General features: G+C 40.6%; 6 protein-coding genes across 8 annotated transcripts in view; all 6 read left to right on the top strand.

The window, feature by feature from the left end:
• Nucleotides 1-8,358, top strand: part of snrnp27 (small nuclear ribonucleoprotein 27 (U4/U6.U5)) — an 8,561-nt gene extending 203 nt beyond the window's left edge. Inside the window, exons 1-6 of the mRNA XM_047382679.1 lie at nt 1-23; nt 3,991-4,117; nt 7,052-7,158; nt 7,245-7,324; nt 7,612-7,676; nt 8,018-8,358. The exon at nt 1-23 is cut by the window's left edge and continues 203 nt beyond it. Coding sequence (XP_047238635.1) covers nt 1-23; nt 3,991-4,117; nt 7,052-7,158; nt 7,245-7,324; nt 7,612-7,676; nt 8,018-8,072 — 457 coding nt within the window. The 3' untranslated portion in view covers nt 8,073-8,358. The remainder of the gene's footprint in view (nt 24-3,990; nt 4,118-7,051; nt 7,159-7,244; nt 7,325-7,611; nt 7,677-8,017) is intronic.
• A 3,069-nt stretch (nt 8,359-11,427) lies between these two features.
• mxd1 (MAX dimerization protein 1) lies at nt 11,428-43,853 on the top strand. Of its 3 annotated transcripts, none has more exons than XM_047381405.1 (7): nt 11,428-11,549; nt 12,209-12,427; nt 13,107-13,206; nt 30,520-30,549; nt 36,975-37,089; nt 38,108-38,267; nt 39,621-43,853. In XM_047381405.1, exons 2-7 carry the CDS (start codon nt 12,361-12,363, stop codon nt 39,815-39,817), a joined length of 669 nt encoding a protein of 222 aa, XP_047237361.1. In that variant the 5' UTR covers nt 11,428-11,549; nt 12,209-12,360; the 3' UTR covers nt 39,818-43,853. The 3 variants fall into 3 exon arrangements, with proteins under 3 accessions (XP_047237361.1, XP_047237360.1, XP_047237358.1); XM_047381404.1 differs by lacking the exon at nt 11,428-11,549 and adding an exon at nt 11,623-12,124; XM_047381402.1 differs by lacking the exon at nt 11,428-11,549 and having other exon boundaries at nt 11,623-12,427.
• A 10,653-nt stretch (nt 43,854-54,506) lies between these two features.
• On the top strand, nt 54,507-61,061 carry zgc:65851 (uncharacterized protein LOC321113 homolog). The gene is made up of 4 exons (XM_047382355.1): nt 54,507-55,640; nt 57,288-57,605; nt 57,739-57,863; nt 59,282-61,061. Exons 1-4 carry the CDS (start codon nt 54,897-54,899, stop codon nt 59,643-59,645), a joined length of 1,551 nt encoding a protein of 516 aa, XP_047238311.1. The 5' UTR covers nt 54,507-54,896; the 3' UTR covers nt 59,646-61,061.
• Nucleotides 61,062-81,346: 20,285 nt separating this feature from the next.
• On the top strand, nt 81,347-104,688 carry cds2 (CDP-diacylglycerol synthase (phosphatidate cytidylyltransferase) 2). Its single transcript, XM_047380158.1, has 13 exons — nt 81,347-81,573; nt 86,407-86,549; nt 86,702-86,798; nt 88,793-88,890; nt 89,295-89,434; nt 91,158-91,216; nt 96,751-96,833; nt 96,994-97,081; nt 97,227-97,295; nt 97,431-97,583; nt 99,481-99,600; nt 99,756-99,859; nt 103,423-104,688. Exons 1-13 carry the CDS (start codon nt 81,502-81,504, stop codon nt 103,553-103,555), a joined length of 1,359 nt encoding a protein of 452 aa, XP_047236114.1. The 5' UTR covers nt 81,347-81,501; the 3' UTR covers nt 103,556-104,688.
• A 2,871-nt stretch (nt 104,689-107,559) lies between these two features.
• arhgap25 (Rho GTPase activating protein 25) lies at nt 107,560-125,904 on the top strand. Its single transcript, XM_047380157.1, has 11 exons — nt 107,560-108,142; nt 112,532-112,734; nt 113,650-113,737; nt 113,912-114,025; nt 118,736-118,940; nt 120,151-120,283; nt 120,396-120,469; nt 121,390-121,511; nt 121,919-122,073; nt 124,417-124,961; nt 125,054-125,904. Exons 1-11 carry the CDS (start codon nt 108,079-108,081, stop codon nt 125,184-125,186), a joined length of 1,836 nt encoding a protein of 611 aa, XP_047236113.1. The 5' UTR covers nt 107,560-108,078; the 3' UTR covers nt 125,187-125,904.
• A 3,598-nt stretch (nt 125,905-129,502) lies between these two features.
• bmp10 (bone morphogenetic protein 10) lies at nt 129,503-132,950 on the top strand. The gene is made up of 2 exons (XM_047382207.1): nt 129,503-130,276; nt 130,673-132,950. Exons 1-2 carry the CDS (start codon nt 129,868-129,870, stop codon nt 131,728-131,730), a joined length of 1,467 nt encoding a protein of 488 aa, XP_047238163.1. The 5' UTR covers nt 129,503-129,867; the 3' UTR covers nt 131,731-132,950.
• The last annotated feature ends 11,229 nt before the right edge of the window (nt 132,951-144,179 follow it).

The following is a 144,179-nucleotide window of genomic DNA, read 5'->3' as shown; positions in this document are numbered from 1 at the left end:
GAGCCGAACACCGCCGAGACGAGGTAAGGAAACCCAACGCTGTTACTGCCAGGTAGCTAACGGGGCGCTAGCTCACATTACTGGATATGATCCACTGTTATGTTCTGATAAATCTCGTTTCTTCCTTCACACTTTCATTAGCATTGGGATTTATTAACACCGTATACGTTTTTTTGGGTGTTACACGAATATCGGTCTACTTCAAAATGTTCACAGCAACCGGTCGAGTCTGATCGGGGTCTGCTGAAGCTGAAACTCGGCTAGCTGAGATGAACATGAAAACTGCAGCGATCAGACGTTTTGTGATCGTTTGGAACCATCTTTATAAAAATTGGGTATATTAAAACATTACAACGATTTCTACAAATACAGATCTGTGCAGATACCAGTCTGCTAAAAAGAATTACAGCACAGCTCCTATAAAAGGTGAATTGTAGTAACCTTTGCTTTTCTTTTACCACTGAAACTGCGCATCATATCATTAGATGTCGGTTTGTTGTCTCCAAGATCGGTACAAAATAAATCACAGCTTTATATTTGAAAGGGAAAAGCTGAGGTTTACGACATACAGACGGAGCAACCTTTATGTCTTTTGATTTTTCTTACTCTGGTTAAGTCAGGTCTTGATTTTCCATCATGTGATGCAGATTCTTTGAATCAGTGTTTGTTTTTGTGCATCATTTGGACATACTAGATTGAATGAATGAATGAACAAATAATATTATTTCCAACATACCACTAAAGACATTCCTCAGTGTAAATATGTACATGATGCATATTATAATGAATGTTGAATGCAACATAAATACAAATCAACTAATATTATAAACAAGAGCTACCTATAATGTACAACTGTAAGACTATATACCCGCAGGAATACACCACCTTATTTAGTGATTATGTCTGAAAAGGATTATGAAGACATAAAACATAAAAGCAGCAGAAGTTCTGAAATGCAGTTTTTAACTTGTTAAACCCAGGTTTGTGTTTCAAGGGTTTTATTTTCTTCTTCATTTAGGCCCTTTTAGATTGAATCCAAGTTAAAACCATAATATATAGATTTGCTAAAGCTGGCAAGTATTTTCCTGCAAGAAAATCTCCAGCATGTTTATGCTTAAAGATAAACATAAAATCTAGTTTAAAACCTGTCCGAATAAATCAGAAAGCATCTTTAAACATAATTTATGGTTAGAGAAAGGTTTACTCTTTATGAAATCACAAAAGGGGAATTTCAATTGTTTTGTGGCAATTAAACAACACTAAAGTGGTCCAAATTTAAAAGCAACGATGCTAAATTGGGTTGTGGATTATCACGTTCAGGGGGGAGACCCAGACAGCCATTTCCCTGGCAACACAATCCAGCTCATTCTGCACCATTCCCAGGCATTCCCATTCCAGAAAGGATATACACTGCTCAAAAAGCATATGGTCTCACAAGGGGTCTGAGGATCTCACCTCGGTACCTAATGGCAGTCAGGCTACCTCTGGCGAGCACGTGGACGGCCATGCGGCCCTCCAAAGAAATGCCACCCCACACCATTATTGACCCACTGCCAAACCGGTCATGCTGAAGGATGTTGCAGGCAGCAGATTGTTCTCCACCGTGTCTCCAGACTCTGTCACGTCTGTCGCGTGTGCTCAGTGTGAACCTGCTTTCATCTGTGAAGAGCACAGGGCGCCAGTGCCAAATTTGCCAATCCTGGTGTTTTCTGGCGAATGCCAAGCATCCTGCACGGTGTTGGGCTGTGAGCACAACCCCCATTTGTGGACGTCAGGCCCTCATACCATCCTCTTGGAGTCGGTTTCTAACCGTTTGTGCAGACACATGCACATTTGTGGCCTGCTGGAGGTCATTTTGCAGGGCTCTGGCAGTGCTCCTCCTGTTCCTCCTTGCACAAAGGTGGAGGTAGTGGTCCTGCTGCTGGGTTGTTGCCCTCCTACGGCCTCCTCCACGTCTCCTGGTGTACTGGCCTGTCTCCTGGTAGCGCCTCCAGGCTCTGGACACTACGCTGACAGACACAGCAAACCTTCTTACCACAGCTCACATTGATGTGCCATCCTGGATGAGCTGCACTACCTGAGCCACTTGTGTGGGTTGTAGAGTCCGTCTCATGCTACCACGAGTGTGAAAGCACCACCAACATTCAAAGGTGACCAAAACATCAGCCAGAAAGCATAGGTACTGAAAAGTGGTCTGTGGTCCTCACCTGCAGAACCACTCCTTTATTGAGTGTCTTGCTAATCACCAAATATTTCCTCCTGTTGTCTATTCCATTTGAACAACATCATGTGAAATTGATTGTCAATCAGTGTTGCTTCCTAAGTGGACAGTTTGATTTCACAGAAGTTTGATTTACTTTTAGTTATATTGTGTTGTTTAAGTGTTCCCTTTATGTTTTTGAGCAGTTTATATAAGTCTCTCAGGAGTCTGCTCCCAGTGAAATGTTCCCAGAAACCCTGCCAAGGGGGACGCTCAGCAGGTCTCCTGATGAAATGCCTGAACCATCTGAATTCAGTCCTTTCAATGCAGAGAAGCAGCAGCTCTACTCCGAGGTTCCTCTGGACGACATGGCTCCTCACTCTGTCCCTAAGGCTGAGCCTGGCCAACTTTGAGTTAATCAAAGATAGTTTGGGTTACTTCAAAGCACCGAATTAGCCTTTTCTGTAAATTTTTCACACTGTCATTGATATCAGAAGATAGGTTGTACTTGAATTGTCGGATTACCTGATTACATTTTCTTTGATTTATCTGCATTTGCTTTGAGTCAGATCTGGCAGATGACAGCTCCATACAAACGTGTTATAAAATCAACGTGATCGGAAGGTCCACATTTATACTGTTGTATCCATGATTAGTTATTTTAAGGACCTGTTACTACTCATGTATTATTGTAAAAACAACCACTGTTGTGATTGGGTGACAAAGATATCATTTGTTTTGCATAAGAATCCATTTTATGTAGATTATCAATGGGAAGCAGTTTGCTCATTAGTCTCTCGGTTTTTTGCCTATTTGAAGAAAAAATGAAAACCTTTAAACAAAAAATTTTTTTTAAATAAAAGTTTACTTGAATTATTGTAAATCTAATAAAAGAATATTCTCTAAACTGTTAGCAGAATAATAAAATAATAAAGATGTCTTGTATTTCTTCCTAAAGTAGGTGAGTAACTCTAAAACTGTGTTGTAGAAATATTTTCAGTCAGATATGAAAAGTGCAGCTGCCTGCAATGTTGCTTTAACGTAACAATGATCTCACTGGATATTATGGTATAGAGCTATAGTTCAAACTATTAACGTTTTATGTGGAACAGTACTAAGGATTATTGAAACAGGTTTGCATGAAAGAATGGTGTCTGGTAAAACAAATTCTTCTTGTCTTTTTGACATTTTGGTCCAGGACTGCTGAAATGTTAAAACTCCTCCCATACATTGTTGTAGTGAAAATGGCAGCATTGGAGGCTGTCCTCTTAGCACCAGTGAGTGTTTCCGGTGTCCTGAGAGGACTTGACGCCGTGTTCTGGGTTTACCAGTATTTGTTTGCTAAAGGGGCAGATGTAAATGTTGGGGTATTGCCTTTAGATATTTGAATATTGATCAACAGGTGGAATAGTGCCAAAGCAAAGTTTTCTGATCACCACAGGCATCAAACCAAATCTTGATAACCCCTAATTTTAAAAGAACCTGCCATATTCTTTACTGTCAGTGTTTGATACATTTAACTATTAAAGGAAAGCCATTTACGTGTTAAAGTCCACTGAAAGAAAATCTGAATTGACAGCTTAGACATCAAAGAACCTTGTTATTAAATTATAGTTTATATGTTTCCAGACTGGGTTTCTGATGACAAACTGGATGAAAGCTTTTGTTTCACTGTTGTTCAAACGTGGTAACTTGGTAGATATTTGCAACGCATTACAATGCACGGCTGCTGGTGTGCTATTTAACATCCTACAGCTAATGAATGATGTGATGTCATACCTTTCTGTCAGAGAGAAGACGATCCCGCTCTACCTCACGGGAACACGAGCGAAGGCGAAGGGACCGTTCTCGCTCTAGGGATCGGGACCGAGAGCGCCGCAGATCCCGTTCACGCTCTCCACACAGAAGGCGTTCAAGGTCGGATTGTCGGTGCACTCGAGATCACTTTGTATTTCACTAGGATGTATAAATAATCACACCTAAACTGGTTTCCCCTTGCTGGGAGTCTGTCAGGGACCAAACAGTTGGACAAAGGACAAAAGTATACAAGAAATATTCTCCATTTATTCTTCCATGAAAGTTGACATAAATCCACCAAAAGCACACAAAAAAATCTAGAAAAATGAGCCCATAGGAAAGAATCAACCAACACCTCACCAAAACTGACAAACCAGGACTGGCTTCTTACACCAAACACAAGGGAATTTAAACACACAGGCTAGCCTACATGAAACAAGGAAGGGAGGGACAAGAAGACTAAGACAAACAATAAATAAACCTAAACAACTAATTCATTCTTACAAATCATAACTACAACATAAATATAAAAACTAAGACATTCTAACACCAAACAGTTTTTAAACAATGGAGCTTTCAGAGTTTGACAGCTTCTCCAGAGTTAAGTCCCCTCTTTTCACCAGCCTGATGGCTTCCTCCACTTCCTGGTGTCGCATCATATCTGCTCCCCCCAGCTAGTTCCTTCCACCTCAGCAAAAGAAACAAACAATTACTAATCTGCACAAACATAGGCTGTTTACTAACTGTGTGCACCCAGCTTAGCAAACATCCATGTGTAGAAGAAACATTAAACTACTAACACTGTGAAATAGCTGGAGGAACCTCCACAGAGTCAAAGGGACCAAGTTAGTTGCAAGGGTTAAAAGTGTAGGCATATATGCAGATCTTTTATTGTATACATTTACAATAGAAGGGATCAAGGAATGTTAAAATTAAATGCTGGTCACATTTCATCCAATTAACCTTGTATATTGTATTGTATTGTAACCTTGTATGAAATTGTATATTGAGAATTTTAAAAAGTTAGCAAAGTAAAGAGGTTTGGGACCAAAGGGACATTAAAGGTTAATCTGAGCATGAAACTCATAGAAAATCTGAGAAGTAAAAAGTTGAAATGCTCTAATGCTGATGTCTATTAAGGAATTAAGTCTTTTAGTTTTTTTTTCTTTAAAAAAGTAAAACCTGAAGTGTTAAAGGATCATTCAGTGCGCAGACAATAACTCTCATAAGTGTAAAAATGTATTCTCATGGCAGCCAGTTTATTATTTTCCCGATCTGACTGAATGGATGTGCCGGTTTAATTGTGCCTCATTACTGTGATATTAATCATATAGAGTCGTCAGTAAAACTGCAGCCCCTAAAAAAAGCAAATCCAAATATTTTTATTCATAGCTAAACTTTTCATTAACTCTTATCGTGCCTATTGTCAGCTAAACTTAACACGGAAAATGCTAACGCTCTCACAAATCACATGTGAGTTAGTCAGTGTCATCAAACCATTAATAAACGTATTACACTGTGAACGTTGGTCACTTCAGCAGACATTTCATTCATTGCAAACTTAAGTTGACTTCACATCACCCTGGGCAAACTGACTTTAACTGCTCAGTTGCTCCACTCTGCTGGGCTGCGGACAGACGGCCTCGTTGATGTGCCTGAGACGCACGCACATGCGGCCGCCGAGCAGTAGGCAGACTGTGTTTATCGCAGGGCCATCACTACATTTTTCAGGGACCTCAGATCACATCTACAATTATATATTTTTGGTAAATTAATGTTTAATTTGATGGTTGTAAGAGGCTTTTGGACAAAGTGATAAGTAATTACGATGATTTTATGGACATAAAAGTAGGGGGGCAGCTGGATGAGCAAGGCTCTACAACAGGGTGTAGATCCACCCCCTGAGATTTAGCTATGTGACAGTTTAGCTAGCTAAAGATATGGCTTTACATATTTGTGGGTCGTGGCAATTATGCTAACTATTTGTCATCATATGCATTCACAGTTCAACCTAAACAATTGTGGAGTAAATAGCCTCTTTTCCATTCAGGGTCCCAGCACCGCACGGCTCCACTCAACTCGATCAAGCTCTGCTGCGCATGAAAGCTGTTGGAGTTACAGCTTAAAGCCCCCCTTCCAACCACCACCGCGGCTTTCGGTTTGACCTGCTCCAGCCATTGTGGTCCTTTTTATATTTTTATAGTCACTCTTGTCGTTTTTAAAGCTTTTCCCAGCACTGCAGTGTGCTGTAAAATCCATGGCTTGTCGTTCTCTCCTATCTCTACGAACACTTTCTTGTGCCCCTGCCATACAGCTGACCACGCTCATGGACAATCGGTGAACATCAGTCTGTTCAAGTCCCATTTGGGACCTGCTGACGAGCAGGTACCAAACCACCAGTACCGGGCTGGAAAAACCAATAATAGAAACGGGTGCAAAACGGACTGAGTGGAGTGGAGGCGGCCAAAGTGGAGCCCATGGAAAAGGGGCATAACGTGCATACAGATGGAGCAACCTCTGATGTCAAATTCATTTGTGTTAGAAAGGCACATCAGCGTGAGGTTGTTTACCTCAGATCGTTTTCATCAACGAACTTGTTCTCTGGTACCTCAAAAAAATAACAATTTTTGTACCTGCCACAAAAAAAAGAAAAACAATATTTTTTACTGTGGCTTATTTGCTTTCAGAGTCTCCTGTTTGTAGTAGATGAAGTGATGGGATGTCTAGATGCAAAGCATCCAGCATGCAGTACAAGGCACTTATGGTTTAAAGATGTATCTGGCAGGACAGAAAAGCTGATCTATTGCAATATTGCAATATTTTTTAAAAGCTATACTTTAAATACAATAGTACTGACCATGCTTGGAGATTTCTAAAGATGTTTTCATATACTTCTACTACCAGTACTATCAGTACATTAAATTTATTGGACATTTGATTCTTAAATGGGACAAACTGAATGTGAACTAAATATGAGTACTTTAGTCACAATTATTTGATCTGCCAGTAGTTGTGATAACCCATCCTGAAGCAGTCATGGTGTTCCTCTGATAGGACTCCTCCGAGGCGCCATCGCTCCTCCTCCCTCTCTCCTGTAAGGCAGAAGGAAAGACGTGACGATGAAGGGAAAGACAAATCCGGAAAGGCCGTTCAGATCTCAGGTATTGCCATCATTAACATTTGTTCAGTGCTTTGGAAACCTGGAGCCGAACTGATAAACTGTTTATTTTTCTTATTGCTGTTACAGCTGAGGATATGGAAGGCAAAACAGAAGAGGAAATTGAGATGATGAAAATGATGGGATTTGCTTCCTTTGATACAACCAAGGTGAGTGCAACAGGGGTTGTTGTATGCTGCGGAGCCACAAGGAGGCGTTGTTGACTCGAGTGCAATCTAGTGTTTTGTACAGACAAATTGAGGATTCACAAACTTGCTTTCGATTTAAGCGCCTCTGTCTTATGTCCGAGTGTCTACAATGAAAGATTTGACAGGAAAATAACTACCTACTGCATCTGCTGACAGACACTCTATCAAACAATATCGCAGTGTTCTGCATTATGCTGATATTATTTTGTGACAGCTTTGAACCCTACACCAAAAATGTTTTTCCATAGGGGAGGAAAACCGACGGATCTGTGAATGCATATGCAGTCAATGTTACCATGAAGCGGAAATACAGGTATGTTTGCACACAAAGAATTTGTTTTATTACACTTTTCCTGTGTGATGCTTGTACATCATCATTATAGCACCGTAATGCTTTAGAGCAGATTAACTCTCTGTATATATCAATCAAGTTAGTTGTTTGAAGGGTTTGTTTGAGCCTCAGTAAATGTTACCAAGTCAGAGCGTAAAGGTTTCATTCCTCCCTAGCATTCATTACATGGTCTCCTGTTAAACTAGCCAATCACCTCTGCAGGTGTTTCTATGCAGATCCCAGCCCTCCTGTTGATGATGTAATCAGCAAGTGCTGCAAAGGAAGTGATGATGTAATGTATCATGCTGTGTTTATTTCTTTAGGCAGTATATGAACAGAAAGGGAGGATTTAACAGACCACTGGACTTCATCGCTTAAAGGTGTATTTCACGAGGAGATTCTCCCCTACAGGAGGGTTGAGAAGAGGACAAGGACAATATAAATCTAGTTCTTATTAAATGTGTCTTGTGATTCAGCAAGTCTGGTTTTTTTTTGTTATTTTTTTTATCTTACGATATATTGTAAATAGTTAAACCTCGAGTCCTTCTCGGGTCAGAACTGATAGGAGATGAAGCATTTTGTTGTTGAGAGAAGTCCTGTATTCCTAATAAACTTTTAAAAATGTTGGTGCAGTGCTGACAATAAATGTCTATTTTTGACCATCTTTAAGTCATTTATTCATGAAAATGTCTTGCTCTTGTTTTGTTGTCATTGAATCTACATCCCTCTGCTCTCAGAGATGATGTTTGTTTTAGCTTTCTTGTGAATGTTTTTGATTTTCTACCCCTGTAGTAAATTAATATAATCTTAATATGCCAGCAGGTGTTTTAAAGCAGCAAACTACCTGGTTAGAACCAGTCACTGTACCTTTAGTGCAGATCAACTGCAGGCAAGCAGATTGTGCACATTTTCCTTTGGTTGCTGCGGTTAGTGAAATAAAACAAACATTTGCTGAAAGTGATTGCTTTCTTACAGCGGAGAACGTTTGCAGGGTTCTTACTCAGTATTTTCCAGATCTTGTTAAGTATGGGGAAAATATTAGTATTTTCATAGTTTAATTTTATCTTTCATTGTCTGAATGTATTAATCTTCGATTATTGTGTCCATCTGTCTGGACAGTAAACGTTTTTGATTTAAAGATTTTAAATTAAGAGTCACAGCTTTTATGACTTTGCAAGTCTGTGTAAAGTACCTGCTTTGAAACATAAACCTTATTTGTCAATACATTGCAACAACTAGTTTAAACTTTTGCAGGAAATACTATAAAATCTAAATGTTTAGTTGTTTAATATGACATAAATATATACCCATCTAAACACAGCGTTAAGAGATTGAACAATGCAGGTATTATCTGTGCTGAGCATGTGCAAAGTAACTCAAACCCCTTCAACTCTTCCGTGTTTCGTCAAGCTACAGCCATTGACTGCATTGTGTCTTGCATTGAATATCTGGAAAAGGTGGCGTACTTGTGTATTGAACTCTTTTTACTCTGATAGCCTACCCAAAACACACAATGCAACCATCTGTTCTCAGAAATAATTGAATTAGAGCGTAACTCCGTGTAATTTACTTTCAGTTTAAATCCAGCTCTTCTGTGAAGGCCTCAGAGTCACCATGAAGTTCAAGGAACCTAGTAGATGGGCAGGAAGATGTGGAGAAATTTACACCAGCCATGTGTCATCTTCCACTCAGTTCTGCACTACTTTGTGTTGCTCTATCATAAAATCTTATAATCCATTAGAATTTGTGGTCATAATGTAAACATTTGAAAGGTTTAAGGGATATGAATACAATTACAATGCGCTTTAATAAGGCAAGTTTATTGCATCCAGCAACAAAACAATTCAAAGTGCTATACATGATAAAAATAAAAAAAAACTAGCATAATAAATGAAAGGAAAGAAATGTTGGACTACAGATTGAAGTTAATGATGTTTAACAGTCAAAGGCAATGCTAAACAAATGGGTTTTAACCTTGATTCAAAAGAACTTTGTTTCAGCATTTTAGCAGTTTTCTGGGAGCTTGTTCCAGATCAGTGGAGCAAGACCTGAATGCTGCTTCTCCATGTATGGTTCTGGTTCTGGGGGTGCAACGTTAACCTGAACCAGAGGATGTGGGTGGTCTGAAAGGTTCATACAACGACAACAAATCTTTAATACATTTTGGTGATTAACCATTCACTGATGTATAAACAGTATTTTAAAGTCTATTCTCTTATTTACAGGGAACCAGTGTAAGGACTTCAGAACTGGGGTGATTTGCTCTACTTAGTTTTAGTGAGGATGCAGGCAGCATGGGTAACAACAACCATACAGTACACTGTTCCAATGTCAGTAATGAGAGGTCAAATGGTAGGTCATCATGTAAATGAAAGGTAAACAACAGGCAACAACCTGTTTCATCTGAAACACTTCTTCAGAACTAAAGCAATCCACATTATTCTTATTATTAGACATAAACTGTCCACGTTCAAATCTGACTGTTTTATCTAATTACTATTGGACTGAATATGAAGTAACGATTGTAAAGGTCTGCACCAGTTACAAACTGACCAAGGAGGTAAGCCATGGCGCAAGAGGTTACAGGATGTACCAAACAACGGTTTGACAAACCAAAGAATCCTGTTTAGATTAGGTGAAAATAACAGTATGTAATGAGTGTCACTTCTGTAGTAATTCATACTAGTAGCAGTAAGTTCCCCAAACATGGACCATCTGTGCCAAGAACGCGGAGATTTTCCACCATTACAGCATGCATTTACACACGTCTACTCCACATCAATCCCACCACCAAGGGATAAAACTGACTAGCAACCTCAATCAAAAATAGAAAATAAAATTGAGAAGTGATTTGTGTAGAAAGGTGGGTAAATGTTCAAGAGGACTTTTGAACTTCCTTTCTCCCAGTGATTCCAGGTCCATTACTGAAAAATATATAATTTTGATCAAGTCTCTAAATGGGTAATATCTGGATGTACTATTTGCCTGATTTGTTAGAGGTTGCCACCATGCTGATAATTTGATCAATCTACCATGTGAAACTTCCGGTCGGTTTTAAAGAACCTCGTTTGCTTCTTATGACCTGTAAGATTAGTTTAGTTTTATTCTGAACATCGGTTTGCGCTTGCGCTGTACGCCCCATTTGTGAAACGGCGCACCAGCCGGCGCATTCTTGTGACGCTCCGTTCAGTCACACTGGCGAGAGCAGCGGATGCCAACTTTGACCACGTAACTAAAATAAACTTAAAATAGTGGTTTAAATGCCAAGATAACACTGTTGTCTAAAACAATGACACAAAATTAATGACGTAATGAACTCAGATCGTTCCGACTGGTTGCCCTACCTCCCCTTGTCGCGTTCACTCTTCATTTAAGAGAAAAATTCCTCCCATTCTATATCGTTATAGCTCCTACCTCCGGCTGACTGGTATCTAATGTACCCACCCTCCGCGAGTATGACATCAAACCAATCGCGAAGGACGAAATAAACCAAACAACACCATGGTAGCCAATCATTGCTGTACAACGCTAAAGAGCATGGCACAAGAGGCGTGGCTACTTATAAAAGGAAGTTGTCATTTTACCTTTCGCTTTTGGGTAAACCAATAGCTAAAACGTCTGTCAAAACTAGCCAATCACTGCATTTGTGTGTTCACATGAAACTACATCCATTTCGGCTCCATATGTTCTTACGACCATAATGGTATTCAGAGCCAAAATGGCTGAATTAACCCCTCAGTGGCAGTGCTGAATTATTTTTGACGAATGATGGCTCAGTTAGCCAATAGCAGATTGAGTCTTTATTCTCGGCATCCAATCGTGTGATAGCACACACAGGCTTTGTGTTACACTACAGTAAGTAGCTGGTGTCCACATTAACAAGGCAGTATTTTAAAAGCACTTTGACAAACTGTCATTCGGTACGTTCGCATCCAACAAGACGTTTCAGGCGTTCCATGAGCTGTAAACCAGCACAGAACCAGCCAGATTAAAAGCTGGAACCAGTAACACTGGACTGACTTAAACACTGGCAGCTCCTTTTTATAGCATTTTCCTATCTGGCAGCTTCAGGGAACTGTATGAGCCAATGTTTTTTTCTTCCTTTGGGTGACGCTTCCAAAATACAACCGAGATCGCAAAAACTTTCCGTCGTTAATTTGGAATTTTGACATTTTTGCTAACGTTAGCCAACTTTTTTTCTCCAAACAAATCTGCAATCTAAAAACATTTTACTCTCCAGGAAAGGATTTTCTTTGTGTTGTATCTACAAGCCCAATTTTCTTCGAAGACCTACCGATATTTAACCATTGTATTTAGCTTGCAAAGTAGTTTTAAAGGACAGTCCCCTGAGTGTTAGCCACGGCTAGCTAGCTTCCATCAAGCCCTTTAAATAACCATCTGAGTGCTCATCAGGAAGGAGAGCAGTTTCGGTATTTAACTGACTGGGGCTTTATGCTGTTGGACCTTTAACTTTTAAATATATAGAGTGACACACTGTAACTTTGACTCCACAGACGTCTCTTCCTCGCCTTTTAAAGTAAACGCTGATAGAACAGCCAAAGCACCTGAGTGTTGAAAGGAGAATCAGGGGAAGGACCTAAAGCAAGTTGGATACACTTACGGAATCCCTCTTCGGATTGTTATAATATTAGTGTTATTGTTGAAAATGGCGGCGATCGGAATGGTGCAGATGTTGATTGAAGCTGCTGAGTACCTCGATCGCAGGGAAAGAGGTAAAGTTCATATATTCTCTTACTTCCTTTGTTTTATTTACAAGAAAACGTACAATGGCAGTCTTTTCACAAATGACTAGAATTTGTGAACATAATTGTGCAGTCACCATAAATGCGATTGCAGCCTTTCTTTATTTTGCAACAAGTAATCGGACTACACATTCAGTATTATTATTGTTTTTGGAGTTTGAACAGTGTGTACCTTTCCCAGTGGGTTGCTAATCCTCGTGATAGTGATAATAATGTCTTAATCCTAATAAACATTTTTTGTGTTTTAAATGGCGCAAAGATAGCCTTGCAATTCGGATAAAGAGTGAATTAATTATATTGCAGAGGCATTCAGATGTGCAGGAACACAATGTTTCAGTGAAGGCCCCTCCTTTCCTTGTGTTGTGGTTAGCAAGTGGGGTTTATTGTCGTTCAGGATGACATCATTGTCCAAACGGGGGGGGGGGGGGGGGGGGGGTTACTGTATCAATATGCTGCATGAAATAAATAATTAGTATGCGTGCACCTTTGCATAAAAACATTGCACCTGAGATCCAAAGGATCTGGCTCATGTGGGGCACATCTTGTAAGGCTTCCTCCTTTATAGGTTTGGTTCATTCCTACTGTGATCTATCTTTTGCACCACCAAATAACAAGACATGTGACCACTGTGTTGTTTATATGGTTGCAGAAGCTGAACATGGCTATGCCTCCATGCCACCCTTCATCAGCAGTCGGGAGAAGGAAAGCTTGAAAACAAAAAACAAGAGCAAGAAAAACACAACCAGCAGGTAAAAGCTGTACGCCATTTTTTTTGCATAACTCTGTAGACATGGGATCTTGTTGCACTCTGACACTTTGAGAAACCTTCAATTATACATGAGAACAACAAATGACATACATTTGTCTCCAGTTTGTACAAAAAAAAAGTATGGCAAGCACACATAAATTGCCCATTGTATTCTGCAGTAAAGTCTGTTTCAGTAAATCTAATTTGGTCTAATTACTGATTGTTTATCATCTGGTCAGGCACAGTAATTCTCAGAGAGTAATGTTGAAGTGGTTCAAAACAAGTTTAGATACATGGTTACATTTTTTTTTTTTCACATTTTTTGCCAATCACTAATAAAAACTGCGTTACGAAACTCACATGAGTAATTGATAGTTATACTAAAATAAATGTATATCTTACGCAGATGAATCCATTTCTGTATAAACTGCCTGTGAATGCCATAGTGCAGTACCTTCCAGGTACCTGGTAGCTACCTGGCAATTTCACTAAACCCCAGCGTGTAGGTGCCGGTTGAAGAGTGAGAGAAATAAAGAGACAATATGGAGAGAAAATATAGAAAGGACATCTGAGAAGTTGTCAAAAGAGGTCACCCACTGAGCAATAAACCTTATTTCCATGTTGAGGCTACACATTGACCTCATTTAGACATGAGTCAATGTTAGCTGTGGACGTTGCCCTGATTTAGACCTATATATATTTTGTCTAGGCTTGGACCAAACTAAACTGCCTTATCTAAAGGTGAGCTAAGCTTAGGCTAAGAATTGAAAATATGCAATAAACTCTAACAGATATGCTAAAGAGCACAACGGAAACTCAAAAACAGCATTAATTAATTCAGTATAAATGAACAAGTATCTTCCTGTTTCAGCTGTGATATTGCATCAATAATATTATTGAGCACTAAACGGTTGCATTTTTTTATTTGACAATAAAATATTTAGAGAATACTGGTAACGATGATGACATATTTACATATTTGTTCTGAACAGGCTGATGGATACAACTATTATAATCTATGGTGTTGCTCCACAGTGAAGCTGTAGATGCTGTCCACTGACAGCAATATGATAACTGGACATAACCAGAGATAAAAAGGATGTTATTTGTACAAAAGACAACTGGAAATTGTTGAGTATTATTCAGTTTCCAAACAGACCTGGACACCCACAAGTTAACTCAGACAGAGAGGATGCAGCGCTGACAAAATGGGAGGGATAGAACAGAGTTTAATTTGTATCAGTAAAAAAATCGTTAAGCCTTCAACAACAATAAAACCATAATTATTATGCATAAAAGATTTTAGACCTAAATGAGATGCTTACATTCAACTATGTGGTTGTGTAGCTCATCGGGAAACGATAATATGCTGATAAATGAGAGGCTCCAAGTTTTAGTTACTATTTCTTGGTTTGTTTTCGTTTCTATTTACTTGTCCATCGTGGCTAAATCAAGTTTACGTTTAAACAATTCAATTCAGTTTATTTATATAGCGACAATTCACAACACATGTTGTCTCAAGGCATTTCACAAAAGTCAGGTTCATACATTCCAATTAATCGTAACCATTGAACAGTGCAGTCGGAGTTAGTTATTTATTCAAATTGGATAAAAAGTTTTTCTGTCTAAGGAAACCCAGCAGATTGCATTCAGTCAGTGACTTGCAGCATTCCCTCCTCCCAGATGAGCATGTAGAGACAGTGGACAGTCACTGGCGTTGACTTTGCAGAAATCCCTCATACTGAGCCTGCATGTAGCGACAGTGGAGAGGAAAAACTCCCTTTTAACAGGAAGAAACCTCCAGCAGAACCAGGCTCAGTGTGAGCAGCCATCTGCCACGACCGACTGGGGGTTTGAGAGAACAGAGCAGAGACACAAAGAGAACAAAGAAGCACTGATCCAGGAGTACTTTCTATGGGAAGGAAAAGTAAATGTTAATGGATGTAGCTCCTTTAGTCGTTTCATCTAGAAAGAAAGAACAGATAAACTCTGAGCCAGTTTTCAAGGTTAGAGTCTGAAAGAGAGCACATAGAGTTAGTTACAGTTAAGCTCAGTCAATTGCCATGTCTAGGAGAGAGAAAGGGTTAAACACTGAAAGACAGGGCCATGTGGATCATCGGTAGAGGGTGAGTATTAAGTTGTTCCCAGCAAAAGCTCGGACGATTCCCCTTTCCAGAAAGGTGTCACAGGTAGACACAGAGTCAGGCCAGGTGTAGCTTCTAGTAAGAGAAAAGAGGGAGAACATAAAGTTAAAAGCTGAAATAACAGCAAATAATTGGAGAGTAGTGTGAGAATGTAGCAAAGAGGGTGAAAGTGGTCATTATGTCCTCCAGCAGCCTAAGCCTATAGCAGCATAACTACAGAGATAGTTTCAGTTTATTTATTTATATATCGCTTATTTACAACAATGTCGTCTCAAGGCACCCCACAAAGGGTCCGGAAAGGTGCGGGGTTGCCGTGGAAGCCAGACCAAACCACCGAGTGCCAGAGCCCGGCCATCCCAGAACGGGCCACGTGTAGGGGCATTTAGTAAAATAATAAACTGGTAAAGTTTGTCCATCTAGAGCCCACTGATGGTTATTGTTATACTAAAAACTACAAGGATTGGGGGTACCTCCCTCTGTCAGACTGATTATAACCATTGGAAAAGAGAGGCGGTCATACAGGTAGCAGAAATGGACGGTGTGTTTGCACAAAGGGTCCATAACTGAGCCGGTTTAGGCTAAACCTGACTCCCCCTTACTCCATCCAACAGGGAGGGAGGAAGATGGAGGTAAAAGAATAAGGAAGATGGCTCAGGATAACCTAAGCCACTCTAACTATAAGCTTTATCAAAAAGGAAAGTTTTAAGCCTAGCCTTAAAAGTAGACAGGGTGTCTGCCTCACGGACTAAAACTGGGAGCTGGTTCCACAGGAGAGGAGCCTGATAGCTAAAGGATCTGCCTCCCATTCTACTTCTAGAGACTCTAGAAACCACCAGTAAACCTGCAGTCTGAGAACGAAGTACTCTGTTAGAAACATATGGAACAATCAGATCTCTGATGTATGATGGAGCTAAATCATTAAGGGCTTAAAACTTCTAACAAGACAGATTCCAGCTTTTACTCTGTAAAACTACATATATCTCTATTTTTGCCTAGACATTTATGGATTATCCAGACATGATTTAGATATTGTTTTACATAAATAAAGCTCACTAGGTGGGTCTTAATACTATAACAAAATCAGGCTTTTGAATGTGTTGGATCCTTCTGAGGTTCAGGACTAGGTTATAAATGTCACTTGTATACATATTTAATTAAAATTTCCCTTCCTATTTGTATACGGTGAATTTAAAAATAAATTGCTGACATAAGTCACCAATTTCTTTGGCTGTTTTTGTCTGGTGAGGTCCAAACTAAGACCATTTTTCCCAGGCAAGTTTCTGTTTCAAGCCCCAGTTCTAATTTGCTGTTACAACTTGACTATTATTGTGCATTTGCAAAATGATAAGAAAAGCAATGCAAAACTGTAAACAATAAACCATTGGTGACAAATAGCTAATCTATGTAAAACAGTGGAGCTGCCCCTTTGTTGTAACAAACCGCCTGAGTTTGAGGAGTAATTTTAGATTTTGGTGATGTATTATCTAAAGCAAGTGACTTACTGCAACAAACATCAGCTTGGCTTTAAAGTCAGCAGCGTCTCACTGAGACTTACCGGGTCAGTCATGGTGACATGGAGACATTTGACGTCAGAAGGCATGTGACTGAACCACTCACTTCCTTGGGGGTTGATGCAGTCATAGTGTTTTACATCAGAAACCTCGTGTCTTCAACCTGTGGTACACATACCAGTGTGCGATGTGTTGGTTCAGTTTCTTCCAAGAAGATGTGCAGAATGTTCTTTACCTGTGGAGCCTCATACATAATGTACTAGACATGTCTGAACTGCTGTGTGTGTTTGAGAACAAAGTACGGTATTGTTCCAAGATTAAAAGCTGTTTAAATGTTTTTGTGTTCCTCCTCCATTTACCAATTCCTATCTTTAGTAGTTTTGATCATGTCATACCCAGCACAAAGACAGAGGCCCCTAAGAGTGAGTTGTTTTGGTTTTGATCAGAGGTCGTAATTCCATAGGACTCATCTGGTTCAAACAGGAGTCCAACCCAAAACAGTTTAAGAACATGGGTATGAACTAAAAGTAGGAAGGGATGAAATGCTAATACGTGGTTCAGAAAAAAAAAGGCATGGATTTGCAAAGAGGTGAATTGACCTGAAGCCTTTCATTCACAAAAGTCTAATGGCAGAAAAGAACTAAACTGATGTATTGAACCGAGGTCTTGAAAAGCATGGAAGCTTTGAAATTATATTAAATAAGATTTTAACAGATCAGTTGTTTAAAGGCCTCTGAATGGGTAACTCAGATTTTTTTGTTGGTTTCTGATGAGAGGTTATGTCCAGTGAATGTCGTACCTGCAGTAGATAGCTCACTAGGGATTTCATTTTATTTATTTTTTAGGTAAATCTCAGTCAGAACTTGGTGACAGAAAGCTGAAATTCTTCCATGTTATAACTGCTCCCCACTCAGTAATATTGCATAGTTTGTATTTTGAAAAAACAGTACACTGCAATCAAATTTGCATCAGATAACTATTTATCAAGAGGTCTGTGGTTAATTGAATTGAAAAACATGTGACCACCCTGTCTGCTGCTTCTGCAGTCCAGCGTGTCTGTAGGGTTGTGTTTCTCTTGTTACTTTGATGATTTTGTTGTGCTTCAGTCTGTCGTTCAAACTAGGATGTACACCCAGAGAGAGGATGCTCTGATTGGCTATTAAACATAGTGAATCAACTAGACATGGAGCAGTTAACAATCACAATGTATATCTAAGTCTTTAAAGGTTACATTGTCAAAACGGCGACAAAACTTTTCATCACTGTGGTTCCAATCCTTTTTTATAAAAAGACAGCGGCAATACTGATTTTCTGTTTTCTTTGACAGCTGACCTGCCAGTTTAGATTTTTTTATAGGGCTATGACACATAAAATAGTCAAATGTGCTGCAGGTTCTTTCATAGAGATAGTAGTTCAGAATCCAAAAGACAATAAGAAATTACAAGCCTATCCGTATTTATGCATCAAAGCATATGTCTCTAACCATTATCTGATTTTTAAATAATATTTACATCCCAATAAATGCTGTTTTGATGCATTTGTGAACTAATAATGATAGGACGTCTTAGTTTTGATGCATTTAATAAATACCAGAAAGAATCAGAATTTTCCCACGTTTGACCTGCTGATCCCTGATCAGAGCTGACCATGATAAAAGGTGGCTCATTCCGATCTCTTCCCAGTGTTTGCTGTTGGAGCTTGTCTTAGCGTTGGATATTTTCTTAAGGTCTGAGGATTAAAGCCTCTAACTTTTTGATAAATTCAACATAGCCTTACTGTTTATTTCCAAGCATTTGCACATTTTTCTCTCTTTTTTTCTCTATTCCAAAACGATTTAAATGTGGCAGCTGATGTAAACTCTGGCAGGTGTTTGAAGTGATTTAAAATTGATTTATCAAACATAAATGTTTTAGCAAGCATAAATAAGGTATGTTGTGCCACATGACACATATTAGCCAAGCGAGATTATTATCTATGAGTCTGTGTTTGATAGAACCATGACTGATGGTGACAAATTAGCTGTTCTTCCACTCCCACCATGTTTAAAGAGATACCAGCCATGCACAGTGTGCCTTCAGCTTAGATCATGTGTGAACACGTAATACAGGGCTGCAGTTTAGACACGTCAAGCATAAAACATGTTGGTTCAGTTGAAGAACTGCCTTCGTTTCCAGTGAAGCTTTGTCTTCCTAAAATTTTGCTTCCTTTTCATTGTTGGTTATAGATAAGGTTCTGATTTTCTGGTGTGACTTTCCTGTCAACTCTAAACACTTGTTCTGCTCTTCCTTCTATTTAAAAGCCACAGCTTGGTAAGAAGGTTTATGCAGAGCAGAAATTATTATTCGGTTTTAAGGACACCCACAATACTGCTGAATGAGGAAGGGTCCTTTGAAAATAACAGATTAATGTTGGGGGAGACGGTTCAGCAATAGATCATGCAGGTTCTGTTTTTTTCTTTGTTTTAGTGAACATAATTCTTATTAAAATGGAGCGCAGTCAGTCATGTTTGTTATAACTGGAATCAACCCTAAACCCTCATGTGATGCCCTCCCAGTTTTATGATGCATCCTGAGTGCTTGGATGTCTGAATAATGGGGGAGGGGAGTCACTATGTTTCTGCTATGAACATATGCATGCATGTCGCATGTAGAGATTGGCCCTCATCCCTTTTTCTCACCCTCTAATATTTTATTCTTCCTCCATCTTCTCATGCCTTGTTCTCTCACTTTTGACTGTCTTTGGAGAAAAGGAGATCCTCCATTGCACATTTAACGTCCACCCCCACCCTACATCCAGATTCATATGTGTTACAACCACACACCATAGAGCTCATGCCGTTGTCGTTGTACGGGCAAATGGAGCCACGTAGTGCTCATCGCTGAGTGGTGGTGTTGTGTAGAACGATGATGTCGACAGAAGAACAGTGTCATTGTAAGCTGAGCACAGAAACGGATGTGCTGGTGAATTATTTTGCAAAACAATTTTGTCTTTCAGTTCTTTTATTTTAGCCTGATTAGTTTAAACTTTTAGCAGAAACACCAAAACTGGAACAGGATTTGGTGCCATGGCCACCATGACAGTGGTGGCCATGGCACCACTGTCATGGTGGCCATGGCACCACTGTCATGCTTTAGACAGCATGTTGCAGGTTGCATTGCTGGAAGCCGTACATAACCTGTTACTGCTGCAGTCTTGTTGTAACTAGCAGAATTAATTTGAGTTAGGCTTCAGGTTCCCATTGTGTGTTTGTTTTGTTATTGTTCTTGTGGTGTGAACTATAGCAAGTCAGACATTGGCTCAGTAATTTAGCTGTTTATACTTTTCTGAATTTGACACCTGTTGAGTATAGGGCAGTAGAGTGTATTCAGTAATAACACTTCAGGCTTATTTATTTAATGTAGCCTATGCAGATTAATATAATATGGTTGGAATTGAAGCTCCAGATTTGGTAATTAAGTGAAGAAATTATGACCTTTTCTGATGTGAACTGGAAGCTAACTTTAGTTTTGGCTTTGTTTTAGCCTTAGCCAAAGTTAGCTCAGTGCATTATTACAGTGTAGACTTTAGGTTGGTATCAAATTAGCTGATATCACAACATTGCACAGCTCAGATGAAACCTCAAAAAATGGGTTTGCTCTGTTTTTGTTAGTGATCCACCAAACAGATATTTTTGTGGTCGATTCCCAATCACCAATATTTGCCAGTGTATGACCCCCTTATTCAGATTTTAGCTGATTCTGTTCTGTAAATAACAGTTGTGTCTGATATTTTGGAGGGATAAGTTTTGATTTACTGTTATGTGTTCACTAAGTCACTAATGATATTCTTATGGCCTCAAATAATAGACTTGTGTCTGTACTTGTCCTGTTAGATCTCAGTGCTGCATTTGATACAGTCGATCACAATATTCTCTTAAAAAGGCTGGAATATGCTGTAGGGATCAGGGGAACAGCGCTAGGCTGGTTTAAATCTTATTTGTCTGACAGATTCCAGTTTGTTCATGTAAATGATAAATCATCTTCAAACTCCACGGTTAATTGTGGAGTACCACAGGGTTCACTACTTGGGCCAATTCTCTTTACTATATATATATATTCCAGTAGGTCAAATTATCAGGCAGCATAGGATACATTTTCAGTGTTACGCTGATGACACTCAGCTTTACATATCCATAAATCCTGATGAGCCCAACCAGTTAGATAGACTACAAGCATGTCTTGAAGACATAAAAAGTTGGATGACTTAAAATATTCGGCTTCTAAATTCAGACAAGACAAGTTGTCGTCTTTGGACCGGAGTCTTTAAAAAAGAAACTACTTAGTCAATCACTTAACCTGGATGGCATTAAATTTACCTCCGGTAATAAAGTTAAAACCTTGGTGTTATTTTTGACCAGGACATGTCATTTAAATCCCATTTTAAACAGGTTTCTAGGATTTCCTTCTTTCATCTCCGGAACATTGCCAAAATTAGAAATATCCTGTCCAGGAGTGACGCTGAAAAACTAGTCCATGCATTTGTTACTTCAAGGCTGGACTATTGTAATTCTTTACTATCAGGATGTCCACAAAATGCAGTTAAAAGCCTTCAGCTGATTCAAAATGCTGCAGCAAGAGTTCTGATGAAAATTAAAAAGAGAGATCATATTTCTCCTACTTTAGCTTCCCTTCATTGGCTTCCTGTTAAATCTAGAATAGAATTTAAAATTCTCCTCCTCACATATAAAGCCCTTAATGATCTAGCTCCATCATACATCAGAGATCTGATTGTTCCATATGTTCCTAACAGAGCACTTTGTTCTCAGACTGCAGGTTTACTGGTGGTTCCTAGAGTCTCTAGAAGTAGAATGGGAGGCAGATCCTTTAGTTATCAGGCTCCTCTCCTGTGGAACCAGCTCCCAGTTTTGGTCCGTGAGGCAGACACCCTGTCTACTTTTAAGGCTAGACTTAAAACTTTCCTTTTTGATAAAGCTCATAGTTAGAGTGGCTTAGGTTATCCTGAGCTATCTGTGTAGTTATGCTGCTATAGGCTTAGGCTGCTGGAGGACATAATGACCACTTTCACTCTCTTCGCTACATTCTCACGCTACTCTCCAATTTTGCATTATTTGTTGTTATTTCAGCTTTTAACTTTATGTTCTCTCTTTTCTCTTCCTAGATGCTGCACCTGGCCTGACTCTGTGTCTACCTGTGACACCTTTCTGGAGAGGAGCATCATCCAAGCTTCTGCTGGCAACCACTTAATGCTCAACCTCTATCGATGATACACATAGCCCTGTCTTTTAGTGTTTAACCCTTTCTCTCTCCTAGACATGGCAATTGACTGAGCTTTTACTGTGACTAACTCTATGTGCTCTCTTTCAGACTCTAACCTTGAAAACTGACTCAGAGTTTATCTGTTCTTTCTTTCTAGGCGAAACGACTAAAGGAGCTACATCCATTAACATTTACTTTTCCTTCCCCCCCAAAGTACTCCTGGATCAGTGCTTTTGTGTTCTTTTTGTGTCTCTGCTCTGTTCTTTCTCTCAAACCCCCAGTCGGTCGTGGCAGATGGCTGCTCACACTGAGCCTGGTTCTACTGGAATGTTTCTTCCTGTTAAAGGGAGTTTTTCCTCTCCACTGTCGCTACATGCATGCTCAGTATGAGGGATTGCTGCAAAGTCAACGTCAGGGACTGTCCACTGTCTCTACATGCTCATCCAGGAGGAGTGACTGGTACAAGTCTCTGACTGGGTTTCCTTAGACAGAAAATCTTTTTATCCAATTTGAATAAATAACTGAATCTGACTGCACTGTTCAATGATTAGTATTAATTGGAATGTATGTACCTGACTTTTGTGAAGTGCCTTGAGACAACATGTGTTGTGAATTGGCACTGTATAATAAATAAACTGAACTGTTGTTGAATTAAATTAAATTAAATTATTAAACCATTCATTTATATAGTGTACCTATACAGTACCTGTTAGAAGTTATTTATATTAGGACCACTGGCGATGTCACACTGTGAGAGAGCAGTCAGTAATATACAGCTCTGTTGCTAAATGCTAATTTTGCTAATATTTTGAAACAAAGACAAATTGATTACAAACTGCTAAACTGTCTTTAGAGTCTTAAATTACTGATGAGCTTGTTCAGTGAGTTTAACATGGTTAGCTTTACTAAGTGCAAATTCCTTGTAGAGTTGGTAGATTCTTACATTTACAGTAAGATTCGAACGCTGATAACCAACATTAATGTATCCCTCTCTTCAATTTACTGTGGGTGCGCACTGAAAATCCTTTTGATTTACATTGAGACTTACAAAAGGTTGCCAGCATTTCCTAATTCAGCCTGTCCCTTGACAAATGGTATGGATAAAACACAACTTCCTCACTGAAGAGTGGTGTCTTCAGTGTGTTCTGGTGCATTAACGGAATGGAAAAAGATTAGATTTTTAGTCTCCGACCAGCCAATCACTAATCACCAGTCAGGGGCGGTCAGAGGTCAAATTATCAAATGTCAGTCTCTGGCAGATTTCTCTGTGCATCTCTTTCTGTTGTTGAATGAGTTATAATGTTACCCTAAATGAACCTTACCCTGATATTATTCGGTCAAAATCACAGCCTAAAAGTTTGCACATTTTGTATCCCAGTTGGGTAGTTGTGTGATCTGAAAAAGAACACTGCAAACACTTGAGACCCAAATGTTAATGCAGGATAACTTAATTTCAAATGTGCCACGGTGCTATGGTTGCTACATGTTGAGGGGCAAATAATGCAGGACTAAGGCAGGAGGTGTAATGTGTTCCAGAGCTAAAAATCAAGCCTGAATATGTAGGATCCCTTCATTACCAGATCTGTTATGTCACCTATGGCTGTCTGCCCTGCACAGGAATGTACACTGCCTGGAGGGGGGCCAGGCGAGAAACCGAGCACCCTGAGTGGCTGCCGGAAACATGATGATGGCCACACAAACAGCTCCTTGCCACATCAGGAGAACAGGATTTATTCACAGACTTTAAACGTCTCCCCCGTTGCAAAATGAAACATCATTTTAGGAGTTGTAATTAAGATTATTCCTAGCAGAAAGTTGTGATATGTGTTTAACATCCTGCATCAGCATCACCGTGTATGTGAGTCAGTCAGTCAGTGATAGCCTGGGGGTTAGCACCGCTGAAAATGCAGAGGTTATTTTGGGAGTTGTGGAGGGACAGGGGATCAGGGGTCAGGTGGAGGTGGATGATCTTAACTCACTGTTTCTCCGTGCTGTTTACTCCCTTTTTTTTTTTTTTTTCGAAAGGTCAGATTTTGCCCAAAATCTGCATCCCACTCTGTTTGCATTTGAGTTTGTGTTTGAATGCCCAACTGCAATCCAGGAGCGATGCTAGCTATCAGCACACCTCCATCTCTCATTTTACCTCTGCTTTGCTTTGCCCTACAGTGATCAGGACAACATGTTCACCAAGGATCCAGCAACATGAACAGGCTTAGTGGAATCTTCACAAGCCTTCACTCTTTGGTCACTGTCACTATGTATACACCTCCGGCTCTCTTTATTAGATCAGTATTTAAAACAAACGTATAGCTGTTTACCAGACCTTCCTGTAAAATCTCCCCTTAGTTATAACTTTTGCCTATAGAACAACAGGTCTTTTTTCTATTTGTTTTACTATTTTGTTTTAAGTCATTATTTAATCAATATAAATCTGCATTCCCCGAAACAAGGTTCCACGTGCACATACATCTGATGATCTCACATATGGCATACGGAGCTGATCAATTCTCACTGTTTTTCTTGTCATTTTTCTTTGTATTCACATGTTCATTGAAAATGTTCCTTAAAAACATTTAACATGTATTCTTTATAGCTGCACACAAACAAAACATTTAAAACATATTTGACAATCTGCATGGATTCCAGGAAAATCTGACTTCAACTATGACAGGGTAGTGGTTTGTGAAGAAGACCAGGGCAGACTGGAATTACCAAATGTTTACATCAAAGCCTTTCAGCAATCACCTTGAGCCAAGTTGTTTTAAAAAAAAAAAAACTATACAGTCTGGTCAATGTATTCCATTAAGGTGATTTTAAAGTCCCAGCAATGTTTACTGCAGAGCTGCTGAATCACCTACTGCTTCTGCCAAAAAGGATCACCGGTCAGACAAACGTAGGAGCCCAGTCCTCCACTATGCATAGCGCAGTACAGCCTCCCATACTCTTGCAAAGCCTCTGTTTAACCGGATCGCATAACTGAAGTGAAGTGATACAAGCACAATTCATCATCTACATTTCAAAATGTAACGCTGGGTTTGTAACAGGTAAAGATGTGAAGACAATCATTGCTATTGTTGCCGTTGCTTCACCTTTGCCATCCACAGTATTAATTATGGAGTAATGGTCTTTGAAGACCAACTCAGTTTCAAATGTTGAACACTGAACGTTGAATGAAGGTTGAACCCCTTGCAACTCAAATGGAGCCAAAGAGCTTCAGAATCAGAGGTGCACATTATACAGGTCCTTCTCAAAATATTAGCATATTGTGATGAAGTTCATTATTTTCCATAATGTCATGATGAAAATTTAACATTCATATATTTTAGATTCATTGCACACTAACTGAAATATTTCGGGTCTTTTATTGTCTTAATACGGATGATTTTGGCATACAGCTCATGAAAACCCAAAATTCCTATCTCACAAAATTAGCATATTTCATCCGACCAATAAAAGAAAAGTGTTTTTAATACAAAAAACGTCAACCTTCACATAATCATGTACAGTTATGCACTCAATTCTTGGTCGGGAATCCTTTTGCAGAAATGACTGCTTCAATGCGGCGTGGCATGGAGGCAATCAGCCTGTGGCACTGCTGAGGTCTTATGGAGGCCCAGGATGCTTCGATAGCGGCCTTTAGCTCATCCAGAGTGTTGGGTCTTGAATCTCTCAACGTTCTCTTCACAATATCCCACAGATTCTCTATGGGGTTCAGGTCAGGAGAGTTGGCAGGCCAATTGAGCACAGTGATACCATGGTCAGTAAACCATTTACCAGTGGTTTTGGCACTGTGAGCAGGTGCCAGGTCGTGCTGAAAAATGAAATATTCATCTCCATTAAGCTTTTCAGTAGATGGAAGCATGAAGTGCTCCAAAATCTCCTGATAGCTAGCTGCATTGACCCTGCCCTTAATAAAACACAGTGGACCAACACCAGCAGCTGACACGGCACCCCAGACCATCACTGACTGTGGGTACTTGACACTGGACTTCTGGCATTTTGGCATTTCCTTCTCCCCAGTCTTCCTCCAGACTCTGGCACCTTGATTTCCGAATGACATGCAGAATTTGCTTTCATCCGAAAAAAGTACTTTGGACCACTGAGCAACAGTCCAGTGCTGCTTCTCTGTAGCCCAGGTCAGGCGCTTCTGCCGCTGTTTCTGGTTCAAAAGTGGCTTGACCTGGGGAATGCGGCACCTGTAGCCCATTTCCTGCACACGCCTGTGCACGGTGGCTCTGGATGTTTCTACTCCAGACTCAGTCCACTGCTTCCGCAGGTCCCCCAAGGTCTGGAATCGGCCCTTCTCCACAATCTTCCTCAGGGTCCGATCACCTCTTCTCGTTGTGCAGCGTTTTCTGCCACACTTTTTCCTTCCCACAGACTTCCTACTGAGGTGCCTTGATACAGCACTCTGGGAACAACTTATTCGTTCAGAAATTTCTTTCTGTGTCTTACCCTCTTGCTTGAGGGTGTCAATAGTGGCCTTCTGGACAGCAGTCAGGTCGGCAGTCTTACCCATGATTGGGGTTTTGAGTGATGAACCAGGCTGGGAGTTTTAAAGGCCTCTGGAATCTTTTGCAGGTGTTTAGACTTAACTCGCTGATTCAGATGATTAGGTTCATAGCTTGTTTAGAGACCCTTTTAATGATATGCTAATTTTGTGAGATAGGAATTTTGGGTTTTCATGAGCTGTATGCCAATCTAAAATATATGAATGTTAAATTTTCATCATGACATTATGGAAAATAATTAACTTTATCACAATATGCTAATATTTTGAGAAGGACCTGTATAGACCCACTGTCTGCATCTGCATGGTAACATATGCAACATCACAATCACAAAGAACAGCATGGGTGCAGTATGTTGGGATTATGAATCTGAGAATATTATTTAATATTAATATTTTAATATTTTATCAAATAATATTTTGGTCTGTTAAGGGTTGTCCTGTGAATACCAGCCCAGTAAGGCGATGGTATTAGGACAAAATAGAAAGTTGTGAGACGAGCTCTGACATTATTGAACAGCAAAACTGCACATATATGGAATGAATTCACACAATTTCTTAAAATACAAGAATTTATTAACAAAAATAAGTCAACTCAAAGTCAAACATATTTCAATCAACAAACTCTTTACTATGCTAAAACAATCCAACTAAACTACCAAGCAGAATTAAAGAATAACAAAGACTAATGGACTATGTACAATATAAACAAGTTGATTAAAGATAATTCAAAACCATGACCAAAAGAGTGATGCAACATTGCCATGCAATGTTATTTATGTTTGAGAACCAAGGATTATCTTGAAGAAAAATATTATTTCAATAAAATAATGTTTTAAAATAATGTTTTAAGAATGATCTGCTGAATAAAACCAACCTTCTGGATGACTAATTCTCAACGGTGTCTAATTAGCTGCCTTTATTTATTGAAATAATATTTGAAGAAATATTAAGGGAATATTTTGGAAAGAGCCAAATCTTTCTGGAGAAATGGGGCTTAATGGTGTTTACTTAGTTAGCAAATTTAGTAAAATAATGTTAGGGAAATATTATTTACTGGATTGAAAACTAACAACTTTTCTGGGTAAATATTCTTTAGCAACAAGCACGTGTTCTTAGCCGTTAGCAGTTAAAGCTAACAAAAGAAGCTGCTAGCTTAGCACCAGAATCAAACACACACCTTTAAAAATACCGTTAATAAAAGGGTTGAAATGCATAAGTGCGGACAGTGCGTTATGATCAATCTTCTGTTTAAAATCACCCTTTAATAAAGTTTGTCTTAACTTTAAAAACACACAAAGAACACAACCTGAGCACGTGTGGTGCAGATAGTCTGCTAGCACCAAGATAGCTGAGTTCAACACAAACAAAACCAAACTTCATAAAATGAAAAACATTTAGATCATTTCAACCTAAATCACATCTACACTGCTCAAAAAAATAAAGGGAACACTCAAATAACATCCTAGATCTGAATGAATGAAATATTCTCATTGAATACTTTGTTCTGTACAAAGTTAAATGTGCTGACAACAAAATCACACAAAAATCATCAATGGAAATCAAATTTATTAACCAATGGAGGCCTGGATTTGGAGTCACACACAAAATTAAAGTGGAAAAACACACTACAGGCTGATCCAACTTTGATGTAATGTCCTTTAAAACAAGTCAAAATGAGGCTCAGTATTGTGTGTGGCCTCCATGTTCCTTTATGACCTCCCTAAAATGCCTGGGCATGCTCCTGATGAGACGGCGGATGGTCTCCTGAGGGATCTCCTCCCAGACCTGGACTAAAGCATCCACCAACTCCTGGACAGTGTGTGGTGCAACGTGACGTTGGTGGATGGAGCGAGACATGATGTCCCAGATGTGCTCAATCGGATTCAGGTCTGGGGAACGGGCGGGCCAGTCCATAGCTTCAATGTCTTCATCTTGCAGGAACTGCTGACACACTCCAGCCACATGAGGTCTAGCATTGTCCTGCATTAGGAGGAATCCAGGGCCAACCGCACCAGCATATGGTCTCACAAGGGGTCTGAGGATCTCATCTCGGTACCTAATGGCAGTCAGGTTACCTCTGGCGAGCACATGGAGGACCATGTGGCCCTCCAAAGAAATGCCACCCCACACCATTACTGACTCACTGCCAAACCGATCATGCTGAAGGATGTTGCAGGCAGCAGATCGTTCTCCACGGTGTCTCCAGACTCTGTCACGTCTGTCACATGTGCTCAGTGTGAACCTGCTTTCATCTGTGAAGAGCACAGGGCGCCAGTGGTGAATTTACCAATCCTGGTGTTCTCTGGCAAATGCCAAGCATCCTGCACGGTGTTGGGCTGTGAGCACAACCCCCATTTGTGGACGTCAGGCCCTCATACCATCCTCATGGAGTTGGTTTCTAACCGTTTGTGCAGACGCATGCACATTTGTGGCCTGCTGGAGGAAAAGCTGTCCGGGCGACGATGATGTTTGAAGAGAGCTCCGTGAACAAAGGGTTAGCTTCTAGCTAACCTCCGTAGCTCTGGCTGGAAGACGGCTCGTTCTGTCCGCCGACCACACTGCAAGTCAACTGCCGTAATGCGGCTACTCGTTTGTCCTCCTCTCAGGCAAGGAAAACCGCTTCACTCGGTTTGTAGAGACAGCGTCTCTGCAGGGATTTCTCTGGGGCACCATTTGCTTCTGCAGGCCTCAGAGAGAAAGTCAAGCTAGACGTGTACCTTAATACCCGTTTTTATGAACCAATACTGGGTACACAAACAGTTATTCACTTATACTTGTGCATATGATCGCGTGATCTTATGACACTCTTGGATCCAGTTGAAGAGTTATGTCTTTTTGCCAACAAAGAGACATCAGCGCGCTTGTCTCCCCTATCCGGTCCCTTTTGAAGGCAGTGTGGAAGAGGTCGGCTTGTTGGAGAGCGGGTGCTCTTATTCAGACAGTGGCATCATGGAAAGTCTGCTGCTACCCCCCTTCCTCAGTTGGAAGTCAGTTAAATGCAATTTATTTTGAAAGTTCAGGAAAGTCTGTACTGGAGTTTAATGTTTTTAAACTCAACAAGTATTTAGCTCATTATTGCATGATAGTTTGCCAGTGCGCAGAATCTGCATGCCAGGGATGATATGGCCAATTGTATGGACTCACAGAGGGCTGTAGAAAAACCATGATACTAGAAAAAAAAATTGTAGGTTAATTGCCGTCACTATTATCATTGCAAAAGTTAATATCACATTAGCATGTTTTTCAAACGATCTCTTAAAATGGCCTACAACATCTACCTGTGTAGATATTTAAAATTCAGAGCTAGCAAGTGTGTCTTTCTTCTCTGAATATGAAATAAAGTCCCATCCAAAACAAAATTATACCGAGTTGTTCTTATATAGGTTTCATTGACTCTTGTGAACACAACATGGAAGCCTTTCTTGTCCCTCTTTAGGTTGGAGATGGCTGCCATATTAACAAGCGGGTTCAGAGTTTTTATGTGGAAAATTTTTTTTGATTTCTTCGTGTATCAAAATAATAATAATAAAATATGCTTTTGAAATACTAATGGTTTCTTTGGTACATTGTGCATTTTGCTGTTCTTTTATTTAAAATCAAAAGGAATCGATTCTGTATTTATAAGCCTAAAGGGAAAAATCCTGTGTTGTCCAGGCTTGGACCTCAGAATACGCAGCTTATTCTTAATTTTTTTTTCTGGAATCTCTTTTTGTTAGCTTTTCTGACAACTCATACACTCCCACACAGCCTTTTCTCTAGTGCTCACTCCTCCACAGTTAGATCCTGGACTGCAGTGATGCCACATGTAGAAAGAATTACTCACCCTGTGTAATCACTGGTTCTTTTAGATTTGATTTCTCTCACGTTCTTCTGTCTTGTTTACCTCTGCAGGTCTACACACAATGAGATGGAAAAGAACAGGTCAGTAATAAAGTATTCATGTCTGTGTGTGTGTGTGTGTGTGTGTGTGTGTGTTTCTTTGTCTCTGCATGTCTTTGCTGCTCCTGAACTAGTGAGCATCATCACATGGCACCCAGATCACCCCAATACACTCCGTCAGCCATGGTCCCTGAAAAATATTTAATCATCAGGGTGAAACCCATGCTGCTGGTATGTACGGGCGCCATTTTACTAAAACCCTTCTAGTGAGATTTATCAAACTAGGTTAGCCTTCTTTTCAAACTGTGGTGTTTAACAGCAGATACAGAAAACCCACTGTTCATGAAAACAATAGATCAGAAACTTTTTAAGGTCATTGCTGCACAGTTAAACAATAATTCACCAAAATACAGCATCTTCAAAAAACATTATTTTTGTGATAAGCCAACCGAAGGCACTGCATAATTGTGAAGTACCATTAATGTTATTGTAAAAAATGTGGAGTGGTTTGTTTTCGGTCCCCTTTACCCTGTTACCTCAAAATAAAATGTAGAACCAATTTCCAACAGAAGGAACCTAATTAATAAATGGAGTACACCTGTGTGGTATATTATGAATATATTAGAACAGTTAGGTTATCAAACAATATCCCAACTAAACATCTATGTTCCATCCGTAAGCTGAGGACAGCTGTGAGTAATTTCCTCAAATCTTTGCTTTAGGGTATAGACAACCATTACTGAAAGCAAACTAAAAGTAGACCCATTTGCATTTTGCATTTGCATGTAGGGGGCAAAGCAAACGTGAAAGGTGCTCTGGTCAGACGAGACTAAAGTGGACCTTTTTGACTGAGCTGAAGCTATTTTGTGAAGAACATGTCTGTCTCTAGGTCTACGAAGCTGTTAGAGACTTAGCCCAAAAGAACTGCAGAGAATGGTAATCCTAAAAAGTACAGAACCCAATGCTGCATAAAAATGCATAAGAACACTACTGATTTTTGTCATAAAATGTTGAAAACAAAGTGTTACAGTTGTGCCCTACTTTAGGTTGGGCTGTCACATAAAGTGGCAAAGAAAACATTGACGTATGTGGTTGTAATGTATTGAAATTTTTAGACCAGGAATTTTCTTGTTTTAACATTTTTATCTACTCCTTTTTAGATTACAATTCATCATATTTAGCCCAGCAGTTCACAGGGCATGCGATGCACATGAATCTGTGTAGTCAGGAAATTGTCCAGTAGTTTCTTATGTGCATTAATTTTGTTGGGAATATTTATTCAGGGGAAGAACAACTTTTTTTTACAAGTTTATTTACCCCCTGCAGGATGGTATGGATCTTAATGAGCGACTTGTTTTAATATTGTCGGAGCAGAATATGGGAATTAACACTAATAACTAACGGCAAATAAAGCAGAGATTTACCCTCCGTTTCCATTTAACGACCCCTCATTGGTTATTAGATACAATGTTATCTTTTGGCTGATATGCCACCTAGTGGGAGAGATGGCGACTCGGTTTTTAGACTGACTTCATTTAAGTCGCAGAAAAGTCTTAGTTGGACTCAAGTTCTACATAACAGAAGTAAAAGCGGGCCAACATGTAAGCTACAGACCTCCGCTCTGAAAAGCGATGCGATGCATGCCCATGTTTTCCTTTGAAAAGATGCGCTTGACCTGATGGCCGACGACATTCACAGACCACAGGCTATTAAAGGGTCACAGCGAACCGTTCACTGTAGTTGTCATTTCAACTTTTTAATGACCAGACACGTCTCTCTGGCTAAAGCCTGAATCTTCTGACTTCTTTCAGGAATAAAAAAAATAATTCACTACCTGATTACAAAGTAAAAGGACTTTGCTCTTTGTTCATTCAGAAATTTGTCTTACTTATTATGTGGTACTTTATTGTGTACCTTGGTACATGACATGCAACAAAGGTTTTAATTGTAAATGCATGGCTTTCAAATATTGAAAAAACAAAAATTGTTAAATGTTTGTGAAACTTGGAGAAGTGCAGCGTCACAGGCAGATTAGATGGCATGGTACCTTCAGGTTGTTGCTACAGAGCGCTGTCTGCTAAACAAAGCCGCCACAGAGACAGTTTCTTACCCCAAGCTGTTTCTCTGATGAACTCTTGACACTCAGAGTTCCAGAACAACACCATGCATACTCGGACACATCCTATTCTATTGTAAAGTCAGTTGTGTATATATGTCCATTTAAAAAGATATTCTTTATTGTTGAGAACAAAACATACCGGAATTAAATTTATTGTTTGTCTTTACAAACTTGGCAATAAAGCTGATTCTGATGAAGATTATTTTAGTCCCTAAAGACTTGACTTGGACTGGGAATTAGTCATCTGTTATCAGCTTGGCAGCTGAGGTTGCTAATGTTTCCTGTCTGTTAGGACAGTTTGGTCTTACACAAATGGCTCCCAACAGCAAAATTAAAATCATGCCCTCATGAGTACTGTCAGAACATTTATCTAGTTCCTGCCACCAATATCCCTGATAACCAGAAATCCCAAGCAGTAAATTAGGTTGGTTGGAAAACCAGCACAGTGCAGGCAGAGCCACCTCCCTGTACAGCAAAGTTGGGTCTGAGAGATCACCTTCCAATATTTCCAAGCCTTATTCTCCACAAGCCTGCACACATACACTGGAGCATGCCTGTGTGTGTTTGCCTGTTTATTTCGGCGTAACCCGACTCCAATCACCAGCTTATTTTCTATTTCCATGCAAGCTTCTCCGTGCAGGCTGTGGCCGCTTGCTTTGAGGGGTGAGAGGGTGAAAGTGAGGACATCGAGGTGATTTACTGCTTGTTGGGGCAGAGGGCTCCAGCTGACCTACATGTAGTTCTGAGTTGAAGACAAAACTATTTTCATCTGCAGGGGACAACACAGCTGGACCTAGTAGCTCAGACTGTGTGGACCTTCAGCAATTAGTTTGGAATTTTCTCTGTCTTTAGACCGAGAGTTGCAGCTACTTATGTATTTTCACCTATTGACACACTAAACCTGAATAACCTGTTGCTGATAAATTGCAGAGTGCTGTGGCCATGTCTGTTGGGTATGACCTGCGCTGTTTGATGAGTCTGCTTCTCACCGGTGTTGATTAGCAAACATTAGCCTGCCCTGTTGATCCCTTATTATGTCAGAACACCCTGGGCGGGGACATTTCCATGTTATGTAACGGCACTTTGGATGCCCTTTGGACTGAGGCAGCTGAGAAATAGATGCTTGTTTTGTGACTGCAGCTTGTGTGTGTGTGTGTGTGTGTGTGTGTGTATGTGTGTGTGTGTGTGTGTGTGTGTGTGTGTGTGTGTGTGTGTGTGTGTGTGTGTGTGTTTGTGTTCAAATGTTCTCACATGGCATGGGTCAGAATATAATTCAATGCATCCTCTGTTGACACTTAAATCAGTTTTGAATCTTTCAGTGTCTAATTTGAATAACTCCCAGGCACAGAGGCACACATCCTGCTAGCTTTCAGCTGTCCATATAAGATGGGAGGGAAACAAAACACAACATTTAAACACTCGTTGTCAGGAGGAGTCTGACGTACACAAGCCCACTCGTTCAGGCAAACACAAGCACTCAGACACGTACACACTCCTGACAAGGCAGTGTTGTGTAACAGTGGGGTCAAGTGGCTACCTCCACGCACCAAACTTTAGCAGCTGCCAGGGCTGACAGATTAATGCAGGAAACACATCAGGGAGAAGAAATATAAATGTGAACTGAGGAGGTTGCATTAGTAATCTGGTCACATGATCTCAGGGTTTCAGAATTTATCTGGTTTCTGCTCTTCTTTTACTGCTACTCAACCTGTTCTGGTCCTAAAGGGAGTCAAACAGAAGCGGTTGAATTTGATTGTTTGGAAAGAGAAGAACAGGAAACAACAAGCAGCATGTGGAATATGTGTACACAGCCTTAACAAAATCATTGTTTATTACAGTAGCATAATCTCTCAGTGAAATTTTAGAAAGGTCCAACCTTTAATCCAATCCCAATGCTTTGTACAGGCCCCTTTCTTCCATTAAACAGACTATAGTCCTCACCTTTAACGTCTGACGAGGTTGGAGCATACAGTTACAGAGATCTTTGATCATTCCTCCTTTTACAGTCTCCCAGAGTTCCAGTCCAAAGAGCCATTTTCAGCCTCAGTCCAGCTAAGTAGAACACATTTAGAGCTGTGAATGTTACACGACCTTTTGAAAAAGATAACTTTGAAGTTTTTCATAAATATCTACTGTGAGAAATTTGTTGTCAGTTTCAAATAACTGCCATTTTATTTCTATTCTTAGGTTTTAAAATGAAGAAACTTTTGCAAAAAGAGGTTGGATACATTTTCTTATGTGAGATGTGATATTTGTGTAAAATTATATAATAAAAAAAGCACTTAGTTTCCATTCTGTTGTGGAAGTTCAATGCAAAAATTCCTTAGGATACTGCTAAAACCTGCATCTCTTATTGTATCTATATTTGGAAATGTTAGTTAGTTCTTTCTAGTTTTTAGCTGAAGTATTTAAAAGTCATTGTGGAAGGTCCAAAGAGCCACACCTGCTCTAGATCGTCCAGAGACCTCGATCCTCTCTGATGTTCTGGTTACTGTAGCTCAGCACGCAGGTTTTCTGTAGGAGGTCTGGGGACTGAGATGGTCACGGAAGTTCTGTTTTGATTTGGTCGTATGTTTTGGGTCATTAAACTGCAGAACGACCCAGTTATGTCATGACTTATTCTCAGTTGAGATAAGATTTAAAAAAAACATCTCTGTATATCAAAGATGTGATGTGCCTTTGGAAGAGAAAGAGCCCCACAGCATCACAGGCCCTCCACTCTACTTATCAGTGGGCAGAATGTGCTTATCCATATATTCATCATATGTTTTACACCAAATCCATCTGGCAAATGTCTTGTACTTAATCTGACCAAAACACACAGTTCCAGTTAAAGTCCAAGTAGTATTTAGCAAACTGTTTAGATGTTTAGATTTGTGACAGTTAGACAAAAAAAAGGCCTTTTCTATCACATGCCTCCTAAACAACCTGTTGGCATGGAGATGGTGTCTAATGATTTATATGGAGACATGATGACCCCAGCATGCCACTCCTTGCTGCAGTTCTCCAACTGTGAGCATTAGAGATTTTTTATCACCCTCCCCACTGTTTGTGGTGACAAGATAAATATAGTTCCTCATACAGCCTAGTGGCCAGTGGCTAAAAGAGAAGGCGCCCCTGTGTCACAGTACATTTGCTCCCCAGAGAAACGGGAAGTCATGGATTACTGATTAAAGCCAATTATAAATAAACCAATTATTCAGCTTCATTTATCCTAAAGGGGCTTTTAGGCATGCAAATAATTGTAAAAACAGGTATTTTTAAGATGGCAATCATTTCCCCCACTGAATAACATGAACGTTTTTGCTAATTTATTTTAGTGTGTGTTTGTTTTACTGCAGTAACTCTGAACTCCCATCTTTACCGTCAGCGCCGAGTTTGGCTATAACTTCCACGTGTTTAGCAGCAATACTTTCAATAATTAGGAAGTACTCCTTGTCTGTTGTTTATTGTTCTGTCAGAACAGGAAGTGCGTAAAACGTTGCGTTCTCTACCTCGACATGCGACTGCTCATGTCTTATTCTGTTTCTACATCACAGTAATCGGGTTTTTAACTAACCGTTCAGCGTAAACAACAGAGAGATGCAGGCTGACAAACGTCTGCTACTTGTTACACAGCAGGGATAATCGCCTTGTTCTTGTAGCACACTGCACTAGATCACATATTAGGTCATAAATCTGACACCAAGCTATTTAACTGTTTTTTGGCTTTTTAAAACGTATCTAAATCAAAAGTAGATAAGTGTGCTGCATTTGCTTGGCTATGTTAGAGAGCCAGTGTTGTAACTGTGATGCACTCGTTTTATTCACAGTGAAACCGATGAATGGACATCCTCCTACTCATGGTTCCATATTTTTTGGGCTTTCGTAATGTGTGATCAATATACAGAACAATAATTGCAGCGTGGGCATGGTTATCACTAAACTACATGTTAGAAATGATGTCCTCATGCTGTATGTTATGGTAATACTCAGCTGTCTGTAAGGAAGTCAGTTTATGTTTAGATGACATTATCCAGTTTAGCATGTGATGCTGAACAGCTTGCATCTTTAAGTACGACTGGAACCAGCCGTTGGTGGAGGAGGTGGATTTCTCATCCCATTTGTCCTTCCTGAAACGTAAAGTCTAGCAGGCAGTATGGATCACAACGTTTTAAAGCAGTGCAGTCTAGGAATAGCTCAGCCCACATGATATGGAGTTAACATGGGTCCAGCTGGTTAGATGTGTACATACTGTGAACTTACTAAATCACAATGGTGATGATGTTTGCTTCTGTTTCAGGGAGGAGAAAACAATTTGATAGTTTCATCCATTTTTTGTTTTTATTTGACTTTCTTCTCTCTCCAGACGGGCACATCTACGGCTGTGCCTAGAGCGCTTGAAATCTCTCGTTCCTTTGGGACCAGACGTCAACAGGCACACCACCCTCAGCCTGCTGATGAAGGCCAAAGAACATATAAAGGTACACATATGTATAAAACACATTTAGACTGAGGAGGATCATTTGTTCATATAATGTGTTTAGGTGACGAGAACGTCTTTAGTACAGTGGCTTACAATAGCATTTAGATTCATTTGTTCCCTCATTCATGTTCACCCTTTTTCATGTTACAACCAAAGTTTCACCTTCATTTGTTGGGATTTTATGTGATAGACTGATACAAAGTCTTTCTGGGCATGTCTCTAACAACTTGGCAGAGCTAGAGACTCAAACTATGGCTGCTTTTCTTTACCAAACATCTCAAACTCAGATTAGATGGAGAGCATCTCTGAACATCCATTTTTATCCTTTCCACAAGACCCTCCGTTAGATTTTACTGTACCTTTGCAACAATAGATAATCCTTGAACCTAAACCAACTCTGACCGGTTGTCCTGCCCCTGCCGAGGAGAAACTTCCCCACACCACGATGCTGCTCTCACCAGGGGTGGTTCTGGGCAGTGTGCAGTGTTAGTTTTCTACTGCACACTTTTTACCAAGCCTGTCAGTTTAGGTGGACTACAATGTCTTGTTCGTCCATTCTCTGTGTTCCTTGGCTTTCATCGTGCTGTTTGTTCTCTAATGTTCTCCAACAAACCTCTGAGGCCTTCAAAGGCCATCTGGATTTACACAGAGATTAAATTACACAAAGGTGGACTCTGTTTGCTTTATAGGTTCTTCTAAAGGCTGTTAGTTGAACTAGATTTTAATTCAGGGGAATCAGAACAAATGGGACTGAGTACAAATGCATGTTGCACATTTCAGGTTTTTAGTTGTAAAAACTTTTAAAACCATGGATCATGTTCCTAATGCTTAGCACTACTTTGTGTTGGCCTAGCACATGGAATCCTAATAAAATACATAAAAATCTTTGGTTGTAGTTTGAACAAATCTGAAAAACATTGAAGGGTGTGAACACCCTAAGATAAAGAACACACACATTCGTACAGGCTGTATTAGCAGCTCCTAAAGGGCTCTGTTTCCTCTTCCCCACTGTTCAGAGGCTAGAGGAGAGTGATAGGAAAGCTCAGCACACCTTGGAGCAGCTACAGCGGGAGCGGAGACACCTGAGGAGGCGCCTAGAGCAGCTGGGGGTGGAGAGGACCCGCATGGACAGCACCGGCTCTGCTCACTCCTCGGACAAGTCTGACTCTGACCAGGGTGAGCTCCAACACAGGCTCAAGTGTGGACACTTGCGTCTTCTGAGTAATATATTTTTCTACCCACCAACATTCGTGTAATCCTCAGCCATGACCTAAGAAATCTCACAGTTAGGAACCTGATATGTTACAGGTATTATGCGATCAATGGGACAGAAAATTCCTTTTAAGCCAGACTAAAAGCTTGAATCTAGATTTTCTGTGTTTCAGTTTAAAGGATACATTTAACCATGCTTCCCGGAAATATCTGAAACATTTACATGGACTAAAGGTCCTGCTCTACGACGCAGAATCAAAAACAACAACAAAAAATGAAACAGAAATGTGTGAATTTTGTTGAGAAGGCAGAACACCCACTCAGCTGCCCCTGGTAGCAACCAGCTTCTCTGCATGCGTTCAGACTCCTCTATTAGAAAGAACACGTTCAGCACACCTGCTTATCCTTATGTGTAAGCCTACAGGTTCCTGCAACTGTGTCCTGTGTGACTGTAGTCTGCTGTTTTGGAAAATTGGACTTTTATAAACGTCAGCACACAGACTGCATGTACTGAACCAGGCATGATGGATTAAACACAGTAAGTGAGTTATCATCTGCATCAGCTGTGTTGTAGATTTCAAGGGAGTAAGGTTTTATTAAGGCCGTTAAGGTTAAATCCAACTTGATTCTTGTTGCTGCAACTGAAAGAAGTGCACAGTCAGTTGAAGGAAACAAGCGCACCCCAGATTTGAGAGAGAACAGAGTATATTTGAAAGAAAGCAGAAGTTTTGAGTGCAAGCATTACTAAGTTGGAGTAAACAGGGCTTTATTGATATTTTAAACAAAGACAAAATTACTACAGAGTTGACATTTAAAACTGACTTTAGCTTATATGTTAGTCTTAGATTAATGTTGTTAGCATTGCTAAAGCTGCTGTTTTTGTGTGTATGTTCAAGAGAATGTAGATTATTTACAGATCAGCCACGTTCCATTACCGGCAATGGTTGAAAGCAACTCCCCTGTACTCCGTTTAGCCTTTCTACTGTTTTCTCTAAAAGTTTCACTCTCTCTTGCCCTCTCGCAGCCTGAATGAACCTACCTCAGACAAATTATTGAAAATACAGTTTCCTGTTACGCTTCTTAAATCTCTAGCCTTCTGACTCTGACTTCAGTTTGGAACACCTCACTGATACTGAAAATGGTGAACTTTGAGTCTTTCAGAGCGAACAGTGGTGTTGTCTACCGATCAGGCTGAAAATGATCAGACTTCGCTCAGCAGCAGATTTGTCGTTTCATCTCCAAATCAGAGTTGATGATATGACAGAGTTTTCTGAAATCTAAAGTTGTAACCATGTTTGCTTTCCCTGTGTTTTACAGAGGACCTGGATGTGGATGTTGAGGGGACAGACTACCTGCTTGGTGACTTAGAGTGGAGCACCAGCAGTGTGAGTGACTCAGGAGACGAGCGAGGCAGTCTGCGTAGCAGCTGTAGCGATGAGGGCTACTCCAGTGCTAGCCTGCAGCGCCTGCAGGACACTCAGGAGATAGCAAAGCAGCTGGGCTGTGGCCTATAAGCAAGCCCGGATCATCGAGTGAACACCCACCTCCCCTCAGTCAGCGTCTTACCACTTCTACATGCTCAGACCCCCCCCCCCCTCTGTCAGGACTGACCAAGCAAGAAGCCTCTTCTACAGTAAGGTCTGACTTCCATTCAGACTGCAACAGTTCTGAGACACCCACGCACATCCAGCTCTTCATCAGCGGTCAGTCTTAAGGGTGTCGCCCGCTCTGCTCTGTGCCAATCAAATGAGTGGGATTTTAAAGACACTTTGGCCCTTTCGTCCTTTCGTCCTCCAAAAACATAACTTTCAGCCAGAGAATGTTACCACACAATGTCCCACTGCCTCTTTTTCTATGCCTCAAGAGCCATGGGAAGCACTTATGAGATTCTTCTCTTGAATGACACCTACATATATACATATATGAACACACACACATACACACTTCCATCTCTCCTAGTTGTGAGACCTCTCATAGGTGACATGGTGCTCCTTTTTTCTGCCCTGCTCACCAGTAAACCATCAGTGCATGGTACCTTGCACTTGAAATTGCTTTTGTAAACAAAACAAATCTTTTTCAGACACTGTCTCTTGTAAAGACCCCTAGTGCTGCGGTGGCAGATGAAGTGAATGTTTGTGAAACATGTCTGTCAGCAGACTCTCTGGACACTAAACTAGACTGCGCATGGTGTTAAACTATCTGAGTCGGCAGCAATACATTCTGTAGTAACTAAGCTTTAGTAGGCAGGCTCCTTTGTAGTTTCACGTCCACCTCTGCCATTCACAGCAAAAAGGAAAAGCAAAGATGCAGTGTGAGATTGTGAAAGGGGTTTGGGGTTATGGGAGGGTTTGTGGGAGTGGGTTCGACAAGTTCTGCCTCTCTCTGATGACGGTGGCGTTTTTACAGCTTCCCCTTCCCCACAATGTGCGGCTGGCATGTCTGGGCCTGGCAGTGGGTGCGACGGCCTTTAACAGCAGCCACCAGGGCGGATGCTGGGATATTTTCCCAGGTGCTAGTACATTGTTGTACACTAATCCTCCACTGCCATGTTCAGCAGCTGTCAACGGGAAGGGAAAAGCCAATCTACCTAAAGCAGTCGAGAGACCTGAGCACATTCCACAATATAGTAGTGAAGCAGGTGGCATGGAAAAGACTGTTTGAGTACCCACTTTCGAAAAATAACCTTTACACTAATTATCTGTAAAAAAGAGTTCAGCTTAAGTCACGACGGGTTTTTAGTGGGAACATGTAGTCAGAAGCCCAAAGTTTTCTGTGTTTCTCCTTTGAAAAGCACTACAATGTTAAAACCACAGGATTTCCCTTAACCTGCCATCCTAGCTATTTATTATTTCTGGAGAAATGTACACCTTTTATTGTAAATAGTTCTCAGAAAGAGTTCTATGTCTATCACCAAATGTATTTATTAGATATCCTAAATATATAGATGAGTCTGTAGAAATATATTTAGTCATAGCTTATGTTCATTTATGTGTGGTTTATTGAGAGTTTCCTACAACGTAGTTGGTTTGCACAGGAAAGTCAATCCTTAGAGTATTTAGAAGAGTCGTTTGTGCCTTGAGGCATCTATGTCTGTTGAATTTGGCACAGTGCTCCTAGAGCTGTTTCGTAGTGGTTCATTTCCTTTAGTTTTTCTCATGTGTAAAAGGCGTCCTGTCCTCTTAATGGTGTGGGGGGACAATGGAACAGAAAACAATCTGAATCCCTTAGAAAAATATGAATTAAAAAGTTTAAAAGTGATAGAGATGCACCGATCAGGGTTGTCCTGGCTGATACTGACTTCTTTGATGTTTGATTTGGTGATTTAGATTTATTTGTTTTTCTTCTATGGACTTTACCACGTAAAAAAAAAAAAAAAAAAACAATTGATCTTCAGGCCCTTTGATAGAAATATTAGTTGTTACATGCCACTAGTTGATGCTAGTAGTTGATGCATTTGTAGACCAAAATGGTTGGAGACTAGTCATGATTTGATACTCTAATTCAAACTCCAGTTTTTGAGGGCTGGTGTTCTGCAACGTTAAGATATGTCCCTGGTAGGGATGGACAATATGGACCTAAAAGTTTAACACAATATTTTGTAGTATTTATTGCAATAACAACAAAGGTGATGATGAAAAGTTGCACATTAAAGCCCTACAAGCATTATTCCTAATGAAATAATTGGTAATAATAACTTACCTCTTATTCAATAGGCTAAACCAGTTACAATAACTAGTGCAGTTTTATTGCTAAAGAGCACACAATAAATGCATCTAATCATATTTTTTCATTATTATTATTTATTGCTGCTCTCATAAAACAAACTGTGGAAAAATAGGACAAAGTAACAATCCCCAAAATTTTAAGTTTTAGTTTTTTTTTTAGGTATTTAAGCATCATACAGTAGTTAATCATGATAAATCAAAATTGTCATGATGCCAGAAAAGATTTTTCACAATAACGATGAAGGATACGATAATTGCCCATCTCTATTCTCTGGTCCAACACAACTGAATCCAGAGGTTAGATTGCATCCTCAGTATGTAGTCCAGTTTGTCAGAGTGCTGCTAATTACCTATATATTTGATTCAGGTGCGTTGAACCCGAGAAGTATCTAAACGTTGTAGAACACCGGCCCTTGAGGACTGGCGTTTTACACCCGTGCACTAATCAGTACAGATTCAAGGAAAATTGGGTAGATTCCAGGCTCTGGCCAAGGGATTGGTGCATCCCTAATGAAAGAAATTTGGAGGCGATTATCCAAGCCCACTCGGCCACCCGAATTAATTGCATCGCCCCCACACCTAAAATGCTCAGACAACATGGCCGCTCAGCTCTGTGAGAAATATGTTGCCCTCACTGGTAGCTGCCAGTGGTCACAGGCTGGGAGGGCTTTACTAATATCTGAATGTACAAAGACTCTGCAGTGCAGCAGCGCTGCGCCAAAGGAAGCTCTCTGCTCATGCATGCTCCACTTGTAAAGCTCAGCTAAAGCATTAAGATGGTACACCAATGAAAAAATCCTCTAAAATCTGAAAAAAAACTAGTTTAGGATTGTTTGGTCTGTGAGTGTGGCATGCTGCATTTTTTTTTTGTCATGTTAAAACCCTGAAACGGAGAGGAACTGTGGAGCCACGATTACAGGGATATGGACTTAAAAGTAGGTGTGAGTGGGCCGGTGTGTTCTCTGAAATGCCATCTGTTGATGTGTGTGTGTGTTTACTTCGTCACTGTCTTCAGAGAGAATTTTATTCTGGGGTAGCAGAGGGTGGGTGGCCAAGAAACACTGGCTGTATTCTGGTTCCTGTTTACTAAAAAAATGAAAACCTCTAATCGGTCTCATGGTGAACCCACCCCCACCCCCCAAACCAAATCCACCTCTGTGCTTACTACCTGTGTGTGTGAATCCACTAATTTGCCTAGCAACCATGTGTGAGCACGACCCCCTCCCTTCCTCACATTATGCATGTGCAGGCAAAGATGGATGTGAGCGTCTTGTTAGCAGGCGCTGAACTCCTCCCTCAACATGACACCGCCGGTGCTCTCAGCATCTGCCTTAAGAAGCCGGTGTTGAACCTCTTGAAGAACAAGCCTACAGTCAGACCAGTCGTTTAAGCTCCAGGGAAACATTCCCTGCATCCAAGGTGGCTAACCATGCCTTAAAACGGTAACTAAAGTGTGACCTCACACAAGTAAAGACATGCGTGACGGCTTCTATTGTACAGAAAAGGATCACTGTGGTCATTCCTTTTCATTGTGACGCTCTTTCATGCATTACACACAGAAAACACTCACAGACACACACCGTGTCATAGCTCCATGAACATCGTCATCACCTGCCGCTTTTCTGTTCCAGAAGGTCCACTGTCTGTTTCCTGGGTAATGGGATGTTTTCTGCACTTACTTTTTAGAAATTGGAGAATTTGAACGTTGTCTTCTAAACAAATCACTTATGTTGGGTCTTGAAATGCCCTTGGACAATGAATTGTGGAGCAGCAGTTTATATTTACCAGTGATAATAAAGAATAAACTATTTGAAACCCTTGTTTACCCATGTGTCTCTGTGTTTCAATGTTTTTTTCTAGCATTAAACCTTCAGCTATGTTGCTGCTAAAAGGATGAATAAAGGCTCAAAGGAACCCATCTCACTAGTTTAACATCTGCTCAAAAATACAAGGTTTTTCTGTGACAACAGTCCACACAGACAGATAAATACAGCAGAAACCGGAATTCAAAGGTCAAATTCCAGAATAGAGATTGTCACATTTATGAGTTTTAGATACAATTACAGATTCTTGCAAATGTCTTGAACCTTTTCCTGTTCTATCACGTTAGAGCCACAAACTTTACTGTATTTTAGTGCAATTTTATGTGACAGGCCAAAGTAAAGTGCATAATTGTGAAGTGGAAAGAAATTGATAGGTTTCAAAATTTTCTACAAATAAAAATCGGAAATGTGTGACACGCATGAGTATTCAGCAGATTAGAAGTATTCAGGATTCACCCATCCCTGTGTTTTAAAGTAATCTGTTGGCTAAATCCCAGATTTGTAAGATCTCAGCCATCTGACTGCTGCTCCATAACCAATGCATCACAGACCAGAATGGGGGGAGTGTGCATCTTAAAAAGGTCTCGCGCCCCTTCTGGGTGCGTTTGACTGCAGAGGGAAATTATACATGTTATTTCAATATCTCATCTAGAGCTGTTTAAGGTCTCATTTGTTTCCTTAACACTTTTAGATGTGATGTATTTTGACCCTGTTGCCCTGTCAGGGAGTGACCTTTAAAAGTTGAAACAAATCCCTAGACATATCCAGCTCATATGTAGAGTCTAGATACATTAAGTGCAACCACAAAAAACACTCACTAGCTAGATCCATTCCCCTTTATTTGAATATCGGTGAGCCATATGAAAACAAGATTTCAATCATCACTCCCTAACCTTATCTTCTTGTCCAAATGTGTTTAAAAAATCATTTAAAAATAAAATTAACTTAGATTATTACAGCTAGAATTCAGTCACACAAACTTTTATTAAACATATCCCAATTCTATCCAGGTCCAATACAAAAGGACCAGATCTAGTTGATCATGAAATCAGTAAGTAAAAAGTAATATAAACATCCGGAGATGGGGTCTCTGAGGTCTCCACTTACTTCTGTTGCCCGGTCCTCTTTGCACCGGTCCCTTGTGGTTTCCCTGCTGGTGGTGGGCCCACTGGGTGATGGCCTTGTGTCTCTCATTCAAGCTTGGCCAGGCCGGGTCCCGCGAGGAGCAACCTGGCCACCAGGCGCTGTCTGACGAGCCCCGACCCCAGCCCTGGCTCCAGGGTAGGACCCCAGCTCCGCCGTACCGGGTGACGTCACGTGCCTCGATTTAGTAGTCCTCATGAAGGCGTTTACAGTGGGGGTGGGGAGCTGCTGACCTTGACTGTGGACATTATCGGGCGGTGGAAGGATGCTTCGAGGATCTCCTCAATCCTGCCCTCGCGCATTCCCTGGTGGAAGCAGAGACTGGGGCTTCGGGGTTGGATGAGATCCTCCCTGAGTACCTCAAGTCTCTAGATGTTGTATGGCTGTCATGGTTGACACGCCTCTTCAACATTGCTTGGCGGTTGGAGATAGTTCCTCTGGATTGGCAGACTGGGGTGGTGATCCCCCTTCACAAGGGTGAAGGAGGGTGTGTGCCAACTATACGGGGATCACACTTCTCAGCCTCCCTGGTAAGGCCTGTGCCAGGGTATTGGAGAGGAGAGTCAGGCAGATAGTCGGACCTCGCCTTCAGGAGGAGCAGTGTGGTTTTCATCCCGGCTGTGGAGCACTGAACCACCTCTACACCCTCTACAGGGTATGTTCATGGGAATTTGCCCAACCAGTCAACATATGTTTTGGGACCTGGAGAAGGCATTCGACTATGTCCCTCACGGTGTCCTTTGGGGGGTGCTCCAGGAGTACAGAGTCGGGGGCCTTTATTAGGGGCCATCCGGTCTCTGTACAAGTGGAGCAGGAGTTTGGACCGCATTACCCAAAATACCTGCAATTGGCTAATCTAAATCATACAGGAATATATTTGCTTTTAATCTTAATTTCTCCTTACTAGCTAAGTCTTTGAAAAATTCTTACGGTGTAAAGACTAAGTGTCTCACATCATGCATTTTAAATAGTTTTTTTGAAATAGCATATATACTTTTTATACCAGCAGTAAATGACAGATCCAGCTAGGAGAAATACTCTTCACATGTAAGCTAGGGCCTGTGCAAATGTCCCCTTTAGGTCTTATAACTGAAATGCCAATGGAAAAAAATTTGCTGCTTTTTCTTGAAACCACACCAACAGTTGTGTTGTTCCCGTGAGTTTGAAAGCTGGATTGACACCATAAATAATACTCTTCAGCCGAGCCGGATCTGTCCTCAGCAGCTCCTCTTGTCATTTGCTGAAGGAGTCGAAAGGAATCGCGCTCCTTGCAGGCTTTTTTGTTTTCTGCTAGGAGACCAGTCCATGACTGAGTCTCTAGGATTACTGTGTTGCTAAAAAATGAAGACGCTACCAGTCAGAAACTTTCGAGATCATATTGCTAGGTGGATGAATCTCCAACTGGATTTTTCAGTTTTCATACCTCCATTCATTCTCAACAAACCCCGCCATTGCTATCAGGCCCAGACCATAACAGCACCTTCTCTGTGTTTGTCAGAAAGCTGTTACTGTTGTGCCTTTCTGTGGGTGTCTTTACGTTGACAACTTAAATAAAAAATTAATCCAGTTCTTGATGCATATCTCTGCCTTTTCAACTACAGTCATATTCAATAAATTAGAATATGGGCTCAGAAGAGGCTCGTTTGTCCGATTAAAAGCACACTTTGAAAATAACAACCATTAAGCAAATTTATTTTTTATTGGTCTGATGCAATATTCTAACCTTAAATGTAAAGTTTTATTAGCTGCAAGCAGAAAATCATCATAATTAACAGAAATAAATGCTTAAAAACATGAGTCTGTCTGGAATTAATCTATAAAATGTGTTTCACTTAGTGAATAGAGTTACTGAAATAAATTAAGTTTCCAATGATATTCTAATTTCTTGAATTTGACTGTATTTTTTGTGGATGTTCCTTTCTGTTTATATAACTGAAAATACAGCATCAAGTACAAGCAGTGGAATGCAGCTTAGCATTAGCATTTTTGCTAAATATATTGACATAACCTTCTTGCTGGTGTGTGTGTATAAAAAGTTATTGACAGTGTTATGTAAGCAGGTGTTTGCTTGTGTGTCAGGGTCACTGCACTTCCTCTGCATATCCTCATTGGTCAGATAAGTCAAATCTAGCAGCTTATCCACGACCTGGACACCTATTTTGACCTTCACCTCCCTGCGCCACCCTGACCAATCATACATATGAAGTTGCTCATACAAGCCTGCATTAAAAAACTTAGTGTAGCAGAAACTCCCACACAGCACACCCACCCAAAGAAAACAACTCAACAGCAAATGAAGTATGCAATTAAAACACCAAGCCCTGAACATGGACTAAAGGGAGTTTGTCAAATAGTGGTTAATCATGTGCAGAAAATTCCCCGGTCCTCCCCATGACTATACATGCAGTTGTGGTGGTTAATGTTTAAATGCAGTCATGTGTTTTTATCTGCATTATACATCATTTTCTCCACACCCATCAATCATGCACAGAGAACATGCTGAAACTGAATGAGGTTTGACAGTGAATAATATTTAAGATTAATTCACTCTTTAAACATAGTGCTAGTTGACAACAAGCAACCTCATAGCATTGGAAAAAAACTGTTTATTTTCAGTTGAATCCATGTTTGTAAGGAAAATGTTTTTGTTGAGCAGCAGAATTGATTGGAAGGGTTGTGGCCATTAAGAAGTTGCCAAACAGCTTATTCTGCTATTGACTCTTGTTTTAAACTTCTGGGACCCCGGGAGCTGGCTGATTAGAAGGGCCTGTGAGCACAGATCCTGCAGTGAGTTGGTCTCTGCAAAAAGTTGCAACATTATTTGGAATGATCCATAGTACCATGCTGTCTTCAAATTATAGACCAAGTTCCCTGTAACAGAGAGAAAGACTGCAAAGTGGAGGTCCTAACTAGGTGACACCACAAGAAGACAGTTTCCTCACCCTGTTAGCTTTAGTTAGTAGCTAGTCATAGTTGCTAGAAGATGTAATGACCTACCTGCAGTCCTAACCTCAATCCTATTGAACACCGTTGGGATCCGTTTGGGAGTGCTGTTCATGCCATAGTGACCAACACAACCACACTGCCTGACTTGCAACAATGCTGACTGAGGAATAGGATGAAATCCTGCAGCAATGAGTGGCCAAGCTGGTGACCAGCATGAGGAGGATGAGCCAGGCTGTTGTGATTGTGTACAGTTCTCCCATGCACTATTCTGGCCCCTGTTTGCTGAACTAATAAAAAACTGTTAAATTATCATTATGTCTTGTTTCTTTAGATTGCAATCGTTCAACACAAAACAATAGTCCTCCCACAAATGCATTTTCCTTACAAAAGTGGCACCAAAGCATTAATAGAAGGCTTCCTTTTGACAGACAGGGAGGTTGTTCCTCAAGGAACAGTTACAGATTAATCCAGAACTGGAAACATCCAAAAACATCTGTACAGATAATCTAACGCACTTAATATTAAAAACCTGCGATGACAGCCTAGACTTGTATTTATGCATCAGATCATACTCTGTCATCCCTAAGACCACATCCTCCTCTGTTTACAAAAAATATAAGGAATGTAGCACACACTAAGTGAACCTCACAGATTACATCACCAGAAAAAGAAGAAAGAACTCTACCACCTAGTGTCAATGTTCTGTAATTACATTTTATGTATTTAGTAAATGTTTCATTTAAACTGAAATTTTCAGTTAAGCTTTTTTTTTTGTTTGTTTGTTTGGATTGGTAATACAGATTAACGTTTATCAAACTAAGAACAATGTTAGACTGGATCAGCAACAATCCTGTTTTAAATGTACTGTATTTTTTAACAAATATGAAACAAAATAGTTTTTTTTACAGCGTAGCTGTAAAATGCTTGACATATTTCAGTCAATAACAGGCCATCTAGTCAACTTGAGCATTTTCTGTTACTCCAACTCTCAGAGTTGTTGGTGGACATGTTGGGCTCAGAAAAGGGTTGGTCTTTCTGGATGGTAGGCACTTCCATTTAGAATCTGTATTGTTTTTGTCTTTTGGCTATATGCAACAATCCAGTCATTAATTTAGGACACCCTAACCTATGTTGTAATAATTAAGTTAGTAAAATTGCATTTTGACTGACACAGTACAGGCATCTAGAAATCTAGTCAGTTCTATCATGTGTGCTCATCAGCCACATCTCCACCCATTTTAGAAAATGTGTCATAATAGCAAAAATTCCTCCACTGACTGCAGTGAAAGGCTGAATAAACATCAGTGGGAGGACAGAGCTGTTTCAGGATTTCACCTTGAAAACGGTTGGTACAGATGTGTCCCGGTTGATTCTGGGAAATGTTTCTGAGCTGTGACAAAAACATTTATCCCACAGTGAATTTGTGCAATAAATTTAAAACAGGAATCTAAAGTAACACCTGCTGTGACTTCCTGTCATGGGTCTGAAGATTGAATGATACTGGCCAAATGGGTTCCATGAAATGTTTGCTTTGGACCTAAAACCACAATCTCCAACTTTCTAGCATTCAGCTGAAGAAACGTAGTAGCCATCCAGCATTTTGCATCCTTCATTTAATTTAGAATGGACTGCCTGAAGGACAGATTGTGAACCTAGACCATGAAAATCTGCGTATCATCTGCATTGTAAGAAGATTAAACATTTGTGGAAGATATCTCAAAGGTACCATGAACTGTGTAAATAAAACTATCCCAAGGACAGATTCTTGTACTGAATGTAGAAGTTAAATGTCTCAGTTTGACATAGAAAACATACGTCACATCAGAACTGTCAAGTCAGTCAACAGCCATACTAGTCATATGGTTATGTACTACATATTGTATATTATTGTGATGTATCCCACCTGCCTTCTAATGACAGCAAGTAAATCACTGTAGAAGCAAGCTTCCGCAATTGACCAGTGTGTAGGTGGGACTGCTTCCATTTCTGTTCTCTACATTTAGTCAAGATCAGATGTATTCACATTTACCACATACGCCAGTTTGTCATGTTTGGCAGTTTTCAGTTAATAGCCATTTTTATTGTTTATTAGAGAGAATGTGTCTTTGATCATTCAGCAGTTATTAGATTTACAGTTGGCATGTTATCCATGCTTTAAAATTCAAGCTAGTAACCAATCAGTAAATCACATCTAAAGGTTGTGGTAAAACCTATTTGTTAGAAAATACGCCTCCCCTTTTTAGTTTGAAGAACTCACATAAACCTGGGAATTAAGTAAAGAAATAGTTAAAATTTACCCAAAAACATCAAATTCTTTAACATCATACTAGAAAAATGCTCCCATAGCAATTTATTATACTCGCACTCATTATTCAGACACAGGATCTCTATCCACAGTGGAAAAATGAGCATCATTTGATTTTATGGCTCACAGTGAAACTGTACAGCTGCCAGATACAACATGGCTATGTGCCTGGAAGAGGACGACACTACACCATCATCCTCCATCGCAGCTGATGGCTCAGATCAAGGGATGGAGAGCTGAGTGAGAGTACGTGTGTGTTACTGCAAACAGATGGACATCTCTGCGTGAAGGAGAAGAAGGATCTCAGGGGAGTAGAGTGAAGAGGCCACATCACACACCATCAGTGCATCCAAACACAGAAAAAAAGTGGGAGAGCCCGGCGGCCTGTAGAGAACTCATAGTGAAGTTCTTCAAAGAACCGTTCACTTAGTGCTTGTGACGAGCTCCTGGCATATCAAAGCAGCAAAGAGAACCCAGCTTCAAAGGAACCAGTCTCAGGAAGAGTGGTTTTGTGTTTGGGCTTCAGTGGAGATCTAGTAGTGGAGGCAATGTAATGCAAAAAGATATCTCCACTATTACACTGTTAGATTTTACAATATAGGGGCACATGTTGTAGATGGAGGTTTGTGCAAGTAAAGTTCAGGAGGGGATCTTTGTAAAAGTGTTTTCACTTATTGGCTTATAATGAAGCACGGTGCACACTGCATGGTTGTCCTGGTAGCAGGAAGGAGGAAGGTCTCAGTGATAGGTTTAGTGGTGTGTTGCTTTCGAGTCTTTGAAGGGAAAATAAGCTTCTCTATAGTCCCTGTACCACAGCCAAATGATCCTAACTAAATGAAGAGGGTATTTAGGGACTTACAGAGCTCTTATAGTGCATCCCCTTATCCTTAACAATATACATACTTAGTGTAGTTTTGTCTTATTTTATAGCCCCTTTTTTCTTCTTTCCCTCAAGAGGCCCTGCCTTGTTGGGCCGCAGATGTAAATGACAAATTGTTCTTAATCTGTTCTGCCTTGTTAAATAAAGGTTAACTAGAACTGAAATAAAAAGTCTATTCAACCCCTTTTAAATACCAAGTTTTTGTAATTAAAAACATGGGACCCTGATAAATCATTTCTAAACCTTTTCCACAAAATAATCAGACATATTTCCTGCACAGGTCAAATATACAGTATCAAACAGATTGATTAGATGATGAGTGTTTTTTTAATTTTGCTTTTCTGTACAACAAAATGTTTGTGTTTTCAGTGCTTTACAAATTATTTTGGAACTGGATTAACCTGGTTTCATAAATTATCACAGCCTTGCATCTTTTAGCAAAACCCTTAGCTTGCAGAGTGGTTGCAAGGAATGTGTTCTTATAGATACAGTATAAATCCTTTGAACCTGAATAAAAATATAAATTGAAACTGAATGTCAATTTTTAGTCTAGGAATTGAAATGAGAAGTGAGGCTAAAGTGTGCTCTCTTTCAAAGTTTTGTGTTTTGTGTTTGATTGTAAAGTTAATTTAGTTCAGTTTTTTTGTGAGGTACATTTTGTATACTTTTAGTTTTTGTGTTCATTTTTTCATATTTAGCGTAGTATATTTGTCTTGCCGTTTCAAACATCACCTTAAAAATTAAAGCTCTATATGAAAAGAGTACTTTTACAAGAAAAAACCTAATTCTCAGCTTCCGTGTTTAAAAACCGTATGTCTCTGTTTTGTCTTCATAGTTTAGACACTTAATTCTAGAAACCAGTGAACTTCCTGCTGAGTCACATGCACTGTAGGCTGTACTAGTCTACTGTATAGAGTTTAAATGTATTTTTAATTTTACTGCTTTTAGTTCTTGTTCAATTTTCTAGTTACTTTTATTCTCCAGCACTTTGAGATTGAAAAATGTGAAGTGTAGAACAAATTCAATAAATTATTAGTATTAATATTAACATCAGTATAACCCAGAGACCTGCAAAAATCTTCGGCTTAAACGCTCAGGAATGTGCAGTCTGGTATTTCAGTCATGCAACATAAATTTCCCATTCCAGCTACAGGTTAGCTTATAGTTTTACATTTTAAGTAAACCATAGTATTTATATCGTCGTGTAGGAAATGAGATCATGAGACTGTGCAATAATGGCACTATAGTGCCTTCTAGTGGTTTTAATTTATATCTGCGGGCCCAGTATATGGTGTCCCATTTTGTCCCATTACAATTACAAAACTATTTATTGGGATTTTATGTGACACACCTACACAAATGAAGTACATAAACGTGAAGTGATAGAAATAATGGTTTTTGGAAAGTCTTTAAAATAAGTAACCATGGCTGTGCCTTTATATTCAGCCACCTTTGACTCTGCTATCCTTAAATAAATGTCAAGGACACCAATTCAGAAGTCACCAAATTAGTAAATTGAGTCCATCTGTCTAATTTAATCTCAGCATAAATGCATCTGTTCTCTGAAGGCCTCCGAGTTATTTTAGAGAACATTACTGAACAAACAGCATCATGGAGACCAAGAAAACAGCGGGCAGGTCAGGGAGGAGGTTGTGGAGATGTTACTAGGTTTGTACAACTGCAAACCTACCAAGACATGTCTGTCCACCTACAATGGGCAAGGAGGACACAGACGCAGTCAATAGGCATCTAGAGGAGCTGCAGAGATCCACAGGTCAGATGAAAGAATCTGCTGCTGCAAAAACTGCTGGTCATGTAATCTACAAAACTGGCCTTTATGGAATAGTGACAAAAAAAAAGCTTTTTTTGAAAGAGAGTAATAAGAAATTTTATTAAAGGTTACCACAAGCAATGTAGAGGAGACATTAAACATGCAGAATAAGGGGCTTTGGTCAGATGTAACTAAATAAACCTTTAGTGCCATGTCAGGGAAACATAGTGGTGGAAACATCATGTTGTGGGGATGCTTTTCTTCATTAGAAACAAGGAAGCTGGTCAGAGTTGTTGAAGTTATGACTGGAGTTAAATACAGGGCAAACCTGGACTTGAGACTCTGGCACAGGTTCATTTTCCAAAAGGACAACAATCCTAAACATACAGCCACAGCAAAAATTGAATGGTTTAGATCAAAGCATATTTATGTGTCAGAATGGCTCAGTCAAACCGAAGAACCAAGTCCAGTTCAGAATGATGCTCTCTACTCAGTGATATTTTCCATCCACTCTTACTTAGTTCCAACCATTTTACAAAGACTAATTAACCAACATATCAGTCGGTAGATGTGCAAAGGTGGCAGAGTTACCTGAATAGTCTTGAAGATGTGATTGCTGTGACTCAGAGGGCTGAACATATATTAAAAAATAAATACAGTTATGAAAATGTTGAAAACCATGTATCAATTTCCATTTATTTCACAACAGGGCACTACTTTGTGTTGGTCTATCACATAAAACCCCATTACACATTGAAGACTGTGGTTGGGTGTGCCATAAAACATTTGTAAGTGCTATCGATATTGTTGCAGTGTTGTATAATTGTGATTGTTTTTTAGACTGACATAACATCTGGTAGTTTACTCACTACCTGATGTATGTTAATTTTTCAATTATTTCTTGAGTTTTAAACAAAAAACAAGTAAAGAACGATCCAGGTCTCTTTAAGATGACTGCGCAGTTTGGGCTGTGGGCCGGGCAGTCAGTGTTCAACTGCTCTGGAGGCGCCTTGTAGGATGTTTGGGGGTGGCAAGGCTGCAGTCCCCGAAGCAGTGGGGGTCGTCTCCCCTCCACACAGGGGCGTGGTTCTCCTCCAGCCTAGTGCCTGGATCAGCACCAAGGCCAGCGCAGCATTAAACTCATCAGAGTGCCGGTTGTACTCAGTATCTCACATCACTTCTTCACATTTTCCCCAGAGCTGTTAATATTTCTAAAGTGAAGGATATGTGACCTTCGTTTTGGTGCTTGGGATTAAGTATAAATTAGTGCCCCACACACAGTCATTCCAGTTTTTACTCAGTAATCTTTTAAAAAAGTCGCTTATGTCTTGTTTTTTCTTTATTCTAATTGGTTAGCTCACGAGTCAGACCAGCATAATGCGGATTGGAGGTACTGAGGGTGACTGCATGCAGACTGCAGCACCATCACGCATCCTGGCTGTGCACATTGATCCCATTTGCTATTCTGCAGGTTCAGCTAAGAAAATTGCAGCGGCAGTAGACAGAATTGATTATAAGGTAACAAAAAAGGTCGACAATATTGAGATTACAGGTACAATTTTATTACTATTTAAATTATAATATGAATTAACATGAAATAAATACCCTATAATGAAATGAAAAGTTTGGCGGATGCACACAATATGTCGTGCCAAATGTTGAGCATTCAACCTGAATGCAAATTGTGGCCATCATTACAGGTTCTGTTTATTCTTGAACTGCAGTGTAAAAACAGATGGGCTGCATGAGTGACTCGGTGTCTCCCAGGAGGGTGGAGCCATTCTGCAAAAGTCTGCAGGTTTCCCCCCATTTTGTGTTGTTGCTGCGTCAAATGATGAGCCGCAGCACCCTGACTATAAAAGCACCTGTCCGGGCCAGACATCACTCGCATCTCACTTTCTGTCCTTCCCGCGCACTCACCATCACACACTCCTGAGCTCCACACACACGCACACACAGTTGCGCTCTCTCTCTCTTCTCTTCCCTAAGGTAAAGGAAACATGAGTTACTCCAGCGACATTTACAGCAGCAGCTCCTATCGTAGGATCTTTGGAGATGCTCCCCGGTCAGGTCGAGTGGGTCTGGGCGGCAGCAGCAGCCCGTCCCGCCTGCACTCCGCAGGATACCGCAGCAGCCACCGCAGTTATGGCTCCCCTTCTGTGGTCTCCTCCACCACCTACCGCAGGACAGCGGCACCCGGCCGCGTCTTCTCCTCCATCCCGGACGCCATGGATCTGACCCAGTCCACCGCCGTCACCAACGAGCTCAAGATCATCCGCACCAACGAGAAGGAGCAGCTGCAGGGCCTCAACGACCGATTCGTATCCTTTATCGAGAAGGTCCACAACCTGGAGCAGCACAACAAAGTCCTGGAGGCCGAGGTCACGCTGCTGCGCCAGCGTAACAACGAGCCATCGCGCCTGCACGAGCTGTATGAACAGGAGATCCGCGAGCTGCGGGCGCGCGTGGAGGAGCTGACGCACGAGAAGAGCCAGATGCACCTGGACTGCGTGCAGATGAACGAGACGCTGGAGCGGGTGAGGGAGAAGCTGGAGGAGGAGAGCAGGCTGCGGGAGGAGGCGGAGAGCGCCCTGAAGGGCTACCGGAAGGACGTGGACGACGCCACCCTGGCGCGCCTGGAGCTGGAGAAGAAAGTAGAGTCTCTGCTGGATGAGATTGCCTTCCTGAGGAAAGTTCATGAAGAGGAGCTGCAGGAGCTGCAGGCGTCCCTGCAGGCAACGCAGGTGAACATGAATACAGAGAAGCCCCGAGCAAAAATGTGTAAAAAAAAAAAAGAACAAACAAACAATATATGCTTGTAAAGAACGTCTACATAAATGAATCTAAATGTGCATGAAGGTTGAACTAATGGGTTAACGGCCTGACTTCTTTAATCAGACTTAATTTGAAGTAAGTTCCGTTTTCAACACATTTGTTTGGTTGAAATATAGACGAGCTCTCGCCAACATCCGACCATCCAATACCTTTGTAGGACAGCCCCGCATTGTGACGCACTTTTAAATATCCTCGAACGCTGCGAATTTTAATATAAAATGACATCACGTTTGTCATATTTTAACCCGTCTTTAAAATGACATCAGCTCAGCTTATGTAAACCACCAAAAACACGGGTTACTGTTCCACTCGAACAACCAAGAAGGCGTTTAGGTTGTGAAGTCTAACTTATAGGAGCTTTGAACACATTTCCTTTGCACCTTCCTCACCCTGAGCCCTCCACTCTCTGAGCACTGCGCACTGGGAAATTGATGACTCTGCAGTTCCGTTTCAGCACCACGCGCTATCCCGCCCTCTCTGAGCTCGCGGGAGCCTCCCTGCAAATCCACTCGCCTCGTCACGCAGCTGCCCTAATCAAAATCTTCAAGCTAATAAACTTTTTCGTGACTTAATTGAATTGTAGGGATATGATGTCCTGTTACTTGTAAATATGAATAGCGTATATGGCTCCTTAAAATGAAACACATAAGTTTATAAGTGGTGAGGTCTTTAATGTTGGAGTACGGCGCCCAGTGAGCAATATTTCAGAAGGCGTCATTCTCACTGATAAAGGTTAGGGGGTAAAGAGGGTGAAAGGTTGGGAAAAAAACCGGAATTATAGCGCATAAATCCAGGGGTGCGGTCGTCCTGACGGACAGCAGGGAGCGCACTCTGCTTGAAGTATGCTGCTCCCAGAGACAACATCGCTGCTCAGAAATGTACTGATTAAAATGCACAACTTCACAACGTGTGTGAAAAAAAAAACATAAAAAAATGAGTGCAGTTGTGAAATATCATTGGCTTATGTTATGACAGACTGTATAGAAAAAGTGACAACATGCACTACTGCTAGGTAGCGTGTTAGTCAGGCTGTGGTTGCTGGGTAGATTTGTCCAGTGTCTCTACACTGCCCCGCAGGGAACATGATTGTCATGGAAGATATTGACTGCAGTTTTCTGCAGCAGAAGAGCCTGAGTCAGTAGTCTTGCAATCTGTCCTGCAGCAGTTAAGTGGACCGAAGCTCAGTACAGAGCTCACCTCATGCATCTGTAAAGACAGTCCCCAGCAGGGATGCCTCATTATGGTTCCAATGGTGGAACTTTACATTTTGGTCCGCTGAAAAAAAACCTTTTTACTCTTTCTTTAAATGTGAACATAATAGCCTGTAAATGCATTCAAAAATAGCTGTACTAATCGTCTGACACCAATGGAGCAGCTGCTCTGAAACAGGTCCTGGACAGGGGTTAGTTACACTCCAATGACCTTCTCAGCTCCCCTCGCTCTCCTCTGAAGGGATGTACCACATCTCAGTGTGGCAGAACATCCCCACCAGTCAAACAAAATTAAGTACTTAAAAAAAACTTGTTTGCAAACTTTGTCTGCTTTCCTTCATTAAGGTGTCAGTGGAGATGGACATGAGTAAACCGGATCTGACTGCGGCCTTGAAGGACATCCGGGCTCAGTATGAGAACCTGTCAGCCAGGAACCAGGTTCAGGCCGAGGAGTGGTACCGCTCCAAGTTTGTCACTGTGACAGAGGCTGCTGCGCGCAACCAGGATGCCATCAAGCATTCAAAGGAGGAGCTGAGCGAGTACCGTAGGCAGGTGCAAGCCCGCACCCTGGAGATTGAGTCCCTGAGGGGGCACAATGAAGCTCTGGAGAGGCAGATTGCTGAGATGGAGGACCGCCACAACCATGAGATTGGAGAGATGCAAGTAAGTAAATTATTCATGTACTCTTAGCAACACAGAGGATCAGATGAAGCGTGTTTTTAATGATCAGTTAATAATATAAGTTTATTGTTAGAGGGGCTACAAGATTTCATTCCGTAACTTTTGTTGCATGTAGGACACTATTCAGGAGCTGGAGGCTGCCCTGCGAAGCACCAAGGGAGAGATGTCTCGTCACCTGCGTGAATACCAGGACCTGCTGAATGTCAAGATGGCCCTGGACATTGAGATTGCTGCTTACAGGTCAGGTTATTTTCCAAAGTAAACATCAATAATCCTTTTAGGGAGAGCGAACCAATCCACAATCATTGCAGAGCATTAATAATGTTTATCAAAACTGTCTTCACATGGTACATTGTTTATGTAATTTCAAAGAGTAGAAATAAGTAATGGTTGCAGGTTACCATTATATTTGTGAGAGTAGATTACTCTACAACATACTGAAATGGGCATTCTTTTGAAGCAGAAAAAACAAAAAACTGTAATGTTAGAAGCATGAAGTGCAAAAACTCAACTCTGAATGATTTTGGATTTGTGTTAATGGGTCTCTGATGACCTGAGGGGTCTAAAATGGTTCATAGCTGACCAGTAACTCTGACATGTCTATAGGCCTAAGCCCATTCAGTGCCTTACAGATACATAGATTTTAAATTGTGCCCTTGAATTAAAGGCTTGTGTGATGTGATTCACTTTCCTGGTGTTGGTCAGAACTCTGAAAGCAGCATTTTGAATGAGCTGCAGTTGCTGAATTGATTTTTTTACTGACACCTGGCAAGACACAATTATGGTATTCTAAAATACTGGGAATAAAATCATTCTGTGTCCTCATTTGACAATAAACTATGTCTTAAGATGGTAGTAGACAGGCTAAGTAATAAACTTCAATTGGTTATTATAGTGTAGCTCAGTACATGACAACAATGAAGGTTTCTGGTATGCGCTGTAGTTTTTAGCCCCACTCTGTATAGCTGAGTTCTACCTTGCATCTTTGGACTCTAACCAACCACTTCTGTCTTGTTTGCATTAAGTTCGATGAAATTCGAAGTTTGAAAGTGACCCAAGAATGTAGTCTTGTGGAACCCCACATGTGATCATTTTTCCTATTTATAAATGCCAAATGATCCAAAGTAGTCCCAGTCTCCCAAGTAACATCAGAGCCAATTTGGAAGACAGTTTCATCTACTTTTGCAGTCCATCAATCAGTATGCCATGGTCAGCTGTTTTAAACACAGCCTATGAGATCCTATCCAATAAATTAGTTTTTAAAGCATCATTGTTAAGATTTGGGTCATTTAAAACTATTACCAGTGCAGTCTCAGTTCTGTGGTCAAAAGCCTGACTGGAAAGCAATACAGAGATTGTTTTGTGAAAACAGAATATGTTTGCTCCAAGTTTACTAGGTTACATATGAGTCTCTAATTAACTTGATCACGGTAAAGCCACATGTTTTGTTGCAGGATAACTGTACATTCACCTTTGCTGCTTTTTTAAAGTCAAACAAGATAGATTGAGGCAACTGATCTGATAAGACAGCTTGCAAACATTATTCATATTACAGAAAACAATTCCTCATTCAAAATGACATGAGAAACTTCTCAAATCCAGACTGCAGGGAAGCCACGTCCTTTACCCTCCTCATGTTTGCCTCTCTGTCTGCACAGGAAGCTGCTGGAAGGGGAGGAGTGCCGCCTCAGCTCAGTGGGCAGCGCCATGGTCCAGTCTGGCTACCCTGGCTTGTCCTACACAACGGCCCGCACCTACGCGCTAGGAGCTTACAGGAAGCCCAAGCCAGACGAGGAGGAAGAGGAGGCAGGCGAAGAAGAGGAGAAGGAGGAAGAAGAAGAGGAAGGAGAGGAGGAAGAGGGTGAGGAGGCAGAAGGAGAAGAGGGAGAGGATCAGGGGGAAGGTGAGGGAGAAGGAGAGGAGGAGGAGGAAGAAGGAGAAGAAGAAGAGGAGAAGCCAAAGGAAAAGGAGGAGAAGGGGAAGGAGAAGGAGAGCTCCACCGGAAAGAACAGCAAGAGCTAAACTGCTTGTGTCATCAACATCAATAACTCATCTTACATCCCACCGACCACCTCTGGGTCTGCTTCCTGTTCATGTTATCTCCATGTTTCCCACTCAGTCACACACATCCTCTCACATTCACACGTCTCTGGATCTGCTCTGCAGATCAGATGGGATCACTTTAGACATGGTCAGATGGAGAAGTAGCTTTAGCAAGGAATAAATGGTAACTACAGTAGCAGAACAGTTCAAATATTTATTCTGTCCACTGATGTTCTGTTTTCACAACTCTGAGGTGCAGAGGGCCAGCATGATGGCCACAAAAGGGAAAAGAGATCCAAACGTGAATGTTTCCTCCTGCAACATGTGCCATTGATGATCCATGTCCACAATGAAAAGAGCAACCCCAACTAAGAGGTTACAACGTAGTCAGCACACAGTCTTTGAAGATAAATGCATAGATCCTGAAGCATGAGAAACAGCCAGTCCAACTTTAATGGTGCTATTTGATTTTTACATATACAAGTTGGGGGAGTCCGTTATGTGAAGGACTTTATCATAGAACACAGCCCCACCAGCTTATTCCTAAATGTGAATGTCTGCTTTAAAGCAGAAATATCAGCAGGAAAAAATGCTTTCATGTTGGTAGGATTTGCCAAACTCACATTTCGAATGCTCCAACTCATTTCAGTCCACTTAGTTCTGCTTTCACCCTGCCTTTATTTGCTGCAGCATTGCAACCCTGAGCTTGGAGAAAGCTTTCTGTGGAAGGGTCTGAGAGGGAGTGTGGTGCTGAATTAAATAGTAGAGCTTTAACTGCTGCTGTGTGTTTTTTTTGGGGGGGGGACTATAACCAATCCCTACCTTTGATTGATTCATTTGTCAAAGACTTTCTTTCACATGTTATTAAAAAACACATTTTTTGTTTCCTCTCATGTAAACACAGTAGCCCCTTTGTTTCATTAAGCTCGACCTAGGAAAAGAGTTGGTGTATGTGAGAGTCTGTCAGCTGATAAATGTTGGGTTTTATGGTGTAGAGTCATAAATAAGGGCTATGTTCACCATGACTTCCTTTCACTTTGCCCTGAAATCTTTTCATTGCTACTGTTCTTTATTTCTCTCCCTTGGTTTTGTTTTTGTTTTGACAAATAAATCAAGCAACAGGTCTGAATGCATGGCCTGACAACTGGAGACTGAATATTAGCTGGATGAGAAAGATTTCTGCTTGTTGTGTGTTCAGTTAAAAAAATAAAATTAAATAAAAAAAACTTGCCTTAACCATAAAGGAAAGTAAAATAAAACATGTTTTCACCTGAATCTGACTTATTCCTGGTAAGACAGAAGAGTGCTGACACCTTCCAGATTCTGCTATACAACTGTGATTGTACATGCTGCTGTTTCCTCTCAAAGCCAAATAAAGACATTTAATAAACAAAACATTTCTTTTCTTTGTGTAAATAGTTGAATAAAACCAATCAAAAAGCTTGAAAACATTTACAGTCTAAAAAGTGGGTTTTTTTAACATTTAAAGTATTTAGATACCGATTTGTAACATAATAATTCTAAAGGCTATTGCATGGTTTTTTCTTAATTATGCATACCTGCATAAACAAGTACACAAGGAAAAGCTGTTCAATTCGAAGGAGGGTGGTTGCTCTGATCATAAACGATGGTAAATGATTACTGTAAAAAAAAGATTTATTGAAAAAAACCCATCTAAAACTGTAATAACTAAACACACTAGGAACGTGAGGGACCAATCTGTTCAAAGAGTACAGTGTTAAGTTCCTAGGTTTCACATTGTCCTCTAATCTTAAGTGAGGTTTAAAAATCAGTCTTATTGTGAAAATTGCTCTCCAATATCCTTTTAGAAAGGCAGTTAAGGAGGATTTAAGTGGCAAATGTTAGGATGCTGCACTCTTACTCTTTCCTTACTTTCTCTATGCATCAAAATTGACTGGCCTAAAATATCCTAGGTTTAATTACATATATAACACTTACCTTCTGGACCGATGAAACAAGCAATCCCCCCCTGCTATTGCTTTCATTTAAACACAATGTTGCATAAAAAAAATCTTCCTTCAATAAAGAATGAGATACTAAACATTCCAGGAGCAATTTGGTGAAGAACTAAGCGTTTTCCAGCATGTCGAAGACAGATGTTTTGGGTTCAAGGCCACAAAACCCCCCAGATCTTAATTCAAAAACTTTTTATTCAATTCTCATAAAGTGAGTGAATAAAAAAGGGATAAACTTCCAACACTAATAGGATAGAGTGGAGCAACATTAGTCAGGATTTAGCCGGTTAAGTCTTTTTAGATTTTTCATAGCACTGTAATTCAGATCTTAATAAATTCACATTGACTGAGCTGTGTTCCTTTCTTATGCGTCCACTGACAGGAAATCTGCTTCTATTTATTTTTCTTAATGGCACTCCTTTCTAACATTATGCATGAACTGACTATTTTAACTCCTTTTACCTAAACTGCACATGGCAGAGTAAGGAAATGACAGAATATCTCTAAGAAATAATTGTTTTCCAGTCTAGCTCCTTTCACAGCCTGCCTCATTACCTTGCAGGGTGCAGTCAATAGCTCCTTAGCAAGCAAGATAAAGTCTTTAGTTTGTTCCTGCTGGCTCATCTCTGCTTCTGCCTGCCAGTACCGAGAGTTAAGATAGGGTGGGATAAGATGGGCAACAGATGCCAGCACACGCTCACCAGCACAGCTGTCAAAAACAACAACTTAAACACGAGCCGAGATTTTTTTTTTTATCTTCTTAGTAAATAAACTTCATTTTTTTGTTGTTAGTTTTCTTAACTAAAGTGGAGAGTTTTTTTAGTTACCGTGCCCTTAGTGCTATCAGTAGTTTTGGACTTCAGTCCATTAAAGGTATTGAAAGTTACTTGATAAAAGTCTTGGGACTATCATGGCTCACTGTATTCACTTACTTACTGAACAACAGACAAGTGGATAAGGTGTTTTGTTGTCTGATGAGCTAACCCCTCCATCCTACTTCCCTATGTCTAAAGGGATTGCTCAATCCAGCTCTCCATCCAACGGGTCCGGACTTCCCTAAACCTGAAAGGTCTTACTAAGCAGGTTTAATGAAAGTTCTGTTTAAGCTGGTGTCGAGAAATGACTAGCCTAGCCTCTGACAGCCTTCATACAAAAGTCTCGCCCGTCTTCAACTGGAGGTCTGGACGACTGAGTAGCCTACTGCAGTCATCCAAACTTTCAACACTCACTTTTGTTCACGGCTGCTCATTCCCTAATATTACAACTGGCTCTTGGTATATAGCTAGGTTAATTTTAGTGGCTCGGCACGAGCCCCAAGGGTGCTGTTTTAAAAAACTTCGCTAAGGAAACCTATAAATACCTCCTAAAATTTCTTAGAACCAGGCAACAAGACTTTTTACCACCAATGAAAAACCAACAATACGGTGACTCAAATAATTGAATGTCCACGATTTAACTAGAATTTTATATGCTTTCTTTAATTAGTAATGCTTTTGCAGGGGTCAGTAACAGCTTAAATTTGGCAACACAAAATAATTTCAATAATAGAAATGAATCAATCAACTCACCTGTCTTTCCTTGATGCTGAAACTAGTGAGTTTGAAGAGGCTTTGAAGACGGAGGCTCATCCATGCACCTGATGGAGAAGTTTCTTCAGGTAACGAGTGGTTTCTTGAAGGGAATACGACTTAATCTTCAGTTTTCTTCCTTTAAGTGGCAGGCACTGATGCTCCAGGCTTTAATGGTTAAACAGGATCTTTGTTGTTATATGTCTCCGAAGACAGTAGTTTCCAGAGGCTGAAGAGTTGAAGGAAACCCGGAGACATAAATGAGGTTGATTCAGGACTTCCAGAAGCCTGAAACTTAGAGCAATCAGCTGTTCACCGATCAAGTTCACTTCTGTTGTCTGGATAAAAAGGCTTTAGATGAAATCAGATTCTTAATCTTGAGGCACAGTCCTTTCTGGGCCCACGGGTTGATCCTCTTTTTTAATGCAGTTGATCAGTTGGCCTGTGTCTCTGTTCCTTTTTCCATCTAAGCTTCTTTTCTCCAACCAATCTTGTTCGCTGGTCTTCAGCGAGGAAACAACCCTGTTCCCTCCTTCAGCATTGCGTTTATGGTGCTTGATGCTTTCACCAATCAGCCCCTTATTAGGCTTCTCAGTTATTGCGCAACCTATTCGGCTCAGCTGCTTGATTATTGCTCAATACTTTAGTCATGGTCACTGTGACCTACTGATTCTGTTTCTCAGCCTTGGAGATGCCAATAATAGCCACGCAGCTGGTCTGTAGTCGCATCCTCCCTTCCTCCCGTTTGCCTTGAAAAGGTTCGCTGTCAGCACGCAGCTGGCTCTCGTCACTCCCAGTCATCCTACAGTTCTTTCCTTAATCTGCTCAGTTTTAAACTTTACACAGCATTGCACATTCCATTCTCAGCTTTCTGCATTTACTTTAAAACACAGTTACAAAACCATCACTTCATTCTTTTTATTCATGCTTTACAAATGATTCATGTTATATTTCTTTCATATATAGCTGATTTAGAATGTCAAACCTTAATGTTTCCTTCTCTAATTCTCAGTTCTTAACCAAATGTCAATCATACATCTTTTAACTTGTTAATCAAAGACTACTAATTTTATTCAATACATGTGAAAGAATATAAAATCATCATACATCATTTCTTTGGATATACTTGTTTATACTTCTGCAAAAGATAAGACAGATAACATGTGGCTAATAATATGGGACTCCACACAGGCCTCTCCAGTCTCTCAGCTCCAGAATATGAGAACAAGCTTGTTTCATTCCCTACTGCCTCAACTGTGTGTTTTAATAATTATTGCATGGATTACACATAAAGATATTTATTGTAACTTTTATGGAGTTAACTGTGAGCAGTTACTAAATGTTGCATGGATTACATGGAAAGATCTCACCTTATTTTGACAGGTGATAATTGAATAACAAGTCTCAAAAAGATACTACCAACAGACAAACAACATTTGGAAGTGTATTTTTAGAGGATACGTTCCAGCAAAGACCTGGACCAGCACCTGAGAGAGGCATCCCTCTTTAGCTTATCATCTCTGTATGCCAAGTTATCAAGCTATTTCACGCAACACAGTAAGTATGGCACAACTGCAAACCTGCCTATTCATGGTCGTCTGCCGACACTGAGAGGCAGAGCAAAGAGGGCTTTAATGAAAGAAGCAGCCAAGAGGCCTTTGGTAACTCTGGAGGTATTGTGATCATTACATGTCTTTGTTTTGAGTTTCTGTCATGTTCTCTAGTTGTTGCCATTTTAGTTCATCCCTCTCTGTATTAGTTTCTTAGTTCATTCCTGTCTTCTTTGCACATTTAGATATCTCTGTTGGATTCTTCCCAGTGTTTCTGTTTCTCTGTTCAGCTCCTGTGTTCATTACTCTCCTCCCCTCAGCTGCCTGCCTTAATGAGGAATAATAATAAGGAAATTGATAAGGAAATATTATTTGCCAATCAATAATCTTTTGAACAATTGATCCTATTGTTCCTAATCACATGAAGTTTGGAAGTTTGGCGATGAGCCAGATAAAAATATTTGGCCCTTCTGGTGCTAGCATCAACGGTTAGCAGCTTTAGCTAACAAAGGAAAGCTTGCAGCTTATTCACCACTCATTTAAGTCACACGCTACACACTGTAGTTTGATTGTTTGTTCTGATATTTCTTTGAGCTTTCTGTTATTTTGGATACCCCCTCTCCCCCTCACCGGCCCGCGCCAATAAAGTTCATTCAAAGAAGCCAAATGCTACCTCATCTTGTTTGGTTCTGGCCCTGGAATGACTGAGTAAGTAGGTCTCCAAATACCTTAGGGGCCTACATGGCTTATATTTGACAAGCAACTCAGAAATGTATTTCTGTATTACTGCTGCAGTAATCAAATCGACTAAAGATAAATGCATGGATGAGTATTTTGAACTCCTGCTGAGACATTAGCCCTTTAATCTTGGAAATGTTCTTCAGGTGATAGAAGGTGGACTTATGTCACTTTTCTGTTAGTATCTACCTGACTGGACTCGGGTCGGGTCGGCTCTACACAGTTTGGTAGTCCGTTAGCAAGGCAGCAATGCTAGCTTACTATAGTGGTTATGTATACAGTGAGCCCAGCATATAATTTAATGGTTGAAGATATTAGTTATAAAAATATGCTGTGCCTATTGGCATCGGTCCCTATAAATCAGTGAACGCAAGTCCTCTGACGTCGCATTTTCAGCAGGGTCAGCTGTGCCGAATCGCTCTGAATACTGACTAGTGGAAAAGGCGTATTAGTAATTGTGTTTATGTGCCTCTGGAGATCCAGGTCTGAGTCAGTCACTACACCTGGATGATTTTGGGCATGATCAGTGTTTTTAAGCTGTTGTAACTGTTGAAGCTGTGTATTTACTCTTGATGGTTTCTCATTTGGTCTAAAAATAATTATTTCAGTTTTGGTTTTTTTCAGCTGAAGAAAATTATGGCACATACACATATTGATTTGTTCTATGCATCTACCCAGCGCTCAAATGGGTTCATAGTCACCTGGTGACATTGTAACGTAGAGCTGTGTCATCTGCATAGTTATGGTAGCTTATCTTGTTGGTTGCCATAAGCTAAGCTAGGGCAAGCATGTAGATATTGTATAGGCGGGGCCCCAAGATGGATTCTTGGGGGCCTGGGGGGAAACACCTGTATCACATAAAAACCTAATAAACAAGGTTTGTTGTTAAATTGTAAGACAATGCAGAGAAGTCCAAAGTGTCTGTATACTTTCTGGTAAATGTCTGTGTGCTACTTTAAACATAACAGGCAGAACTTGAGTATCACAATCTGGCTGTCGGACAGTGTTTCTGCTGTTCTTGAAGAGCACATTGAATGCTCAGTCAGAAGCGAAGTGAGGGAGGGGGATGGAGAGAAGACAAATAAAACAAACCCAACTAAACCAAGATCATGACTAGAACTATCAAATGTTTCCAGTGAATTATTTATCTTGACATTGTTGTAAATATGAATCTGAGAATATTATTTGATAATGAATATTAATATTTTAATATTTTATCAAATAATATTTCGGTCTGTTAAGGGTTGTCCTGTGAATACCAGCCCAGTAAGGCGATGGTATTAGGACAAAATAGAAAGGTGTGAGACGAGCTCTGACATTATTGAACAGCATGAACTCTGCACATATATGGAATGAATTCACACGATTTCTTAAAATACAAGAATTTATGAACAAAAATAAGTCAACTCAAAGTCAAACATATTTCAATCAACAAACTCTTTACTATGCTAAAACAATCCAACTAAACTACCAAGCAGAATTAAAGAATAACGAAGACTAATGGACTATGTACAATATAAACAAGTTGCATCTCTAGTCGGATTTTCAATTAGGTCAAGTAATTCTTGAATCTTTTTATCACATGCAGCAAGGTCAAATTGATTTAAAGCATCCCGCTCATCTGGAGACAAACGGATGAGATCAGCAACCACCACCTTCTGCATCTCCACGTCTGCTGAATTCATAATGGAGTGTGATTCCATCATTCTGGCAGACACTACAAAACAACAACAAAGTTATGAGAATGTTGCTAAAAGCAACAACATCTAACAAATGTATGTCCAGCTATATATGTATACATATATTGGAAACATTTGAAAATAAAATGGGTGCACCAGTTGATCATTCAACCTGTGACTTATGACAACACTATGCTCCAAGTGTTACGATGCTACTCCTTTCTCTAAGGATATTTGTGATTTTAGTTAATTTTTCACCCTTCTTGGGAGGAGCTAGTGATTAGACACTACTCTTAACCTTTAAGGGAATTTTGTTTACAATACAAAGGAAAAAGAAAATTGCTACACCTCCTAAGTGTAATAATTGCAATTTGACTTTTGATTCACCCCCCTTTATGGCAGGCAGGGTGATTAGATTAAATCCTGTTCTTTCAAACCATAAAACAAACTATAAAGTTCCTGAATTGATACATGCATCAAAATTAGGTCAGATACTAAACTAACTGCAAAGTCAATTTAGTTTCAAATTGTGGTCTTACACCATACACAGCCACTGGATACAGATGTGCAGCAACTGTCTGGACAGTGAGGTTAACTGAAGTTAAACCAAGTCTCAAGTTATTGCTTACACAGAAGAAACCAGACTGAGTCAGAACATCTAAAATTTTGCTTATGTAGCAGAGTTGATTGTTACTAGCACGGAGATATTGGAGTTATTAATTTTGACGAAAGTCTAAATTTGTGAACTCCTGGAATGTCACGAGTTATACTGTTCTCTTAAATATAATCAGTGACATCTGATGTTAGAACTCTGATGTTTTGAGTCCTATTGTGACCAGTGACAGCTGGTTTTAAGCTAATCACTTGGTACATCTATAATGTGCAGTTGTGGTTTATTCATTCACATTTATGTACAGTGTAAGATGTTCATGATAATGCCCACCCAGGGACGCCACTATGTTGTAAATATGAATGTGAGAATATTATTTAATAATTAATATTAATATTTTAATATTTTATCAAATAATATTTCGGTCTGTTAAGGGTTGTCCTGTGAATACCAGCCCAGTAAGGCGATGGTATTAAGACAAAATAGAAAGGTGTGAGTCAAGCTCTGACATTATTGAACAGCATAAACTCTGCACATATATGGAATGAATTCACACAATGTCTTAAAATACAAGAATTTATGAACAAAAATAAGTCAACTCAAAGTCAAACATATTTCAATCAACAAACTCTTTACTATACTAAAACAATCCAACTAAACTACCAAGCAGAATTAAAGAATAATGAAGACTAATGGACTATGTACAATATAAACAAGTTGATTAAAGATGATTAGAAATCATGACCAAAAAGAGTGATGCAACATTACCATGCAATGTTTATGTTTGAGAAGCAAGGATTATCTTGAAGAATCCGGAAATTAAGTTAAGTTAGTCGTGGAACTAACTTAGGCAATAATCAGCAACATCTAGACAACCCTTCACAATGCAAGATCAGATAAAATATTATTTTAATAAAATAATGTTTTAAATAATGATCTGCTGAATAAAACCAATCTCCTGGATGACTAATTCTCAACGGTGTCTAATTAACTGCCTTTATTTATTGAAATAATATTTGAAGAAATATTATTGAGTATTTTGGAAAAGAGCCAAATCTTTCTGGAGAAATGGGGCTTAATGGTCTTTACTTAGTTATCAAATCTAGTAAATGATGTTCAGGGACTATTATTCACTAGCTTGAAAACCAACAACCTTTCTTTTGAATAGTCTTTAGTAGCACATGTTCTCTACCGGTTAGCCGTTAAGCTAACAAAGAAGCGGATAGCTTAGCACCAGAATCAACACATACCTTTGAAATACCAGGATTAATGAAAGGGTTAAAATGCATAAGCGCGGACGGCGCGTTATGAGCAATGTTCTGGTTAAAACCACCCTTTAAATAAAGTTTATCTTAACATTAAAACATACAAAGAACACAGAACCGTCACGTGCCGTAGCTAGCCTACTAGCACTAAGATAGCCAGGTTCCACAAAACAAAACTTCATAGAATGAAAATGTTCAGATTATTTCATCCTAACTGTTAATCTGCCCAAACCTAACCTCTGACCATGGTGAGGGAATGTTGTCCAAGGGCGAAGTTTGAAGAAGGTATCCACAGTCAACAAGCGGTTAGTTCGGTAGCTAACCTCTGCGTTCGCTCTATGAACAAAAGAGTTAGCTCCGGAGAGCTGGCGGCTCGTCCTGTCCGCTGTAGTTTCTGCCGTCTTCCTTCAGGCCGGGGCTTTTCTCGAACACCGTTTGCGTCTGCGGGGCCTCGGAGAGACAGTCAGCAATGCTTGTACCTTAATTATCCCCATTCATGAATGAAAATACCGGATACTCAGACAGTATTTAATTCTACTTAACTTTACATATGACCGATGATCGTATGGCTTTGGATCCAGTTGAATTTATGTCTTTTTGCCAGCAAAAGACATCAGCGCGCTTTCCTCCCCTATCCGGTCCCTCTGGAAGGCCGTGTGGAAGAGAGCGATATGTGGGAAGGGTGGGGGTCTTATACGGGCAGTGGCATCATGGGAAGTCCTCTGCTACCCCCCTTTTCCACTTCGGAGTTTTATTGTTGAAATCCATGGCTGTAGGTCCCAACAACATGAATAAAAAGGCTTCAGCCATGATTGAAATTTCAAAGGGAGTGAATCTGATATTTTTGTTATTGCTGACCAGAAGGAAGTCAACATTGCTGCAGAGCTTCAGGATAAAACCAAGATGAGGCTTTTGACCACACCCTGAATACCTTAAAGGGGGTATCAAACAGTGCTTTTGTTATTCCATGCTACTGCATGAGTAGGTTGCTCAGCTATCTGAACCCAGAATCATTGACAGTCATCTCCCTGCAGTGACACAGAAAGTCCAGACTCAGCATGGACCAATTCAGACTGGGAGTGTGCCACATTTACTTAAATTAGAGTCCGATCAGCTCAGCAGGCTGGTGGTCCCGGATGGACATTCTGTGGACTCGTCCTTCATCTGGCCGTGCTGCTGCTATCTGTCCTGAGCTTAGCTGTCAGCAAATTCTGTTGTGAAGCAACTGCATACATAATTAAACCTCTCCCTCCGCTCGGTTCTCCCGGGACCATTTGAGATAAAGCCATAAACACTGCAGCACAACATTTCAGAGCCACCCATTCCTGCTCAGGCTGCTGCAGTCTCGCAAGCATGTCCTTGGGTTACTGCTTTTTATGAGACTTAAACACCTGCACTGTTAAATGCTCTTCATGCCTAACTTTCTATGAGGTTTCTGCTGTTCTACTCAGTAACAAGAATGTTTAAGTTGTCTGTTTTTAAGTTTAGACAGAACTGGACAGTTTTTGAGAAATTAAAGGAAAAGTTAGCATTTAGCATGATGAAAGACGTGGACTGCTGTTGCAGAACTTGTATCATTGTTGTTCCTAGTCCTCTCGTCCTTCTTCTGTCTCCATGTCTGTCTGTGTCTCCCTCTCCTTCTCCTCCTATCCCTGTACCTCTGATGCTAAATTTAGACTCCTGCATTGCAGATGTCCCAGAGCCCCGCAGTTCTTGAGGAGCCCCGGCCAAAATTTGGGCCGTCTGTGACTCGGAGCCACGAGAAGCAGAAACAGCAAACTGACTGTCCAACACAGGAGGGCACAGTCACACCACGATGGCTGCGTGCAGCAAAGAGATTGCACTGCAGCACAGGATGAGACAGTTTAAACCTAAAAGCACTGCAGTCCTAATCTTTGGGTGGGTGGGTCTGAAAGCTGTTATGCCAGTGTGATATTATTGCACAGTTTTCTCTTTGATATCTCTTTGCCATCAGGTGAAGCTACTCATTTAATTTCTAAAGCAATATCAGCAGAGATCATTAAAAAAAAGCAAGAAAGAACACATTTATCTTGTTAACTTGTCTCTCGTCATAAAACTTAATATAAATGGCAGAAAGAACATAAAAACAAATGAGAATCTGAAGATTCCAAAATAAACATTTCATATTAGTTGAGGAATTTTATGAGCCTCTGTGTGGAAACACAACTTTTTGTAAATGTTCCATGTTTGATCCCTTATTCATGATAGTGCAAGTAACTCTCAAATTTAACTTTGTGCATTAAACTTAGTTGGAAGAATATTTGTTGCACTGCATTCAAATGTGTAGCAATCATTAACTTCTACAGACAGAGCCTATTGAGCTGTTGTATTTGGGCTGCAGAGTGCTCTCCTCTTCCATTCCTGCTGCAACAGTGGTAGGTTATTAAATATTTATATCTGCAGGCTGCTGACAGGCCGCAGAGCAACCATATCAGCACACATCCACACATGGTGTAGCAAATAGAGCTTCTGCTACCATCTAGTGTTAAATGTCTAAATAACGCTAGATTTTAAAGATGATTTTCAAACGCTGACTTTCACCCATAAGAACCTGGGCATATTCGTCGATACATAAAGTTGAATGGTGTAACCCAAATAAACTGACCTGACAAAAAAAGTAATTCAACCACTTAGTTTCAGTGTTACCTAATTACATCAATCAAATGAATGTAAGCGTTCAGACCTCTCAACATCTACTGACCCTGCTCTGTGATTTTACATGACCTAAAACTTCGTGAATGAGTTACTGTCAGGCGGCAACAGATGACGCTTCCACACTGGAATTCACTGTTCCTCAGGGTGACCTGTGGTGTATGAGCTTCCATTAGTGTCAAAAATATGTATATGTGTCTATGGTTATGTTTATGTGTCTATGCACATGTCTATGTGTCTATGTAAGCTGTATATGTAATGTGTCTATGTCTATGTAACACGTCTATGTGTCTATCTATGCTGTGAATGTACTGTGCTTATGTTAAGTGTATATGTAAAGTGTATATGTTGAGTGCATATGTTAGAATAACACTTATATAGGCACTTATGTTAGATGTATATGTTAAATGTACATGTTAGGTGCTTATGTTCAGTTTTCAATTCAATTCAGTTTTATTTATATAGCGCCAATTCACAACACATGTCGTCTCAAGGCACTTCACAAAAGTCAGGTACATACAGTACAGACCAAAAGTTTGGACACACCTTCACAAAGACGTTTACGAAGAGTTGTCTTTATTTTCATGACTATGAATATTGTAGCTTCACACTGAAGGCATCAAAACTATGAATTAACACGTGTGGAATTATATACTGAACAAAAAAGTGTGAAACAACTGAAAATATGTCTTATATTCTAGGTTCTTTAAAGTAGCCACTTTTTGCTTTGATTACTGCTCCGCACACTCTTGGCATTCTGTTGATGAGCTTCAAGAGGTAGTCAACTGAAATGGTTTTCCAACAGTCTTAAACGAGTTCCCAGAGATGCTTAGCACTTGTTGGCCCTTTTGTCTTCACTCTGCGGTCCAGCTCACCCCAAACCATCTCGATTGGGTTCAGGTCCGGTGACTGTGGAGGCCAGGTCATCTGGTGCAGCAACCCATCACTCTCCTTATTTGTCAAATAGCCCTTACACAGCCTGGAGGTGTGTTTGGGGTCATTGTCTTGTTGAAAAATAAATGATGGTCCAACTAAACGCAAACCGGATGGAATAGCATGCCGCTGCAAGATGCTATGGTAGCCATCCTGCTTCAGTATGCCTTCAATTTTGAATAAATCCCCAACAGTGTCACCAGCAAAGCACCCCCACACCATCACACCTCCTCCTCCATGCTTCACGGTGGGAACCAGGCATGTAGAGTCCATCCGTTCACCTCTTCTGCGCCGCACAAAGACACGGTGGTTGGAACCAAAGATCTCAAACTTGGACTCATCAGACCAAAGCACAGATTTCCAATGGTCTAATGTCCATTCCTTGTGTTCTTTAGCCCAAACAAGTCTCTTCTGCTTGTGACTTGTCCTCAGCAGTGGTTTCCTAACAGCTATTTTACCATGAAGGCCTGATTCACACAGTCTCCTCTTAACAGTTGTTCTAGAGATGTGTCTGCTGCTAGAACTCTGTGTGGCATTGACCTGTTCTCTAATCTGAGCTGCTGTTAAGCTGCGATTTATGAGGCTGGTGACTCGGATGAACTTATCGTCCGCAGCAGAGGTGACTCTTGGTTTTCCTTTCCTGGGGAAAGGAAGACCCATGTGAGCCAGTTTCTTTGTAGCGCTTGATGGTTTTTGCGACTGCACTTGGGGACACTTTCAAAGTTTTCCCAATTGTTCGGACTGACTGACCTTCATTTCTTAAAGTAATGATGGCCTCTCGTTTTTCTTTACTTAGCTGCTTTTTTCTTGCCATAATACAAATTCTAACAGTCTATTCAGTAGGACTATAAGCTTCGTACTGTATCCACCTACTGCACAACACAACTGATGGTCCCAACCCCATTTATAAGGCTTGAAATCCCACTTATTAAACCTGACAGGGCACACATGTGAAGGGAAAACCATTTCAGGTGACTACCTCTTGAAGCTCATCAACAGAATGCCAAGAGTGTGCGGAGCAGTAATCAAAGCAAAAGGTGGCTACTTCGAAGAACCTAGAATATAAGACATATTTTCGGTTGTTTCACACTTTTTTGTTCAGTATATAATTCCACATGTGTTAATTCATAGTTATATTGCCTTAAGTGTGAAGCTACAATATTCATAGTCATGAAAATAAAGAAAACTCTTTGAATGAGAAGGTGTGTCCAAACTTTTGATCTGTACTGTACATTCCAATTAATCCTAATCATTGAACAGTGCAGTCAGATTCAGTTATTTATTCAAAGAGGATAAAAAGGTTTTCTATCTAAGGAAACCCAGCAGATTGCATCGAGTCAGAGACTTGTAGCATTCACTCCTCCTGGATGAGCATGTAGCGACAGTGGACAGTCACTGGCGTTGACTTTGCAGCAATCTCTCATACTGAGCATACATGTAGCGACAGTGGAGAGGAAATGTCCCTTTTAACAGGAAGAAACTTCCAGCAGAACCAGGCTCAGTGTGAGCGACCATCTGCCACGACCGACTGGGGGTTTGAGAGAACATAGCAGAGACACAAAGAGAACAAAGAAGCACTGATCCAGGAATACTTTCAATGGGAAGGAAAAGTAAATGTTAATGGATGTAGCTCCTTTAGTCGTTTCATCTAGAAAGAACAGATAAACTCTGAGCCAGTTTTCAAGGTTAGAGTCTGAAAGAAAGCACATAGAGTCGGTCACAGTAGAAGCTCAGTCAGTAGCAATGTCTAGGAGAGAGAAAGGGTTAAACATTGAAAGACAGGGCCAGGCCATGTGGATCATCGTTAGAGGGTGAGCATTAAGTTGTTGCAAGCAGAGCCTTGGACGATGCCCCTCTCCAGAAAGATGTCACAGGTAGACACAGAGTCAGGCCAGGTGTAGCTTCTAGGAAGAGAAAAAAGAGAGACAACAAAGTTAAAAGCTGAAATAACAGCAAATAATGAAAAATTGGAGAGTAGTGTGAGAATGTAGCGAAAAGGGTGAACGTGGACAGTATGTCCTCCAGCAGCCTAAGCCTATAGCAGCATAACTACAGAGAAAGCTCAGGATAACCTAAGCCACTCTATAAGCTTTATCAAAAAGGAAAGTTTTAAGCCTAGTCTTAAAAGTAGACGGTGTCAGCCTCATGGACTAAAACTGGGAGCTGGTTCCACAGGAGAGGAGCCAGATAACTAAAGGATCTGCGTCCCATTCTACTTCTAGAGACTTTAGGAACCACCAGTAAACCTGCAGTCTGAGAACGAAGTGCTCTGTTAGGAATATATTCAATTCAATTCAAAAATACTTTATTAATCCCAAAGGGAAATTAAATGTTGTTGTAGCTCATTATGAAGGTTTCTTCAAAGAGCTGTTGTAGATGCTGATGGCTGTGGGCAGGAAGGATCTCCTGTAGCGCTCCGTCTTACAGCAGATCTGAAGAAGCCTCTGACTGAAGACACTCTGTTGTTGTAGGACAGTCTCATGAAGAGGATGCTCAGGGTTCTCCATAATGTTCTTCATTTTATGAAGAATCCGTCTTTCCACAATGATCTCAAGAGGTTCTAGAGGAGTCCCCACAACAGAGCCAGCCTTCTTTATCAGCTTGTTGAGCTTTTTTAAGTCCCTGGCTCTGATGCTGCCTCCCCAGCAGATTATGGCAGAAGACATCACACTCTCTACAACAGAACATATGAAGCATCTTGCTGCAAACACTGACGGTCCTAAGCTTTCTCAGGAAGTACAGTCTGCTCTGTCCCTTCTTGTAGATGGCTTCACAGTTGCATCTCCACTCTAGTCTGTTGTCCAGGTGAACACCGATGTATTTATACTCCTCCACCACCTCCACTTCTTCTTCCATGATAGAAATAGTTTTTGACTTATTCCTGTTTCTCTTAAAATCTACAATCATGTCCTTTGTTTTAGTCACGTTCAAAATGAGATGATTGTTTCCACACCATGCCACAAAGCGGTCCACCACCTTCCTGTACTCAGCTTCTTGTCAATCTCTGATCCACCCCACGACTGCAGAATCATCCGAGTATTTCTGCAGATGACAGGAGTCTGTCTTGTACTGGAAGTCTGAGGTGTACAGAGTGAAAAGGAATGGTGAGAGTACAGTCCCCTGTGGTGCTCCTGTGCTGCTGACTACCTGGTTAAACTCATAACCCTTCAGTCTCACAAACTGTGGTCTCTTTGTAAGGTAGTCTTTGATCAAGGAGATTGTTGAGGCCTCCACCTGAGTCTTCTGGAGTTTCTGACAAAGCAAATCAGGTTGGATTGTATTAAATGCACTGGAGAAATCAAAGAACATAATCCTCACAGTGCTGCTGGCTTTGTCCAGATGACAGTGGGTTTGTTGAAGCAGGTGTATGATGGCATCTTCAACTCCAACTCCATAGCAATAAGCAAACTGAAGGGGGTCCTGATGCTTTTCTGTTTGCTTACTCAGGTGGGCCAACAGGAGTCTCTCTAGGACCTTCCTGATGTGAGATGTCAGGGCAACAGGTCTATAGTCATTGAGGACTGATGGGTGAGTTTTCTTTGGTACCGGAACAAGACAGTAGGTCTTCCACAACACCGGAACCTTCTTCTGGGTCAGGCTAAGGCTGAAGAGGTGCTGCAGAATCCCACAGAGCTGCTCTGCAAAGGCCTTTAGGACTCTAGGGCTGACATGATCTGGACCTGCAGCCTTATTCCGATTCAGTCTCTCCAGTTGCATCTTCACTTGACTTCTTGAGACACACAGGTGGAATGGGGAAGCAAAGGAAGCATCAGCATCTTCTGATATGGTTGAAGGCAAACATGTAGAAGCAGAAGGGTCTAGGGCTGAGGTGGAAGATAAAAAAATTGAGGTGTTACTGGACAGCTGTGGGTCCTGTGGGACAAAGGAGGGTGGAATGTCTGTTTGGCTGTGAGCAGGAGAGGAAGATGCAAAGCTTGTTTCTGAACTGAACCTATTGAAGAATGTGTTCAGTTCATTGGCTCTGTCCAGACCTTCATCGGTCCGATCATCCCTCTGCCTGGAGCCCGTGATCTTCTTCATCCCTGTCCACATATCTCTGATATTGTTTTGCTGGAGCTTGCTCTCCAGCTTCTTCTTGTACACCTCCTTGCTGTCTCTTATCCTTATCTTGACTTTAAGTTGCTTCTGTAAACTCCTCAATAATTCTCTGTCTCCCTCTCTGAAGGCTCTTTTTTTCTTGTTAAGCAGGTCCTTCAGGTCACTGGTGATCCAAGGTTTGTTATTGGGGAAGCATCTCACGGTTCTGGTGGGGATGGTGTTATTCACACAGACGTTTATATAGTCGGTTACACACTCAGTCATGGCATTGATGTCCTCTCCATGTGGCTGGCACAGTGCGTCCCAGTCTGTAGCCTCAAAGCAACCTTGCAGAGCTTCTTCAGCTTCCTGTGACAATTTTCTCACAGTCCTCTTTATTACAGGTTGCCTCTGAACAAGGGGCTTAGATTTCGAGCAGAGAAGAACAAGATTGTGATCTGATTTGCCTAGAGGAGGTCTTGCTGTACAGATGTATGAGTCCTTGACATTTGCATAAAACAAATCCAATGTTTTGTTTTCTCTGGTAGAGCAGCTGACAAACTGTTGAAATGTTGGAAGTGTAGCAGAGAGTGAAGCATGGTTAAAATCACCAGAAATTGCCACAAAAATATTGGGGTTTTGTGTCTGTAGCTTAGCAACAACTGAGCTGATGGCATCACATGCAGTGTCGGCAACAGCGGAAGGTGGAACGTAAACTGTTGCCAAAATAACACTGGTGAACTCTCTGGGTAAATAATATGGACAAAAACTTACTGCCAACAGCTCAATATCTGGACTGCAGAGATGACACTTCACAGTTACATGTCCTGGATTACACCATCTGTTGTTCACAAGTACTGCCAGTCCACCTCCTTTACATTTGCCGCTCCTCTTTAAATCTCTGTATGCTCGTATGGTTAAAAAGCCCAGCAGAGAGACGCTGGAGTCAGGGATCCTGCAGCCATGTCTCAGTAAAACACATAATACTGCATGCCCGGGACTCTGGCTGGGTCCTTTGTAGGGCTTGGAGTTCATCCAACTTGTTTCCCAACGATCTCACATTGCCCATCATAATCGACGGAAGAGATGGTTTGAACTTCCTCCTTCTCTCTCTTCTCTTAGCTCCTGCTCTGCATCCACGGCGTCTCCTTTTCAACTCATCAGGGATCTGGGGTTGTAGTTGAAGTATTATTTGAGCTTTTGAGATATTAATCAGCTGCTCCCGGTTGTAAGAAACAACCCCGTTGCCATGGCAATGCATCATAACAAATGTCCAAAAATAGAAAGTATTAGGAAAAATCCTCCAAGCTGCACAGCATCTGACACCGGAGAGGACAGTGTTCCAAAAAAAAATAAAAAAATCAACTGTATCCACCACAAGAGGAATAGTTCCCAAAAAAGAATAAATCAGAATCAAAAGTAACAGAGCTACTCCAACCTGCTGCCACCTTGAGCAGCGTAATTCTAGAAACAATATGGAACAATATGGAGCAATCAGATCTCTGATGTATGACGGAGCTAGATCATTAAGGGCTTTTTATGTCTGTGTTAAGTGTATGTTAAGCGCTTATGTTAGTCCCCACCTCCCACCAATACCCCACACCCCCCCAAGCACCCTGCACTTCCCCTCAACCCCAGTGAGCTTCTTTTTGCAGATGACGTGGTCCTGCTGGCCCCCTCTAGCCAAGACCTACAGCACGGACTGGGGCGGTTCGCAGCCGAGTGTGAAGCGGAAGATGAAAATCAGCTCCTCCAAGTCCGAGGCCATGGTTCTCGACCTGAAAAGGGTGGCTTGTCCCCTTCGGGTTGGAGGGGAGTTCTTGCCTCAAGTGGAGGAGTTTAAGTATCTCGGGGTCTTGTTCACGAGTGAGGGAAGAATGGAGCGGGAGATCGACAGACGGATCGGTGCGGCTGCCACAGTAATGGTGGCGCTGTGCCAGTCCGTTGTGGTGAAGAGAGAGCTGAGCCGAAAAGCAAAGCTCTCGATTTACCGGTCGGTCTACGTTCCTACCCTCACCTATGGCCATGAATTCAGGGTCATGACTGAAAGAACAAGATCCTGGATACAAGCGGCTGAAATTAGCTTCCTCCGTAGGGTGGCCGGGCACTCCCTTAGAGATAGGGTGAGGAGCTTGGCCATCTGGGAGGGGCTCGGAGTAGAGCCACTGTTCCTCCACATCGAGAGGAGCCAGTTAAGGTGGCTCGGGCATCTATACCGGATGCCCCTGGACGCCTTCTTCGGGAGGTGTTCCAGGCATGTCCCACCGGGAGGAGGCCCAGGGGACGGCCCAGGACACGCTGGAGGGACTATGTCTCTTGGCTGGCCTGGGAACGCCTTGGGCTCCCCCCGGAGGAGCTGGAGGAGGCGTCTGGGGAGAGGGACGTCTGGGCGTCTCTGCTGAGTCTGCTGCCCCCGTGACCCGGTCCCGGATAAAGCGGAAGACGACGAGTACGAGTACGAGTCTATGTTAAGTGTATGTTAAGCGCTTATGTTAGTCCCCACCTCCCACCAATACCCCACACACCCCCAAGCACCCTGCACTTCCCCTCAACCCCAGTGAGCTGCTAGAATGGTGATGACACTGTATCTGTACTTTTGCAACCACCCATCCCCTCACGGGGATAAAAAAAAAAAAAACAGAGGAGGGAAGTCAGTATACATGGAGTAAAAAATAAATACAAGTCCCAGAAATATTTAAAGTAGCTTTACTAAATAAAAGTATCAAAAAATAAAATACCATTATTAGAGTAATCTTGAAATAAATTGTAATATAAATAAAGTTTAAATGCATAAATCTGGAAGTAAGTAAATACATGACAAACTAAAAAAATACATTTTCTATTATATATTTTGTTTTGTTTCATGGGGGCAGTTATTTATTGAATATAGTATTTATTAATAATTTATAATAACAGTGTTTCTTTTCATTTTGAATTAAACGGCGCCTAACATGTACATCTAACATATACACTTAACATAATCACATAACATACACAGCGTACATAGACATAAGCACAGTACATATACAGCTTACATAGACACATAGACATATTTTTGGCACTAATGGAACCTCATATTGGTGAGACCACCTCCTCCAAAAGGTTTCATACGGTTGTTTTGGTCCTCAACCATAGTGCAATTGCTGTGGGTTTTAAGGACTTAACATCTCAGGTGTGAAAATACCCTTAGTCTCAATGAGCAAACGGCACACGGTTGAAGTTAAAGTCCCAGTAGAATTTATTTACCTCTGCATGTTTATTTTTGTGATGGCAGGACAGAAAAAGATTTTTTCTGGTTTCCCTGCCAAGCAACCAGTTGACATGCAGAGTCTAAAAATTGTTATGAAGACTTGGGAAACTTTAAGAGTCCACTCTTTGCTGCAGTACTCAAACACTGAGGTTTGGGGATTTGTTTTACCTCCCTCACCATCCTGCACAATGTGTGATGTCAGGATAAACATGAGCCTTGCTCCAGCCTAGTACAAAGGGGCTAAAAGAAATATATCAAGTCAGTTTTTTTTTTACCTTAGGGACACATGAAGTATAACAATTGTTGGGGGTACTAATAATGGTAATACTTTCGATTTTGCTAGAAGCAACTATTTCTTAAAAGCTATTTTTTTCTCATCATACAGAAGTACTCAAATAAAAAAAAAGTTAGTGTGGGATTATGGTGCTGCAATAAAATATGATTTGATTTTATTCTACATGTCTTTACAAGGGTGCAAATAAAAATGGTAGGAACACTGAACAAAACCCGAACACTCATAGCCAGAATTATGAATTAATGTTCTAGTTTGTTTACTTTATTTAAAACAGACAATGCACTAAATTGCACTAGCACTTCAATCTATCATGTAAATATGTAGGATTTAGTCATTAAGGCACCTGGGCAGTTTGATTGTATAAAAGCAAATTATCAAATTAAAACGCATGATGTTTTAAGTTAAACAACAGTAATTACAACATCTCTTAAAGTATGGCACACATTTATATTTCTGTGTCATCACTTGGCCAGTGCTCTACAGTCACTAAATTATATTCAAAATATTTTCTATTGCTCAAAGCAAAAAAGTCCAAAGTATATGATTTCGGTCCTAAAATTTAAGGATTTTAAGTATAACTTTATGTCTATTAGTAAATCAGCCCTTAAAAGTGCGACCTTAAAACTGTTGCCAGAATAAATGCTTCCCTGTTCAAACATGAGACAGAAAGCCCTGCGTGTGCTGTTATTTTCTGTAGGTTAGATTGTTGCAATAGTATCTACACAGGTCTCTGTACGAAAACCCAACCTGGCAGCTGCAGTCCATCCAGAATGCTGCTGCCAGAATCCTGACCAACACCAGGAAAATGAACATTACACCTGTCTTTAAATCACTGCACTGTTTCCCTGTTTGTAAAACGATACCATTTAAAATGTTGACTAAGTATAAGACACTGAAGGAATGGATTTTGGTCTAAATACATCTTAAATACATCTTTGAAAAATGCATTATAATGTTTCTTTCCTTATGTGATTCTTGCATTTTTTTGTACTGCCCTTTTCGTGCTATCAATGTGATTATATAATCTCAACTGTTTTATTTATCATATGACGCCCCTTGAATAAGTCTGTGTATGAATGGGCGCCTTACATTTATTTTGAAAACCGGAAAATCTCCTTGTCATCGATTGCGCCTCTCGAGTGGAAGAAAGTGTCGCCGTGCAACATTTAGCATAAATCTTAGCAGAAGTTTATCCAACAAGCAGTCTGCTGTCGGGACCTCCGGACCTTGGCTGTTAACGTCAGGCTTCCACCAGCTGAGATGACAGAGCTGCGGCATCGAGGAGCCAAGGACAGCGAACCTCCGTTAGAGCAGCAGCCATCAGAGGACAAGGTAACGTTAGCCTGGGCTCAGATGCTAACACCATGTAGCCGCTTAGCGGGGTGATGTTATTCTGTGGCTGGAAACAAGCGTCCCGACGTCATCTGGTTTCAGATGACTTCAGAGGCGAGATCTTTTAGATTTATTTTCTCGACTACTCTATAACCCGCCATGAGACACCATATCATATTAAAAACCATTAGTCAGTTTTAACAGATTGTACTCTTCGTTGGCTGACGCTCTTATTTATCTCTCTGGATGAACGTTTCATGGAAAACATGGGAAACCTAAAATCAAAACACCAATTTGTTAAACAAAATGGGGCATTGTTTACGTATGATATACGCCAAAGCATAGAACAAAAGCCTTGTATGCCTCAACTGCTTTATTCATCATGGAACCATGCATCATTGCTACTTTGGTTGAGGCAACGAGAAAGCGCTTAAAAACAAAAGTGATGTTTGGTGACACGGTTAGTGCCTGGAGGCACACTAGCCTGCCTGGGCTTGAAGCTATAGCCTGACTGGTGGGAATGCTCCAGAAACACGTTTCAGTGTTGCAAAGCATGATGCAATTCGTGCTTTTCTCACAGTGGAAGGATGTAAAGGTGCCTTCTGTTTATGATGTCCTCTTGGATCTGTTAAACACGTCTTAACGCATAATCAGCCATTAAAGGGGCGTGGCGCTGGAGTGACGGATGTATGGATCCGTTTAGAGCCACATGATCACAGAGAGCAGCTACAAGCAGCCGGGAAAATAAAACTTTCCTAAAAACAATTGCCAAACAAAACAACTGTGTCTAACTTAATATTTCAGGGGAAAAAGCTCAATTAACTAGATTTTTAAATTGTTCGGTCATTTATTATTAGTATACAGGAGCCTTAAAAAAGGCTTTTTGTTGTGATGAATCATAAAGTATTTATATGACATGACCACAGAGTTGGTAATTAGCATGACTAACACAGTTAGCTTTACTAAGTGTTTATTCCCTGTTGAGCAAGAAGAATCTTACTGTAACACCAAGGATTTCCCAACCCAAAGTGTCCCATTACACCCACCACCAAACAACCCGGGCTCCTTCAGTTCTGCTGTACTTTTCTGGATATGAACGACGCACTGCGTTCAGTCTGGGCTGAGGGTGGAGACTATCAACCAGTTAAAAGGTTCTGGCCTTTACTGATACAACTGCAGATGTAGCTTTAGTTTAGTCTGCTTTGTTCAAGACATAACACACACTCTGCTTCTAAAAAACGGAATTAGCACTCAGCCACTGCAATTACAGCTGCAGGTCCTTGGGGTATGTATCTACCAGCCTTTCACATATACACTGTAAATAGCTCAGTCAGATTGGATGGAGAGTTTCCATTAACAGCAGTTTTTAAGTCTTGCAACAGATTCTTACTTGGAAATCTGGTTTGGACCTTTACTGGGCCTTTCTAACATATGGCATTTCTTTAATCTAAACCAGTCCACTGTAGCTCTGGTTGCATGGTTAGAGTTGGTGCGCTGCTGGATAGTGAACCTCCACCCTAGTCTCAAGACTTTCGCAGCCTCTAAGATGTTTATGTCCAGAATTGTCCTGTATCTATTTCCTTCCATCTTCCCATCACTTCTGATCAGCTTCCCTGTCCCTTCAGAAGAAAAGCAGAAATACAGAGTGATGCCGCCACCACCATGTTTCACCGTGGGGATGGTGAGTTCAGAGAGATGTGCAGTGTTACTTTTACCAGATCGCACATTGTCTCCTATCTGGCTTATGTCAACTGCAAACATTCCTTCTTATGACTTTATTTTAGTGGCGACTTCCTCTTGCCACACTTCCATAGAAACCTGATATGTGAAGCGCATGACTAAAAGTTGTCCATTCAACAGATTCCTCCCACCTGATCTGTAGATCTCTGCAGTTCCTCCAGAGTTACCCTGGGTATGTTGATAGCTGCTCTGATTAATCCTCTCATATTCTTTTCACTTAAATCATAAGTGCATTCCTTCAACTTCACTATTATGCACTAGTTTGTCTTGCTCTGTCACATGAAATGCAGTGCAATGTTAGAAAATGTGGAAAAGTTTAAGAGATGTGAATATTTTTGCACAGCTCTGTATGTAAGTGCAACATTCAAACATTTTTAGGAGTCCTTTAACTTAAAGCCTGGTGTTGCTGGTTACATTGGACTGAATACTAGGTTGCACTGAGGTTCTTCAGGAAGCTCTTACTGCTCCTTTGGTTCTGTACAAACGCTGTGAAGATGTTTTCTTTCAGCTGAAACAACCATAACTAACAGCAGCATCATGTGGCAGTGAATCAATGCTGATAAATTTACTGTACTAATTTAGCTTGACTGAAATGTATAATCATCACCCAGTGTACCCATTGCTCACACAGCAGTGGTGGGCTCTGTAATGGAACATTTGTGATGATGGAATTTAAGCAAATAAATGAAACATCTGTCGGCTGTTTCTTTAATTTTTATTTCGCTATATTTTCTGTATATTCTTGTCGTATTGTCCAAAAAACGTCAATGTGGTTTAGCTTTGAAAAAATAGAATTGCTATTTACAATTAGTATTTGAACTCAAAATATGTAAAATATGACCCAGTTAGATGACTTCCAGATTGACGGTGCTTTATTTATGAAGGAGGAAAGCTCCACTTTGTGCAACGTTGCCCTTATGCTGGAAGAAGTCTTTCTTGGTTTGAAAATGCAGCTTTTGCTCATGGATTGGTCTCTTTAAGAAGAAAAAAAAGAGTTGCCACTGGTTTGGACGGCAACATGAAATGGGAGGAGTGTATAAGTGAAAGGGGATCCTATTTTTAACTCGAGCATCCTGAATGGCAGATATTGTCTCCTTAGAAACCAGCACATAGAAAACAGTTTAGGGACTGTGTGTATGTGTGTGCCTACAAATCTTCAGTGTGTCCTGTGCAGGACATTGCATAATGTTGTATATTTCATTATATATGTTTTCCAGCACATTGTGCTAAAACTGACATAGAATTTTTTTACTAGAAAAAAATCAAACATTGTAAACAGAGCCAGAGAGTGCCACAGGATGTAGATGTTCCCTCTGTCTAAGTACATTCATGTTTCCTAATTGTTAACCATGGAATGGCACAGACTGTTTCATTAAGTCAACATACGGCTCTGAGAATTCAGCCTCATGGAGGCTGATTCTTGGCCTGGTGCTGTACCTCCCACACACAGCACTACACTGACAGTCTGGTTTTCTAAATTTAATGCGTCCACCTCTGACATGATACAGCTGACAGACATCACCCAGCAGCTTCATCGCATGTCGTCATCTGTTAAAGCAAATCTGCACTACATGAAACAAATGGTGTATTAGGCTTCTGATGCAGCAACTTTGCATGCTCAACATGTGTAAAGCTTTTGTGGCTTTGTGTTTTGACTATATTCAGCCTGGGATTCATTTGTTTGTTCGCCATGAATAGAGGTTGCTCCTGAGCTTTTCAGTTGTTCTTATGTTAAAATGACCTTCCAAGTGATTTATTAAGAGCGAGATTTTGGCGTTAGGTCCGAAGGTAAAGTAATTTGTTTGAAGAAGCTACAAACTGCTAATACCTGGAAAGCAGCCTATTGTTTAGCATGGTTTGCTTTATTGTCTGTAGCACATAAGCTTCTTTTTAGCTAGCTATTAACTTTAACTGTATGATTCATTTGAACCTTGATGTAGGAACATCTGAGGTCCAAGTTTGGAAAATTAACCTGAATGCCCCCTTTAGATTTCCAGCTCAGAAAGTGTGAACACACTGGCCCTCAAATTCCGGATTCCAGTCTTTTCTCTAGTTTTTATTGTTTGTTTATATAACTTGAACTTTTTCTGTAGTGTTAAAATGTATGTTAATTATCCATAGATCCAAATATGTTAGAGAAACATACAGGCTGTTGTAGGTTGTTTAATTTTTTCACATCATTGTAGGTACTAACATTAGCATGAACTAACTAATAGGTTGATTTAAAACATTCAGCTCATCTGTGTTTGTCGGATTAAAACTTCAACAATAATCCCCAAGCTTTTCATTACCAGGAATTAAGAGAATAGGTAATGGACAGGTGTGTTTCCATTATCATGAGAAAGTCTTGAAACTTCAACCCACAGTAGCAAAAATAAAGCTGTGATTAACAGGACATTGCAGCCGGGAGCTTGATCCCCAGCAGCACACTGGAGCACAAACACCAGCATCACTCACTGATAATAACATGCCTAGTTTTAGCTTCATGAAGTCAGGCCCTTTCCTGGTTCAGAGTTCTTGTTCAAAGCTTTTGGGTTGCCTAAAAATGAAAACATTTTACCTAAACATTCCAGCTTCCCTGTCCTGTATTATGCTGCATACTTTGCACAGTGTCAGTTCTAGAGTTACACAGACCTTTTTCACAAAACCAACCAGCTGTTGGTGTAAAAATGTGTGTGTTTTTTATATCTGAAATGGTAAATCATCTGCTGTTAAGGTAATAGGGAAATCCTAGTTAGTCTGCTGTTTTTATACTGTGTACTATAACAGGATACCATGCAGGCAGTTCAGATGACTGTTCGTAATAAACCAATAAAACATCTTTACACAAGGAGCTTCCAGCCAATCAGCTGACTGTTTTTCCTGATTACCTAACGATGTTTGTACAAAAGCCGATGACTCAGGTTGTTTAGTATGAAGGCTTGGCACCCTCTATATTCCATGTGTTCTATAGCAAGTTTTTATACTGACATTTAGTTTAGTGTCTTGGTTTTCCAAAACCGAAAAGGTAAACATTCGTCTACCAGATTGATGGTTTTCATGCTAGAAAACCAAACCTGTTTTATTTCACGTGTGTCTATGTGTGTGTTTAAGTGCTCAGACAGCGAGCTGAAGGCAGAGAAGGATGGAGTCTCAGACAACGAGTCCAAGGTGGACTCGGGAGTCCCAGAGGTGCCAGTCCCTCCTGATGACACCCCCGAGGTTCTCAACAAGGCCCTGTCTGGACTCTCCTCGAGGTACACCTCCAGGCTGTTCTCGACGTGCTCTGTATGCGTTATATTTAAAAGTCTAATACCAGTTCTGGATCTATTTATCTACCAATACCTAGATGGTTTGATCGCTCTGTTGATCAGCTGAGACTGACAGCTCTCTCTTTTGTTGTCCATAGATGGAAGAACTGGTGGGTACGAGGCATCCTGACACTAGCCATGATCTCCTTCTTCTTCTTCATCATCTACCTAGGCCCCATGGTGCTCATGATGATTGTGAGTACAAACGAATGTGGCACATGAAAGTTCACAAGTTTCAGAAATCAGAAATGGCAGAACAATTTTTCTTAAATGTGTTCTGCCTTCTTAGAAAATTATTTGTGAAGCAGCACCATGCAGGCCTGGTAGTAGACCTGCTGAAATCGTGTGATATGAAACTCTACCCGAGCCCCGCCCATCGACATGCAAATACATGAATCTGTGTACATATATAAAACTAAGCTGCTGCAGAGCGCAGAACACGCAAGCTGAATGGTTAGTATTTTCCAGGCAGTGGATGATATGAAGTCCTCAACCATGACCCAAATACCCCAATTTTACAGTATTTTACAGCTTGCGATGAAAGTGGGAAAAGGAGAACAGTACACTGGCGAAAGGGCCACATTGTCTCTGGCATCTCATTTAAAACAGTTCAAATCCCAGCAATAGGAGAAGACAACATTTTTGTGACACGAAACCTTTTTAAAGCTGTGCTATGCTTTGAAATTAAGAAAAAGCCAATGCCTGTTTTTTATTTCCTAGGGGTCTAATGCAATCTCGCGATACAAGACCTCCCAATATTTTGTCTCACACTTGGATTCGTACCCTATCTGTAAAAAATAAGCTGTTCTGAATAAAAAAAACAAATTCTGGGTGTTTATAGCCAAAATTAGAAGAAACTGAAATGACATCTTGTTGGCTATAAAGGAATACACACAGAATGGTAAATATTGTAATGTCTTGCATTCGGATGCTTTTCTGCAGTAAAAATACAATAATTTCATTTTAAAAGGGAGCTGTTCCTTTCCACTTTCGGTGTTTGAGGGATTTCTTCAGTCAGCTACGTCATGCTGTTCTTTGCCCACTGTCGCCTTCTTCTTGCTGAGGCTGAGGGACTGCAGCAAATTCAAAAACTCAATAGATAACTATTGACCTGTTGACATTATTAACTAAACTAGACGGGCTTGTTTTACGTTTAGGATCTGATTTAATCGTGGGCCTGTCTGTGTAACTAGATTCTATTGGTATGAATTGGGTTTATTGTGTATTTCTGTATTACTGTAAATGAATTTGATGTAGTTTAGCTTGTAAAGTGCATTTAGAAGGGGCGCAACGCTGATGGTTTAGGGGCGGAGCACGCGACCATATGCAGAGGCTATAGTCCTCGAAGCTGCTGTCCCAGGTTCGAGTCCTGGACCCGGCGACATTTACCGAATGTCTCCCCCTCTCTCTACCCCTTTCCTGTCTACCTACTGTCAAAAAATACAAAATAAAGGCCACTAGTGCCGAAAAAACATATTTTTAAAGTGCATTTAGAAGACCTGTGCTGGCATTATATAGATCAAATAGAACTGACAGGCTAACTATAGGTAGTTGCAGGTGTTATAAGAGCTAGAAGGTGTGTTCTTTAAGCTTGACCCTTTGTATCTCTGTTCTGGATGATTCTACACTGAGCAGAAGTTCTTTAAATCACAGCTAGAGCCTCTGCTTATTCTTATAAACCTAGTATCATGTGTTGTCTCATCCAGTGTGCTTAATGGATTGCTTCACCCCTAGTCCTCAGTCATTCTATGGAAATAAGCTTGGACAGCTGAGGATCTCTTCTAAATTTCCTCCAGCTAGTCAAATCCATTTAGATGTTTAATCCTGTGCTCTGTTGCTCATCCTCCAGCCATGTTTCTTTCTCCTGCTTTCTCTGATAATGTTACTCTGTATTTTAAACATGATGTAAACTGCTCACAGTACACCCGACTCTTTGTGAGCCTTTAGTCGGACTGTGTAACGGGGCATGTGACATATAACCAGAGCCACAGCTGTTGTTTGGGGGTCTTAACTGAGCCAGAAGAAAGCTTTTTCTTTTTTGTTTTACGTTACGATGATGTAATTTAAACGGACTGTAATAATGTGCTTCATTTCAGCTTTTGTGCTTTGGAAGTTCTCTTGACAGAAATCTTTTGAAGTCAGTTTTAACATGAGTTGAGATTTCCAAGTTGACGTCTTTCTCTGTGCAGGTCCTTTGCATTCAGATCAAGTGTTTCCATGAAATCATCAGAATTGGGTACAGTGTGTACCACTCCTACGACCTGCCCTGGTTTAGGACGCTGAGTTGGTAAGGTCTCCATCATATAGCACTTAAATATGAATATATAATACATAAACCATCTTGTTTCTCATTACATTGTCCTAATATTTATTTTGTTGCAGATGTCCTGAGGTTTGTTTTCTGGCCTCTTGTAGTTTGTTCAGTTTGTAGATTATTCTCCTAATGAGTAAATATTAGCAGCAGGATGTGAACCATCATTGTGAGTTTTAGCAGCAGTAGGGTGCATTGTAGTGTGAACACTTATTTTTATTATGTCACAAGCCTGAAAAATAACCTGCTGAACAATCAATGCTATTGCAGACTCCTTGTGTGAGTCTATCAGGATTCCTTCAGGCATGTTGAACTTGGTCTGATTAGCTGACCTCCCAGGGGTCCAACATCTATATTTACTCCAACCTTGTGCCCTGCAGGTACTTCCTTTTGTGTGTGAACTACTTCTTCTACGGTGAGACTGTGACTGATTACTTTTTCACACTGGTGCAACGAGAGGAGCCGCTACGCATCCTGAGCAAATACCATCGCTTCATCTCCTTTGCTCTCTACCTCACAGGTATGCACGTCCAGAGTAAAAGCTGAAATGGAATCCCTTCATCATGCCGTTGTTTAGTTGCTTATCACAGACAGGGTTACTTTCTGCATTTTTTTTTATATTGCAGGTACATTTTGTTTTGAACTCTTATTGGAAAATCACTCACCAGCACTGTGATACTGCTAAAAGTAAAATCATTCAATGGGCATTTCAAGAAAAATGCAATTTAAATTTGCAGTAACTCTTTCATGTACCATGCATTGCAGAGAGAATTAAAAGATTTAGTTCACTGCAAAGGGGTTTTTGATGGGAATTTCTGATACATCATCATAAAGTGAAGTGGAAGGATAATCAATCCTGTTTCAAATCTGAAAACTGTGGTCAGCATTTGTATTCAGCCCCCTTTACTCTTTTACCTCTACATAAAATCCAGTGCAACCACCTACCTTCAGTTAACTACTAAAGAGCTACACTGCACATCACCTGGAGCGCCCATCCCCATGGTAAAACACGGTAGTGGCAGCATCATGCTGTGGAGATACTTTTGTCCAACAATCTCAGGGAAGCTGGATGGAGCTAAAAGCAGGAACATATTGAACCTGTTAGAAGACTTCAGAGTGAAGTAGAGATTTATCTTTCAGTAGGACACTGACCGCAGACCAGGTTATAGTCATGTGCTAGAATGGCCCAGTCAAAGTCCAGAACTAAATCCTTTTGAGAACCTGTAGCAAAACTTGTAAACCAGATGGTGTCCATCCAGTCTGACTAGGATTGAGCTTTTTTACAAAGAAGAATGGGCAACATGTCAGTCTTTACAAGGCTGGTGGAGACACACCCCCAAACTACTTGCAGCTGAAATTTCAGTGAAAGATGTTTCTACTAAGTATTGACTCAGGGATGCTGAATACAAACAGAAACCACACAGATTGTGTTTGTAAAAAATAATTTTCCTTCCACTTCCCATTTATTTATTATTGTATGATGAAATAGTGATCCAGTCCATTGAGGTTTGTGGTTGTTACAAGCCAAAATGTGGACAAGCTCAACATGGTGGAAGGAGTGTGTGTTTCTAATGATTATTAGAGGTAATCAACTTCAGTCGCTCTGCAGGTTATTTTGACTGGTGACAAATCTGTTGTTTGACTGCAGATCTTTAGCTGAATGCTTTGCTTTTTAAACCTTGACCTGGCGTATTGGAACAAAAATGTAAAAACATGAGAGATGAAAAATGGTTAATGATGGGGTATTTCTGTCACTATGGAAACTGTCATGTCCCACTTCCTGAGCTGCAGAATGTCAGTTAGTAACTCCGCACTACTGCAGCTTCTCACTGGCGCCAAACAGGATGTGGGGAGGAAGGAACGAGGCACCCTGACTATTTTTTGTCCTGTGTTTTAGCTTGAAGGTGAAACCTAAACTACGTTACAGTGCTGTTTCTCTGGGCTTTGATATCTCTTCTGGATGGAAAATGGTTCTGACAAATTTAGCCTCCATTATCACTACCGCAATCTATTTTTTTGTATCCAGTGAAAGCATGTTTTTTCTCTTTGCTCTTCAGCTTCCTCTCCTCACATCAGTCATGGAAAATGAAAGCTGAAGCTCTGTTACCACAGCACAGAATCTTAAAATAGGTCAAGCTAAATTTAGTATGAATTCAGTTTAACCATGGATGACCTCATTTGCGAATGATTTAATCTCATCCTCCAAACCTATTAGTTTCTCATACATTGTTCTGCTCCTGTAGGTTTCTGCATGTTTGTGCTGAGTTTGGTGAAGAAACATTATCGTCTTCAGTTCTACATGGTGAGTGGTCGCCATGCCTCTTCCTCCCATCCTCCGTGATGGCTGTGTTATTGACAGAATGAGCTGTTGTAAAGCCACTCAGGAAAATGCAAAATTACAGCAGGACTTTTTCCAATAACGATTGCTGACCAAAAACTGCTTTCTTGTTTATTCAGTAGAAAACACTCATATTACATTTGTGTCTGATATTTTGAATGCCACACCTGCACTTAGAAAGTACACTGCCAGTCAGAAATGTCCATGCATATGTATATTGAGCTTTTAATGATGCGTTTTATCAGTTTTCTCAGGTGAAATGATCGTCTGACATAGAGGTTCAGTAGGATTTTCTCTACTTCTCACCTTGTCAAAATCATACAATCTAATTGAACAAGTTAAAATATTTGTCTGACATTTGGTTAGCAATTTATGCCAAAAGTATATGCCTGTCAACTTTTAAATATAGATTAAGAATAGGATGTCATCAAAGTTATTCTACAAGGTCCAATTTGTTGTTGGACCCACCTTTACCAGCAATAGCAACTTTAACTAGATCTGCAAGTAGTTATAAACTGGATTCAAGCCCTTCCCAACAAGTCCGCCCCCAGCCCTGCTCCTCCCTGCACGCCACGTCACGCACCCCGCCAACCCAGCCTGTGATCATCATTTAATATGTACACAAGAATAAAATATCGAGGCACGTGACGTCGCCCGGTACGGCGGAGCCGGGGTCCCACCCTGGAGCCAGGCCTGGGGTCGGGACTCGTCGGAGAGCGCCTGGTGGCCGGGTTGCTCCTCGCGGGACCCGGCCGGGCCAAGCCCGAACGAGAGACGCGAGGCCATCCCCCAGTGGGCCCACCACCTGCAGGGGGAACCGTGAGGGACCGGTGCAAAGAGGATTGGGTGGCGGACGAAGGTGGAGACCTCAGCGGCCCGATCCCCGGATGCTTAGGCTGGCTCTAGGGACGTGGAATGTCACCTCGCTGGGGGGGAAGGAGCCTGAGCTTGTGCGGGAGGTCGAGAGATATCGACTAGAAATAGTCGGGCTCGCCTCCACGCACAGCGTGGGCTCTGGAACCCATCTCCTTGAGAGGGGTTGGACTCTGTTCTACTCCGGAGTGGCCCACGGGGAGAGGCGGCGGGCTGGTGTGGGTTTGCTTGTTGCCCCCCAGCTCAGCCGTCTCGTGTTGGGGTTTACCCCAGTGGATGAGAGGGTCGTATCCCTGCGCCTTCGGGTTGGGGAGAGGTCTCTGACTATCATTTCAGCCTACGGGCCGAGTGGCAGTGCAGAGTACCCGGCCTTCTTGGCGTCCCTGTCGGGGGTGCTGGATAGTGCCCCTCCCGGGGACTCCATTATTCTGCTGGGGGACTTCAACGCCTACGTGGGGAACGACAGTGACACCTGGAGAGGCGTGATCGGGAGGAATGGCCTCCCCGATCTGAATCCGAGTGGTGTTTTGTTATTGGACTTCTGTGCTAGTCACGGATTGTCCATAACGAACACCATGTTCAAACATAAGGGTGTCCATCAGTGGACTTGGCACCAGAACACCCTAGGCAGGAGGTCGATGATCGACTTTGTTGTCGTATCATCAGACCTTCGGCCGCATGTTTTGGACACTCGGGTGAAGAGAGGGGCTGAGCTGTCCACTGATCATCACCTGGTGGTGAGTTGGATCCGCTGGAGGAGGAGAAAGCCGGACAGACTTGGCAGGCCCAAGCGCATAGTGAGGGTCTGCTGGGAACGCCTGGCAGAGCCCTCGGCCAGGGATGTATTCAACTCCCACCTCCGGGAGAGCTTCGACCAGATCCCGGGGGATGTTGGAGACATAGAGTCCGAGTGGACCATGTTCTCCGCATCTATTGTCGATGCTGCTGCCCGTAGCTGTGGCTGTAAGGTCTGCGGTGCCTGTCGCGGCGGCAATCCCAGAACCCGGTGGTGGACACCGGCAGTAAGGGATGCTGTTAAGCTGAAGAAGGAGTCCTAACGGCTGTGGTTGGCTTGTGGGACTCCTGAGGCGGCTGACTGGTACCGTGAGGCCAAGCGTGCTGCGGCCCGGGCTGTGGCAGAGGCAAAAACTCGGACCTGGGTGGAGTTCGGTGAGGCCATGGAGAAGGACTACCAGTTGGCCTCGAAGCAATTCTGGCAAACCGTCCGTCGCCTCAGGAGGGGGAAGCAGTGCTTCACCAACACTGTTTATAGTGGGGGCGGGAGACTGCTGACCTCGACTGAGGACATTATCGGGCGGTGGAAGGAGTACTTCGAGGATCTCCTCAATCTTGCCATCACGCATTCCGTGGTGGAAACAGAGGCTGGGGACTCGGGGTTGAACTCTTTCATCACCCAGGCTAAAGACACCGAGGGGGTTAAAAAGCTCCGCGGTGGCAAGGCTTCGGGGGTGGATGAGATCCGCCCTGAGTACCTCAAGTCTCTGGATGTTGTAGGACTGTCATGGTTGACATGTCTCTTCAATATTGTGTGGCGGTCGGGGACAGTGCCTCTGGACTGGCAGACTGGGGTGGTGGGGGACCGGAGGGTGTGTTCCAACTACAGGGGGATCACACTCCTCAGCCTCCCTGGTAAGGCCACGCCAGGGTATTGGAGAGGAGAGTCCGACCGATAGTCGAACCTCGGCTTCAGGAGGAGCAGTGTGGTTTTCGTCCCGGCCGTGGAACACTGGACCAGCTCTATACCCTCTACAGGGTGCTCGAGGGTTCATGGGAGTTTGCCCAACCGGTTCACATGTGTTTGTGGACCTGGAGAAGGCATTCGACTGTGTCCCTCGTGATGCCCTGTGGGGTGTGCTCCAGGAGTATGGAATCGGGGGCCCTTTACTAGGGGCCATCCGGTCCCTGTACTAGCGGAGCAGGAGTTTGGTCCGCATTGCCGGCACTAAGTCGGACCTGTTCCCAGTGCATGTTGGACTCCGGCAGGGCTGCCCTTTGTCACCGGTCCTGTTCATGACTTTTATGGACAGGATTTCTAGACGCAGCCAAGGGCCGGAGGGGGTCGAGTTTGGGGACCAGTGGATTTCGTCTCTTCTTTTTGCAGATGACGTGGTCCTGCTGGCCCCCTCTAGCCAAGACCTACAGCATGCGCTGTGGCGGTTCGCAGCCGAGTGTGAAGCGGCTGGGATGAGGATCAGCTCCTCCAAGTCCGAGGCCATGGTACTCGACCGGAAAAGGGTGGCTTGTCCTCTTCAGGTTGGAGGGGAGTTCCTGCCTCAAGTGGAGGAGTTTAAGTATCTCGGGGTCTTGTTCACGAGTGAGGGAAGAATGGAGCGGGAGATCGACAGACTGATCGGTGCGGCTGCCACAGTAATGGGGGCGCTGTGCCGGTCCGTTGTGGTGAAGAGAGAGCTGAGCCGAAAAGCAAAGCTCTCAATTTACTGGTCGGTCTACGTTCCTACCCTCACCTATGGCCATGAACTTTGGGTCATGACCGAAAGAACGAGATCCCGGATACAAGCGGCTGAAATGAGTTTCCTCCGTAGGGTGGCCGGGCACTCCCTTAGAGATAGGGTGAGGAGCTTGGCCATCCGGGAGGGGCTCGGAGTAGAGCCGCTGCTCCTCCACATCGAGAGGAGCCAGTTGAGGTGGCTCGGGCATCTATACCAGATGCCTCCTAGACGCCTTCCTCGGGAGGTGTTCCAGGCACGTCCCACTGGGAGGAGGCCCAGGGGACGGCCCAGGACACGCTGGAGGGACTATGTCTCTCGGCTGGCCTGGGAACGCCTTGGGCTCCCCCTGGAGGAGCTGGAGGAGGTGTCTGGAGAGAGGGACGTCTGGGCGTCTCTGTTGAGTCTGCTGCCCCCGCGGCCCGGTCCCGGATAAGCGGAAGACGACGAGTACGAGTACATTCTCCATAAGGTCAGGTTAGAGCTTGCTTGCAGAAGCACTCAGACCTCACAGGCTTAGCCCTTACAATGCATTGTGGTTAATTTATAGCATTGGAGAAAAACTTAAAAAAATCATTACAGAATCCAGTGTCTCCTTAAAATCTTAAATGTTGCTAGAGGAAGCATTTCATGACAGAACTACTTATTATGATTATGATTATGCACAGAACATATCCTGAAGGTTTAAGCTCTCTAGGTACCTCAAGTGATTTTTGGGGAATTTTATTATAAATCAAAGGTCGGAGGTACATTTCTGCACATAAGCCACGCCCACTTCAGCCAATCGTTAGCATATTGATAACATAGTCTCTAGGTAGTATCCTGAAGGAATGTACCAAATTTTGTGAAAATCCTGTCGGCCATAAAAACAGGTTTTTTTTTTTAATGTGTGTGAATTAATGCTGAAGCAACCTTTAAAATGTAATAATAATAATAATAATGGAAAAAACTAGCAAAAACAATAGGGTTCCCTACTCTGCTGGGAGGATGGACTCGCCAGTGAAGTTTCTCCACACCAAACTTCATACACCTGCAGCCATGGAAGTGATTGAAACACCAGAATTCATTGATTTGTTGGTGTGACCCAATACTTTTGGCATAATAGTGTACCTCGGCCATACTATTTGTAGTCATCAACAAGCTCCTAGCGTTTTGCTTGCTGACTATATTTTACCACTCAATGCAATGCAGAACGAGTGGTACATAGGGTTCCTCCTGCCTGGTCTGTTTGGCCGCCGGCGGGTGTGACAGTATTGTATGATAAAACGGGACTGGATAACAGGAATCTAAGTGAAGTTGAACACTGCTTTTGAGAGTAAACTTCACAGATTTTTTCTACTTAATTACAACCTTTAAAATCTAAAGCCAGAGAACATTGTGTTAGATATGAGACGTCCTGACGAGGTGAGATGGAAAACAGCTGAACATGTTGGTGTTGTTCTTAATCCCAAAACGTTTCTTTGTGTTAGTTTTCTTCCTGTTTTGTCGAATATGTCTAGGTCATGCTGCCATTTACAGAAAGCCATATCACCCCTATCAATAACCACCTGCAACACTGACAGCACAAAGGCTCCACAGCATGATGCTTACTCTACCAACCTGTTTAATATATGGTCTTTGGATTAAAAGCCTCACCCTAACTCCTCTTAACGTTTTTAATGTCATTGAGGCTATAAGATTTAATCATGGCACGTTTTGTAATCAGAATCAGCTTTATTGCCAAGTTTGTACATACAAACAAAGAATTTGACTCCGGTACACTTTGCTCTTTGGTTTTGTTTTTGCATTACAGAATATACATATTTACAATGTACAATATACACATATATAAATAAAATACACATATATAAATAGTTTGGGTCAGACAGTTAAAACGTGGAGATAATTGGAAGCTTTCTTCAATGTCTGAAATCAAGGCCCATGGCAGGAAACCAATTAATTTAAATGAACTCTGAAATTCTTTGGATGCGATGCAGCTGGCTAAGGGGCATCTATACAAATATCAGTAAGGATGTACAAATACATTTTAGCTTCTATATATAATTTTCACAAGTTGTTATGCAGAGAAAAATCAACAGTACGGTAAATTCATATTTCTGCACCACAATTTGCTGTAAAGATATCCGGTTTTCTGAGCTGCCCGTGTTCTCTCCACAGTTTGGTTGGACCCATGTGACTCTGCTAATCGTAGTGACCCAGTCCCACCTAATCATTCACAACTTGTTTGAGGGGATGATCTGGTGAGTCCTTCGGTCTGTACTTAGCCACTGCTTTCTGTGTCTGATTACAGCCACGCATGAATTAATCCCTATTTAGCAAACCTTGTTTTTTTCCCCACTGTAAGGTCATATCTCTGCAGACTGATTCAGATTATGTATTTCTCTTTTTTTATTTGAATAGGTTCATTGTTCCCATTTCCTGTGTGATCTGCAACGACATCATGGCCTATATGTTTGGTTTCTTCTTCGGCCGAACACCACTCATTAAGGTTGCACGAAAAAATATTTATATGTTGATCTTTTGCATGTTTCTAGGGGGTGTTTGGTCAGGTTTAGTCAAAAACAAGTTGAGCTACATAAAGTATATGGAGCTAGATGTGACAATATAATAATCTTTGATTTTGGCTGTTGCAGCTGTCACCGAAGAAGACATGGGAGGGATTTATTGGTGGATTCTTCGCCACTATTGTGTTTGGCATCATGGTGAGATGTACATTTAGTTTCTAATAAATAGATAAAAAAGTGAAAAGTCCTTTTAAAGGTCATGTTTGTATATGCAGCAAAAATGAATTTCATGAGCTTTAACTGAAGAGCAATGGATCCTCCTTCTCCTTTCAGCTCTCCTACGTCATGGCTGGATACCGCTACTTTGTTTGTCCTGTGGAGTTTAACAACGACTCCAACAGTTTCCAGGTGGATTGTGAGCCGTCAGAACTGTTTCAGCTCCAGGACTACACTCTGCCTGGAGTCCTGGAGTCTGTCACTGGATGGGTATGACCTGTGTCTTTCCTATCTGTCTTCAGTAGATCAAAAATAGTCAGTGTTTATCATCCATCCTACTTTGACTAATCCACCTTAATAACATATCAATAGTAGGAAATATGCAAGCAAATTTGTAGAGTTGCCACTTTTTAAAATTCAAGGACGACCTTTAGTATGATCGCAATACTTTTTTTAAAAATCCCTAAAGGCCTTATCTCACCACTACATTCCTCTTTGCAGTGCTTTATATATTTTTGGTCATAGAATTAAACATTAACACAAAGGGCTGGGCTGAGGTAAACATGAAAGCATGTAAATCATGAATTAAAAACGATTTAGTGGATAACATGGCCAATATCCAGGTGCAGCTAATAGCACATAACTGCAACGCTGCTTTTTTTTGTTTGGCGTGACAGAATAGAGCTTGGTTTTTTTTAATACTGACACCATCCTTTAGCGTTCCCTCAAAACTTGACCAAAAAAAAATCCCAACCTCTCCACGCATCATCTTGCATTAGAAAAGTGGGTTTTTACGCAACTTTGTTTCCTCATAAGGTAGGGAGGAATGTTTATACATTGGGCTCCAAATGGATTTAAAAAAAAAAGTTTTTACATGCATATCTTTGTCCTCATTTGATTTTTAGATACACTAAATGTTCTTTCTATACACCTGCATTTATTTATGGCCGTGCTGTGGTAAAAAAATAGGAGAAAACCTTTAAGCACAAAGAAACAAAAGACCGATCTCAAACTAATTGGATAAACATGCAGACCAGTTATGGGGGGAAAAAATCATGATCTGATTAACTTGTCAGCTTCCAACACTGAGGAGTTATTGAATTTCCATCAAGCTTTCATTGATGTGAGAGCTCTCTACTACATGTGAGGGAACTATTACCTATAATGCCTTACTACATCGTCACTTCCGAAAATCCAAACTAAACACTAGTGCTGTACCATGTTGATCAACAAATTTCGGTTGTATTTTATCCCAAACAACCATTGTGTGCATGTTTTTCGGTGCCAAGGGTAGAGGATCTCTCCTACCAGTGTTGTGGAGAGACTACCCGTCATTACTGGTGCTTTGAGGAGGTGTAGGGGAGGACCTCAAATTCCCTCCAGTAGGTATTTGGTGGACTCTAAGGCTGCAGTTACACCAGAGCTCTTTGATCCAATTTAAATGCACCAAAGTTAATTTTCTTCTTTGGGTGGGAATGAAAGCTCATCTGAACTTGGCCTGAAAACATGGGTCTCGGTTTACTTGCAATGGAACCCTGGGTGGTTTTCTAACAGGGGAAAAAGCAAATGGACTATCATGTAAAGCAAAAAGAGAATGTTAACCAAAAAGAGGAAGTGATCAGTAATCAACAGGAAATATATATGACCCGGAGACCTTTCAATCCTGTGTAACCACAGCATCATATTATAGTCTCTCCCTCTCCTCTGTCTCTTTGTGTACTTCTGCATTTATCTCATGTAATCAGAGCAACATGCTGATGGCTCGTTGCCTCACCTGCTGCTCATACTGGGCAGCTTCTCACCATAGTACCTTCAATCAAGCGGCTGCTGAAGCTGTCATGTTGTCAAGGCACTTTAGTCCGTTTTCAAAAGCTCAGTGTGAAAGTGCACCAAACAAATTAAAGTGCTACATTTTTTGACACTCCCCCAGACTGCAACCTAAAGGCCAACCCAGACAGAAGTGAAAAAAAGTCCCATGACCTTTCAACACCACCCCAAATAGGTTTCGGTTTTTTTGTAATTTGTCAGTTCATGTTAGAGTTGTGTTCCCTCATAGGGCATAATAAAACCTTCTATTTGATCGTGTATGTTAACCAGACGTAGAATGCTGGAAACTGTAGGTCCTGGTTGGATGTTTGACTCCAATACTGTCGTCTTTTCTCCACAGACCACAGTGCGTTTATATCCTTTCCAGATCCACAGCATCGCTCTCTCCTCCTTTGCCTCCATTGTGGGACCCTTTGGTGGCTTTTTTGCCAGCGGCTTCAAGAGAGCATTTAAGATCAAGGTAGGAATGTAGCAGCAAGACCTCAGGATGCTGTTGGCATCCCCGCTGACCACCCAACTTTCACTCCTTGCTTGTTTATCACCATATATTTGCAGACGTGTGTTTTGAATTTCGTTGCACATTGAAAGGTTTTGTGGTGTCTTCTTTCTTTTCAGGACTTTGCCAACACCATCCCGGGTCACGGAGGCATTATGGACAGATTTGACTGCCAGTACCTAATGGCCACATTCGTTAATGTCTACATTGCCAGCTTCATCAGGTAAACTCTCAGGCCAGTATATATCCCCTTTGACCTCTCAAAGTGTTGGACAAGCTCTCTGAAAGCATTAATCTGCCACATTCAGTCACAAGCTTCACATTTATTTGTTAAATGTTGGGTTTTTCCCAATTTGTTTTACTTGTTTTAATGAACATGGTGTTTAAAAAAACTGTCTTTTTCTGCATGAACACGCCTTAATTCTCTCTAAATGTGGACAAGCAGCCCCCTAAAGTTTAATCAGGTTAATCTGTTTAAATCGAAATCACTCATAAAAAGAAAATGCTTCCTCTTTTAGTTCTAGAGATACTTATTATATCACATACATGATTTGTTTTTTCTCAGGTTGTAAAATAAATGTAAAACTAGCTAAGTAAGCCATGATTTCTCACCCAAACTCCACGAGTGGCTTAACGAACCACCTTCAGGAGCAATGATGTGATGTAGTCATTTTCTGTATAATTTCATTGACTTTTAACAAGGAGGAATTGTGGCTCACTATTCTTTAAAACGTTGCTTGTGAGTCATGAAGGTTAACAGATATCTGTTTTTTGCCTAGTTGTCTTAGGTCTAATGTTTGCAGCGACTTGTTCATTCTGATTCAGATTTGCTGGTTAGTTTGGGCTCATTGTCCTGTTGCGTAACTTAATTTCTGCTGAGCTTCAACTGACAGACAGATCATCTCACGCTGGACTCTACAATCCTTCGCTGTACAGAGGTGGTTAGGGATGATTCAATATTGCACGGTGTTTAAAGTCCTGTGGCATCAAAACAAGCCCAAATCCTCACACCTCCACCGCCATGCTGGACCGTTAGTATTAGGTGTTTGTGCTATGCTGGTTTGGTCATGTCTCTGGGCATCGAACACTCTAACCTTGGGGTGAATTTGATGGGAAGTCCAATCCTGGGAAGATTTGGAGGTGCCCTAAAATACTGAAGTACTTGATTAGCATGAGATGGGTGTTACTTTACCTCTGATGGATGCATTAAGAGTGTACTTAGTTTTACTTAGTTTTTCCACACATGGATTCTCCATTTTGACAGTATCTCACAAAGTAAGTACACCCCTCACAGTTTTCTAAATGTTTTATTTGACCTTTAATGAGACAACACTGAAAATATGACACTTTGTTTGAATGTGAAGTAGTCAATGTACAGCTTACAAAAAAGGTACCGAATTCGGTACTTTTTATAGGTATTGACCGAATAACGTCGGTACTACCAAGTACCTATTCACATAAAATTAAACTGTACCATGTTTCGGTACCTAAACGCATCATTGTGACACTGAGGGAGTGGAAGAGTGGGCAATTTTCCACGCCGGACATGAACACAACATTGCACGCACAAGAGTGTAATGACATCAGTAGCCGCTGATACATCAACAAAGCAAGCATGTCTGATACTCTCATCCCTAAACCAAAGAAGGACTTTCTGTTTATTGAGAACTGGCGCCCGACCAGTCTACTAAATAATGATTGCAAAATCCTGGCCCCTTTATTTGCTAAGCGTTGAGTTATCTATTAGTTTTGGATAATGTCGCTGAGGAAACACAATCAGACTTTTTAAGAACAGACACACCTCCAATAACATTAGGCTTTTGCTTGATTTATTAAATTACCCAGATTTAATCAATAATGAAAGTTTTATCATTTTCCTGGACTCTACAAAGAATTTGATTCAGTTGAACACAAATTTATCTTTAAAATTAATTTGGCTTTGATAAAGTTTTCTGCAGTGCGATTAAAACTTTGTATGATAATGGAAATAGCTCAATTAGACTAAAGAATGGAACTCCCCCAAGATATGATTTAAAACGTGGAATATGACAGGGGTGTCCCTTTTCCCCATATTTATTTTGATCAACTCAACTATTAGCTAATCATGTTAGACATAGCCAGTTGAAAGGAATGTCAATTCTGGACAGAGGAATTATCATCAGTCAATTGGCTGATGATACAACAATCTTCTTAAAGGATTCCTCTGGAGTCCCTCTGGCAAGTAATTAAAGTATTTTCTGATGCTTCTGGTCTTTACCTTAGTGTGAACAGGTGTGAACTAATGGTTGTTAAGAACCCCTTCGGGTCAGAACATTACTCTCCAAAGCAGAGGGAATATTCAGGCTGACCCATGCCGCAATCTCTCTGGATGTTGACAAAAGGATGTGAAAGGATATTGATCAGATGCAATTTTATTTGGGATCACAAATTATAAGAAAGACCTGCCGGACCATTTCTTTTTATGTAATCCTATTTTATATATTCATAAATACAAGGTTATTATGACCAAACCCTCTAGTGCATCTTTTATATTATTAGCTTTTATTTTTTTGCTCTGTCCTCTTCCAATAACAGAAAACTTAAAAAACGTTGCAATTTGTATGCATGTTGATATTTGTTACTGTTTTGTTATGCATAAAACCCCTGGCGATCGTTCATAACTTCATCTTAAATTCCTGTTATGTGATTTGTCTTTGTATGTTGCAAAGTTTATTCTAATAAAGATTTTGAAGCAAAAATAAATAAATAAGTAGGCATTTCTGATAGAAAGCACTGGAAAGTATGGCTCCACTTTTCAAAATGAGATTCTGTATCGAATTTGGTAATTTTATAGGTACTGAGCAAATTCCGTCGGTACTACCGAGTACCGATCGATGTAAAATCAAACAGTACCATGTTTCGGTATCTAAACGCATCATTGTGACACTGAGGGAGTGGAAGCGGCGATTTTCCATGCAGAACATGAACACAGCATTGCACGCACAAGAGCGTAATGACGTCAGTAGCCACTGCTACAGTCAACAATGCAAGCATTCCCCACAGTGTGAGATTTAGCACCTTCCACTTATCCAACTTAACATTTTATTTTGTAGCAACAGATCTATATTTATAGGTATAATATCAGTTAAATTGGAGCATAATCTAATCCCCAAGAACTTCATCCCAACAAGAATCCACCGGAGCTGGAATGGAGAACCAAGGGCCTGGAAACACCCCTTTGACAATGGCATAGCCTCTGATTTCTGCCTATTGATCTTATAGCCTGAAATCTTTGAAAATGTCTGTATTGTGAATAGAACTTTTGGAATTAAAGAAGAAGGATCCTTAACAAGAAGCAAGATGTCATCTGCGTACAGAAACAGCGCTTGCTCTTCTGTTACTCACACAACTCCCCTGATATCTCTCTGCATTCTGACTGCAGCAGCTAACGGCTCTAAAATCAATGTTAATCTAAACACCTCACTGCTATTGGAAATAACAAAATTCTACCAAAGAGGGTTGTTGGTAGCGCCACCTGTTAGCACCTCTGTGGAGCGCTCACTCATTGGAAAAATGATATATTTTTTTATGAATGTTTTTTACTGGCCGATCACCAATCAGGGCCCTGCTTATCGCAAAATAGTCCGATTTCTACCTCTCTAACATACTAACTTGATTGTATCATGACCATTGGTGGATTAATCTTTGCTCCATGTTTGATGTGTTAACATTTTCCAGTAAAGAAAAGGCCCCTCACCTCCTTTTTTAAAAAGATTTATGTTTGCTTCATGTCTTGTTTCCTCTTAGGGGCCCCAACCCCAGCAAGGTGATCCAACAGCTCCTGGCGCTCCGACCCGACCAGCAGCTCTACATCTTCAACTCCCTGAAGGCTCATCTGACAGAGAAAGGCCTGCTGCCAGCTGTGGAGGCTGCTGCTTAGTCCCCCGCCCCCACCATAGCTGCTTTCCCACTGAAGGTGGTGAAGACAGCGACTCCCGGTTTTGCTGGGGGCTTTCGTTCTCTCTGCGCTCTGAGAGAATCTGTGTTTATTTGTGAGCGAAGACACATCAATGAAAACCTAGAAAAACATTCAGCTTTGGGTCATTCCGTTTCATTTGGGTTGGAGCGTGGTGTGTTTTTGTCTTTGTCTGCTCTTAATCATTTTTCTGCCACTGGTGTTTTCAGCTAATGCTGGTGGGTTACTGTTGAGTCCTTCATTACCAGTATAGCTGATTTTAGATTTCTATCAACGCTGTTTAACTAATTTCTGGTCAGATGTACAGTTCTGCCTGTTTACACAATATCCTCGATATAATCGGTTCACGTGTATTAATATTATATTGTTTGATGTTTTTTAATCTAAAGCCATTAACACACTGTAATGTTACTACAGCTTCACCCTCCCACATTTGTCTGGTTGAATTTTCTTTTGACTGTGATTTCTATTTATACAGAGATGGTTTTTATATTTCATAAGTTCTATTTGATCTTAATGTTGTCTCTTTAATTCAAACTTATGTGGATATTTGTGTCTTTTTTTTTTGGATTATTGGTTATGCTTTGTTTACATTAGTCATTTCAATTCCTCTCATGCTTGGCCAAATTATTATCCTTACATCATCACGCAGAGGTGTGAATCCCACCAAACCTTTCAGTCAGATAAATTCCTGAAGCAGCGTTCTGCGAGCAAATATCTCTGAAGGCAATTGACCTCACTCTCACCTGTTTTATTGTATGTCATTAATTCTTTAAAGTATTTTTTTTTAGTGCAGCTGACCTGCTGTTTGAAGGATTTTCTGTTTGACCTGTAGGGTGGTAAGACAATTTGCGGCACAATGATTACTGCACTGCCATTTCTGTTCTTCACAGCAGAGACTCTCTGCTCACACAGGTCATACACTGAACCTCAGTAATGTTAGCAAGTTGGGCTCAGGCACATCTTCTCATGCTGCACTTTGCCAATACTGTCAGCTACTCTACATGACAGTTTTCGTTCCTCAAGGTTTATTCGCAAGGTTATGTGTTATTTATGCCAAGTGTGATTTGATAGTAAAGCATAAGCTTAAGCCTCTAGTGTTTTGTTTCTTTCTGGTTCACATGCCTGTACACTTTAATATACACACCAGTAGATGTTTAGGTTAGTATGCTCTTTACAGAAAGAGTAATCCTTTTTGACAGATCTTCACCGATATGGTTTCTCCATGGCTGATGTGGACATTCCACACTTTACTCATGGTGTGTTTTCCTATATATAATTAGTTCTAACCTGAGCTCATAATTTGGCTAACGTCAGCCCAATAATAGGCCTGCCTCAGGAGCTGTCAATCAGGCCGATATTTGCCACTGTTGAAATATTAGCCTAATTTATCAGTCAACAGATTTATCGGCCTTTGGCTGTTTGAAATCTATTAAAACATCCAATAATTTTGTTCTTTTAGCATTATCCCACACCGATTGATTTTATCGATTAACTAAGATCAGTTTTTTTGCCACTTTTTGGGGCCTGAAACCTTTGTACACTAATAGGTTTGCCCTGAGACACTGCCTGTCTGAACTCTTAATGGTCACCAATATTCCAACAGCATACACACCGCTGACTGGTCCTTTGGGTCTGGTTGTAGCGGTTTGATTGCCAAGAGGCTGTTAGAAGTATTTTACACGTATGCTTTCTATACAAACACAGCAACACTTTGGGCAAAAACCCAGAGGCCATTTTTGAAATATCGGCTAATATTCTCAGCCGGTCGATTTCGTGGCATTCCTCTAATAATTGAAACTTTTAATGTTGTTCGTTTAGGGATGTTCCTAAATGTATTACTTCTGTATCATTTGACTCCGGTTTTTTTGATTTTTTGATTTATGTTTTTCTTAGACTGGGATCAGAATTTCGCTAATATTTTCTGGATATGAAACATCAGTCCACTAGTTAACTTGGCTGAGACATATCAAGACGTAAAGATATGTGCCATTTTTTAAATACCTGCCGACTCATAGCCCTTCCTTTACTGTCTGGAATCCAAGGCAGCGTGATTACAGGAAAACATGCAATGGTGATGTTATTGTAGAGGATTGCAGTATCTGTAGCCATCAACTCATATTTACCTCATTCTTCTCTTTCTTTCCAAACAAAACTATGCCCATTGTCTATGAACTTTTGCATTTCTGTTACTAAAATCTGTATCAGGTGTGAGAGTCAAGGGCAGCACAACAATGTTTTCCATGCAGAGCCTTAATGCCTGGTAATGGAAATACAATGACCTTTTAAATATTGCATCCAAGCAGTCTTGTGAGCTGTAATTATGTACATTGACACTGCAATGACTACAGTGTTTTAATATATTGTGCAGCTCTACTAGAATCTACAAAAATATTCAGGTTATTGCTGGGATTTCAGTTGACATAAACTACAAGCTATCAGTCAGTTCCCAACTCTATAGAAATTAAGTTCTAAATGTTTTCACCCTGTTTTTGTTTTTTGTCCTCTAAAGCTTTCTAATCTGGGTTTTAATATTATTAGAAATAATCCATCTCAGTGTTTAAACTAATTTATACATTTTTTAGAATTTTGTGTGTTACCCCTATTAGTTAAAATAAAATCTAGCTCTAGATGAGCTGTTCAAGTAAAGTTTTGCAGTAGTGGTGCTTTAGATAATAATTAGTTTCAAAGTGTGACACCCCACTCATTAAACCACCTCTGTTGTCTTTGAGTCCATTGCAGTTTTTTGTTTTTCTTTTTTATGACAGCGGCAGTCATGCGATTGTATTGAGGGACTTATTAGTTCTTTTAAATAAAACCAGATGACTTCTGTTGAGATATGATGGAGCTGTGCAAAAAACAACCCTGTACCTGCTACAATACATAAGAAATAATTAGTGTAGCAGGGAGAATAACTAATGGCTTTATTTAGAGGTATTTCTTGCATGTACATTTATTTAATAAACCATATTCTCATTTTACCATCTGTGTGCAGTAGAAAACCCAGACATTACTTTTTCTCAGTGTTTAAATGTAATTCTGTGATTATGTCATTCCAGACATGAGTTTATCTTTCTGAAAGGACTTATTTATTTAATCTCTAACTCTATTGTATTTCTAAAGCATATGTTGGTGTTTTTAGTATTTTTTTTTTTTGTCAGATAAAGAAATTATTCCTTATTGCCATGTGAGAAAACGTGTAAAAGTAGCTGAAGAGTTTCTTCGCAGTAACTGTGGTGCTGTTAGGCTCCTGTCCTGTTTGCTGTTGTGCTTCAGCTTGGTTACTCGTTGCTTTTGATTTATGTAGCTTTCCCAAAAGTAACACGAGAGAAGGCACCCCATGTTTGTTGAGCCTCAACGCCTCTGCAGTGGTTACATTTTACTTAATTTCCTTATGGCTCTGCAGCTCTGCACTGTCCTTTCACTGCCTGGTGATATAGTTTGGCACTAGAGGGAGCCTGTGTTCAGCCTGTTGATTTTGACGTCAAGGCTGCACATTATTGGAGATATTGGGCCTATTGTTACTTCTGCTTAGAGCAATCCACTGCCCCCTAACGAAAGAGCTGGATTACTAAAGAAACAGTCATGTTGACCTTTGACGGCTCCATTGAACAGCTGTACATTGTGGTTTGCCAGGAGCATCTCAGAGGAATGTATGGAAGTTATGTCTGTCCATTGTGCTGTACAGGCTCTCCTATGTGAACATTATACTTTATCATGTGCATAAATTATCTTAAAAATCTGTAAAATTTCAGTATATGTATTTATCTGTGCAATGGTTTGTTAAATTGTACGATATAGAGAAAAAGCGGTATTCTTTAATGCTGAAATGTGTTTTGAATATGTTCAGCAAAAAATAAATGTATTTAAAGGCATCATGTGGCATCCTGTGAGACTGCTTCCTTCTCTTTTTTTGTCATCTTCCCCATTTTGAAACATATTCAGTTGATTTCCTGGCACAGCCCAATATAAAAGGTGTTTGATGATCTTGGCTTTCAGGCAGTGAAGGAGTAGGCTTTTACCTTTTAGAGAAGTGAGTATGTCGATAAAGCAGCTGGATGGATTTGTCCCACTGCAGCCCGAGCTGTGAGGCAACATGCCCACTGAACCAGTCATAACAAGAAGCATAAAACCATTTCCTTCAAGAAGACGCTGGTGGTTTCTCTTTTTTTTTTTTTCATCTTTTGACATCGGTGAACATTAGTCACTTGAAGACTCTGCACTGGATGACGCCCAGGCACCCTCCAGTGAATCCACCTCAGGTCAGCTTTATGAGGACAGGCACAAACTTGGAAGTGGCGAAATGATAGATTACAAACATCTGCCAGAAGAAAAAAATAGCGCAATTAACACACAGGAACAGGAAGTGGGATCTACATGATCATCAGTTTGTGTGTGTCTGTGTGAGTGTGTGTGTGTGTGTGTATGTGTGTGTGTTTCAGTAAGGTGCATGTGGGAACCTAAGTACCTACCTGTGCTGTTGGATAATGTCTCTGAAACTACCTCGCAACTGGGACTTCAGCACCTTCAAGGCTGAGACGGCTCGGATAGGTAAGGCTGGGATGGCGCTCGCTTCGCTGGCTGTCAGAGGATGCTCAGCTTCCTCTCTGCACATTTACAGACACTTTGTAGTTTAACTGAAGCTGTCATCTAGATATAAAAAAAAACACTGAAAATGTTTGTATTCCTTCTTTACTTGCTCGTTTCTTGTCTTTAAACTTAAGGGATTTGCTACATAAATGTAATGACTGGTGTGTGTCTCTTATAATAGAACAAAAAGACTGCCTGTAGTGTTCTCAGTGCGGGTTCTAAATGCTGATGTTAACCAGATTTGTTTTTAGAACCTTTTCCAAAGCACAAATCACTGTTATCCATATTATATGTTATCTGTTTTGACATGTAGAACTTTAAAGTATTTGCCAGTGGTTCACCATTTTCATGCCTGTGTGTATGCTGAACTATGTGTTTGTATTTCAGAGTTAATGCACTTGCTGGCTAGACCTACTAATACCACATTGAGATGTGTTTGCTCAGGTTGGGCTCAGTGCGGTAGCTTGCCTTAGTTCCCCTCGTGACACAATGGTTGCAACATTCACATCACCAGAGATCCTGAAGCTGCTAACACCGAGCATCAGTTCTGCCTGCTCGCTAATCAGGTTTTACAATCAGCTTAACTGGATGTTCAGCACAGTGGAAGGAAGTAGCTGCCTGCATGTGTGTTCACTTTATCTGCTTCTAAGTAATTTCCAGTGCACACGGTGCCGTGGTCCACAATCTTTTAGTTTTATGAGGTACATATTTCTCAAATCTCCATGTCCCCTGAGATGTTTTCATCAGACCGTGACGAGTGACTGATTTGTTGCCTTAGCAGTGCACTGATGCAGGCTTTCAACAGGAAACTGATGCAAGACCTGGGTTTCTCCAAATCCTTGTGTAGCTCTGCCTCCCTATATGTACGAGTTCAAAGCTGTGTGTGAGTATACTTATACTTGCTTATGTTGCCTCTTTAGGACTTCTTAGCCATCACATACCTACTCAGGGCCGATGGATACTTTCATCCAGCCCAGCTCAGCTCAGCCCAGTCCTAATGCAGCGGAACATCATTTTGGGATGATGGGTTACGTTTAGGGTATGTGTCAGTACTAGAGTTTGCACAAATGAATAGAAGTCTTTACAGTTCCCCTATATGGAGAGAGATGTAAATGGGTGTGTGAGTGTATCTGCACAATCATGCTGCATAATTTCACTTCTGAAAGGATCTGAAAGGTCAAGTTAAGACCTTCAGAGTGAATGTTACAAAACCAAGAAACCTGACAGAATTTCCTGATGATTTCATCCGGCTCTGTATGCAATGTTCAGTGAATGTTTTCACATTTTGCAAAATGAACTTAATCTATTCTGTTTTGTTACAGTGTCAGATCCCTTCAACCTTTTCACATTTTGTAACGTTACAACTACAAACTTATATGTATTTCACTGATATTTTATATGATGGACAAAGACCATGTAGTGCATTATTGAGAAGGAAAGGAATACATAGTTTTAATTTTTTTCTAATAAAGATTGTGTGCATCTCTATTTAGCCCTCTTTATGCTGATATACCTAAATAAAATCCAGTGCAACTAATTGCCTTTACAAGTCACCTAATTAGTAGAGAAGTACATTAACCAGAGAATAGGAAGTCCTGTTTGCGTATTGCCACACGTCATGTATGGGACACAACAAACACGTGGAAGAAGGTGGTCGGGCTAAAATGTAACTTTGTGGCCTACATACAAAACGTTATGTGTGGTGGAAAATCAACACGGCACATCACACTGAATACATTGACAAACAGGCTGGTGACAGCATCCTCCTCTGAGGATGATTTTGTTGTTTAGGGACAGATAAGCTGGTGAGAGTTGATGGGAAAATGGATGGGAGAAAACCTGTTATAGTCTGCAAAAGACTTGAGACTGGGGCGGAGGTTCAACTTCCAGCAGGGCAATGACCCTAAACAGTCCAGTCAAAGTACAGATCTCAATCCAATTGAGAGTCTGTGGCAAAACTTGAAAATGTATGTTCACAGAGGCTCTCCATCCAATCTGACTGTCCCTGAACTATTTAGCAAATTGAGCAGAAATGTCAGTCTGTAGATGTGCCATTCTGGTAGAGACATACTCTAAAAGACATGCAGCTGTAATTACACTATTTTAAATACAAATACATGCTGAACGTTTTAAATTTTCATTTGTAAAAAATGTAGAAAGTATCATTTTCTTTCCAGCTCACATATATGTACTACTTTGTGTTGCTCAATCACAAAAAATCCCAGTAGAATACACTGAAGTCAGATGTTGTAAAATGTCAAAATTAAAAAAGCTGAAGGACCGCGATTGCTTTTGTATGGCAATTTCTCTGATAAGGTCGCTACAGTTTATATCTGTTAAATACAAAGCAATCCATTCATGTCTTCCTTAGTTTTGCCTCTGAAAAGCAACAATTATGGTTCTTTGTTCCTTTTTCCTATGATTTATGAATTTACATGACTAAATTGTACTTGCGTCAGATCTTTGGTAATTATGTCTCTGAGGCACTCAATGAGCACCAGAAAACATGCATTTGGGTGATATAGCTAAACTAATGGCAGGAGTTAAGGTCATTTTCAGGGGTTTAGAAAACATAAACTGTTTGAGAACAGCTGTGTATTTCAGTCTGCAACACTACATTAAACTCACCATGTACTTAAATACTTCCTCCTCCTTAATGGTAGTCCATGATTATGTGGAGATAATATAAATATAGATTAATAGGAACCCAATTCAAGGATGTTGTGTTTTTGACACATTGCATCAGGCAATTGTGTGACAAAATGACACAATGTAAAAAGTGAATGTTTTCTTTTTTTAAAAAGCACTGACATGTCTTTTTGTGTCCTGAAAAGGTACCATTTGCCCCCACTTCTTAAAGTGTTCTTTAAGCCTGTTGTTCACATTGAGTTCAATTCAATTCAGTTTATTCAAATAGTGCCAATTCACAACACAAGTCTTCTCAAAGTATTTGACTAAAGTCAATTCAATCCAATCATACAGTCATATTCCAAGTCAAGTACATACATTCCAAATTGATCATAGTTATCAAATAATTCAGTCAAGTTCAGTTTATTATTCAAACTGGTTAAAAGCAGACCCAGCAGATTGCATCGAGTCACTGATTTGCAGCAATCCCTCCTCCTGGACAGTGGACTGTTGCTTACATGTGTCGTTGAGACATATTTCTGTAAATGCTGTCCACCTGATTGCTCCAACCAGCAAACTGCCAAAATGGAGATGGTCACAATGAAGATCAACCAATTACATTTGATTAGCAATACCTGGTTGGTTCCATCACGCAAGAATGCTGTGGAAGTGGCAAGGGTGGAATGGCCTCCTCTGCTAGTTATGCACTACATTCTAACCTTCACTTCTGGTCATGAGATCACAAATATAAGAGGCTGAAATGAGCCTTCTTCTTTGGTTGTAGAGCCTCTGCTACTCCACATTGAATGGGGTTATTGAAGGTGGTTCAGATTTTGATGAGGTTGCCCCAGCGACCACCGTGAATGGTGGGCCCACACAGTGGGCCCAGTTTGAAGCCAGGGTGTGGTGTGAAACCAGGCTCTGCGTCTGGGGTCATGGTTCCTGAAAAGCGCTTGATCCCGGAGAGGGTGGTGCTATTTAAGATAGACCAAGGGACTCTCAGGCCTGTAGGTGGAGACCTTCAAAGTGTAGCGAGCCTCCGACAGGAATGTGACAACTTCCTGTTTACTCCTGTGCCACCCTTCTGTTTTCCTCTATCATGTTGCTTAAAAAGACACGGTAGACTTAAGAACAACTGAAAGGAGCGAGCTCTGTCTGAATCCAGTTATCTCTGCACTGCCACCACCCTGGGTGTTAATTAGGCTGTCTCACACCAACCCTGTCGTCTTATGGCACGTACAATTCTGCTACTTCTTCATCATCCCTTTGTCCCTTCACATAATGGCCTCTTAAACCACAGAAATCTTACGTGCAAGGTGTCAGAGATGGGGATATTATTAAAAATACTAATCATACAAAGTGTTATTGTATTGAGTTTGGTGCAATTACAATATAGTTGGGCCTTAATGTCTGACCTCTCACTTATCATCTGCCTTTTTCCGATCATGCTTGTGTCTGTAGAGCAATGAAAGCGGTGTTCATGCACCCTCAACAGGAAATGGCTCAGCTAACAGCAGCAGTTTCCTTTCAGCTTCAACTGAACTTAATAGGTTATAGTCAGCACTGATGCGCTGATGCATAATCATACAGAGAAGAGGAAGTGTGGTGAAGCAGCTGAATGCCCCTGATGTTTTGATAGTATTTTACTGCTCTGGCTGATAGACAGTAAGCTGAAGGGGGCTGTAACTGGTTGACCAAGTGCTTTCCTGTGGTTTTCGGCAGCCCGATCCAAGAGCGTGATTCCTGGAGAGGGTGCCCCTGGATCGAGCTCACCACTCTCTCCCAGATCCATGGAGAGGCCCCTGAAAGCCGGCTGGCTAAAGAAACAACAGAGGTCCTTGGTGAAGAACTGGCAGCAGCGCTACTTTGTGCTGAGAGGAAGCACTCTGACCTACCACAAAGATGACAAGGAGACCACTGTGCAGGTGAGACACTGTGCAAGAGGGCTGTGCTTTTCAAAGAAAAGTTTGACCAACGCATTAGAACATTAGAACTTACTTCTTTCTAAGTAAACGGACTGTAATTCAAGACATTTCCAACACTGGACTAAATGGCCAAATATTCCTTAGTGTGCAATGGTCAAGTAAAAAAAAGGCAAGCATGAGTTGGATCATGCATGTTGCTTCATTTAGGTTCATAAGAACTGTGCTTTTTATCATTTCCAATCAACACCGCACACACTTGTGCCTAGCTTTGCGCACTTCCTGCTCACAAACGTCTGATGCTCGAGGCTTCACAGTGGCAATTTATCAAAATGCAACCAGGGCTTAATAGTGTTCAATACCATGCTGTAGATCTGTTCTGAACCGAAAACATGAATGGAAACTAACAAAAATATAGCGCTAAAATGTTTCAACTGGCTTGTTTGAAGCGGCCAAAGTTAAACCCCCAACTTGAATTTGCATTCTTGACCATGTAAATGCCACATGTAGCTTATCATGTACTGCAAAGAACTGGATCATCTGTGTGAAACCACAGTCAACAATAGTAGTCACCCAAAACACACGTACAGAGGTATTTTTCCACAGAAGCAAATAGGTGCAGCACCCTTTATATGATGACTGGAATCTATCAATTAATGGAAAATTTTAAAATAAATGGTGTCCATATTTGGTTTCTGGCTACATCTTCTAATGCATGTTTTCAATTTTCCCAATTTCTGCTGTAAATAACCATATTTGACTGTAGATGTTTGGACTGTAAGAAGTAGGGAAAGTGTGTATAAACTGTAAACATCTCCTCTCTCGTGTAATGTAGGTATAAAGCTAAATAGCCTATTCTGCTAGCAGTTTGGAATATATCACATCTATTTTATTTGAGCTTTTCTTTTTGGTGTACAGGGAGTTATCCAGATGCGCTTCAGCAAAGTCAGTGAACTCCCACCAAGTTCAGATGACCCTGGAAAGTTCCTCTTTGAGATCACACCACGTAAGCATATAATAAACCTTTAAAAAGATGGTGTAAGACAAAGTATTCAGTAAAAGTGTGATACCAGGAAAGGTTTGTTCCCTACCATTTTTTATGACATTTTGCATGATAAAAGGTACTATACTGTTACCTTATCAAAATCCGTCACGAGAAAAAATAATTGACATTCCTCAGGTTCGACTGGAGACAGGGAGCGATGTCCGTATGTTCTCATGGCCAACTCCCAAAGTGATTTAGACGACTGGGTGCGTACACTGCGCAGAGTCATTGGAGTACCGACGAGTGGAGGTAGGTTGAAACCTTTTACTTTACTTTGCAGAGCAGCCATTGGTATTTAAATGAATCGGTTTGGACTGAGCTGACACATTTAGAAAAGGGACTAAAGTATATGACAGTCATTGTGACAATTGTTATTTTATTTTGTTGCGAGACTTAAACAAAAGTAGACACTAGGTAGAAGCTGGCCTAAGATTCTCACTTTGTGCTAGCTAAAAGTATGCTGATTTCATTGTATCACAACACTAAAATGTATAACACGATCTTTCAAATCAAAAAAATAACCATTATTCCTACTGCTGCTGAAAAGAATTTAATGCATTCATTTTTACAGATATGATCTGGCTATTTACAACATTTATTTGTTATGTTGATTTTGATAAATAGACTTAATAGTAAAATGACTAAATAATGACTCGATACATTTAGTAGTAGTTTTTGAGTTTCTAAGATTCTAACACAAGTATACTAATTAGTTGGGCTATCTGCAGCCAGCCTGCTGACAGCTGGTTCAACAGATATGCTGCCACAAGTACCTTCCGTTGAATTTCCACTCCATGACTGTTTTTATGGCTGGAAACATGTTTCTCCACCAAGCAGTATTCGGCCTTTTTGTACACAAGGAAAAGGTAAATGGGTTTGGATTTTGCATGGACCGCCTTGTATTTAGCAACATCTATCTTCTCATCAACTCAGATCCGGGTTGCATCGCTGTATTTTGTATGTCTGTGGAAGACTGCGAACTGTATAACAAATTTTGCCTGTCAGCACATATCTCAGAGAAATATTTCAGAGTTTTTTAAGTGGGATTCTGTGAAGTAGAAAGTACAAAGAACCAAATCAAGAATCAAAGTGAGATTGCAATAAAAGAGAGAACTTCTTGTACTGTAAAGCTAATTTCCAGGCGGATTAAAATAAAGTGGATTTCAACAACATAAAGCAACTCTAACTACACATTTCATTCTAGGAAAAGTGAGAGCTATATATATCAGAGGTTAGTGCACATTTTGGCTGCTGTTTGGTTTGTCTCCGTTGTTCTCAGCCAAACCTGATCTGTGCTACTATGCAACATTAATGACTATATATCAGCTGACACTTGTCATTCCTCTGATGCACTTGCAAAGGAACTCTGATACAATCAAAATGAGTGCTTTTGATTTTAGAAATGAGCTGCATTTTGTCAGGACCTTTCATGTTTTATGTTTGAAATATACAGAGAAATAACAGCTAGTTGGAAAGACTAAGAGTGAAGTGATAAAATTACATTTATAAAAAATACCTTTTGATTGAAGAGGATCCAAACTTTCACTCAACTCTTAGCAGACTTGGAGATACGCAGACTTTCTCAGCAAGGGATGTCGCAGTCATGATTTTTAATGTAATATGTTTATCCAATGTGTTCAACATTAATTATTCGCTGTTACTGGTTCTCATTTCATTACCTGTCTTTATTACAGCACAGACTTGTTCACTACATACCATAATTCCAGTTATTACGATCGTTGCCATGTTTATGACTGAGACAACAGTAGCTCTACAGAAGTTTAAGGTGCTTGAGTCCCCCAATTATGACCAGCTGAAGCATGTGCAAAAAGCAGCCCCTGCTTTGAATGTATGATCCATTGCTTTTTCCATATTTCTTGCATTATCACATAAAATGTTGTAGAAATTGCTTGCTTATATTCTGCGCAAGATCCATGAAACATATGGAGATGCTGCACAGCCTTTATTCAATCGATTAGAAATCTATCCATGTGGACACCAGCAGCAGCATCAGGCAAATTGCTGAACTCCAGATCTCTCAAGAAAAGACAAACAAACCTTTCACAAAAAGAAAACCGTTATTCACCACTGCAGTGATGGGTTGGTCACCAAGAACGATAAATCGGTCATTGTTGTGTTATTCTTTTGGACTTCTCTATTCTCAGCAGGATCACATCTCTTCTCTCTAGAGTTTCTTTTAAAGTGTAAATGGACTGAATTTACATGCTTTTCTAGTCATAAAGACCATTCAAGGCACTTCACACTAGCCCTATTCACCCAGTCACACTCACAAACACACGCACATTCATACATAGTTTCGCAGATCGGTGGGCAACTTGTGGTTAAGTGCCTTGCCCAAGGGCACATCAACATGAGACAGGAGAAACCTGGAATCAAACCCACAATGCTCGGGGCATCTGAAACACAGTGCGTTGCTTTACGTTCTTCCAGAGTCCGCTGGGTGAAGTCATATTTGTCGATGTAGCTCTTTCGCTACATTAGAATTTTGAACTAATGATGTTGCAGTTAACAACTCAACAGCTATCATTTTTTATTTTGAAACAGCTTCAAACTGCAAACATGCTAACCGAACTGTGAACCAATGGTTCACAGCGGCTGTAGAAGACATAAAACTGTTTAGTAGGTCAACAGCGGGTACGGGGATTTGAGTGTAGTCAGTTTCTTGATCATTCAAAATTGTGGTGACTAAGCTGTTACTTGGGATGAGACGGAGACATCCCTAATCTGATCTGATGGATAAATAGGCACCAAAAAATTAAGAAAATTGTATCATTTTGAGTTACAGGTTTAAAATTGGCTTACACTAGTATGAGCCCATGCATTTTAAAAGTAAGTTCTCCTTCCTTCCACAAACTCACTTCTCTAAAATGTTTGTCTGCAGCAGGTACAGAAGATTACTTCAAAAAAGCTCACTTTAAAAACACACATACAATTCCTTAAATGTTAACCCTAAAATATAAAGTTTTTTTTTTAAACAACATTTAAGGTTTGTGTACATTCTTCATAGTGACCACCAGCATTGACAGCGTCTGATGGGTAATTATAAACGTTGCTGCAAATTAAAGTTCATGATATTTCAGCATAATTTAGTCAGTGTTGAAGCTCAGAGTTTTCGTTGTTCTCTTTTCCATTCTTCTTTATATTGCATTTAGAGCACTGCTGGATTTACACTGAGATTAAATTTCACACACGTGGACTCTATTTGCTGAATAATTGACCTCTAAAAGCAGTTGGATTTTGTTAGAGAACATCAGTAGTAAAGTAGCATCACGAAGATTAAGGACAGGTCGCCACAATAACTATTAGACGTGAGCTCCAAGAATTTGGCCTGTAAAGAAGTCGTATTTGAGGTTTACCACAAGCCTTCAAAAAGCCAATGCAAATGTGTAGAAGTTGCTATCAGATGAAATCAAAATGTAACATTTTGGCCTTCATGTAAAATGACTTGTGTTGCTGAACACTGCACATTCCCCCGCAAACACCATCCCCACAGTGAAACATGGTGGTGACATCATCATGCTGCGTGAAGACCTTTCTTCAGCAGGGACAGTTGATGGGAGGAATAATGAAGCTAAATACGGAGCAGTCCCAAATGAAAGCCCAAATAAGCCCAAAACAATAAATGAATGAACAACAATAAAACTGGATAAATAACAACTGAGTTCTGCACAACTTCTTAAAATTATTCTAAACTAAATGCTGTTGATATTACATATCATTAGCCTCATAGCATAATTGTCATATTAAGTCAAATGACTTAGGCAACAAGACTTGAAATTTCCTGTCAGTTATGTCAACTGGGTTGCAAAAATATCACCCAGCGGGTGGTTTCTTAATTCTAAATAAATAATGTGTGGGTATAGCCAGTGCGCATTAGGTTGGACGATGGACAAACCACTGTGTTCTGGATAACAGTGGATTGTATGAAACTCCATATTCACTCCATAACTAAATAATGTACTTTTCAACCTGTTCAACTCAACCCACAGCAACAGGTCTTCCAGCAGTTGGATTAAAGGCAGTTACACAGTGTTTCAAACATAAAACTTTCCTTGTCTTCATACACAAGAATAAGGGGAAGTTATGAAAACAAAAATAAAGTGTAAAAAAAAAACCATGAGCGTCACATGCTATAACTGGATAGAATACAATGCTGTCAGAAAGTATTTGCCTCTTTTCAGATTTGTTGGGATTTTTGGTCAGGTTTTAGATATAGGTCAAGACTTTTACTGGCCATTCACCATCACACTACCAATGCCAGGTATGACTATTGGTGTGATGTTAGTTTTATGCCAGATGGAAAAGGAAGCATGCCTTGAAAAAAGATTATGTTAGTCTAAAGAATATTTTCCCATAAGTCATTGAAATGGCAAATGTGAAACTGACGTTTGTGTTTTTTTCGTCAGCAAATGTTTTTATTATTGATGCCAGTTTTGCCCAGTCTCTTTTATGTTGTTGAATAATGAACACTGACCTTAGCTGAGGCGAGTGAGGCCTGCAGTGCTTTAGATGTTGTTCTTGCTTCTTTTGCGACCTCCTGGATGAGTCGCTAATACGCTCTTGGATTAATTTTGGTAGGCCGGCCACTGCTGGAAAGGTTCACCACTGTCCCATGTTTTCCCTATTTGTGGATAAATGCTCTAAATGTCTATCACTAATCTAATATCACTAATGGGCATGGCGCTGGTGGTGTAGGGGTTTAAGCATGCGGCCCATATACAGAGGCTTTAGTCCTCAACGCGACTGTCCCAGGTTCAAGTCCTGGCTCCATTTGCTGCATATCTCCCCCTCTCTCTCTGCCCCTGTTCCCTGTCTAACCTCTGTCAAAAAATACTGGGAAATATAAAGTGCCGCACTAGTGCCGCAAAAACAATATATATATAATATAAAAATATTCACAAATCATCTGATCATACACCTGTGCTCCCTCTCCAACAGTGTTTGGAAAGAGTCTGATAGACACTTTAACATATGAACAGCGCTTCGGACCTCACACAGTACCAATCCTGGTGCAGAAGTGTGCAGACTTCATAATAGAGCATGGGCTGAATGAGGAGGGAATCTTCCGCCTTCCTGGTCAGGACAACACTGTCAAACAGTTTAGAGATGCCTTTGATGCAGGAGAAAGGCCCTCCTTTCCCAGGTAATGTACAGAAACAATATGAGCTGCATATTCAGAATGATTTCAACGTGTTGCTAATTGTACACCAAGTAGTGTGATACTAGTTGTACTAAAAAGGGATTGTGAGCACAGGTGTACTGGAATATCATTTCACAAATCTAAGTCTAAACTATGTGAATCATCAATGAGCAAAGAAAGCCACAGCCATAAAAGGAGATAACAGCATCAGTGTTTCATGAAGAAAAAAACAAGGAGAGAAGAGAGAGAAGTAGAGAGAGACTGAGAGATTTCAGTATTCTCTGAGCTGAGGGCGAGACCACATCCTGTTCTGATAGACTCAACATCACAAGCTCCTCTGACAGATCACTATTGACTAGAACATCCCTTTTCCACAACTTTTTGTCTGTAATCTTATGTATGTCAGGTTAAAAAGCTAAGGCCAGAGTAAGCAAAGAAACAAAAGACAATGCAGGCCTAAAATCAACTAAAAACAAATGTTCAGTCATGTGGGACACTACTGTGACATTTGATTTAACAGGATATGTAACAGGACCAATCCCTTTATTAGTCTGTTTTAATTCTACTGTTCTGAACTTTAACATGTAACTTAGTGTAGGCCTGTAGAGTGAGATGGAGCTCTCTGGTTTTTTGCCAGTTCTCTGGTCATTGCACGGTCTAACCGTGGGCTGAGTTTGCTTTGAGATCTAGTCAGATTGGCTGAAATGAGTCCTACTTGTGAATGAGCCTTTACATTGTGGAATGATGGGTTTCCAATTGTTTAAAAATGGCTGTATAACCTTTCTCTAATTGATAGGCAATATGAATGATTTGTTAAGGTCATTGCTGATGTCTTTCCCTCGTTGATCTGGTGCTGAATCATTTTTTAAACCCAGTAAAGATCATGTACATTATGACCGTATATTTGAAACCCTAGAAGACGTAGTTGTTTTAGCATGACTCTGTATTTTCTTGTTGAAATTAATTTCGAAATTAGAAATTTCAATTTAAAAAGGTTTCCATTGCATCACAATGGTTGTTGGTTAAAAGTCCGGGAACATATTTATTTCAGTTTTACATGACTAAAAGCTTTGGGAATGCAGTGGAAAATATTTGAAATTCACAATAATTTAAAATCATCCAACAATACAACAGTGAAATTATGGTTTTGGATGCTTGGTTTAAGTAGACCATAATGCTTTTAGAGCATACTCCCTGAATAATGTTTCCACAGTGAAACAGATGTCCACACGGTGGCGTCACTGCTCAAGCTGTACCTGCGGGAGCTGCCTGAACCTGTGGTGCCATGGTCACAGTACCATGACTTTTTGGACTGCACCCATTTACTGGATCCCTGCAGCCAAGAGGTTTGCTGTTTTGACTTTCAATATATCAACATATCTGAGCACCGTACTTCTAACAAGCCAGTCTTATATATATTAAACAAGCTTTGAACCTGTGGCTCATTTGTCCCTGCAGGGCTGGGAAAAACTGGAAAAACAAATAGCTCTTCTCCCCAGAGCCAACTACAACATTCTCAGTTATGTCTGTCGGTGAGTGAAACACTAATGCACCCACCAGACTCTGCAGCCCTCCCTTGGGTAAAAACAGCAGCTACTGTGCTATGCTGAAGTATTCATACCCTTTCAACCTTTTACATTTTGTCCTGTCCAACCTGCAAATTTCAATCTATTGTATTGGGTTGCTATGTTATAGATCAACCCAAAGTAGAGCATAATTGTGTATTCAGCTTTCAGGTAGAACTTGGTATTGACTTGCATTGTCCATTCTTTACAAAATGTCTCAAACCTCAGCCAGATTGGATGGAGAACATCTGTGAACATCTATTATAGGGTTTTGCAACAGATTCCCGGTTGACGTTAAGCTCTGGACTTTGACTTGTCCTTTTTGACATACAGTGCCTTACACTACACCATTCTGTGGTCACTCTGGCTGTGTTTGGGGGTTCTGTTCTAAATGAAAATCAAGCTTTTACAGCCTCTAACATGTTTTCTTTCAAGCATTTTATCTCCATAATGTACCCATCAACTCTAACCAGCTTCCCTGTCCAAACTGAAGAAAAACATCCCCACAGCATGATGCTGCCACCACATTTCCCTTAAGAATATTGCTTCATAAACTAACAGCGTTAATATATTCTCTGCAAGTTTATTCTGTCTGGTGTTGTCCTTTGAGCACTAAGATGACCAAAGGCACTGGTGTGTGGAGCATTGCCACATTTTTAACAATTTTATTTCTAAGAAATGTTAAATCACGTTTCTGCTTCCTTCCATTTAATAAGTATGCACTACTTTACAACATTCACCTAAAATCCAGATTAAATATATTAAGGTTTGTGGTCATAACATGACAATATGTGAAAAAGTTGAGGGGTTATGAACAGTTTTACAAGGCACTGTATGATCAGGACATGTTCCAGGTCTGAGAAATTCTGCTGTCCCTTTGTTGTCAGGTTTTTGTTTGAGGTGCAGCGACACTCCAATGTGAATAAGATGAATGTGGAGAACCTGGCTACTGTGATGGGAATCAACCTTCTCAAACCTCAGATAAAAGATCCAGTCACTGTAATGAAGGGTGAGATCATCTTAAAACTCACTGGCCTCTCTTCTGTACTCTAAGATACTGTTACTGTAGTACAGTATTTAAGCCATTTTTTGGTACTTTGATACTAAACTGTCACAATCTCTGCAAATGGTATACTCTAGAACCCATAAAATATATCAGGTTCTATGGGATAACAAAATTATAAAAACAGAATTTGACCTTCAACATGTAGCTCCAACCCTTACAAGGCTGTCACTGACTGCCGAGTATCTCTATCTGTATTAACTGTTAATATAGAAAATAGAAAGTCCAGTAACCAGTGAACTAACCTAATGATCTGTTAAGGGTTGACAAAAAAGAACAGAAAAATTTTCTTAAAAGCTTAAAAAAACACTTCCAAGATAATCTTTCCCTTATTTGTTTGTTTTTCTTCACAGAGACTTCTCAGATCCAAAAGCTCATGACAGTGATGATCAGACAGCATGAAACTTTGTTTCCTATCTCCAAAGACATACTTCCACCCTCCCCTTCAAATAAGGCTGAAACTCAGAAGAATACCCCTCGAAGCTTTGTGGGCTGGGAGTCTGCAGAGGTATAAACTCCTAGACCTCTAACCTTTTTTAGATTTGCTGCTATATTGCCACCCTTCCACCCTTTCATCTCAAACATGTAAATCTCATTCTGCTGGGTCTGTTGTTGATGGATTTAATGGCTGAAGGGAATCAGTCTTCTTCCAAAGTAGGCTCTCCTTTCATGGTACCTGCACCCTCAGGGTAATGGGGCTAGATTAGTGGTTGTGTAAAGTTATGTTCTATTGAAATTGTGACGCATGTAACAGCCTTGTTATTAAATTCATTTTGGTGGGTGTGGGAAGAAACATTGGTTTTGCAGCAGTTTTAGTCACTTTTGCTAAATTTGGTCTGGTTTTTCAAAGCGAGCATGTTGAAACAACAGACAGAACGATACCATAAAATTGGTAGCTTTGATGAGAAGCAGAATGAGGAGAGAAAAGAGTTTTTACTCTTTTACTTTCTGTGTTGCAAATAGGACAGCCATCCATTCAACATACCCCTGTTATAAAAGATCTTTTTTTCCTTGACTTGAACGGTTGGAGGCCCCTCATCTATTCAGAACACAAAATCTATTGTGACTGCCTTGCATATAATACATAGTGATAGCCAGACAGCTTATTAATAAATGTAATTGCATGACCTCTGTCAACGAACCGTTTTCAAACTACAAAATCCAGAAACACATTGACATTGGCTTGTATTGCTAAAAGTTAGCCGGGTTATTGAGCACAACAACAAACAAATCTCACTGCTTTCTCTACTTGCACCTGGAACATCGTCAAAGCAAGTGTGACGTCATTCCCAGATCCGGTTTTCCAAGGCAATAGTTTGCACTACTATAGCTTCAAACGTAATATTAGTGCATTTAGTGCAAAGTAGCACTGGCTAATTTGCAATATTCTTAGCAACTGAAGCCAGAGTAAGCAAACAGCACAGTAACTCAGTGTGCTTTCGGGTGCATGTTAACTGTGATTAAATTAAGATCCGAGTAGTGCTGGGTAAGAAACCAATTACAATATTTTATCAAAGGACAGAAAAATAATAATGATGAAGGTAGGCTTTAAAATGTCCTCAGTATACATGTGGCCTATCAGGAAGTACATAGGGCCACCAGCATTTAAGCATTTTACAAGGTGGTGAACAGATTGAAACCAGTAATATAAACTTGATTTTATGCTTGTACTGAAACATATTCGCAGTCTTAAACAGATGGGTTCTCTACATCTAATATTGAAAATAAATGTTATTAGTTATTATCAGTTTTCATTTCAGTTGTCATTTTCACCACCATGTGAAAATGGTTTAGTGTATGTAAAAATCATACCCAGCACTCACTGCATATGTAAAGGCCATTGTCAGTGTTCTGACAACAGCATTTAGCCAAATCGCAAGCACGTTGTCCCCGTTAAAACTGAAGAAAGATGTACAGTATTAATATAATTTTGTAATTGCATATTTTTAGACCAAAATGCGTTTTGAAATGTCAGATTTTAGATGAAATTTGGCTTTTCTAAGTCTGAGGCTATAGTTCACTGATAGTCAGGGCCAGGAAAATGTGGACTGCTTCCTCCAGGTTCAGGGTCAGTCTGTGACTCAAGCAGAGGAGTTCAAGTATCTTGGTATCTTTTTCTCTACTGATGAAAAAGGAGGTGGATAAATGGGCTGGGGATTTGTATAGATCTGGTCTGTCGCTGGAAAGATTTTGATTTGCAGGACCAACCCTCACTTATGACCATTCGTTATGGATTGTGAAGAGAACAAGACCCTGAATACAAGCAGTTGAAATGAGCTACTCACCTAGAGCGTTTTGTTGGGGCTCTTCCACTGTGAGGAGATCCCTGGGCAGACAGGAATACGCTGGAGGGACTATATCCCTAATGACCTAAACGCCTGTAGATCCCCACAGAATGAGCTGGAGAGTGTCGCTGGGCAGGGCAATGTGTGGATTTCCCCTCCTAAACCCGCTGACCCTGAGACTCTATCTCATATAAGTAGAAGACAATAGGGTTGTTAGATTGTCACATTTTACCAACATTATCTGGTGTTATGTAATAAAAACAGGTCAAAGGTCTATTAACTATTCAGTAAAACCACAACACCAAGATATAGTCCAGAAAGATAGAAGACAAGCCCATAAATGTAACAAACCATTTAAGCAACAAATAATTTTTCATTCACTGCTATAGGTCAAACCAAAGAAAACTTAGAATCCCATTTTGAAGTTTATATAAAAATAAAGCCAGATGTCTAGAAAACAGTATCAAGATAAACCACATAAAAGTATTTATTTCTCCACCTCTGTTCCTAAATATCAAATTTTTTCACTACATACAGTTTAATCTAACCTTATTTGTTTTGCTCAGCTGGGAGATGCATCTATGTCTGAGTCTCCCGAAGAGGAGGAGGATGCTGATAGTCCAGCTCCACTAAGAAGTGACTTCAGCTCCAAGGTATTCCTCCAGGAGCCGTCCTCACCTGGCTCAGACGACTGGTCTGGAAGTCCCCGCAAACGCACCCAGACCCTACCCTCCTTCAACTGCCCCCTCACTGGGATGGCAGCCAAGGCAGATGCCCTTAACAGGTGGAGCCGCATCCATGAAAGCGGGGAGGAGAAGAGCGGGACTTTTTCTGAGGACATTTTCAAAATCCTTGACCTGCGGACTTCAGGGTCATTTTTTGGAGGATCTAAGATAAACACCAAGGAGAGTGAGAGTAGATTAACGGAACGAAGGGGAACTGACAACACATGTTCTTCTACTGCTGGCTCCCAGAAACCTGAAAGTAACCTCCAGCCTGGGCGGGTGTTGTCTCACCAGAAGAGCGTGGACAGCCTGATGGTGAACAGGCCAGTGCAGCAGGTCAACAGCATGCCAGAACAGATGGATGACCCTGAGCAGCTTGTAAAGAAGTGAGTTCAGCTGAAAGTGGTACCAGTTCTTTTAATTCCACATTTCTGCTGCCCATCTGAACTCTCGCTCTCTTTCTCTTTGACTATTGCAGCTTGCAACAGCAGAACAAGGAGCTGAAGGCCGCCGTAGCAGAGCTCCAGGCTGCTCTGGAGGCAGAGCGCCGCCGTGTGGCAGCTCTAGAGATCTGTTTGAAGAACGCAGAACGCAACAGAGACGAGGCCTAGAGACGCAATGACGAATTGCAAAGAGACATTCAGCAGTTCCTTGTCCAAGAAAAACAAGCTCCTACTTAAAATGAGTTTGTCAACAGTCTATGTATTTATAAGTCTGATAACTTTACCAGAACTAATTTAAAAGTAACCGTTTGACACTGCTGGAATATTTTATTTCATTTCTGTTGGACATTGGAGATAAGTTATGGGTTCATTTGATTGTGCTTCTGAGAAAAGTCTAATGTCACTGTTAGAGACTTTAAAGTTGAGCAGATGCCTCCTTAGCATCCAGTCGCTGTTATCGGGTGCAGCATTTACACAGAGCGTATAGAGGGAAGGAAGAGCCACACCTGTGAGGAATGAAAATAACTTGGGAATACATGACTGAACAACAGGAGCTCTCTGAAAACTCTTCAATCAGATTCAGCAGGACTGTGTAGAAGCTGCTGAGAATGTCACAAGGATGGCACATTAGATATCCATGTCTTCTATCGCGAGTCAGTGAAAAGCACAAATTGAAGCCGTTTTATGGACAAGCAAAAATCTTCCGTCAGCATTGTTCTATATCAACAACCATAAGGGCTGTTTTAGATACATATATATTTTTTTTTTAATTATGTAAAAAACCAATTTAAATATCCTGGGAAGGGCTAAGATTACTGAAAATTGAAAACAAGAATGTTGTGTAAGAAAAGAGTTTAATGGTTGAATAAAAACACAGAAAGCAATAGTTAAATGTTGAACGTTTGTTTACATCCACCAAGATTAATTTTCTTTCTTTGTAGTCTCAAATAATATGTAACTTGTTGATAAGAAGCATAGTACTAAAAATTTCCCTCTTGGGGCATCTGCTAATAAAATTTGCTAATTAAGTTTGATGTCTAATTTTGACATCTTCAGCACAGAGGAGGTGTTGTTTTGAGTAAATGTTTGGAATACAGTGGATCGTGCCTACCTCTGTTAAAATGTCAATGAATCCATCATTTCAAAACCTTTTCCCATTTTAATGTTGCATATATCCCGTACTATTCAACTAAAAACCAAACAGATCTGTTATGAGAAAAGATACATATAAACAAGTTAAGCATTAATAATCTGGTTGCGTTAGTGTGCACACGCCTGAACATTTTAGATTGAAGTTCATCCTTTCATTGTTCTTGAGTGCACAACTGCCTGGTGAATTTGATTAACCTGAATCAAAGTAAACTAAAATTCAATTCAATTCAAAAATACTTTATGCATCCCAAAGGGAAATTAAATCTTGTTGTAGCTTATTTTTGCCAGGTCAAGATACATGTGGCTAGAATCCTACCAATGAAGACTGAATGGTGTAAATAATTCAAAATGTACTTTAACAAGGTATTAGTTTAACAGTGCATTCACTCACAATGATCTCCAGAGGTTCCAGAGGAGTCCCCAGAACAGAGCCAGCCTTCTTTATCAGCTTGCTGAGCTTTTTGAAGTCCCTGGCTCTGATGCTGCTTCCCCAGCAGATGATGGCAGAAGAGATCAGACTCTCCACAACAGACTTATAGAAGATATGCAGCATCTTGCTGCAAACACTGAAGGACCTAAGTTTCCTCAAGTAGTACAGTCTGCTCTGTACCTTCTTGTAGACGGCATCACAGTTGCATCTCCACCCCAGTCTGTTGCTTTGCTTTTAAGTTTCAAAATGCACAATATATGTTACATCAACAGTGGCCTAGTTTTTGATGTCACAAAACTCTTTAATTTGACAAGGCTGTGAGCACTTTGGAGATAAATTGTGTTTTTATTTTACTGGAACTTCTTTTCGTGAGCTTTGTCATGATGATTTTCATTACTGTTTAGAAATTTGCCCTTATTCATCAGTGTTTAGTCTCGTATTTGGGTGTTTTGTACAGCTGTTTTTAGTAAAAAGCAATAAGCTACATTATGTTGCATACGCATCATCAAATTAACAAAGAATGATTTAGTTGTAAACATTAAGGAGCTTTTAGCAGGCGCATGACCAAATCTTTCCCTCAGGAACAAAGTCATAAACAGATCCACGCATTAACCACAGACACAATGACAATTGAAGGTTGATGGATTTGTAATTAGTAGGCAAGTGGGGTTTAAAATGCAACAATCATTACATTGTTTTCCCACCCTTTACAGTGACTGTTAATATGTGCTGGTGTTATTTTCATTCCAGCTTTTTATTCTACTGGGCAAACAGCTGGATATCATAAAACTGAAAAACTAAATACGAGCATAAAGTATTGCCTGTTTGAGCATTCGGTCCAAACACAGTTTATTTTGCCTCCACAAATCCACATTTATTACACCCGAACACCAGTAATGGAGACCATATGGAGCCAGGCCAGGTCGAGCTGTGTGTGCAGAAGGACACTGCCACTATCAAGCCTTCCTAAGCCCATCAGGAAGGTGTGATAGGCTGTTGCTGCAGCAGTTCAACAAAGCAGCAGATAACAACATGTCTGTCAACTGTCAGCCTGGCAGATGAGTGGCAGAGGCAGGAAAAGCTCATTCCTTCCAATCTCTGTGACGCACTGAAATCAGGAGTGTATCTGGGGGGTCACACGAAGAAGCTCAGGAATGACGGACAATTGCATGGCGGAAGTGGGTTCAGGTGACTAACGGAGAAGCTATTCAGATGTTTTGAGGAGCCAGCGACTGTTAATGCAAGCAGAGCAGGTCGCTGTGAAAGTTTGCATCACATAGAGTGCAGCTGTTTTGGATCTCTTAAATCGCTGGATGGGAAAAATCTTGAGTCACCAGGCTTTAGCAGACTTCACCTTTGACTTGTTGTTAGCTTCCTATTCAGGAGGAATGTCTTGATGGAACCATTTAATAGGACTGCAGTTAATCTCGTCTGGTGTTGTAAATAGAACACATATTGGCACCAAATGTTCAAAAAGCCATAAAAGAAATCCATTGTTTATTACAGCAGCATAATATAACACAAAACATTTTAGAAAAGTCCCACCTTTAAATTTGACTACAATTATTTAGGGTGGAAAAATAATCCCAAGTGGAATGATCTTTGGTACCCTTAACAATCCCTTTCAAATAAATGTAAACAAATTAGTTTTTAATTTATACTCAATTTTAAAGTTAAAGTTGATCTGAGTGTCTGGGAATTTCTAATAAGTAATCTTCATCTTTCCAAGTTTTTCTACATCCCAGTGGTGAAATTACAACATGACACAGAGATCAAATTCTTTTAGTGATTGGCCACAAGGGTGGTTGGGGATCCAAATTTATCTTGCCACCAGGCTAATCCTAACTCTATATTCAGCAAAATAGTAAAAAATGTTTTTAAACTCTAAATTTCACTAAGTGCAGTGGAGGATCTGTGATGCTGTGGGCTTTTCTTTCTTTCTGGGAACCTCATTGGAGTGCACGGTATTATGGACTCTTGTAATACCAGAACATGTCATATCAAAATCTGGCAGACTGTAATAGTAAACTGAAAATAGGAAATCAATGGGTCTGGCAGGATAATTGTCTGAAACATAAGGTCTTAGGTCCAAAATCAGCGCATAAATGATCATGGTCATGTCCTCTGTATAAAATAATTCAAATGAAAGTCAGATTTCTCAAAAGATCAAATCAGAACAAGATTATGCTACTGCATTAAAAGACACAATTCATTTAAGACTTTTTACATATCTTTGCCAAGGGTGTTTACTGATTTGTCCTTGTCTGTATGTGCAGTGTAAACTACATTTTATACTGAAGTACTTTGTCAATTACAAACATGGTATCTAAACAGATGTGAAGAACATTAAAAAAACAAAACAATAACTGTGTTTTTTTTCTTTACTGAATTATTGTGCACTGTTGAGATTTAAGAGCAACTTGGCTCAAAGTAAACGTGATAGCTGTTAGCTACTATGGAGGCCCTACACCTCATTGCCTTTCTATTTCATTTGGACCAACGTTGTCTGATGAAAGCATCCTGCTACATTCAACCATATCAACAGACCAACAGTGTATTTTGTCAAAACGAAATGCTCAATGTAGCCTGGACAGCCGCTCGGAGAACTCCACCATTTACAAAGCAAATAAACAAATGAACAGTATCATCCCCGGAACGCCCACCAAAACAAAATAGCCCTTCCACAAGGAAGAGGCTACAGGACAGTGTTTACAAAATCCTCATTAAGGAAGCTGTGAGATAACACACAGACTACTGCATCACACAAAGTTGAAGGGAAGGCAGCCACACACACACACACACACACACACACCACAAGGAGACCATAAGCACTTTGCAATGCGTAGCCCACCATATTATAGATAAGGGACAGAGACCCAGAGCTGGGAAGAGAGGCGAGCACAGACACAGTCTGACGGAGGAGAGGACACAACAGAGATGAGTCGGATAGACAAAGACGAGCCTTGGCCACCCTGTCACCACAACCACCGTCCTGTTGCAAGGAACTTCAAAAGGTGCGCATGAGAATAAATATTGTGACATCTGGAGAGGAGCACCAGGAGAATACAAGGGCTTTACGTTGATCAATGCAAGGGTCAATACCTCTTCAGCTGCTGTGAGGAAGCTAGAACTGTCTCAGGCCGTAGGTGAACTGACCACACCTTAAATAAACGTTTGGCCAAATACAGTATTGTTTTCTGGCCTTGTTGCTTGAGCTCATCCATAGGCCATTGGCATAAATTAGATTGCTGCAGATTTTTTTCTCCCATGGCGAGCATTTGGGTCTCTCAACTGGGAACCATTTGCATACCCAAGACTTTGTTCTTGCTGTTTTCCTTCATGCTGCTCAGGGAGCCTCTTTTTGGTAAGAGCAGTCCCATCTCCAGCACTCATCAGAGGTATCGTCCTGCTCCAGGACTGGGTGACGGGCATGGAGGGGTGGTGGATCCATCTCTGTTACAGCAGGATGGTAGCACAAAGATGCAAAACCTACTGGAGAGCCTGAAGGAGCAGTTTCTGCGGACATTTAACCTGTCCGGAATGAGCCCTTCAAACCTGCCACCTGGAAATGCACGGGAGGATCCGCCTGAGTACATGATGGAGCTTTATAACCGCTTTGCTAATGACCGCACTGCCATGCCCACAGCCAACATCATACGCAGCTTCAAAAATGAAGGTACAGTTGTGCTCAATATATTATATATTCCATATATATATATGGAACTGTTAAAAAAAGGTGAAAGTTCATTTTCAAAGTCTTTAAACCAAAGGGTTTAGTGCAATTTAAGGAGTTGCTAGAATTCATGATATAAGATTAGTTTTTTAAGTTTTATCAGTGCTCTTGTCCAGTATTAGCTCTTTCACTTGTATGCACAATTTTAACTTAAATACTTTAAAATATTCTTGGCAAGAAAATATTTGTGTGAACATGCTTTGCTTAGTTTGAGATAGAGAGAAAATGTCCTTGCACAGACACAGATGATATGCACCTACATTTCCCAGTTCAGCTCAAGAGCAGTTAAAAAATCAGATACAACACAGAACTTTAATCCAATAACTTTTTTTTGACTAGATTCAAATCCCAGTGTTGTGGGTGTTGGAGGGGTGAGACGTCACCCATTGCTCTTCAACGTGTCAATGCCCCATCATGAGCGCATCACGGCAGCTGAACTACGCCTCTACACCCTCGTCCAGACTGACAGACATCTCTACGCCGGTGTGGATCGTAAGGTCACCATCTATGAGCTGACATCACATGACTCGGTTAACATGACAGATGAAAAGACAGTGAGGGGAGATGTGTTTGCAGGGGTAGAGGACAGGACTGATTTTTTGGAACTGGCTTCACGTCAGGTGTTTGGGACAGATAACAGTTGGGAAGCTTTTGACCTCACTGCCGCTGTGCAGCGTTGGTGCAAATCTGATGGAGCAACAACACACCGGCTGGAAGTGCACATTTCCAGCATTGGTGATGACGAGAATGCTGAGAGTATGAAAGAGATCAGCAAAAATGAGGGTACACCTGAAGGTGACATGAGGATTGAAAACAGCCCAGAGGAAAAACATAAACCTCTTCTGATTGTTTTCTCTGATGATCAGAGTAGTGATCACCGTGACAACAGGCGTGAGCTGAATGAGATGATTGACCATGAGACTTCTAGTGCTGTTCTGCAGAATGACTTTGGGACAGATCTGAGTGGGGTGTGGGGTGAGGACAGAAGTGAGGCTGAACCAGATGAGGAAGACCTCATCCAAATGCGTTCAAACCTGATCTATGACACAGCATCCCGCATTCGTCGCAATGCCAAAGGAAACCACTGCAAGAAACAATCTATGTACGTAGAGTTCAAGGACATTGGGTGGGATAGCTGGATTCTTGCACCCACTGGTTATGAGGCCTTTGAATGTGCTGGCATTTGTTCATACCCATTGACAAAGCATGTCACACCTACCAAACATGCCATAGTCCAGACACTAGTAAATATTAACAGTCCTCAGAAGGCATCAAGAGCCTGCTGTGTGCCAACCAAGCTGGAGCCCATCTCCTTACTCTACCTGGATGACACAGGCGTAGTAACTTACAAGTACAAGTATGAGGGAATGGTGGTAGCTGAGTGCGGCTGCAGATAGTCCACACCTTCAGGCATTCAAACTCTCTATAAAGTCTTACCACAACAGGAAAGATACAAAACATAAGTCGCAAAAAAATTGAGTCAAGGGACAATGATTGAAATCTCTTTGAGGCTTGTTTTGTGAGACTCGAAGTGCTAATTTAAAACTCATGGACATTTGTGCACTGCAAGTGGACAAACATGTATATTGTACCGTAAAATAAAACAAGTACTTCATCTTGTAGAGGAAAGGCATGAATATTAGTCGCTATCTGTCACAGAGTGGAGTGAAAGTAGAGCTGTGCAACAGATCTACAGTCAGTTTGGTATCCAATGATGTAAAGGTATGCTCTCATATCCACAATGCACAATGCAAATGATTTCTCTAAGAACTGAGCCTCTTATAATTTGTGCAGACTGGTGGGAACTAGTGGGTCAGTCAGCCTCTTTCCTCTCTGTTCCCCTGACATCTGTCTTCCTCTCCACTTATCTCTGGCCTCCCCATGCAATGCAAACACTAATCAGCACTTCATGTGCCTTGGTGGAGTGAAATGGCCTGCCTCCGGCAACCTGACAAGCCATGAACTCTACAGGCTCAGCTCCTGCCTCCTGCCGCTGCCTGATACGTGAGGTCTGCGAAGGGGTCCGGTTGGCAGGGTTGTTTATCTCGACCCCGTTTCCCACTTCACATGGCTATTTTCCACCCCCCAGCATTACAGCGATAGCAAGGTGATGGAGCTTGAGAAACATGTACACTACCACAGGATTGGAGGACTTGAGGCCATTGATGTGGTGGGGGCATGGGAGAGTGAAGAAAGGGGCCAGGGGTTGTCCACGTTCCTGGGCAAATTTTTCAACTAACTGACCCAGGTTCATGTGGACCTTGCATGTCTACATCTAAGTAATCCATCACTTCTTTGAACATATTTTGGTTAAGAACTGACTCTAAATCTGATGTAAATGTGGCATAGAGGGCACATTGTCACAATATACAATACCTAAAAGAAATACTTTTCTTTGTTATAAGCCATTTGATATGTCTGCTGCTTGTGTCAAATAAAATACTATTTATTGTTCTAATTTATTAATTTCTACAACAGAGTAAATGATTATATATGTACATTTGTAAGTGAGAACAGAGATTTTATGTTTATGACAATGCAATTGCAGCACAAGTAAAATTTGTTGGGAAGAGAAATGGTAACAGTTTGTAAAACAATAAAAAAAGTACTGAAATCACTGCTTGTCTCTGTCTCAAACATATAAAATGCCATATTAAGATGCATTTTAATATTGTGAGCCAATTTTTCTCAGTAAAATTAAGTTTTAATGTTGACCAAGACTGAAATTTTTTCTTACATTCACAAAACATTGCTAAGAGCATCTTGAATTGTCAACTGTCTTTGCCGTTCTAACAGGACGAAGTTGTTGGAGCAGACACAGAAGGCATTGCTGACATTCAGATCATTCATACCACCGATATCAGCTCAAAGGTCATAGTTCATGTGCAACACACAAACAGAGAACCATGGGAAAATAAGTGGAAGGCATTCTAATGAAGAAAATGGGTGGGCTGTTGTCTGCACTGACCGCTGGCAGGCTGCAGACAGTTATTTGGAGAATATATAACCAAAAGGCATGTAAATATCCAGGTGGTGATATTTCTGACTGACAGATCCTTGCAAGTTTTTTTGTGCTTTGTCTTCTTGTTTTATAATTTGTTCTACAACAGCAGCAGCCCTCGCCCCACCATCAGTCTTTAACTAGTTTTCTTCCAGGTTCGGTCTGTAATTAACTTTATCTTTCCTAAGCTCTGACTAACTGCCTTATCTCTGATGAAGAAAAGCATCCCCACAGCATGATGCTGTCACCACCATGTTTCACCATGTATGTGGAGTGTATGGTCAGGGTGATTAGTTTTGTTAGTTTCTCAGGGACAAAAAGGGAGGTTTCGCTCTCATCTGACCAGAGCAACTTCTTCCACAGGGTTGTGGTGCCTCCTGGAGTCCTTCTGCAAACAAGACTTTTTATGGATTTCTTTCAACAATGGTTTTCATCTTGCCTCTCTTCCATCAATGCCAGAAATGTGGAGTGCATCACTATTAGTTATAACAAATTTTCCCTCTTGGGGAGAACATCTCTGCAGCTCCTCCAGAGTTACCATGCAACTCTTGCTTCACAGATTATACCCTGGCCAGTAAAAATGTATCCTTGACCTGTCTGCTGTGCTCCTCTGATGTCATACTGTTGTTAATTTACTAATGTCCCTTCACAGAAGGGACATTATAGATCTAATTATAAACAGCTGAGTTATTTACTAATTACATGATGTCTGAAGACAGAAAGGTTGCGCTGAATTTTATTTATGGGTATCAGAATAAAGGGTGCTGAATGCAAACTATCTATGTACTTTTTTAGATTTTTTTTATAATTTGAAAACCATCAATCATGTTCTCTCCTTTTCACAATTGTAGATTTCTCTTGTCTGTTGCTATGAAATCTACAGTCATTTCATTTTCAAATTGTTATCATGAATGTCCCGATACATTTCTTCATTCATCCTTCCTTCAGTTACAGGAAACTTCACATTTGGCATGGTGTTTTAGGTGCAGAAGCATTTTTCCTCCAAACATGGTGTGTCCAATGACATCCAAAGAATAGAGCTTTGGCCTCATGAGACCAGATGATGTTCTTCTAGAATTCCACTGGCTTGTCCAAATCTTCTGCAGCAAACTTTCCTGGTCTGCAAGTTCTTCTCGACTGTTAGACAACTTTTCCTATTATTTTTCCTTTGACACCTTTGTTAGAAATTTTACGAGGTCCACGTAGCCATGACTGGTTATGGTGAAATTAAGTTTTTTTTTAAACTTCTCGGTTATGTCTTAATGGTGCACACTGAAACATTCAGAAGATTAGAGTTGCAGCTGTAGCAATTGCCATCAGTATGTTTTGCAACAGTAAGTTTTGTTGTAAAGGATTCTTTAGATTTACTTTGCTTATTAATCATACCACCTAATATAATACTTTGGTAATAAGAAGCCTTGTTATAGGCCCTCAGTTAACAATAAAACAGCTGATATTAATTTTCTCATGGCAACAGGAATGCTTTGTAAATCCTGACTTATTTCAGTTGGTTTCTTGGCTTTCTGTGTCTTTTCACAAGTCATTTTCTTTATGTGTTCAATATTTATTCCTTGTGCCATGTCAATTAGTAATCCATTACTTCATTGGTGGACTAATTTGCTTAGATATTCTTGGACTAATATGTAACATACTTGGTATGTTACAAACATCTGATGCAAATTTTGTCTCGGTGGCCCCATCAGAAATGTGTAAACAGAGAAAAACCATGTGTGCAATACTGCAAATAAAATACATTAGAGTTTTTGGTTGTAACATTACTATATGTGAAAAGTTCAACCTATATGAAAATGTTTGTAAAAAACTCTGCATATCTGTGCTAAAAACAGCTACTGAACAGTCAAGTAATTATGTCTTGTCTGCATTCTCAATGGCTGCAGTTGTCTCAAAAACTGTCAACTGGCAAAAGTCCATTAAAGACAAGTGCATGAATTTGTTTCCGAATGGAAACAGTTGGACATTGAGAGACCTCTAATGTTCGATAGAGCAAAGGTCATCTTAAAAAGGTTAATGACTATAGTGTCAGAACCTTAGTTACTGTAAAAAGACGAAAGCTCAGCTATTTCAGGATCTCTAATTGAATATTTACAGAACTCTAGAAGAAAAATGAATCTGGCTTTTGTCTTCTGATGGCAACTGTACAGGGGGTATGTTGACATGGGAAGCTTGCAGCATATGGTCTGATGATAAGGATGGCTGGAGTGTGCTCTGGGCTTTTTAAAGCTATTGTTTTGAAACTGCTGCATGTGTTAAAAACACATGCAAACAAGGCTGTCTGCAAGTTGTTACACTGTAGCTTAAAATCAATTTCTCTGTCTCCATCTGTTCATGAGGGTATAAAACAATGAGTAAACAATCCATACAGCAGTGACTGCGCAGACACTTCCAAGTCCTTTGGAATCCTGAGATGCCCCACCGGCTGACATCATGACGCCTGCTGCTGGACCTCGATGTGCCTCTCGCTGTGAACGTGTGTCTTTGGTGTGTGCCACCCAGAGCCACATGACTCGCCCTAACTCTGACGTGTGGTCTGTAATAGGGCCTGATTGTTTCCTGCTTTGGGTCATGCTCTTTATCATTTCATCTCGTGGCAACTCCACCACCCAGCAGCCCATCTCTCACTCTGTTCTGGAAACTTTTTTCTTCCCAGGAAAAGTACAGATTGCTCAATCCCGCCTTTTTGTTCACATGCAAAATCAACTTCAGATGTTGAAGCGCCTTCTTACAGTTTGCCTTTATTGTTGTGAAATTTATCTAAGTCTCTGTAAAGCATTGGTAATGAAATACAGATGTTCTGTTTGGTCTAGGCCAGGTTTTACAACTCTGAGGAATATCTCAGCAAAATGATTTTTTTTCCCTTTATTTTTTATGACAAGTAATGCCTTTTACTCCCCAGATAGACTCAAAATAGAGTAAACATTGTACAAAGAATTGTGAGAAAAGCTTATTTTAAGGGTTGCGTTATGCAATGATGAGTATCTCTTTAAAAAAGCTGCACTTGTGCTCAGAAGGGGTGGTTTAGTCTCTGTTAAAATGTTATGAGCATTTTATATTTCATGTCACAGAAACCAAAGCTAATGGTCAGTCTGAGGCGGGCCAAGACCAAAATTGACTTCTATAGTCTTACAAAATCAGCAATCTCAAAAACGTCACTGTTTCTGCGGATGCTTTTTCACAAACGTTTGAACCATTGTTATGTTATTTACACAGAAACTGATGAATATCCAAACAGGAAAGGTAGGTAGGAGGCGGTGTGCCAACAGTGATATTCCTGTGTGAAACACATACTGAGAACAAAACATAAAAAAAAAATGCTGGTCAGAGTCACTACTCAAAGGTTACCTATTATACTTTCTTTGAAACATTTGAGATAGGTGTACGGGCTTTACAAAACATGTTCACTACATTTTTCGCACAAAATCATTCTCAGATAATGAGATTTCACTTCCCCTTTTTTGAGCTCCTTTCAGAATGAGCTGTTTTAGGACTCAGGCACTTTTATACAAATTAGCTGTATTTGGCGTAAGGCAGTGTGAAAACCAGAAAAAGTATGCTCACTTATACCACTTTAATATTTAGCTTTCTACAGGGATTCAGGTTTGTTTCAAGATTAGTTGGTCCCAAAGGCTGAAGCTAAAAACTAGTACCTGACCAAGACTAAAGCAGACTTCTAGTGTTGTAAAACAACTCATTTCATTTTCAGATTTTTATCATGAGGGTCCCGGTACATTTCTTCATTCATCTTTCCTTCAGTTACAGGAAACGTCGCATTTGGCATGGTGTTTTAGTTGCAGAAGCATTCTTCCTCCAAACATGGTGTGTCCAATGACATCCAAATAGTTCTGCTTTGGCCTCATGAGACCAGACTATGTTCTTTTAGAATTACACTGGCTTGTCTAAATCTTCTGCAGCAAACTTTAAACAAGCCTTTAAATATTTTTTCTTCAGCAATGAAGTCTTGCACAGTCTCATACAATCTTATAGCAGTTTGTGAACCAGAAAACCGTTGTCACATTTGCATTGGTTGGTTTTTTATACAGACGCTGATGATCATTTCCACTACAAATGGGGGTCGAAGATGGCACTGCACCAATCATCTTCCTGGAGGAATTAAATACAGTGAACTGAACATGTAAAGCGCTTCTAGTCAAAGTATTTCTTTGAAAGTAAAGCTGTGAAAAAAAATCTATAAAATAGCATTTACAGCTATACATTTTTTCTATTAATACTAATTTTCGTTTAAATCAGACAGTATAGTGTATTAATTTAGAATAGATGCAGATGAGTTGGCCCCAGGTTGAAGCTAACAGCAATCTGAAAGGGGCTAAAACCAAAAGTAAATATCTGTTGCCTGTCACCCCGACAGGCAACAGATATTTAGGGAAGGACCAACGTGCAGGCAAGAGCTGGACAGCAGCATGTTAAAGGAAAGCTTCTTCTTTATTCCAAGGTTTTTTACAAAACTTAACAAAAACGTAGCATAGTCGAAATCCTTAACGTTTCCAAAAAACAACGCAAGACGTAGCAAAATCACTGCAGGTGTACAAAGGTGCCAGGCCAAAAACTCACAAGAAGTCACTCTGCAGGAGCGAAGCAACAAAACCTAGACGTGGAAGGGAACGGAGTAGTAACGGAAGGAACCAGCGAAGAACAATCAAAACCAGAGAGCTTATAAACAGAGGGGAGTGAGGTATGAACCAATGAGAAACAGAGGCAGGTAATCAGAGGAGAATGGAAAACAGGTGTGAACCAGGCTGCAGAGAACTGAGGGAATATGAATGGTAGCTTAGAGGACCAGGCTATAAAACAAAAGGGAACATGAGGGAAGCTAGGCAATAACATAACCAAAGGAACCTGACTACAAAAACAAAACTATAAATAACAAAACTCAGGGAAACAGAACTAAGCAAAACTATGGACAAAGATAATAAACCAAAAGAAACATAAGAACCTTGAATAATGATTAACTAAAGTAAACAGAGAAATTAGAATATGTGCAAACCAAAAGTAAACAATAACTAAAGCTAACCCATAAGGGAGGCTGGAACTATAGAAACTAAACCGAGGAACTAAACTAGAAAAGAGAACAAATACCTAACATAAATAAACACAGAGATACTAAATGAGCAACAAGACTAAAGAATCCAAGGAGAACAAGAAACCATAATAATAACAATAATAATAATAATAATAATAATAATAATAATAATGAGAAAACCATGCAAAGTAATAAGAAAGCAGCCATAAAGAAAACTTACTGAAAAGGAAAGAAAACAACAAAACACTGGGAGGCAGTAGAAGGAAATAAACAAACAACCATGACTAGAAAACCAAACTAAAGTCAAAACACAAAACCACAACTAAGACCAAAATGTTGCACCTCAACATTGTCTTAACTCCGATCTCAGAAATACAGGCTTATGTGGGAGGAATAAATGCTGCAAGAAACTGACTCGATGCTATCTGCTGGGATTCCTTAGTTAGAAAAACCTTTTAACAAATAATAAATAATAAACTGAATTTGACAGCACTGTTTGATAGGATTAAATGGAATGCATGTACCTGACTTGAAATCTGTATGATTCGATTGTATTGACTTTGCAAAGAGCCTTGAGACGACATGGATTGAGAGTGGGCGCTATATAAATAAACTAAAATGAACTGAATATTGCTGTTTACGCAAAGACTATTTCACGAACTTTTAAATTGTTATAACCTTTACATTGGGTTGCTATTTTAATTGAAGCAGCTGATAAATGAATGTAGGAGGTGGTGTGCCACTAATGATCTTCCTGTGTGGAAACATGTACTAAGAATGGAGCATGTAAAGTGCTTCTAGTCAGAGTAACAACCAAACAGATAAGTAAGGGTGTATAAAAAACAATTAAGTAGTGGGTACTTAAACTCCTTTAATATTTTTTGACAACTGTCCCTTTAAGAAGTTCATGTGTGACTAAAGCATTTAAGTCTTCAATTTCAAGAAGGCCTCTCTTACGTTCTTCTCTAATTCTCCTGATCTGTTCTCAGCTTCCTGTTTCTTATTTTCATTTGGGCCTCTCTTCGCACTCCAACTTTGGCTTATTGCTGTAACATCTCTATCTCTACTAACCCATGCTGTGCCTCTTACCAGATGTTTTTAATCTGAATGTTGGTCCCTTTTTAGAAAACTTATCTCTTCTACTCTCATTTCCTATTCCTCTCTGTGATTTCTGCCCCCTTGCTTTAACTTGTGCTTTTCAAGTTATGTTTACATTGAAGTGCACCTTCCAACAGTTTGGTGGTCATGTTTCTCTTTAGCAGATTATCTAAGCTTCCTAATTAATGCTCTTCTTTACTGTTTTCAGGACTCCATCTTCCTGATTGTCAGCACGATGAGTCAGCAGTTTTCTTTCCACCCTGCATTTATTGTATTTCTGGCTTAGCTTCAGTGATGAGGTGCACAAAGCTCTTTTGTACCCTGTTCCAATGTGAAAAGAGCAAAAGTACCAAAATAACAAGTATCAATGAGTTGTCCCCCACAATCTTGACTGATTACTGCAGAAAACAATAAGAATTTTGTTGCTGCTTCAACTTTTTGCACAGATGATAATCAATGTGCAAAACCAGAAAGCAGCAAAAGCAAATGTGGTTTTGACTACGTAATACTCCCAAGTAACTGGTTTGATGTGAAAATGAGACAGCAGAGTGGCCCAGGAAATCAAACTTATTGACTCTAACAGGAAAACCAAAACTTGTGGCAATATATAAAACATTAAGTCTGCCTTGCCTTTATGTAGTTTTATTATAGTCAATAATATAAAATATCTAGCACTGAAAGGTCCATCTTACAATGAGTCCTTTTCCATTTCCCAACTGCCCCACCACTACATTTTGCCAGTTCATACCGAAGAGCAGCTACTATTGGTCCAATTCCATTTATCCATATATTTTCTAAATGTTGTTTTTAAATTAGGGATTATGCTTAGTTTCCTAGTTAGGTTTAGAGGTTTGGGCCCGAGAGCAAATATTTTGGTGCATATCTGTACCAGAAAAAGACGTGACAGTCTGCAGTTGGATACGTTAGTCTTTTAGCAATGTGGGGAATGTTGAAGGGCAAGGAGTCAGGACTATTGAAAGAAAAAATTGTATTTTTGTAAGTTAAGCTATGCAAATTTATTATCAGTTTCCTTACCTGTATTGTAGTAGACATGTGCAATATTGATATGTTTGTTGAAAAATGAAGAGCAGTGGAAGGCCAACAGTGAGTGCAGAATATTAGCTGATTTTAGCTTTTCAAAACAACTTAAATTGAAAATATTTACCATGGGGTACATCAGCAGATAGTGACCCATCCAGTCCACCTGGATAGTTTACTAATAATTACGAGAACTGGAAAACCACAGGAATGTACCTTCTTTGGTACTTCTGCATAAATGGCAGCCAGTCGCAAAATCCAAAGGTTTACTCAACCCTTGGTTACATCTGGCTAGCTGTTATTCTTCCACTGAGTATTTCTTCACTTCAAACTCACTATGATATGATATTTCTCTTCCACAGGTGAGGGAACAATTGCTAATATTAAATTACTATTATCATTACTACCATTATTATTTTATTATTTAGAACTGGACGATTTCAGAGATCTTAGGGGTTCAGTTTAAGCGAGGCATGAGCTGCTCCAGCAAATACTCTCATGATCATTTAGTATTTTTTTCTGTTTAGCAGCAGTTTTTGATATGAGCGACACGGCTCATCACCAAGAGTGCCAGTCTGTCAGGGAGCGGCGTGAGCACTCGGAGGGGAGAAAAACAACTAGTCTTCTGTCAGTTACACCATGAACAAGTTTTATTTTGCTTATTTAAATGTCCCATCTGTGGGGAGTGGGCGCCACCCTGTGTGGTGCTACAGTGTAAGCACTGTGTGTAAAGATATCTGTGGACCCCGTCTGACTGGAGTTGAAACCAGATTTGCAGCTTCCTCTGCACTAGATAACAGGTCAATTAACCGTAATTTTAATGAATCTGGAATCCTGCATCTTTAGTTCAAAACCTAAAATACTTCGACTGGTCAAACCTGAGCTGGATAATTCTACCCTTAACAGAGATCACCTAAAACACAGACATCTACAAAACGTTTATTCAATTTGTGAAAATACAAACAAAAAAAAACAAAAAAACTTTTTCAATGGGTTTTTGGCATCAGGACAGTTTTGGCAACAAAAGTATTAACAGTAAAAAACATTTGCTAATTGCCAATACTAGTTGCATTAACTTTGTGTCTTTTAATGTAAAACTGATTTGATGAGAACTGATGATGTCTCAACTTTAGTGGAGTGATGTCCAAAGAAACATTTAATTTTAGGGACAAGAGATACTGATAGGGTTAAGAGTAGAAGCAGAGGAAACACTAATGGGATTTGTCTTTTAGGTGTAGATGATTTAAATAAAATGCTTTTAAATATAGAAATAAACAGGGGTGAAAGTGAGCCGGTACGGTCCGGTACTGCGTACCACTAAAAGATTCTGCGGCGGTACGCGGTACCAGGAAGAGGGAGGAACGGCTGTATGCTATGAAGCCCTCATCCAGAACCAGTTACGGCTGCAAAAATTCACAAGCACACAAAGAATATCAGATCCGCTACCAAAAGCCAGTCTAAAACATAAATATAGCTTTTTTTCACCTCATTCCACATTGTTTCTGAACTGTTCTGCTATGCTGGAGCCTCAATGCTCTTGCTTTGCTTCTCTCCCCTCGAAACCTGAGGTTTTTGTGAACGGCCAGCCTTTAAACGAGCACCGCTACGTTTAATGTCTGTCTGCTCGCTGCTAAATAGCCCAGTTAAAAGGAAAGGGAGAGTAACTAGTTATGGTTCATGTTGATTTTGCTGAATTACAACAACACAATTACACTGGTGGTGCACAGACATACAAAAACACCCCTTGAATTAGGACAGGACGAACAATAAATCACTTACCATCTACAGACTTTTAAATAAAAATCAAGAAAACAACTGAACTTTCTAATTTTTAATTTGAATGAAATCAAAACTTGACCACAATGCAGAGAACAATAACTTCTTTGTTCAAAAGAAAAGACGGAAACTGAAGATGAAAAGTTATGCATCAGAAAATGGTTTATCATTGCTTCAGACATGGCAGCTCTTTAACAATTGATATATATATATATATGCATGCATATATATATATATATATATATGCATGCATATATATATATATGCATGCATATATATATATATGCATGCATATATATATATATATATATGCATGCATATATGCCCCCAGTGCCTCCCCAGCCCCCCCTCTAGCTCCGCCCATGAGTACAGGCAAGAATTTAATACTTTCACCCCTGGATATAGACATATATATATATATATAGTGTGCTCTCATTTACTGTTTTAGATGCACAATCCAAAAATATCAGTAATGTTGAAGAAGTAATAAGATTTTTTTCTTCACCCAAATTAGCTGCATTTGCTCATCTTCCTGGAGAGCTCACACGTCTTTTTCCCCATGCAATGAAACATGCCAAAGTCAAACAAAATATGCCTTCATATGAGTACTTGACGATAACCACTCTCCTAATTGCACAAACACACACAGATAAATGCAAAGTCATAAGAGCATATCAGTTAAGCTGTTTTCTCAGGTTCATTAATTTGATTTCTCCTCGTTTGTCTTTAACTTCAGATTACATACATTTCTGTTCATAACTGCACAGAAATGTCTCATTCTGAATGAAAATCCAGTGCTGATTTACAGTAAGTACCAAAAAGGTAATCCCAGTGGGTAAAGTAGGGGGCGAAGTTGATGCTCTGTTTCTTGTGATGGGTTTGGTGGTAAGGGGCTCCTCCCATGTAGGGAAGTAGTTTGTGTAGAGCCCAGGGCAGGTTGTAGCCACAATGGTCCTCCACTGCCAGCCAGCTGTTGAGGAAGTGAAAGAGGGTTTCACTGAGAGGGTGGCAGCCCAGCAACCAGGCACTGCTCAGAGCAAGCAGCAGCAGTGACAGGAGTTCAGCTGAGCTCGCATCCTGGGCTGCTAAGGCAAAAGGCACATGGTGCTGGTGATGCATCTGGTGGATGGTGCGATACAACCAGGGAACCCTGAAGAGGAACACAAACACTGTAAATGTACTGTTTGTTTCAGCACATTTGTGGGAACATTCCAAGGATAAAATCTATTCAACAATCCATTGTGCTGTGCTGGTTAGATCTCAGTGCTACCTTTGACACCCATGATCACAACATCACATGCTTAATTTTGCAGGCACTGTTTTCAAACTGGTCTAAGCCACTGTCATCTAATAACTTTTCAGTTTACATGTGATTGATCAATTCAATTCAATTCAATTTTATTTATATAGTGCCAATTCACAACACATGTTGTCTCAAGGCACTTCACAACAGTCAGGTACATATATTCTAATTAATCCTACAATTGAACAGTGGAGTCAGATTCAGTTATTTATTCAAATTGGATAAAAAGTTTTTCTATCTAAGGAAACCCAGCAGATTGCATCCAGTCAGTGACTTGGCCAGGTTTTACAACTCTGAGGAATATCTCAGCAAAATGATTTTTTTTCCCTTTATTTTTTATGACAAGTAATGCCTTTTACTCCCCAGATAGACTCAAAATAGAGTAAACATTGTACAAAGAATTGTGAGAAAAGCTTATTTTAAGGGTTGCGTTATGCAATGATGAGTATCTCTTTAAAAAAGCTGCACTTGTGCTCAGAAGGGGTGGTTTAGTCTCTGTTAAAATGTTATGAGCATTTTATATTTCATGTCACAGAAACCAAAGCTAATGGTCAGTCTGAGGCGGGCCAAGACC

Source organism: Girardinichthys multiradiatus, chromosome 12 (assembly GCF_021462225.1).
Source record: "Girardinichthys multiradiatus isolate DD_20200921_A chromosome 12, DD_fGirMul_XY1, whole genome shotgun sequence".
Classification (NCBI taxonomy): Eukaryota; Metazoa; Chordata; class Actinopteri; order Cyprinodontiformes; family Goodeidae; genus Girardinichthys; species Girardinichthys multiradiatus.
This window is presented reverse-complemented; position numbering and strand designations above follow the sequence as displayed.

Excerpts from the sequence above, each read along its gene's own strand:
- cds2 (XM_047380158.1), top strand. The coding sequence starts at position 81,502 with ATGACAGAGCTGCGGCATCGAGGAGCCAAGGACAGCGAACCTCCGTTA. Across the intron at positions 86,799-88,792 it reads CCATGGTGCTCATGATGATT|GTCCTTTGCATTCAGATCAA; the intron begins GTGAGTACAAAC and ends TTCTCTGTGCAG. Across the intron at positions 99,860-103,422 it reads TACATTGCCAGCTTCATCAG|GGGCCCCAACCCCAGCAAGG; the intron begins GTAAACTCTCAG and ends GTTTCCTCTTAG.
- zgc:65851 (XM_047382355.1), top strand. The coding sequence starts at position 54,897 with ATGAGTTACTCCAGCGACATTTACAGCAGCAGCTCCTATCGTAGGATC. Across the intron at positions 55,641-57,287 it reads CGTCCCTGCAGGCAACGCAG|GTGTCAGTGGAGATGGACAT; the intron begins GTGAACATGAAT and ends TCCTTCATTAAG. Across the intron at positions 57,606-57,738 it reads ATGAGATTGGAGAGATGCAA|GACACTATTCAGGAGCTGGA; the intron begins GTAAGTAAATTA and ends TGTTGCATGTAG.
- bmp10 (XM_047382207.1), top strand. The coding sequence starts at position 129,868 with ATGGCGAGCATTTGGGTCTCTCAACTGGGAACCATTTGCATACCCAAG. Across the intron at positions 130,277-130,672 it reads ACGCAGCTTCAAAAATGAAG|ATTCAAATCCCAGTGTTGTG; the intron begins GTACAGTTGTGC and ends TTTTTTGACTAG.
- mxd1 (XM_047381405.1), top strand. The coding sequence starts at position 12,361 with ATGGCGGCGATCGGAATGGTGCAGATGTTGATTGAAGCTGCTGAGTAC. Across the intron at positions 30,550-36,974 it reads AATGAGATGGAAAAGAACAG|ACGGGCACATCTACGGCTGT; the intron begins GTCAGTAATAAA and ends TTCTCTCTCCAG. Across the intron at positions 37,090-38,107 it reads AGGCCAAAGAACATATAAAG|AGGCTAGAGGAGAGTGATAG; the intron begins GTACACATATGT and ends CCCACTGTTCAG.
- arhgap25 (XM_047380157.1), top strand. The coding sequence starts at position 108,079 with ATGTCTCTGAAACTACCTCGCAACTGGGACTTCAGCACCTTCAAGGCT. Across the intron at positions 113,738-113,911 it reads CCTCTTTGAGATCACACCAC|GTTCGACTGGAGACAGGGAG; the intron begins GTAAGCATATAA and ends GACATTCCTCAG. Across the intron at positions 114,026-118,735 it reads TGGAGTACCGACGAGTGGAG|TGTTTGGAAAGAGTCTGATA; the intron begins GTAGGTTGAAAC and ends CCTCTCCAACAG.